At 30.1% G+C, this 144,179-nt stretch overlaps 1 protein-coding gene across 2 annotated transcripts; it reads left to right on the top strand.

Annotated features, from left to right (window-relative positions):
- Nucleotides 1-39,860: 39,860 nt before the first annotated feature.
- Nucleotides 39,861-143,887, top strand: LOC129917850 (uncharacterized). 2 transcript variants are annotated; one of them, XM_055998036.1, is made up of 3 exons: nt 39,862-42,454; nt 143,100-143,260; nt 143,399-143,887. In XM_055998036.1, exons 1-3 carry the CDS (start codon nt 41,434-41,436, stop codon nt 143,456-143,458), a joined length of 1,242 nt encoding a protein of 413 aa, XP_055854011.1. In that variant the 5' UTR covers nt 39,862-41,433; the 3' UTR covers nt 143,459-143,887. The 2 variants fall into 2 exon arrangements, with proteins under 2 accessions (XP_055854012.1, XP_055854011.1); XM_055998037.1 differs by lacking the exons at nt 143,100-143,260; nt 143,399-143,887 and adding an exon at nt 68,933-70,507 and having other exon boundaries at nt 39,861-42,454.
- The last annotated feature ends 292 nt before the right edge of the window (nt 143,888-144,179 follow it).

Here is a 144,179-nt window from a genome sequence, read left to right as displayed (position 1 = left end):
AAAAATGCATAAGGCAATATTTGTAGATAATTTTATGACGAACAGATTTTCTATAGACCCCTATTGACCTCCGAGCAACAGGTCACGAGATATATGCGAAACACTGATTTTCGTGACCTTTTGACCTCTATAACTTCTACCGCGGACGCGATATCAATGTCGATTTTTTACATCTTCATAACAACGCCGTAACGAAGGTCTATACCAAAATCGAGGCCAGTAGGAATTTTTCCGCAGATAAGACCTAAAATTACTGGACTAAAAATTTGCTCTTTAATGTAGAAAATTCTACAAACTGTTTTAAAGAAAGGTTAAAAAATACGCCAATTAAAATTTACTTAAATGTTTCATTCATTACACTGGTTAACAAAATTAAACTTTTTTTTGTTGCCGAAACAAAAATATACTTTTCTGAAGGTTTTCGGTGTGCTGAACTCGAATCTGAAGTCAAAAAAAATTAATCAGCTCCCGTTTTTGAAATATTACCCTTAGAAAAACATTTTGTTTCGGCAACAAAATCCTTGTAAACCAGTGTTATCATTTAAGAAACCAATAATCTTAGCAGTTAAATTTTAGCCAAAAACTAAAAAGGTATTTTTTTTTAACAAGGCAAAATTTGCAAAAAAAAAGTTCCATAAAATGTATGGTATAGGTACATTAGGCTTAGGCGTATTTTTTGACATACATAAAACCTAAACATTTAAATAGAACATAATTGCAAACGTTCTACTCTTGCTTTTTATTGCACTGTAACTTAAGATCTTATGTTATACTAAAATTCTTACTTTACGTATCCTCATATGATTCTCTAAACGGCAGAATTAAATTCACGTCGAAAAAAAAAAATGTTGCAAAAAAATCTATATCGCCAAGCAAAATTCATAAACTACTCTGGTCTATAATCCTTGCAAAGATTTTGTCACCGATCCGAATTTCCTTACTGGGCGATTATGTATGTCTTTTTGATTTAAAACTGTGCTGATGCTGACCTTTTACAAACCAACCACGATAATGCCTTCATACAATATACATATACCACATTCACTGGACCACTAGAATTTTATGAATCACTAACCGTACACACATTGACTGCTCTTTTTCTCCGAATAATCATCATACGATGCTCTCATTCTCTTTATGGTGGTCCCTTTATAGATTGAATGACCAAATTTTCTGATTTCGTCATGATGTTTACACACAAAGGTCTCGTGTATCACACGAACACAAACAAACAAATCCATTCTATAGGTACATTCATGAAGCTCTAGCTGCTGAAGAAGAATTAAATCGATTGCCAGGCTCCACAGTTCCTCCGAGCAAATAGATATAGAGGTGGGCTTTTGGAGTTGAAAAACTAAACCAACCAACAAAAAAAAAAGTAGTAAGTTTTCTCCGTCAATGAAACACGTAGTCGTTTTTGGTTTGGGTGGTATAGAGTAGGAGCTAGAAGAAGCTAGAGGAGAAGCCCACCATCATCACCATCATCAAACCTGAAAATGAGTCATACACCAAAGGAAAAGCAAAGCAAGAGAATTGAAAAATCCTTGACTGATAACATTTCCACACACAAGGAACAGCAGCAGCAACTCTATAGCTCCTCACTTGGAAGATGCTTCTTTTTGGTCAACTTCTTTGCAAAATATTGCTACTGCTGCTGTGTGTGGGTCGTCGGAAAGAAAATACACATAATATTTAGCTTCTTTGGAGAAGTTTTGGCACAAGTTCAGACATTCAGGATATGAAATTTATAGAATCACATTGATTCATTGAGGCAAAGGATATGAGAATGAATGTGGCAGGATTCTATATATTCGAAGATGTGTGGTTGGGAAATGGAAAGAGGGTTTTCAAAATTAAAGCATTTAAACTCCCGCCCTTTTGTCCTTTTATGAAATTACATAGTGGGAGTCATAGATAAAAATCATCATCATCAAAAGAAGACGACATTACTGTTGTTTTGGAATAAATAAAAAAATATTGTGTGGGCGATTTAACATTGATCCAAACATAATGATAAAAAAAAAATAAAACATATAGGACTCCAAAAAAAATGTCATCACCTTTTGGTATGGTATTCATCAACAGCCCAATATTCTGCACTGAAGAAAAGAATCATTTTAAAATCAACGTGAGAACAATGATAGACCGAGTTTTCAATATATCTAATAGCAATAATAAGCTGGATCAGAAATGTTTCCGCTTAAGGCTAGGCGCACACATGCGATTTTGATCGCGCGATTATTCAGTCGCAAATTAGATGACAACAATTTCAATGACTGTAGACACAATTTTATGATCCAATTTTGCAACTGAATAATCGCGCGACTAAAATCGCATGTGTGCGCCTAGCCTAAGACCAAGAATGTTAAATAATAAGTGGAAACGATGAAGAAAGTTATAGATTTATGAAAATAAAATCAAAATATAGTACGTACGGTCAAATTACTTGAAAATTTGGGGAACATTACCTACTATGAAACACTTAAAAAATATTCGGGGGATTAAAAAATGGTAAGTAAACCATTTTTTTACAATAATTTTAGCGTTCAATTCAATTTTCGACCGTTTTTAGCCTTTTATCTACTTCACTAGCTTAGACACTGAAACCAATAAATATTTTCGTGACCTCAGAAATCACTTTAAAACAATTAAAATATATGAATGTAGAATCTACATTGTAGATACGTTTTTAAGAACACTAAAATTTTTTCTTCTGATTCACCTCAGAAGTTTAAGTGTTTAGAAAAAAATCGTATTTTAAAGTATATTTTAAATATTACGAAGTTTGAAATACTAAAAAAATTAGTTCAACATTTATTTAGCTTTAAAAAATCACTATTTTTAAAATTTCAATACATTAGAAAAATAAATATATATGTAGGTATAAATTACACAAAAGATTTTTAATAATAGGTCTGTTTAATAAATCTGATCCGCACAGAAAAGAAAAGAAAAGATCCAAAAAGTACAAGTTTTTGTGTTTCATGAAAAAAAAAAACTCACCCCAGCTTGTTCTACAATCCGTCATTTTATGTTTCATGAAGTTATTCAGCACAGAAAAGTTCAAGTTTTTCTGCTCCTACTTTTGAGGTGGAGCAAGTGAGTGAAAAGTGTCAACTGTTTAGCTGTTGTTTGATTGTGAAAAAAATAAAATAGAATAAGATTTTAAAAAGTGAATTTCTTAAGAGTCTTAGGCCCAATTTATTCACTCTCCATTAAATTTAAAGTCGCCATTAAAAATGGGAAATTTTAAAATTCGTATGCGATTTGACAGATTTTAAATTTTTAATTTTGCCTTTAAATTTAATGGAGAGTGAATAAATTGGGCCTTAGATTAATAGAAAAAAAAAAAAAAAAAATAAGGAGTATTAAAAGTGCTAGTAAATCATTTATTTTAGTAAAAAATGATTTCAAGAAATGATTTTTGAATTTAAAATTTTTCAATTGATATGGACAACTGTCAATCTTGTTAATTACGAAGTTGAACTTTTCTGTTATTTCTTGTTCTGACAGTATTTACAAACTTTTGCTGCTCTGATTTGTTCTGTCCTAGATTTGTTCATTAAACAGACTTAATTCGTTTTGACAAAATGTTTTATTTTGCTTTTGAATCTTGTGACATTATTTTCAATTTGAACATAATTTGAAAGACTATTAATTCCTTCATACAACAACAAGTTTTTAGTTCTATTATTTGAGAAAAATTGTACATTAAAATAATTTATGTATATGGCCGTTTTTGTAAAAATAAACAATTTAAACTCGTTTTGTCGTTTTTGGAGTTTTTGTCTATATGACTTTGAAAGTAAGTCCTCTTTATATGAATACTTTTAAAATTCTAAATACACTCCTGCTCAAATTTAACGCACATCCTATTTATTTTAAAGCAAAGTCCTGCTATTACTTTATGGCACAGTTTCATGGTTATTTTCTCAAATGGGACAATAGTGATCTTAAATTCAAGGTATGGAATAAAATGTTTGTCGGTCCACAGTTAAGTCTGATGCACGATAATGTTTGCTAGAGTAGTTTGAGAATATCTTCAAGATTTTAATATTCCAGCTTCGGAAAACTGGATTTAAATATAATAGAACATGTATAGGAAATATTGAAAAGATGCATTCGCGACCGAAATCCACCTCCAAGCAGTCTTGATTAACTGAAAACTTCAGTGAAAGAAGGTCTGTTTTCAGACCTTGAATTGTTAAATTTGGTTTATTTTTTTTTTTTGGTTGATAATACTGTTACAGTTTAGCATTTTTTTGACTTGCTAAACAATAAGAAAACACAAAAAAATGCACCAAAGAATTTTAAAGCCTTTTAAAATAAGATGCAGGGGTATAACTTCAAAAGAAGTTAATTTTGAGCAGGAGTTTATAAATTGTTCTACAAAATTTAAGAAAAATTCATCAAAAAAAATAGATATTTTTGAAGTGTTTGACGTCTGCAAGCTAAAATTTTTTATTTTTTTTTAGTCATAGTAAAGAAGTCTTTATATTAATTTTGATATTTTACACCTTTCATTCTTAAGTCCGATCTCAGAAGGTTGTGGAGATGTGGCTCATTTGACGCCTGTCCATAAGAAAAAAAGAGTGTGTGTACACATGTACACTCGACTGAAGTTATACTTCTCATTCAGTATACATATATAAATGAATTTCATTTGATATTTTTAATTTCTATTATTAAATTAATTAATCCACACTTCGTTTTTTACATTTTTATCAAGTGAACAATAAATTAATTCTTTCATCCTCCTTGCGTCCATGTAGTTTTCAATTTAATCTGTGAACTTTACTCATGTTGTGCGGTTCAGAACGTACTATATATGGTTAACGAAAGTAAATGATTGCGCATAAAATGTGCGATATGGTAATTTTATGAGAATTGTGTGTGCTTCAGCACTAGTAGTAGCAATATGCAACTTGCAGGGTTGCTACAAAGCTCAAAAGTGAGCTGAGCTCAGCTCGCAGCTCAGCTCAAATTTTGAGCTAGCTCACTTTTGAGATATGTACCATAGCTCAGCTCATTTGAGCTGAGCTGATAGTGAGCTGAGCTGATGGTTGAGCTGAGCTGTTGAGTGAGCTAAGGTAAAGTGAGCTGAGCTGAGCTGTGATGGGTGAGAGGATACATTGATTTTTATTTGGAAAGTATAATGAAATATGAAGATATTTTAAACTTTTATAAACACCATAGCTTAAGATGTTTGGTTCTAGTTATTAATGGAATTATTTTAACACATAGATATTTTTTATAAATAAGACAGATAATTTTTCGTGATCTTTTCTCTTGGTGTTTTTGATAGTAAATATATTTCTATTTTTTTAGTAAAATATTTCTTTTTTTATCATAAAAAAAAAATTCCGGTACAATCCGGTTTTTCGACTTTTTTCAAAATTCCGAGAAAATCGCGTTTAAAAGTTGGGGTAAATTTTTTTTTTCGAAAAATCCCCGAATCTTTGAACGCTCCTGGAAGCTAAACCGCTTGAGAACAATTTTTGGGATAGCCAAATGATAGCTTGTGGCATGGGTCTACGCTTTGCACATTTTCAGATTTTTAAAAAATCGCCTTCCATGTTAACCCGCCACATCATGCCTTTTTTTTCAGAATCGCGCCTATTTTTTTTACTTTTAAGTTCTCCCGGTTTGAGAACGCGTGGACCTACAGGAATGGGAGTTGTACCCAAATGTAGGTTAGAGTCCCCGCTATCTTTTGGCATCAAAAATTTTATTTTCATTTTCTTCAAAATTCCGCGATATAGGCGTTGGAACGCTTTGATCTAGAGACAGGGGAGTGGTGCCATATGAAAGCTTATATTCTCAGCTAGCCGATAGTGGTATAATCCGGTTTTTCGATTTTTTTCAAAATTCCGAGAAAATCGCGTTTGAAAGTTGGGGTAAAATTTTTTTTCGAAAAATCCCCGAATCTTTGAACGCTCCTTGAAGCTAAACCGCTTGAGACCAATTTTTGGGAATGATAGCTTGTGTCATGGGCCTACGCTTTGCACATTGTCAGATTTTTAAAAAATCGCCTTCCATGTTAAACCGCCACATCATGCCTATTTTTTCAGAATCGTGCCTATTTTTTTTTTACTTTTAAGTTCTCCCGGTTTGAGAACGCGTGGACCTACAGGAATGGGAGTTGTACCCAAATGTAGGTTAGAGTCCCCGCTATCTTTTGGCATCAAAAATTTTATTTTCATTTTCTTCAAAATTCCGCGATATAGGCGTTGGAACGCTTTGATCTAGAGACAGGGGAGTGGTGCCATATGAAAGCTTATATTCTCAGCTAGCCGATAGTGGTATAATCCGGTTTTTCGATTTTTTTCAAAATTCCGAGAAAATCGCGTTTGAAAGTTGGGGTAAAATTTTTTTTTCGAAAAATCCCCGAATCTTTGAACGCTCCTGGAAGCTAAACCGCTTGAGAGCAATTTTTGGGAGTGATGCCCAATGATAGCTTGTGTCATGGGCCTACGCTTTGCACATTCTCAGATTTTTAAAAAATCATCTTCCATGTTAAACCGCCACATCATACCTATTTTTTCAGAATCGGGCTTAACTTTTTTTTTACCTTTAAGTTCACCCGGTTTGAGAACGCGTACACCTACAGGGATGGGAGTTGTACCCAAATGTAGGTTAGAGTCCTAGCTACCTTTTGGCATCAAAAAATTTTTTTTCATTTTTCTTCAAAATTCCGAGATATAGGCGTTGGAAGTTGGGGCGCTCACTTTCAGCTCAGCTCAAATGAGCTTAGCTATGGTACCTAGCTCAAATTTGAGCTGAGCTGTGAGCTGAGCTGAAATGAGAGCTTTTTGCAACCCTGGCAACTTGCCACATGGAAATTACCACACGCAACTTGCCACACGCAACTTGCCACATACAACTTGCCACATACAACTTGCCACATGCAACTTGCCACATACGACTTGCCACATGCAACTTGCCACATGAAACATGTAACTTGCAACGTGTTGTGTGTTTTATGTTTGCCGTACTGCGGCGTACTGCGGCGTACTGCATTTTTAAATACTAAAGTACGGCCTACTCTAAAGGTGAAACGACAGCCCTGCTACCCAGGGTGATCGCGTCATAATCCCTTTGACATTCTTGTCAAAAAGTAAATTTTCATACCCACCCTCCCATAAGAAGTATAACTTCAAAAATAAATTAAGTTTTGGTGCAGTTGCAAAATATTATTGAATATAAATAAAAAAAAAATTAAAACTAATTTCTTAAAATGTCAATCTATTTAGATATGCATTTTTACATTTAGATATGAATTTTTACATCTACCAACAAAAATAGATCATAATGTTAAACATAATAACTACGCATCCGTGCTTACTTGTATTGGTTATCAAAAAAACTTCAGTTTTAGTTTGTAAATATAAGAAAATAAGTGAATGCACACTAGATGTATTGTTGTTCAAAACTAAATTCGTAAAAAAATACGTATACGCCATAGTGAACATATATTTTTATTTTTCTCAAAGATATTCAGCACTTTTATCGAAGCTCTGTTTTACAGAAATAACAAGAAAACGACATGCCTTACTAGCTTGAATTGATACTTCAGATCAATTATCCAAATGATCTATTCTAGAGCGAATAGAGTGCTTGTCAAAGTCTCGACTACTATGATAGTTTCTGATTTTCTTTAACCTTATATTTTCAATTATCTAAATTTTATAAGTTAAAGTTAATCTCCGTAGCTACTTTAGTTTTTGAAAACAGACACAATTGCGTTTATTTCTTGGTAATACAATCTAATTCTCGACTTAAAGTGTACATATTTTTACCATTTCCCTGGATCAAATGATTAAGTTTCAGTTTTGTGAACTTACACAGCACAAATTTTTCTCTGAGTGTTTGAAAGAAATCCTTTTACTAAAACGGAGAGTAATGGTTAACATTCAGGACATGGTTCAGTTGTCAGTGAACGAATATAGGTATTAGGTAGTAGTCGAAAGAATATGTATAGATCAGAATATGTATACATCAAAGAATCTGAAGTGAGAAAAAAAAAAAAAAAAAAAAAAGAATATACATACAAAGTGTGTATTAGACACATATATCGGCATCAGAGGGTATACACAAAAAATACATAGGTAGTAGAGATGCCTTTTCATAGAAACCAGAACCAGATTAATTAATTTGTCATTGTCGCCAAAACAGAGAGCAACAGCGACACCAATGAAAAAGGACTTCTACTTGTGGGTCTATTTTTGGATCATGGGAACGCTATAAATGTTTGGATAAAATTAGTCACAGACAATCACAGCACCAACCAGTCATGGTATTTTAATCTGATTTAAGGATAGAAAAGCATCATCACTTGTGGTGATGGGTTGACTTTGGGTTACAGTTTGTGTAGACGAAAATCGATAGGTTTTTCAGATTATACTCGTATATGTTTGTTTGTTTGTGCTTTCAAAGAGTTCAACACAGTAATATTGATGATCGAAACATTTTGAAAAATAAATTGTGAATAGTTTCAGTAAAAAAAAAAAAAATAAAAATATTGATTGTAAAGAAACAGTGATTCAACATTGAATATAGTAAAGGAAATGAAAATTTGAAAGAATTTTATTTAGTACCTACTTTAGATTTAATTTCTTTAAGTGTTAGTGTATATTTAAAAATTAGTATCCTATATAATTTGTTTTTATTTTAAACTAGAAATATAAGATACATACATACATTACATAAAAATTTACATTGCAATCGTGCTTATGCTTAAGATTGCCGAACTGGTATAATTTAACCTTCAAGATTATTACTGTTGCAACTGTTTTTGTATAAAGGGATATCTTTTAACTTTTAACTTTAAACTAAACGTCTATACTTAATTTGTTATATGATGCCACGTAAAAATTACGTATACGCCATAGTGAACATATGCATTTCTTTGTTTAATGTCTAACCAAACCGTTTTTGAAGAGGTTATCAAAGATATTTAAATATTTAAGTTCGTTTATTGATAATTCATCGAATTTGTATACAAGATTCAAGATTTGTATTCATAAAAACTTAATATACCTATAATATAATATAATAAAATTTTTTATTTGTTTAATGCTGGTAGTAAATAACGTTTGAGTCGAATAAATAGCAATATAAACAAGAAAAATTACTTTATACCGGGCAAAATGCTTATATTTATTGAAAAAACTTCCGAAAAAAATTTTGTTTGAAGTCGTACCGATAAATCGAAAAACTAATGATGCCAATCGATTTCTCAGGTCCGAAATAGGGAGGAACAGTCAACAGCGCACTTGTCCCAAAAATTTTTTTGAAAAAACTTGTACAGTTTAATTGTTTATTGAACGTTTAAAAAAAAAGAAGTGAAAAAAGAATAACGAATAAGTTTATAATAATTCGTTTAAGAAAAAAAAGTGCTATTTTGAATCGATTTGATAACAACAGATTCCACAGATTACTTGGGGTGAGCTTGGAATGGCAAAAAAGGTAGAGAATGTCAAAAACTAATATTTGTATATTTTATTTTTATCTTTAATAAAAAGAATTGAATTTCGATTAAATTTTGTTTTTAAGTTTTTAAGCAAGAAAAAAAATATTAAAGTATTTTTTAATGATTTTTTTTCGATTTATACACTTTTCTTTATTTTTAAAAATAATGACAAATTTTCAATCAAAAAACTTAATGAAACACTTTTGACTTTGACAAAAAAAACTTAAAAACTTTCATAATTAAATTTTCAAAAAAAAAAAAAATCCGAAATCCCGAAAATCTAGGATCCCGAAAACCCAGAATCCCGAAAATCCATCCATCAATTATTTTCACTCATTTTCTCTAAGAAAAAAACATTTTTTTCTGAATTTCTTACTTTTTACAATTAGTTAACTTTATTCAAGAAAACAAAACTTTTAAGATCAACCGTCAGTAATATTGTATGTTGTATCTTTACAAAAATTTAAAATAATTGAATTTATAACTATTTCTTTACTAAACATTTCTTTCATTAAGGATACAAAAAATGCCGGTCGTTTTTTTATATTGTGTGGGTTTTATCTTCACTTGAAAAAAAAAAGGATCTTAAAAAACCACCAAGACCCCGCAAAATCAATTTATGACAATAATATTTGAACTCAAGTCGGCATTTATGCCGTCAAGATTTATGAAACCTTTTTCTGCTTATTCCAAATGTCAAAAATAAGAAAAAAAAAGTTATATTCTCGTAGAGACTTACTCCCTCGCACAGATCTTTTGGGTAGCAAAATGAGATGCCTGTAGCATTCTAATGAGCTTATCATCTCATCCAAAAAAGTCCCCTTATTCAATTTGCTCATTGTTTTGTACTTGTTGTTTTGCTTGGAAATACATAGTTCCCACAATCGCATTCCTTTTATACTCGTAATGCTTTTCCATTTGAGCCACAAGCACAAATTGACATAAACCAGCGTCATTTGGGTTCGTGTTTTTGTTTCCTTTCGTGATATTGTTAATTTAATGGAAATTTATTTAAGGCGAATATTATTTTAACCCAAAAAGGAACAAGAAAAAAATCCATTCCAAAAAATACTGTATCCGGCCCACACCATTACACGCACACACGTTACCATACAATCAAATGCCATATAATATGACGGTATCCTAAAGTCTTTGGAGGAAGAGAACCCCGAATGAGAAGGAGAAAGTGGAATCATAGAAACTATGGCGCCTTATATTCAAATTGTCGTCATCGAAAACTACTACAATGACAAAAGTGAAGATATACAATATAGGTATAGGTCCTTTTTTGTAGAGTGCAAACAATTATAAGGAGAAAGGGTGTGTTGCGGACACTTGGTATAATATTCTCATGGCATGCTTTAAATTAAATACAAAATATAAACTGAAACACTCTTGAATGGAAAGTGCACTTGTCATTGGAATTAAGCAGCGCACTACTCACAGACATCCTTTTGCTCGGTTTGAATTGAAGTGTGGACGATTTTGTGAAATTCAAATTGAAAAAGCACAAACTATACACAATTTTCAATTATATATAGAGAGTTTGAGAATAACAAAAATAACATTGACGTAGGATATGCGTCGGATTACACAAAAAAAAAAAACAACAAACAAAAAAAAAAACATAGTAAAGTGACCGCCTTTTTTGTCCTTTTTCTTTGTTTGGCTTAATTTTCATTCATAAAAATTGAATGACATGTGCTTTCCATTTTGAACAGAAAAAAGAAAAGATAATATCAAGGAGGTAGGAGGTAAGTATGCAAATTACGTTACGACAGCGTGTTTTTATAGATACATACACACATACATAGACGTGAAATAAATGCGTTTGAAAAAGCAAAATTTTTTTTAATGATGATGGGTGACATAAGAGCAGTTTTGAATAATTCTTTTTTGATAATACGAAAGTTTCGTATCCTGATGATGAAGTATATTTTTGTTTCTGAAAAAGCACACTAAAACGTATGTGACGTCATGAGAGGTGACGATTTTAAAAATAATTTTAATTATTGTCTTTATATCAAATAACAATTTTGAAATATTTTTGATTTCGGTTTATATTTTTATGATGATGCTTTCAATGTATTTTGTTTTATTTTTCCAAGTAGAGCACAATATTTTAAGTATTTTCTTTGTGTTCAAATATTTGTTTTTTTTTTTTTAATTATCACTCTCTTGTTAAAATAAATAAATAAATATTCCTTGAGAAACAGTTATTTAATCGAAATCGTTAGAGATATAGAGAATATTGTAATATCTCGAAATCTTTGTATGAGCGTGGATATTAGATAACACAAGAAAGCTTGAAAGTATACTTAGAAAGCCATCCATACAATATTTAAAGTAAATCCTGGTTAACCCGCTTAGGCTTATGACGATTGACGTGCAGATATTCAATTAAACGAAAACAACCTTTTTTGAAGTTATGGATCATTTTATGGTTGGGATTTCTTAAACAATTTTTGTTACGAAACCAGTTTGAACAACATCCTTCAAATGTTGACGTTCAGGAATACTTTAACACTCAAAGATTAAAAACTTCCTATCCTAAGCGATTTATTTCTTTTAATTAAGTTATTAGTTTATCAAAAAATTGGTTTCATTTGTTTAAAATCACGAATTGAAGATATTTTTACATTTACTTATAGAAGCAGAAGTTCTAGCCAGAGAAGACCCCAAACTAAATTTTTAAGAGATGAAAAAATTAAGAGGTGCAAATCTCTTAGGTTCTAGCCAAAGTGGGCGTAGTAGGTCGAGGATAAGGTCGACACTATTTTGTGGTTTTGAAAGATTTATTCAAATGTTGACAAGCCGATTTTAAAATATAAATAAAATACCTACAAAAGTGGGTTAGGTACGCTCTGTACGTAATTAAATTGGTCTTTCCTTGTTTTTCCGTACAATTTTAAAGGTGTACGCTTAAGACTTGTAAAACCGATGGTATTTGAAATGGAAAAATCTAACTGTAGCTGACCCTTTTTCACTGTCTTACGTGAGCTCGGATACTAATATCTACTGTTAATTAAAATTTAAAAACAATTCTTAATTGTCTTTAAAAAGTTATTAAAACTTAAAAAAATATCAGCGAGAATTTAAGAGAAAATCGATTTATGTACATTATTGTACCAGGCATCATACAGTATACCTATATCGAACAATTTTGTAGTACTCTCATTAGGGTGGGTCAAAAAAATCGAAATTTTTTTTTTTGATTTGGTACTCCGAAAAATCGATTGCTAGACCCCTCTAGAATATACACACCAAATATGAGCTCTTTATATTAATGGGAAGGTCCTCCGCTTTGCAATTTTCCATTTTTACATCAAGCTTCTACTAAAAAAAAACATTTTTTTTATTAATTGACTTTTTAGCAAATTTCTTTTCAGATTCTTGTAGGAAATTGAACGCTCTACAAAAAAGGCCTTATACACTTTTTTCGTTTATCTAACCGTTGAATAGATATTTGAGGTAAAAAAATCGAGAAAATCTTTAAAAATTCGTTTTTTGGTCTTAATTGTGTAACAAACTGAAAAATTATAATCATCAAACGCGCAAGACATATTCTTGTTGGAAATTGACTGCTCCACAAAAAAGGTCTTATTAACTTTTTTCATTAATCTAACCATTCTAAAGATATAAGAGGTTAAAGTTAAAAAAAAATATAAAAACTTTTTATATTTAAAAAAAAATTCCAATTCACTGAAACTTCATTATTTTCAAATTAGCAAGATATATTCTTGTAGGGGCTTAAACGTTCTACAAAAAATTCCTTGAAATCAAATTGATTGCTTTAACCGTTTAGAAGATATTCGTACCCAAACCAATGCTCACTGATTTCAATTGTTTTCTTATGACCCGTAGGCATTGCGATTTGGATACGAATATCTTTTAAACGGTTAAAGCAATCAATTTGATTTCAAGGAATTTTTTGTAGAACGTTTAAGCCCCTACAAGAATATATCTTGCTAATTTGAAAATAATGAAGTTTCAGTGAATTGGAATTTTTTTTAAAATATAAAAAGTTTTTATATTTTTTTTAACTTTGACCTTTAATATCTTTAGAATGGTTAGATTAATGAAAAAAGTTAATAAGACCTTTTTTGTGGAGCAATTGGACAATTTCCAACAAGAATATGTCTTGCGCGTTTGATGATTATAATTTTTCAGTTTGTTACAAAATTAAGACCAAAAAACGAATTTTTAAAGATTTTCTCGATTTTTTTACCTCAAATATCTATTCAACGGTTAGATAAACGATAAAAGTGTATAAGGCCTTTTTTGTAGAGCGTTCAATTTCCTACAAGAATCTGAAAAGAAATTTGCTAAAAAGTCAATTAATAAAAAAAATATTTTTTTTTAGTAGAAGCTTGATGTAAAAATGGAAAATTGCAAAGCGGAGGACCTTCCCATTAATATAAAGAGCTCATATTTGATGTGTATATTCTAGAGGGGTCTAGCAATCGATTTTTCGGAGTACCAAATCAAAAAAAATAATTTCGATTTTTTTGACCCACCCTAACTCTCATGTTGCATTTACTTTACGTACTGTAATTTTTAATGTGTAAGTAGGACATCATACTCACAGTATCCTGGATTAAACAAGATGTTTTTTTTTTTTACTTTTAGCGGATATTTTCCGTCATTGGGTCGGCAATTGCGACAATTTTCCCATGACATCCAACTGTCAGGATTAACATATTTTGAGGCGTGCTGTCATTGGATTTAATAACAAACTCACTTTTCCGTCACACATCAGCGCCCACACACACACACACACACAGAATTTCCTTCCCATCAACCTTCATTATTTCATGTGATAAATGTCCTTCATAATTTCGGAAACGTAAATTCCGTTTGGGAATTTCAATTAAACTTGCACGCTATGCTGTCAAATGAATGCGCATACTAATTACTTAGATATATTTAATTTTCCTTTAAAAATGAGGACGACACAAAATCAAATTATTGTGTTGTGCGTAGTAAACAAACAAACAAAAAAAAAAAACTTAATTAATTTTTTATTTCTTGAAGAAATGAAAACAACAGCATCGTGAGAGGAAATGGCATCCTTTTAACATGCAAAACACGATTTAGTGGTGCACAGAGACTGCAACCAGAAATGGTGATGAAAATAGAATAAAGGATCAACTAAGCTTGTATTTTATATAAATAGCTTGTTTTATTGTTGGCAAGTGAACAATAATGGATTTAATATGATAAAAATTCCTTAACAACATTTAAGGGGATCTCTTTAAGTCTAAGTATGAGCACACAAGAGCCCTCATAAATTTTGAATTCCTTATAAATTGAGGGGCTTATAAGTTAAATACCTAAACGTCATACCAAACTAAGCTGATTTAATACAAAATAAATCAAACGTTTTGATTAAAATTCATATAAAATTTCGTATAAACGAACAAAAAAAGGGTAGGTAAGAACACAATGTGCGAGCTACACTAAATGTACAAGGAAAAAGAAGTTTTCTTATTCCTTATTCCGGCCCTGGTGTTGTAGTTTATAAATTGATATTTTTTAAGCAAGATTATTTTTTTCAAGAGTTTTAAATTTTATATTATTTAACGTAGAAAACAAGCACAAAACAAGCGGAAAAGCGGAAACCAACATTACGGCGCCAAAAAAAAAAAAAAAATTCGAAAACATGTTGATGATTTTTTCTAATATTGGTCGATGACTATACTAAAATTTGAAGTCGAAGATACTCTTTGAGTTTGTCATGAAAATTAAACATTCCATGGTAAATATAATTAAAATTTTTTTTATTTTTGGTTCTCATACTATACTGCCCATAATCTCGTAAAGGCCCTAACTACAAAATTTTCGATTTTGATTTTGTTTGCATATTTGGAGTAAGGGCATTGTCTCTGATTTATTCTCATTTATTTTTTTAGCCTAGGTCTTCAAATAAGTCAGAAAATTCAAAAAAATGTACTTTAGATTTTTTTCATTTTTTAATGCAAAGTGCGATATTAGATTTAGTGTTTTCCTCTATAACTCAGAAGTAAGAAAAATGTAGTTAGGGCCTTTACGAGATTATGGGCAGTATATATGACATTTGTATGCAGTTCAAAAAATGCATATATTTTTCATGTGATGCAATGGTACCATTTCAAAAGTGTTCTTTCTCGCTAAAAAAAAAACACCCTTTAACATTAAATATTTCAATGCGCATATTTTGTTATTTTAACTTGCTCTATAGGGCAAGTATTGGAAAAAAAAAAATTCGAGGTTTTAATTAAAACTAACATTACGATAATCGAGAAGTCCAAAAAAGTGGGTTTCGTCATGACGTCCGTCGGTCTGTGCGTCCGTGCGTCCATCTGTACAAGTAGCTGCAGCCTAAACGGCTCGGCAGATTTTCCTGAAATTTGGTACAGATAGTTTTTTCGTAATTTCCAAGGTTGTTTTTTTGGTTTTTAATATCTCGCCTAGAACGTATACCTCCCATACAAACTTTTCGAGGTATTGCAATTTTCTCGAAAACGGCTCTAACGATTTTGATTAAATTTGACACAAGTAATGCTGTACGTATATCTAATATAACTGCGTTTTTAGTTTTTCTCAAAAAATACGGATAGTGAAAATATGACAGTTTCTTTTTTTTTTAATCACTAATGTTGGCTCTTCCCGTGTATCGTTAATGAGTTATTACAATTTTCTCGAAAACGGCTCTAACGATTTCGATTAAATTTGGTGTTTACTAAAGTCTTAGTGATTCAAACATAACTGCGTTTTTAGTTTTTCACAAAAATTTCAGGGAATGGAAATATGGCATTTCCGTTTTCTGCCAAATTGATATATTTTTTAGTTAATGTCGTATATTTCATCAAAGACTAAGCCAATTTTATTCAAATTTTGCAGACAGATATTTCTTGTCATTTTGAAGGGTAAAATGTAAAAAAAAAATTAAAAAAGCTTTTGAAAAAAAATTAAAATGCAAGTTTTTTACCTAGGTACTTTATTTTTTTTTTTTTAATTTAACGAAAGTCTTTAATTTCCATTAGTTTTTTTAGATATAGATACTTTGAACTACAAGAGCAAGTACGTGCGGCCCTAGTTGTGCATTTTATTTTCTATGGTATATGAAACGTCCATACAAAATTTTATCAGCCTACGACTTTTTTTCAAAAGTATCCAATAACTTTTTACATGATGGTCAAGACATTTTGTTAATAATTTAATTCGATTGGGCGTTAAAAAATACCTCGAAACCATGTAGGTATCATATTAATAAAAATGTTTTATTACTTATACTATGATATGCAACAAAGCAAGTGCAACACAGAAAAACTTATTTATCTACCCTTCCGGATGGAATACAAGGTGGCTAAATATCTCAAAATAACTCTTACATTGATTACTACCAACGATGTAAATTTCATGCTTTTATCACAAACTGCACGATTTTGTTGATAAGTCGCCCACAATTAACCAGAAAACATAATTGAATTTTCAACTCTTGCAATCAAATATTTCTTACAAAATAGCTGTAAATCTGTGTCACTTCGAAGTGTAGGTACATAAAAACCTTTTCTTTAGTAAATTTTATCTTTAATTTAATAAAAGAGTCAAATCCATCCACAATAATGTCTTGGCTAAATTTGTTAAATCAATATAGACGAAGTCCCTTTGAGAAAACAAAACCCATTCGAAGAATGAGTTAGTAGAACAAATTCAACTTTAATTTGGCCTTCGTCCTTTTTTTTGTCTAAAATATTAATATTTTTTCTCTCAATAATAAGAAAATAAATTCTAAAAAACTTCATGAATCCTGCCATTCATTCTTTTTATATGATTGTTTCAGTCTCATGCTCATACTTCAATTAGTCATCGGAAACAACAATATAACAAAACTTCTAACAAAAGTTTCCACAACAAACTCAGAAGTTACCTTTAAATTTGAATTGTTTGTTAAACCCTCCGTAGCACGCACCACTGATTGCTTTCCTATAAACCAGTTTTATACACCTTCACATGGTTAACAAAATTCACTGACTGCACAATTAGAACTGCTAAAAGTCAGGTAGGTATACGTAGTAGGTACACAAAAAGTTTTCACCAAAGTTATCGATGAACTTTTTCAAGTTCACTTAATTCTTCGAAAACGTTCAGCCTCACATCACATTTCATGATTTCCCAAAATTTAATTTTAAATGGATCATTGAAGAGAAATTAAGACCCCTAATTTGTACAAATGTTGAAGAAACTTCAATCTAGAAATAACTTTATGAAGCCCTCTCAACAAGGCAATAATAAGCCTAATAAGGTCTTACTTAGAAGTTTATCGAGTAAAAGTAGTTCAAATGATTAAGGGATTTTAGTTAGCTGTGTATTTATTACATCTCTGTATGGCTGCAGGTCATTATGTTTACACGTATGAAGTGTAAGTATATTTATTCAATTTACGACTTTACAACGCATGTGACCAATATTTTTAACTAACTCAAGTGTGAACTCAAGTGTTTGTATCCTTTGTCTATCGGCCTCATAATTAAAAAAACAAAAATCTAGGCCAAGAGCACGTGGCTTCCAACTGTTATTATGGACTCAAAGGGGTTCCCCATAGAGAAAGGGAATTCCCAAAGTCATGGATTTTTTTGTTAATGTGTTGCTGAACAGGACAGCTTTAAGGTAATTTAAAATCTTTTTTTTTCTAAAACTTAATTAAAATAAATTTAAAATAGAATAGACATTTTACTTTCTCTTTAACTCAATGTTGTTAGAAATTGATAGGAAGAAATTTTACTTGAGAAAAGGAAAAATTTTCTTGTTTCATACTTTTAAGAACGTCATTTTATAATGTTCACAATGTTCATCAACTTATTTTATTTGAAATGCTGAATAAAAAAACAATTATGTGAAAAGTGAAACCAAAAACCATAACCGTTCTTTAATATGCGAAAGCTTAGAAATATAAGATTTATTCTAAATCAGTTTTTAGTCGAAAAACAATGGCGCACATTTTTCGGAACTGAAGAATAACTACGATTTTTGATTTTTCTTTTTTTGAATCATTTATGAATTAAAATTTGTTGTTGTTGCAGTATTGTTTAAATTAAGATTTTTGTGAATAAAAACTTTTTTTTCAACAATTTGTTTTAAATCACAGAATTAAAATGATACCAAAAGATAGGTTTATAAAGAAAAAATCTTATGATAGTAGGAGACAACATTTAATTGTCCCATAAATTTAACAAAAAAAAAAAATATATTTAAAGAAAACGGCAGCACCTAAAGTGCTAAGATAATGTGTATTATAACATTTTTAAAAAGTTTCTGTTCTATTCTTGTGCAACAGTTTAGAATCAAGTTTGTTTAATAAACTCAGAATTTTGAAGCACAACAAATGTAGAGAAATTAAGCGTTTCTTTTTTTTCTATTTTACATCAGATAGAATTTTTTTCAAATTCACTTTGTATTCATTTTTAGTTGATTTAAAAGAATGGGCTCTTGTTTTATTGTTTTCAAAATACAGGGTGATTCCGGAGCAATGTGCCAAAAAGCTAGAGCGTGTAGGTTGGGTCAAGACAAAAACAAATCGTATGGCAGCCCCCCTCCCATACTATTCAATTCGTTTATCGGGGAGGGGCAGTTTAAAAAAATTGACTTAGCCCCAGTTTGTTCACACTCGATTATCTTTTAATCAAGGATTACTATAAGTTAAAAGATCATCGAGTGTGAACAAACCGGCCCTTGATTTGGAAAAAAAACATTGAAAATCAACGGTTACACCTAAACAAACGTGCTATACCTTTTTTATAAAGCCAAAACCCTAACCTTTTACAAAAATTTCAAACAAAGTCATTTTACGGCACAGTTTTTGAAAAATTTATTTTTAAAATCAAAATTTTGAAAAATAAATTGGAAAAAAAAATTTCATACTAATTTTTTTTTTCAAAATTTTATGCAATTACTAGCTGACCCGGCGGACTTCGCCATTTTTTGTATTTAATTTTAATTTTCAACTCTATCATTTTAAATGAAAAAGGGAATCAAAACTTGAAAAGTTCGTAAAATGAGTTTAAAAATATTCACTTTTAAACTTTTAGCAAAAGTGACCTATGAAAAATATGGCCTATGTTAAAAACGGCCAAAAAACTTGGAACAAAAAAACTTGTTTTTCCCGTTATTCGGTCAAAAATCATTTTAAAATTTAAAAATTTGTAAATGCTTGCGCATGACTAAAGCCTATATTTCCTATAAGCTTGAGATTTTTTGGAGGCTTATAAAAATTACAAAAAAATTAAAAACTACTCAAAAATGTCCCTAAAAATTAGTTGTTTTTCAAAAAATCAAATATCAAAATCCAGGGCCTATGAAAAAAATCCGTATAAGACGCCCAATTTTTTTTCTTAGTATCTTTCCAATCGTGTAACTCAAGTTTCCGTAAAAAATGTTCCGTACCTTAAATAAGCCTTTTGTCGAAAATCTACCACATGTTTTCACTGCACAAAAACCTTCACAACTTAGTTTTGAAATTTTTTAGAATTTTTATATAAAATCTTAAATTTTTGTTTGCCTTAAACCTTCTCCTCTTATGAAAATAAGTCAGCCGGTGTGGCCGGTTAGCGAACGTACACAAAACCAAATTTTAATATATATAATAGATGTACTAATTTGATGAATAACAGAGTTACGCGCGACAGAGTTACGGCCGTCAAAGTTACGCGAAACCAAAGTTACGAAAAACTAGAGTAACGAATTCTAAAGTTATGTTAAGCTATGACATGTGATTTTTGGGTTGGCAACAATTGCGAGGAACGATATGGAATTATGGAAACATAAATAAGAGAATATCGATACGTAGGTGCAATATTAGTTGGACAAATAAGAAGTTAATTTCAATTATGTCCCCCAAACTTACTTATGTTTTTTTTTTCTATTTCAACGTTTTTGCGATCTTCTCACAAAAACAAAACCATATATGTATATCTATACCTATCCAATCAAAATTTTACAAGATTAAATAACACCCATTTTCGCTTTACTCATTTAGTTCTGACCAATGAGAAAAATGTTAATCTCTTGTTTGTATTTCCATAATTCCATATCGTTCCTCGCAATTGTTGCCAACCCAAAAATAACATGTCATAGCTTAACATAACTTTAGAATTCGTAACTCTAGTTTTTCGTAACTTCGGTTTCGCGTAACTTTGACGCTCGTAACTCTGTCGCCCGTAACTCTGGTATTCGTAACTTCGTCGGTTTTACCTTAGAAAGAATAAATGAATTATTTAATTATAATTAAAAATCTTTGAAAGTGTTTTGACAACTTTTCTTAAATGTTAAGTTACCTATATTTTTTTTCTTTACATAATAATTTTTTTGTAACAAATCGAGTCTTTGTTTAGGCTTGACTTCAGTGTCAGTAGTTACAGTTTTTTTGTTTATTTGTTCTTTTTTTTTAATAAAGAAAATAGAGTAAAAAGATGCGTCATCTAATTGCATTATTATCTCTTTTTTTTTCAAAGTAAGTGGAGTGTATCATTCATGTCCTTAATATTTTTTGTTTTTTTTTTTCTATACTTTCCACGATATAAAAATAAAAACATTAAATTTATTAGATCGTCTCGAATTTCTTTTAAGCGAAAATCTATATTTAGCTCGTTCGAACACTATATCGACACTGCACTGAAAAAAAAATTTGATAATAACAGCTATCAAATTAACATTTTTCAGTGACAAAAGTCGTCCAACAATTAAAATATCAATTTTGATATTTTATCATATCATTTTGACATTTTTTAATTTCAGGTGGGACACAGTGAAAATTTCACTTTGACAATTAAAATATCATTTTGACATTTTTTTAAGTTAAAGTGGATAGTGAAAATTTCTCTTTGACAATTAAAATATCAATGTTGACTAGATTTTACGTTTTAGTTTATTATAATGAAACCTATTTCTTTCCTTTTCATTTTTATTATTTTAAGAATTTTCTTTCTTTTTTCAAAACATTACTGAAAGGGAATATTCTTTACAAAATAATGGTGATATTATTTTTTCTATTATAGGTGATATAATTGTTTTGTTATTTTCTCCCAAACTATGTGAAGTAAAATCTTAGTGCCGATCAAATTTTCTCAGTAAATCATACATTTTACTTCGAAAAAACACAAAGCGCCTTTAAATTAGTACACATTAAGAATTTTTTATTTAATATTTTTCAATAATTTGGAATGAGAAATTGATATGAAAAAATGATAATAAAATATCAAAAAAAATTTCCAAAATGTGACATTTAAATATCATCCTGATAATAAAAATGTTGTTTTAAAATTTTAAATATCATAAAACACATTTTATAGAGCATTTTTGGCTGATATTTAAAAAATGTTAATTTGATATTTAAAAAATGTTAAATTGATATTGGTTTTTTTTTTCGGTGTGTCTTTGCACGCTTTTGCGAGTCCTTTTACGGTTTAAGAACATAATCAACCATATATACATATATATATGAAACGAAAGACAGACGAACCAGCAACAAAATTATAATATCCTGCCGTTGTCGAAAGAATAAATCGAATTCTTATTTCAGAGGACTCACAGAACAGATACTTTGAACTTGCAGCGTAGAAAAAAGGACTTTTAACATGTATATAATATGTAAATATGTACAAAGGTATGTACATATGTATAGAATTTGTTTCCAATCTTCTTGTTTTTTTTTTTTTTTATTATTATTCTGTTGGGTATTCACGTGAAGGTTGTGTGTGAATTACTTGTTTTCTGGCTATACACGACAGAAGTTTTTCTATCTATAAGTAGAGTTGCCATTTCCAAACGATATTTGTTATTTTATTCCTTAAGCTTAGTACGCTGATTGGGTTTAATTTTAGCTGAATTTTTGTAAATATATATTTTTTTTTGATTAATTTTTCGTTCGGTTATAGTTATGGACATATAAGAAATGAATAGTTGGAAACAAATGTGTTATTTTCTGGCTGAACCTGTGCACAACTCGGCTGAAATTCTTAATTAAATTTTAGCTCGACTAAAGGAGAATGCCCAAAAAAAAAAAGTGGTTGTCTGTAAAGTCGGTTTACGGACGATGATTTTACGTGATATCGTAATAAGAAAACAGGTTGTGGGCTTTTGTTAGAAAAAATGATCTAAAAATTATTTATTTGTCAACTTTCTTGCAAAAAAAATTATAAAATAATAAATCTTAGGTATAGTAAAGTATTTTGAATCCAATCATAATTTACAAGAAAAAGCTAAAAAAATACTTTTTTTCTCATTATATCAATTTTTTTTATTTGAAAAGCCACAAAAAATTATACTATTATAAAGCTAAATATTTTTTCTAAAGAATAAAACCATTTTTAAATTTTTACAATGCCCAAAAAGTATTAAAATAATTTATTTAAAACAATTATTTCTTATAAAAAAGTGAAAAAATCACTTCCATCACACAAAATCCATTTTTTATACCTTTACCTTTTTTTTTATTATCTTTCGAATGACGTTTTTCAAATTGTCAATAAAAATGTCCCTATCTATAATCACTACTTTGTCAAAGGGTACTTCATGTTTTAGTTTTAAAAAACCATTTATAACTTGGTTTTGAAATTTTTTAGAGTTTTTTCAATACCATTATCAGCCTTTCAATAAATCTACTATCGATTAAAAAAAATTAGAAACTAGCCACATATTTTTTTAACCCTATTTACCCTATTAAATGACTTAATTTTTGAAATTCCTTCATTTGTATACCTTCAATTTTTCGTGGTGGCTGATATGGTTCATTGAATGAGACCTATATGGCTTGAAAGGGCATTAATAGTAAGTAACATATAATACATATAAAAAATTAAATTTCTAAGCATTCCCAGAACTGATGAAGTGTTTTCGAAAATCACGAAACTTTCTCGGAATTGCAAGAAGTTATAGAAATTAAAGCAATTTATATTATGATGTACCTAGGTAGTTTAATTAAGCAAATACAATAAAAAAATTTTATTTATTTGTTTATATTCTTTGTATAAAAATTGAACCTATTTTTTAAGTTTTGGAAAATTAAATTTCCGACTTATTTTATGCATACCTACATGCAGTTTTCTCGTTGTGATGAAAATACAGGAATTGATTTATAAAAACTGATTTGCATGGAATTTAAAATGGCGGACAAAACGGCTGACCTAAGTAAAAAAAAATTATTTTTTGTAGCTCTTTATGAACCCGTTTAATGGTTGAGCATTGAAATGCTCCCTCTAATTTTTGAAATTTCAACTGGGCTGTTTAGATTGAAGGGGTATTTTATAATGGATAAAACGTTTAAGTAACAGGTAATTAAATCAAAATAAATCAATTTAACAGCTAACCTATTGCATAAAAAGCAAAAAAAGCTTGAGCCCTGAACGAACACATTTCCATAGAAGTCCATATCGATATTTATATCAATATCAAACACATACGTTGGCAGCCCTGCAATCTAAGCAACAAAACGTAACTTTAAGATATGATGTAGAGAAGAAGAAAATTGAAGTTTGTCTGGTGCTTTTACTTTTAACACATCTTCTTAACTTTTTTGATGGGAAGTTTGCCCACGCAATGAATTAAATATACATAGGTACATTTATATACATCTATACATACTTTAAAGTCCCTTTCTAAAATGCGTTTGGTTTGGTTGTGATTGTTCATCTTGGTTGGGTTATCTTATACCGAAACACATCGGAAGTTGTCTGTTTTCATTTTTGTTCTAGCGGAAGGGACTAATAAGCCCTTTTTTATGTAAATAAAAAAGTACCTTAAAATTAGCCAAAAGGCAGAATAGACAATGCAAAAGTTCCCCGAACTTATTTGAAAACAACAAAAAAATAAATAAATAAAAATCTTTCGAATACCTGAAGCCACGCGCATCCCACCCTTTTTTTTGTGGATTGTTTTTATTTTGGATTTATAGGTATATGTGATTTGAAGTATTTTTACTATAAACTTGGGTCAGAGTTTGCCCTTTTAAAACACCACCAGAGGGAACGTGGGCTTTTGTCTAGTTCTTATTATAATGTTTTTATTGTGACTGAAGGAATCATCAGCTACGCAATTTGGAAAACCTTTTATGATTTGTGACTTGTTATCGTCATCGTGTGTCGGGTCGGTTCGAGCTCTTTGTCTGTGTCTATAGCATCACTTATTTTCATTGTTGTCTTTGACATCAGAGGACGTGATTGGAATAATAAAAAAGATAACAAGCAAAGAAATAAATATTTATACTCCCACACGTATGTTAAGTTCATGACGTGTTGTTAGTTTTAGTATTATTCGATGATAGTGTGTGATGTGTTGCGGCTCCTTCACCTAAATTTTTTCTCTGACATTCTGTCTTTCCGGCCAATATGACAGTCGGCTTTTTGATTATACCTTGTTTTTTTTTTATCTAGATCTAGGACATCTTTGTTCTATTTCTGGAGCAAGCGCGGAACTTCTTGACTTTTAAGAATCAGTGAGGTGAGAGTGAGATGATTTTTATGCCATCATCGCAGTCGAGTTGATTGGAGAACAATCTTTTTCCTATGGAGTTTGATTCATATATTAGTTTATGCGTATACTTACCAGTGGCGTATCCAGAAAAAAATGTGGTCCCATTTTAACTTCGTTCAGTTCTGGCCAAAGAAACTATTAGAAAAACCATAAAACCCAGTTTTGATCCATGGAAGTTGGTTTTGTTTTTCGATAAAAATGATTATTTTTATTCATCTTTCGACAAAACAATAAAAATAAGTTTTAATAATATTGAATTGAACTAAAATCCTAAAAAAAATGATCCCAACCCTCAACGTCAACCCTTACTCAAACAAACACAAACAACCATTTCAGAATTTGGAGGGGGCTCGATCATTTGAGCGATCATTTGCACGACTGGGCTGCACGAACTTGCTCTTAGAGTTAAAGTTGCTTAAATTTTTAAGACATTTAATATAGAAATTTGGAAAAAAAAAATAAAATGCGTTTAAAAAAAAAATAAAATTAAATTAGAAATTAAATTGCCCTCCAAAACAAGTATGCAGTTTTAATTGTTATATTAACATGCATTTTTAGAAAAAAAAATTTAAAACCGTTTGAGCAGTTTTTTAAAAAACTAATTTTTTATAAATAAAATTGGTATGCCATTTTGTAGAAATAACTAATCAATATCTAAAAACAAAATTTCAAAAAAAATCAATGTCCCATTTTCGAAAATTTGATTTTTCAAAAAAAAAAATTTTCAAAATTTTTTTAAATCTTCACAAAAAGTTTCGTTGAAATCGAATTAGCAGTTTCGGATTTGAAAAAAAAAACGGTTCTATGGCAGGTACCGTTAATAATGATTTTCAAAAAAAAAATTTTTCATTGAAAGATAGACCTTAGCTTAAAACTAACATTCGAATTTTTTAAACAAAATCGTTATAGCCGTTTTTGAGATATTTCAATTTTACTAAAATCGGTTTATGACAAGTACCGTTATTTATGGTCCAAAAAAATTAATTCCAAAAACCCCTCTGGAGAGTCGCCAAATAACGCTACATACCAAGTTTGACATTAATCGGTCCATCCGTTTAGGCTGTAGCTCCTTATACTATACAGACAGACAGACAGACAGACAGACGGACCCACTTTTTTGGCATTGTCTACCATCGTTATGTCATGTAAAAATGTTATCTCAACTTTTTTTTTTTGTACGAATGCATAACTTGATATACAATATACATATAGTACCTATATCGCAAGTAAAAATAAAAATTGGGTCACCACATGTCATACATACGACACTAGACACTAGTCTAGTGACTTACAAGTTACAACTCTCAAACATTATTGAATGCGTGGAATTAATTTGCGAGAATGGAAGAGGCTATGTGAAGTTGGCACCCCCTAAATGCAAATTTTTTTTTTAACCTACCTGGTTCGACTGTCCAAGGTTATCCCAGGATAGCCCAAGATTTTTTTTCGCTAGCCCACCCGTAGTTCTAATATTTTAACGCAATTAGGTATTTTGCACCTCAAAAATCATAAGAAATAATTTTTTTTATCCAGTGTAACCTTATTTACATTTATAATTAAAAAAAATTAAATCCACTGGTGTTTGCATTGCGCGTCAAATGTTATTTATTTGACTTAGAATTTTTACTTGATTGAATGTAGTCCATATAACATTCCTGTTAAGAATTTTAAGTTGATTTGTTTCATTTCACCTTAAAAACCACAACATACAAATATTTTTTCAAGTGTGAAAATAATTGTTTTTATACACTGAGGGAAAAACCTCAATATAAAATGTAATATTTTTGATAAAAATCGTTGTTTTTATATGGTAAACCAAAAAAAACAATGATTTCTACACTTGAAAAAATATTTGTATGTTGTAGTTTTAAAAGTGAAATGAAAAAAATCAACTTAAACCTAGAAAAGCTACATGCTTAGTAAAATCTCTCGAAACATTTTTCAAAAGTGACAATAAATATAAAACGGTGTGAAGTGAATTTTTTTCAGTACACGAATAGAACTTTTTAGACCTTTCTGAACTATCTATGCTAATTCCAACATATTACATAATTTTTTTTCCCTAAGCGTAACTTTAACTTAATTTTAACTCGGAAACAATTAGAATTAAAGTGCAGTAACAATTGCACAATCCAACTTTTTTAAAGTTGCGAATGACCTACATCTGACACCTATTTTAACCTTTGTTCTAAGTTACTCGAGTGTTTCGTATCAAAACTAAACCTCGTGTTATTCGAATTAAATTAAGCTCATCATTATTCTCAGAGTATTTTTTATTACATCAATTCTTCGAAAGAAAATCAACCAATGCCAACATCGAGGAGACGCTTTTGTACTAATTTAGGAATTTGGAACTTATCACATTTTCAAATTATCTCATCTTTTCGTTATATGTTTTTCCATTTTCCATCAGCTTAAACCCCGACAATTCTATATTTTATTAAATTTCCCAGAATTTCCCCCTCATACTCATACTCTTATTCCATCACACATGTTTGCTGTATGCCAAGAGTGTGATAAAAATAGAATATCCCTTTGAATGGAGCCCATCTCTGCGCACGGACCTGGATTAACAGCATTATTATGTTTAAAGTAAAAAGAAATGGTTGACGATTTTTATATAACAAAAAGGTCCTCAGAGCTTCAAGCTTCGGAGTGATGAATATGGTGACATAAATTTGCGTACGAACCAGTGATTTGTGATGATTTACACATCATCGAGTTTGCGTTTCATCTTTAATCTGGATTCCTGTTGCTTAGAATCATATCTTTTACCACCACCGCACCTTTGCTGAGTTAATTGAAATATTTTGGGATCATTTTTTTTTTCCTTTCGCATAGAAAGAAAATCCTTAAACGGGTATTTATAATCATGAGTCTGTCAAAATTATTGTACAAAAAATCTTCGGTTAATCCTCTTAAAACAAAATTGATTCAGTAGCACACAAAAAAAAAAAAAGATTCTTGCTTTGTCAATTAATTTTGTAGGATGGCCTTTGGAACGTTTTGTTCATTGCTTCGATGGAATCTTAATCCTAAACAATTATGTTAATAAGATTAAATTAATTGGCAGTTGAGTGGAGAAGCAACGTCATGAAACCAGATTGAAACTTGGCATACAATCAAAATCCCCAGCACAATGCAGAAGAGAGAGATATAAGGGATTTGTTCCTCGCATCAGGACATTTATTGTTTGAAGAGTAAGGCTTGTCCGAATACATGCACTAATTACTTGATGATTCAATTGGACTTAATGGTTATTCTAGAGGAGCTACTTTCAGTATATCTCTTTTTGAGATCAGCATGTGGATATTCACAATTTATGACCATCAAATAATTCCTTGAGCCTTGGCATTGGCCAGCGGGTCATGGTTGTTGCTTCTGGTATTTGGCAGTAAATGGAAACCTTGTACTTGAAATGAAGTTAATTTATATGAATAATATAGAGTCAAGTGAAAGTGCTTGTATTAAAACAGGGAAGCACAATAAAAATTGCATACAGAAAATAAAAGCTTTATGCAATAAATCAATAAAAGGATTTGTGAAATAGATTCACAGAGCCATAGCATGCGTATTCAGCGCTCCGGGAAACCTTCACCCTTAAATTAAACTGTTTAGTACTGTTAAGGTCATATTTTTGCTTTTTTAAATATGAAATCTTCTTTGCATGTTTGCATTGAATGTCTGTGTAATCTTTTTAAGGTATTAAAGATTTATCACTTAATTATCTCAGAAGTCTATTGCCAATTTAAAAAAAAAATTTATTTGCACTCTAATAAAATTTATTCTCGTTCTAAAAATTTATAAAACTATTTCTAAAATAACAAACAAGCCTAAACAACACGGAAAGTTTAAAAAAAGCTGATTGGATTCTTGGGTAGTATTGAATAAACGAAAATATTTCCTTTCCATGCATAACTGACCCCGAAAAAAAATAGTATTAATCTTTGAACCTTTGAAACCTAGTCACTTAAGGTCATCAAAGAATAAAGAACTAGTTATACTAGTACTAGTACTATTTCGCATCACTTAAGGACAGTTTTGATATTGACTCTTTTTGAGAAGTATACATATAATAGGAACTTAAATATATCCACAGTCACCACATAGACACATAGACGAAAACCAAGTGTTCCTGTTTCTGAGGGAATTTCAAGTCGAAAAACTTATGTGATAATTTTCTCGTTTTTGTTACTTAAAATAAAAAAAAAATCACTTTTATCACTAATAATATAATTTTTAAATAAATATCGAAAAACGCTAAGAGCTAATCATTCCAAAAGCTTGAGCTGCAGCTCGAGATAGACTGAAAAATTGAGACCCATCTTTTTTGCGTTCTCTATCATCGAAGTATCTCGAGCTCGATTTTCTATTACGAATCCTAAAGTTGCCATTGTGAAAATGTCAGCAAAATGTTTCGCTAAATTATTTTTTAACTGTACATTATTTTTTTTTTTTTACAATTTTTGGTGTAACTGCTCAGAGGGTTGATTCCCTTTCTGTGATATTTTGAAAAAAAAGATGTTGTCTGTAAAGCCGGTTTACGGACGATGATTTTACGTGATAACGTCATCAGAAAACAGGTTGTGTGGTTTTGTTTAAAATGAGTCAATTGAAGAGTTTACTTTTTTCAAACAATCATAATTTACAAGAAAAAGCTAAACAAAATTACTTTTTTATTTTCTCATTATATTATTTTTTTTTTATTTTAAAAGCTTACAAAAAAAAAAATTATGCAATTTAAAAGCCAAGTATTTCTTCTTTTATTTTTAAATTTTTATAATGCGCAAAGATTATAAAAATAATTTATTGAAAACAATCATTTTCATCAAAAAAAGCAAAGAAAACATGAATTTTTATCTTCTCACGTCATTAATTCCATTTTTTTCCCCAACAACCTATAAAAAATTGTATACCATCTGAAATCTTATTGTCTTAGCTCAAAATATATATATACATATATCGATCAGGTCTATGGGACATCTACAAAAAGAGCTAGATTTTTTTTGAATTCGATCAAATTTCATTTAAAAAAAGCAAAAACATTTATTTTTATGTTCTCAGGCTATGGAATCAATTTTTTTGTTTGACAACCTAAAAAAATATATATACCATGTGAAAGCTTATTATTTCACCTTTCATATGACTTATCAATCTCATTTCAAAAATGCCTACAAGAGAAGTTAGAATTTTTTAAAGTCAACCATGTCGAATCTCCAGACTGAGATAACGGTACTTCCCACACTTTAAATTATAATTCAATTTTTTAAATTTAGAAACCTTTTAAAGTTCCTATTTGGTATTTGTTTTAGTCAAAAAATTCGACAAGGTCAATATTCTTTTTAAAATATTCTGTTTTCAAAATGATGTTCTTCAAAACCATGCTTGTCATATTTTTCTTTTCACATTCAAAATTTAAAACTATGATGATTGGGTACACGGAGAAAAAAAGGGCACCTTAATATAATATTATGGGCACATTAAATTTCACCACCTTAAAATAAGGTGATATCATATAATTTCATCTTCATATTATTTTAATGTGAATTTTCATCTTAAAAAAAAATCGACCAAAAATAAAAAATTTAAAATTATAGTCCCACTTTAGCTAAAGTTGCAGTTTATCATGCTTATTTCCAACTGTGAGATAGCACGATGGTAAGGCACTTGCCTAGTGACCCAACAGTTGTAGGTTCGATCCCCAGTGGCTGCTAGTTCTCTTTTTTTATTTGCGTATTTAAAAAATTAATGTGATTTGTCACCTTAATTTAATGACCCTGAAAGTAGCAGACAACAGACAAAAAAAATCTTTGGCAGCGGATATCTAAGAAATAAGAATAAAAAATGGATTTCTGTAAATGGCGATTTGTTGTAATTTGGATTTTGAATATGTGCCATTTTTTATTTTTTTTATTTCGGTAATGTGTAAAATTTTACAGTAAAAATAAAACTTTGGCAAGCTCTACTGGGCTAACGAATGGACATTATTTAATGAAATTGAAACAGTATACTTACTTCTCAAAACTCTAAATGTGCTATTTTTTAGTTTTTTGATTTTTTGCTTAGATCATTTGGCAGCTCATAACTTCCTCAAAAATGACTATTTTTGAGTAAATAAAAAATATACATAAAGTATTTTGAATAATCTACATGTGCTATTTTTTAGATTTTCAAATTTTGAATTTTTTAATTTTAAATTAAAAAAAAAACTTAATTTTAAAAATATTATTAAAAAAAAAAAAAACAAAAGTATACTAATCCAGTCAAATAAGAGTTTAACCTCGGAATGAATGCTAATAGAAATTTTTTTTGTTCAATACCTTCGGTTTGGCATTCTATAACATACCTCAAAAGTCTAGAATAATCTCATGTCCGCAAGTCACGATTTTGAAGGTCGAAGCGCGAATCGAGATTTTCAAAATTAGCAATAATAGACAATGGTAATGAGATTTTTCTAGACTTTAGAGGTATGTTATAGAATGCCAAACCGAAGGTATTGAACAAAAAAATTTCTATTAGCATTCATTCCGAGGTTAAACTCTTATTTGACTGGATTAATATATTTTTGTTTTTTTTTTTAATAATATTTTTAAAATTAAGTTTTTTTTAAATTTAAAATTAAAAAATTAAAAATTTGAAAATCTAAAAAATAGCACATGTAGGTGTTGAAAAAACAAATACATGCAAATTTTTTTCAAACATTTTTAAGTAATATTGGCTTTTATATCCGCGGCCAAACTTTTAAAAATTAGTTTTTTTAAAAATTTAAAATTAAATAAAAATACATTAAATTAAAAAACAAATACATGCAAGCTTTTTTAAAACATTTTTAAGTAATATTGGCTTTTATATCCGCGGCCAAACTTTTAAAAATTAGTTTTTTTAAAAATTTAAAATTAGAAAATTCAAAATTTGAAAATCTAAAAAATATCACATGTATGTTTTGAAAAAACAAATACATGCATATTTTTTTTTGTTTTTTAAGATTAATATTGGCTTTGATATCCGCGGCCAAACTTTTAAAAATTATTTTTTTTGAAATTTAAAATCACCCATTACAAAATTTGAAAATCTAAAAAATAGCACATGTAGATTATTCAAAATACTTTATGTATATTTTTTATTTACTCAAAAATAGTCATTTTTGAGGAAGTTATGAGCTGCCAAATGATCTAAGCAAAAAATCAAAAAACTAAAAAATAGCACATTTAGAGTTTTGAGAAGTAAGTATACTGTTTCAATTTCATTAAATAATGTCCATTCGTTAGCCCAGGAGAGCTTGCCAAAGTTTTATTTTTACTGTAAAATTTTACACATTACCGAAATAAAAAAAATAAAAAATGGCACATATTCAAAATCCAAATTACAACAAATCGCCATTTACAGAAATCCATTTTTTATTCTTATTTCTTAGATATCCGCTGCCAAAGATTTTTTTTGTCTGTTGTCTACTACTTTCAGGTTCATTTAATTTAAGGTGGATGTCATCTTAGCAAAAAACCATGCAGAAATCCGCTTAATTTAAGGTGGGTTCCGCTTAATTTTATGTGTTCTGTTTTCTCCGTGTAAAATTTGTATTTTTTCTGTCAGCAAGAAATTTTTTTGTGAAAAATTTCCTTAAAGATCAGGGGCGTACACTCCCTTGGGGCAAGCGGGGCGACGCCCCGGGGCCCCTGACCGACCTCAGGGCCCCCACTGAAGACAATGCAGAGAAGGAAACTGTTAGGATAAATTGAGTTACGAAGTAAATTAAAATGTATTTGAACCACTTCGGATACAAGGGAGACAAATTATATCATTCAGTGTAATGTATAATGCATTGGCAGCCACACAATATATATTGAATTGATAAAAAGGTTACCCCAGGGGCTCCAAAAGGAAATAAACTGCTTTTTTAAAAGAAAAATTATAATTTTATCTTAGGGCCCCAAAAAATATTACTTGAAAAATCTATGCAACCACAAATAATACATTATTGGCCCCAAAAAAGCAAAAAACAACTTCAAGACAGGGCCCTGCAGGGACCCCAAATGCCTTTACTTCAGTACTTAAACAAAAATTTAGTTAAAAAAAAATTGTTTTTTTTTGCCCCAACATAATTACATCAGGGCACAAACTAAAAACATTACGTTATTGGTGGCATTCTGAATATTACATCAGAACAGAGGCTTCAATACCTATTAATTCTTGGCTCCAAAAAAATTATATTATATTTTAGGGGCCTCTAAGCACTTAATTTTGATAATTTTGAGGCCCCAAAAATTATTTTTCAGGGGCCCCAAAAGAAATAAACTATGTTTGATGATGGAAAATCAAATGTGTACACATTACTTCAGAACAGAGGCCCCAAGAACTATCAATTCTAAGCTTCAAAAATTTTTATTTTAGGGGCCGCTAAATATTTAATTTTGGGGGCCCTAAAATGAATTTTTCAGGGGCCCAACAATAAAAAAAAATTATGTTTGATGATGGAAAATCAAATATGTACAAGTACATGTACATATTACTTTAGAACAGAGGCCCCAAGAACTATCAATTCTAAGCTAAAAAAAAAATTATTTTAGGGGTCTCTAAATATTTAATTTTAGACAAAGTGCATTACGAACATATTAAAAAATTAAAATACCCCTAAAAATAAATAAGCTATACAAAAAAAATGTATGGCGTATACGTACTTTTTTTGTATCTAAAGGGCCCCCAAATATCAAAGGGGCCCCAAAATTTAGTCTTGCCCCGGGGCCCCAACGACTCAACGTACGCCACTGTTAAAGATCTAGAGTGACCCAGAAAAGTAATTCATGTGTTTCTTGCTTATTTATTCAGCTTTTAGGTGCCGGTTCTTTTGTTCAGATTGATTGTTTATTACTCAAAATAAAGCCCAAATACTAAGTTTGCTTGGAAAAACAACGACGAAAAACTTTGAAAAATCATATCTCGAAAACCTATCCATAAACATTTTCTTAGATTAGATTTTCGAGTTTTCTGGGATCAAATCTATACGAAAAGTATAACGGCACTTGGTGTCCAATTTATTTATATTTTTTATTAAACTAGTGTAATGGGTTAATGAACAATAAAATACAGCTGAATTGTAAATCAGCCAAATCACATTGATTTATTTTTGAATCATCTCAACTGCTACGTCTTCATTTTATCAGTTGATGATAGATATCATCATTCATCCTATAATCATTTTCCCAAAAACTCTTCGATTTGAATTACTGAAAAACTTTAAGAACTACGTATGTACCAACTAAAATAAAAAAAAAACGCGAAGCCGAAATTTTCTAACGGAGTTCATAAATGCATTTTATAATAAGCAAAAATAAAAAACAATAGAATACAAAATATTCCCACGGTGCCCAACACCACATTAAAAAAAGTGTTTTGTTGTTATATCCTGTAAAATTGTATTTTTTTTTAATTGCTGCATAGATATAGAAAGGATCAGATTCTATTCTATTTACGTCATAACCCTAGAATTTCCGTGTTACACTGTGGTGGAACTTACCTTGAAGTAGAAGCACACGGATATCCTTTATGAAACTAAGCTATACAACATATCCTATCTCCTTTTTCATTGTTGTGCTAAAATCTTCGTGTGTGTGTCAGTGACGAGTTAAGTATTTGATGGGCCCTGAGGCAAACATTTTTCTAGGGAACCCTTAGGCATCTTTATTATATTGTGTGGAAGCTTATCTGGGTCTAAAGTTTATATGACTTAGCGATTTGTTCCATTCCTAAATTTTATTTTCTCACACGAACAGATTTGGTCGAGAACCAAAAATCGAGTTTGCGCCTTGCGAAATTCACCTTTTCGATGAGGTCTTGGATTTAAGTTCTTGATAAATATCTTGATTTTTAATAACGAAGAAAAATATAACAAAAATAATAAAAAATTATTAAAATTATTTTTATTTTAAGTGGAGCGATTGAATATAATTCAATTTATAAGTTCAAGTGAATTATTATTATTATTATTATTGAATTATCTCGATTTTTATTTGTCGTTGAAATAATTTCCTATACTCCTCTGCTGTGATAAATGTTTGATAAATATTATCGATATTAAGAAATTAAGAAGTCAACAAAGTCAACAAAGTCAAAAAAAAAAAAAAAACTGAGGGAAAAGACAATATCAAATCAATGAAAACCACGTTGATTCAACTATTTCAGAATGATTTTGCTGAAGATGAAAATGTTTAAATCAAAATAGAACATCGTTAGTTTAAAGTGGTTTACCGTTTCAACTTAAAAAAAGGATTGATTTATCAAAAAAAAAAAAAGAAAAAAATTGGCAGCCACTTGGGATTGAACCTACAACTCTTGGGTCACTAGGCGAATGCTTTACCAACGTGCTATCTCACGGTTCGAAATAAGGGTGATAAAATGCAACAAAAGCTGAAGTTCGACAAAAAAAATTTCTTACGTTGTTTTAATTTTAATTTAAAGATGTTTCATGTTAGTTTTTTCAACATTAAATTAACGTTGAACATACTACATTTTACGTTGCGTTTTTTCCGTCAGTCAAGGTAATTATTATTGAAAATTTAGCACATTTTTTTTATCAATATATCCAAAAATGTGTAAAAGGTATTGTCCACATTTTTTTTTCATATCTCAATAAAGAAAAAAGTTATTAATATTTGGTTATATTTTTTTTTGTTTTTGGTAAAACTCTTTCTTAACTCTTAACTTTTAAAAAAATAGTCAAATAAACTTTTTACGTCTCGAACTATGAATTATGATAACTCTGAATTGACTAAATTCTATATTAGGGCAGTTTTATGGGCAGACCGAGAGGGTGGCGGCCTCTTAACATAAAAATAAATCATACTTTTGGTCTATATACAACATACAACACATATTTCCTTTAAATATGCACAATTAGACGTTCAACATGCGTATCCTATTCTTGTTTGCCCATGTTTTATTCCTCCCGATTTTTGTTGTATTCCAGTAAAATTTATTACCATCTTAGAATTTATCGGCAGTTAAAATTGATACGTACATGACAATGTAAGTCCTTATGTTGGGTCTGGTTCAACCTTATTGGTAAATAAAGTTTTTTTTTTTCAAATAAACCAAACAAAATATAGAGATACAAACAAAGTAAAAGTTAAGTCAAAAGGTTGAATTAGAGTTTCCGGGCATATTTCATAAATAAAAATATATTATATTCTGTAAAGGAAGGTGGTTTAAATGAAATTTTGTTTTTGTTAACTTAGCCAAAATGCATTAAGTTGGCTTGTGAGAGAATAATGTATCAAGGTTTCAGGTAGTTGTAAAAAATGTTGTTCTTCCCGAGTAAAAATAGCAATTGAATTTTTGAAAAAAAAAAAAAAAAAAACAAATCTTGACCGCCACACCACAGCCGCACCACCGCCGCGCCGTTTGGTGGAAAGTTTCGCGGCACCACATCCGCAACATTTCATTTTGTATTAAAAAATTCGCTGCACGACCGCCGCACCACCGCCGCACCCATTCACTTTATATGAAAAATTTTGCTGCATCATGATAAATAATTTTGAAATGAAAAATAAAAAAAAACTACCGACGAGAAGTATATTCGAACCCGAGTGTGTAGATAACTTTAAATTAGCAACCCAACGCCTTAACCACTCGACTACCGAGTCATGTTTGTACGAACTGGCAGTTTGTTGTTTAAGTCAAAACAATTTCGAAGACGACCTAATCATTTTTGTAAAAGTACGAAAATAGAATTTTTGATCATGGTGCAGACGTGGTGTGGCGGTGGTGCGGCGCAGCGGTTGAGTAATTTCGAAATTTTTAAAATGGTGCAGACGTGGTGCTGCAGCGTGGTGGTGCGGTGGTTTAGAAATTTTTCATCATGGTGCGGACGTGATGCGGCGGTGGTGCGGCGTTTTGGAAATTTTTAAAATGGTGCGGTGGTGGTGCAGCATTTTATAAATTTTTGATCATGGTGCAGACATGGTGCGGCGGTGGTGGTACGGCGCAATAGAAATTTCTGTTCACGGACGTGCTGCGGCATGCCGCCTTACCACTGCCGCGGCAGTGGTAAAGCGGTCAAAAAGGCGTGCGGCTGTGGTGCAGCAGTGCTGCGGAGGAATTCCATTTTCACTCGGGTTATAGTCTCATAGAATTCAGTTCAGTAAAGTTCAATCGAGTTAAAGTTTTAAAATAAGAAAATATGTTATAGAATGCCAAAACGAAGGTATTGAGCAAAACAAATTTTTTTTCCATTTATTCCGAGGTAAAATCCTTATTTGACTGGGTTATTAAGGATTTAAGCTCAACATAAATCCTTATGGAAAAAGTATAGAATAAGAGTTTATGTTCAACATAAATTATTTAAGTTTCGTTTCAGCAAATAGCCCTAAGAACCCCAGTCTCTACAGACTTTCTTCGGTTGATAGTTTAATCTGTTTGACTTATATTAGTCGGCCGATTAATAATCCGACTAAATTGTCCGCCTTAGAAGGATTTTAATTTGTGTAGCACATACAATTTATTTTATTTCAAAAAATCACTCACAAAGTAGGACACTAGTCTTGTAAAGTTTTGCAATAGGTACCTTTATATTAATTTAGAGTTTTTTAAAAATTTAAATTAACTAACAAGAAATATTTGAAATTCAGCAATTTTATTGAGATTAAGACAGAAAGTAAAAAGGAGACTAGAGAAAAATAAAATGTAAAATTAAAAATGAAAAGTGATGACATGATTAATCAATCATTTGTCAAATAATTGAAAACTATTGTTTCAAACCTTTTAACGCTTCTCATACTTCTCATCGCGATGGGTAGGGAGTTCCAAAGGCGTTTAACGTGGACAAAAACTTGACTTGATGAGCTAGGGAAGTTCAGCCTGGATTGTTGGTTGTTGAGTTTGAATGACTTCATAAAGATAGCGAACGAAAGTTAATTAAAATATTGAGACTAATAAAATAATTAATCGACCCATAAAAAAACAAATTTTCAAATAAAATGTATGCAATAATAGTGAGTAAAATAAGTTGAAAAAAAAATATTTTTTAAAGTAAATAAAAATTAAATTATTCAATTATTCCTTAAAATAAAAATTGTTAGAGATGTATTTTTAAGGAAAAATCATTTTTTTAAAAAGAGAGGTCGTGAGACCTCATTTAAGCCTTCTCTATAAAAAAAAATTATATTTTTAGTTACAAACAATTTGGTTAAATTTAATTTCATTTATTACATTCTTTAACTTGCTTTATTTATTTATCGAATTGAAACCAAGTGTCACACACCTGTAAACCTATGAATTAGATTAAAGCCTTCATTTACAAGAGAAATGCCGTGCGACTGAATTATGCATTTTATTTATTAACTTATTAACCATAACCATAAATGTCTCTTAACATCTCAAAACAATAACTTTAAATACTTATTATAAAAACCATTAATTTATCTCCATTAAAGTTTTCCAACCAAAAACTAAAACTAAACCTTGAATTATCGTCCTTCACAAGACCAAGCAAAAATTAGAAAAAATGAAATAAACGTAACTCAAACGATGTTGCTGATGATAACGAGGTTGCATATCCCCAGTAGTTGCTGAAATTTACTCATTTGAAATTCAAAAGACTTCACTAAATGCACATTAAACTCATCAAAAAAACATCAACATCTTCTTCACGGCAGGCAACAAACATTATTTTCTCAGGGAAAAAAAAATCTTATACCTCCAAGGCTATAAATTTCTAACTAAACTATAAGCATTCATTCATACATATACAACAAACCCTCAATGCATAGAAGAATGAAAATATCCTTCAAGAAAATTTTTGGCAAGCATATTACCCTTTTACAAAATTAACAAAAGCTGCAAACACACAAAACAAAAAAAAAATCGACTGACTTCTAAACATGCAAAACTAGTGAGCAAAGCAAACGAACAGCTAACAGCATCCTTTCTATCCTTTCTCCACTAAAGCGTAGTGAGGTAGTTCAGTGATGAGCTTCCATGAATGCTGCTTCAACAACTGATGTTGCTACTACCTACTATACAATATTCTCCATGGTGGGGAAATGTACAATATATTTTGTGACTGACATTCGCCCTCCACACTTGCCCCCGTTGGAGTTTCCATCAATTCTTTTCCATATTTCGTAACAGTTCGGTTGTCGTAGTTGGACTTGGAGAATCCCTTTTGAATGAGGGCCAGGCCGAGCACTTTAGCAGCACAAGCAGCACCAGCAGCAGCAATAAAAGTACCAGAAATCCAGCCGTCGTCGTCTCCGACGTTGTCGCCGTTCGATAAAGTGCCTGGTTTACGTCACAATTTTAGCGTGGGCGGCTGCTGAAGGCGCACCCACAGTTATCGGCTCGGCCGATGCGAACCGTAAAAGCTCCGTTGAAAAGAAAATACAAAAAAAAAACCCATCGGCTGAACGGGGGAATCGTCGAAACTCTCAGACGATTGAAGTCAATTGTCAAAGGACATGCGCAAAAAAACTTCGGATGATGTAGAATGGGAAGAGGTGTCGAGTCGAGGCTTGAGGGTTCCAGCTTTTCCCGTTTGTTTTTTGTACTTACTGGGAGAGCGGGAGAGGGTGTGGAGAGTAACAAGAAGACTCTCCGAAGAATGTTGTCATCGATGCAAACCATTCACAAATACCTATGCACGCTTTGTCGTCACTGAGCCGTTGGGATGAATCCCGATGAACTTTTCCGTTAGTTAACTATGAGCAACACCCACACAATATCCTCCAACACACCGTTATAAATTAGACCGAAAAATAGATAACAGAGAGTACAATCCAAGCGGGAGAGCGAGTGAGAGAGAGAGAGTAAGTAAAAGATTTAAGAGCAGAGAGCGAAAATACCTCAAAACCACCGGCAGAAGCAAGGATATGAGAATATCCTTTTGCCTGCCATTGGCGACATTGTGTTGTGCAGTCGTCGTTGCGGGTACACACATCAGCAGCACCAAGCCACACAAAATTTTTTCTATATAGAAAGAGCAGAGAAAGATTAGAACGATTTGTTGAAAAAATACAAAAATATTTGTTAAAAAAAGACACAAAAAAAAAAACGAACTAGCGAGCTAGTGTAGATCCAGAAAAGGGATATCCTTGCCGAAAGTGCCCAACGTTAAATCATTCGCGATTCATCCCTTAACGAACGAACAATCTTTGCTTGACCAACACACGGTTTGGTTTTCCACACGGTAGTTGTTGTTGTAAAAGTGTCTCTATATTCAATACTAGAGTGTGACAAGAAGTTAGTGTATAGTATCGGACGAACAATAACAAAATACCCTATTAAAACGGAACGACAACGACGACGACCGTTGCAGAGTCGCGTCATGGCCAGGCTGGCCCCCCAACAGGGTGGTTGTAGTGCAACTAACCCCTCCGACTTGCGTTAAGTATTTTTTTCCTTTCATTTTTGTTGTTGTTGGATTCTTTTATGCTTCACAATTCCGTTATTTTGTTGTTGTGTGTGGAGTATTATAGTGTGGAGCAGCACAACTTTGAACGAACATTCGATACCATTCAGTGTTAAGATTTTCGCGAACAAAAAAGGATTTCTCACGACCGAACGAACGATATAACGGATAAAAGAAATAATCCCAAGGATTATAATAATAAAATAAAATTACTAATAAATAAAAAGGATTTCTACAATGATTCTGAAAAGTGAAGAAAGATAATTTATTTTTTTGTTCTTGAGAAAAAGTATTTTTAACGGAAAATATTGCAAAAAAGTCCTTCCAGGGACATATATATAAAACGTTCAGTGAAATATACTAAGTTTCGAAGAAACAAGTGGTTGATGAGAAATTGATAAAATAAGAGTGTTTTTTTTTTTTAATAAGAAGAAGAAAAAAGAAATTATTATAAAACGAATGTGATATCGTGAAAACCTTTCTGAAAATATTCTTCCTGTAAAAATCCTTTTTTCTGTGAGTAAACTGAAAAACATAGGTACCTACCAGGTACATAATATTTCCGGTAATCGAAATCAATATACAAAAACAGGTGGATTTGTATCGTGTATCGTGAGTGTTTGTCCTTTGATCCTTTTCCTTGTTAAATCCTTTATTTTTCTTACTTTTTGGATCTGATGCCATTAAGTTAATAAAATTTTGATTTTATTTTTTTGTGTTAAATAAAAAAATTCACATTTCGATTTCCCGTTGTTTTATAGTCGTCCTTAAAAGTCCTTCAAAAAAATAAAAAAAAGTATTGAAAACAAAAAAATTTGGCAAGCATATGTAAGACGTGTTAAAATCACAGAGTAGATATATCTCAACATGTTAAGTTCCTTCGCCATTCGCATTGAAAAACACTTTAGGAGTTATTGATTTGACAAAAAAAGACTTTATCAAGAATAAAGGACACTCCATTCGCATTTGCACAGATCTCATCGTTCCGTTCTACCGAGTTAACACAACTTTAACCAAAAACTCCTACCAATCAACTCCTATAGAAACAAGTGATTAAATGAAGATGATAATCAAGATCTTTATATGCCTGAGTGTCTTGATTGGCAGTGCACTATCCCTCCATCTCAGCAATGATCGAACTGGCGAAAGCAGTAGTGGCGGAAGTGTTTTAGTTCCACCCGTCATGTCTAGCTCCAGTGGTACGCTGCAGCATCATGTCAGCAATCCCTATCGAAGAATGGCGGCCGCAGCCGAATCCGAACGAGAGCGAATGCTCTTTATGGGTGGAGGACGAAGGGGGCGCCCTATAGTTACAGGTCGTTTGCATATGACGACCGATGACACCGATGCAGAGGTTCCCAATTATCCAGCTTCGTCGTTGACGATGTTGCAGGACAATGAATTCCCTATACGTCGTGAACCGTTTTTCTTTGTTGGAGACGATGATGACGGTCGCGACGGAGGTGATGGTGGTGGTGGTGGTGGAGGATATCAGGACTTTCAGAAACCGCAGTCAGACCATTATCATCGCTATGATGACGGCAGTTATGAGATCATGGAGGATATATTCAATCGCGGAGAAGGCATTTACCGGAAGTACCCACCAATCCATCATCAGCCATCATCTGTACCGCACTTCCAAGCTCAATCTCCTAGAGGACTCCAGGAACTGTTCGATCATCAAGAAGTCGCTGATGAGCTCGATGTTCCACATCATCGGTCTGGTAACCTAGATGTAAGGATACAACAGAAAATGCAGCGCAAAAGGACTCAACACAAGCAAAACCTGGAAAACCAACCATTATCATCAGGGTCAAAAACCGCTGACTCTTCCTCGCCATCTAACTCAGCCACAGTCAATAGCGGCGGCGCCCCATCATCATTGGTCAATTCAGAGGAACAAAAGCATCAAAAAACAAACCAACAGCAGCAACAGTTATCACATCGCACCACCAACAGTAAGCGTTCAGGGATAAATAGCGGTATCGGAGTTCCACCACCCGTTACCCATAGCATAGCCAGCCAGTTGATGTTACGTACGGCGAGAGGACAACGACAGTACGATGTGCCGCAAATTGGTATGTTATCCTTTTGTTTCCTTTTTTTAACATTTCCCAATTTTTTTTTTTGTTCATCGTCGGTCTTTACCGTCCCTTTTTTATCCTGGTAAACATTTTTTTGTCTTCTTTATTATTCCTGTCCACTTGTGTTCTCACAGTCAAGTGGTTTCCTGATACATATGCGTTATTAATTGAATGTGAAAAATGTGGACAAGATTTGTTCAGCTACTTCCACTTTGCTAGGAACATATTCGTTTATTCATTTGCCAATAAATGTCCTTATTGTAGATTTTTTTTTGGTTGCTCCTTTAAACATCCTGTGGGAAATATAAATCAAACAGAATTTTATGATTCCTCTCGAAACGAACAGAATAACAGTTCTTGGTACTGTAAATGTGGTAAAAAATGTCGGTACATATTTCATATTGTGTATTTAATTCATTAGAAATTTTTTAAATTTATTTTATGAATTCATTTTACAGTTAGAGTAATTTCAGCTATGAAAATAACAATTTGGAATTCATAGTAACTGTTTTAAATGGATTTTTTCCACTTGCAGCACTAAGCAATTTTCATAATTTTTGGTTTTTTTAGTGTTTCATTTTTTTTTTTATTTTTGGTATTGGTTGCTGTAGGCAAATTGATGTGATTATAATCAAAAAAAGAAAAAAAAAAAAAACATTACGATGATGGAAAATACTAATCTGTAAAAATTCCCAATTTTTCTTAAAATTTGGTACCAATTTTTTTTTTTTTTTGGAATTGAAGGTATCAGAAGCGTATTTTAAAGGAATTTCATTCACACTTATGGTTATGCTTTTATGATAATTCTAATTAGTATTTGGCTCCTCAATTGCAACTGTTTCCCATAATGGTTCATCTTCTATTTACAGTTGTAGAAATGTTGCATACATCTCGAAAAACACCCTTTGAATTTTTTGGTTCTTGGTTATCATATCAAATGCAACATTTTCATCAAAATTTGAAGATATTGCTTCTATTTCTTTTGAAAAATGTTATCTCGCTCAAAAATTAAAAATGGATATTATTTATTCTTATTTCTATCCTTAATATAAATCCACTGTGTCAAATTTTAACACGTAACATTATTTTGATGAGATTTCGCTTTTTTTACTGCATTGTGCTGAAAAAATCATCTTTTCATATCAATAGTTAAAACTTCTTTTTTTAAGGATTTTGGACCTGTTTTAAAGGAAAAAATTCTTACCTTCTCAGTATTACAGTTCCTATCATTCATAGTCTATTTTCAAAAAAAATATATTGAAGTCAAAATTGGAATGCTCAGCTTTATATTGGATTTAGACTTCAAGTCGAAGTCGATCAGCGGTATTTTTTCTGTAACAGAAAAGTGAATATCACTGTAATCAACGAAAAAGAAAATGTATGACACACCAGAGCTATAAAAATTGAATTTTTCATTGATGATATTCGCAAGCATATCACGGACTTTTTTGATACTTGTCATATTCATATTCCAATTTTTAAAAAAAGAAGGATTTCACTTAAAATTTTGTAGTCTTTTGTCTTAAAAATAAGAAATTTGTATCCAATATAATTTTATACATAATATGTAGCAGCTATTCCAAGCTTGTCTTTAAGTATGGTAACTATACATATTGTTTTTAATTAGAATGACTCTGAATATAAAATTTTATGGGTATATAAATATTGCACTTCATTTTTTTTTTAATACAAACCTTACATAACATATCTGTCAAACCTCAAAATATATGCATATAACACACAAATACAAAAAAAAATGGCATTGCCACACCTTTCTAAACCTATCGCCAACAACTGTTTAAAATTGACCCTTTCTGCATAGTAACATAGGGGGCAAACACCGAAATGTGGCCTTATATCACTTGGCCTTATATCACACGGTATGACAGTTGTTGAATATTGTTTTGGTTATAAGCGGGCGTGTCATTTATTGTTTTGCAATATTATCCTTTTAGTATTTATTTTTTTTTTCATCAGACCCCCTAAGGATGGCATTTCCTGATGATATAATTCTATGATTACATAAAGGTTCAAGATTCCTAGATATAATTGAAAATGTTGCAAAAAGTTTATATGAATACCTATAATAACATACATGTAACGTTTTGGCAAAGGCCAAAGTCTGGATTAAGTTTATATTTCCCAGAATGAACACATAAATTATTTCCTCATTGGAAATGGGGACAAACAGTAAAATATAAAAAAATATACACAAATTTGCTACACAAATAATAGGATTATACATCTTTATTTCGGCCAGGGAAAAACATAACCTCTTTGAAGTATAGATACGATGTACATTGTACATAATTGTATTTTATTTGCAATTTAATAAATAAATACCCACACCTTTTTCCCACATGTCTTTATTTATTTGGTTTCTGTTTTATCTTCTAAATATATGTAAATGAAAACAACTTTAACAAGAATTTCATTATACCTGAAAATTTATAAATTTTATCAAAATTAACATATTCAATTTACTATAATGATCAATTTATTACAACTAATTGACTTTCGTGTAAATAAATTATTTTGGTTTGAATGAACAAAAATATTCCGTAAATTAAATTTAAAATTATAACTAAAAAAACTGTATTTTACATTACAGTAAAATTGAGTATTTTTTTATTTTGTTTACTGGTGTGTTAAGTCTTATTAATTTTTCTTTATTTTCACATTTTTTTTTTAGTAAATTTTAATTTTAATTAGTAATTTTAGCTTTTAAAATAATTTTTTGTAATACTTTATTTATTAATTGCATGTAAAATGTGAAAATATTTTATATTGATTTTTAAAGCAATTTTAAGTTTAAAAAAAAAAACATTTTTTTTTTTTCATTTTAACTCATATTTTTAATTAATTTAATATTGTATATTAAAATAAAAATATTGTTTAATAATAAAAAAATATTTTTGATTACATCACTTATTCTGAGTTTGAAGTTTAAAAATTCATCAACAATTATAACAGTTTTACGGAATTTTTAAGTAAAAGTCTATAAATTTTATGTATTTTCCATGTTAAACCGTTAACTATTTCATTAAAATTTTACATTTATTTTTTCTAACATTACGAAAATAAGTACCACTCTTGTAGGTATTAAATTTTCTTTTCAAATTACATACAAATATTTTAAAAAGTTTTAGGTTTGCAAAAGAAGTACATTTGTCGGTTCAATTTCTTGTATGGTTTTGTTTTTAATATTTTTTGTATAATTCGTTCTGACAAAAAGGCAATCAAAACATATTAACACAAATTGAACATAATTCATAAATTTTTCAAAAAAAAAAAAAATTCATAATGAATTTTTAGAAAAGCTTCTGTACAAACAGTTTTATTGAAATTAGATAACTTGCTTACGAGTTAGGTATATGAAAATAGTTAATGAGGGTTTATGACAGGTACCGTAGGGAAATACGGGTTTTGAAAATAAGAATCTTATCTATGACATCATTGTAATAATTATCTTTTATGATTTTTCTGACAATTTCTGCATTCAATGTTTTGAATAAAACAAAAATGTTTGCAAAATAAAAAAAAAAATGCACGACTAATTCGTTCAAACTGCTTATTTCAAACTAAACTAAAATATTAACAATTTTCTGAATCAAAATCGAGAATAATTGGATAAAAATTAAATTAAATTTGGTTATAGTTCGTTTTTTGTCCAAATAATTGGCATTATAATACAGTTTTAAGTGCAAAACGAAACAAAAAAAAATTCCATAAAAGGTAGGTACCTACGTTTGATAAAGATAGTTGCTTTTTAATAGAATTGAATTTGTTATCCAAATACAAAATAGACGAAGCTATTTTTGATAAAAACGAATTTTTCAAAAATAGAAAATGGCATGTAGGTGTAGGTACCAACCAACATTGTATTGTTTCAAAAAGTTTTTTGTTTTTTTTTTATTTTTATTTTAATAGGGTTGCCATACTTATAGATAAACAATCTCAAATTTTGTGAAAAATTTTATTTCATCAATTTGTGTCCATTGGGGTATTTCAAACAGGGAAAAAGCTACAGTGGTATAGTTTCCAGTGCAGAAAAATAGGTGACTTAGTTCCAATTTTTACATTTGTGCATTAAGTGACAGCCATATTTACCTCATGTCGATCCGCTTCTTTTATTCTAAGTGAATGGGTAGTGCTTGCCGGATCGAATTTTTTTTTGCGATATTGTTTAAGGGTATTTCCAGTGCTTTTGATTTTATTTTGAAATTTTTTTTGCCTTATTTATAATAGAGGTATTAACTTTATTTGAAGCACATTTTTTTCAATTAAGCAAGTTTCTTTTTTTAATTTTTATCATTTAAAGTGAGAGTTTAAAGTGTTTTTCCACAAAAGCTGAAAAAGAAAAATTAATAAAAATGTAATACATATAGTAGCCCTTGGTACCTACCTTAAAGCTAAGTTGTATATAATTTTCGCATTATTCTAATAGGTAATAAAATAAAAAGTTCCGTTGTTTATTGCATAGGTTACTGGGTAAAAAGTACTTTTCCCATTTTCGCTTGCGATATTTAATGGCGAAATCGAAATCTTCGCATCGCATATGCAAAATTCTGACATTTATTTAAAGGTTAATTTGTTTTAACTATTTTTTTTTGCCTCTTAACTGCGGGTCACTGTGGCGTATGTGTAACTTTTTTATATTGAAATATGTTATTGGTTATTAAATATTAAAAAAACTGTAAAATATGGAAAATCATTTTTGTATTTAATAATAACCCTTCTTCAGAACCTTTTTCGTGTGAAAAAAATTAGCAGCAGCAGGATAAATTAACGCAGTTTTGACACGAGCTTAGGATCTCCTTGCATTTTTTTCATTTTAGTATAAATTCTTTAAATTCAGTTTCCAGTTTCACGTAAACCATCATTATGTATGTATTCTCCATTTCAATATTCAATACGAAATAATTTGGAAATGTTATCATGTTATTATATAAAATATGTTGTTATTTTTTCTGAATTATTTACTTTTTCTTATATATATAAATCTCAGATCCATCTGTTATTTTGAATAAATACAAAAAATAAGAATTTCTGAAACTCCCTTACCTATCTTGAGTATCCATTTCAATTTACTTACCTACATACCTGAAAAATAAATATACAAATACTTATCTACTTTCAAGTACATCAATACGAACGAGGATGAGTGTATTAAGTATATAAAATATATGTATACATAAAAACGACGAGCCCACTGACAAACAGTATAAATATAATTCACCTTTTCAACATCCCGGATGCCGGATGTAATGCCTAAAAATTCTAAGGATATAATCAAAGGCAATTCTTAGTATGACTCTCAGTTTGGTTCGATTCAATTCGAAATGTACACAGCATGATATTTATTGATTTTCTGAATAAATTTCTTTCCCATAAATTTGAGAAGCCACTTTTGACTCAAGTGCTCTTGCCTCTTGCCATCGCTGTAGTAGATATTAACCTGCGTCAAAATTATTAAACCAATTTGACCCACTAAAACACCTGACGAACTTTTGAAGTGGATAGCTTTTGTGTCAAAGAAAGGACAAATTCAATTGCCACCAATTTCGAAATTATTTACTTGTTAAAGAAAATAACAAGTTGAGAAAGGAGGCGTAGGATAAAGATAGACACTTTACCTGACTTGACAATGTTATTCTAAAAAAAAAGGTAGCACGTCAACGTATGAACAGAACACACACACATTCACCACCCACACAGTGAAAATTGAATAAAATAACAATAAATTATTATTATTTAAATAATACACAAAAGCGTATTGTTGTGAGAGGAATTATGAATAGAAAACAAAATGGCCGATATACAAACATAAACAATAAAATCGTCGAAATTCAAGGATAAAACAGATCGAAAGAAACGACAAACGACAAATGATGACGACGAGGACGACATAGAACAACATAGATGGCAAGTTGTCCCAGTTTTATTTTCATTTAATTTTCGTTGTCTATTTTGGCCCAACAACATTGGCGTCACTCTGACTTCTCCACATGCCGCCGCCAACATCGCATCGCACCATCACGAAACGAAACCGAGAGGAATAAAAATTATTATTAAAAAAAGAAGAAAAGTGCCCGTCATTGTTCTCTTAATTTGATATTCACCCGAAAAAATACAAATGCAAACAAAACATTCAACAAATTGCTCCTGCTCGAGTGAAGGATAAAAGTGAGCGGGAAGTAAGTCACTCACTCCTTATAACAACAAACAAAAATATAAAAAAAACTACAAAAAAAAAATATAAGGTGAAGTGACGACGACGAAAAACTGAGCAGGATTTTTTGTGTCGTTTTCTTCTCTATCCTTTGTTAGAGGCCTTTACAAAAAAAGGAAAAAATTATATTTAGGTAACTCTGCACGACGAAAATAACGATGTGACGTAAATTGTCTGTTGAATTTATTTTGCTGCGCATTCGAAAATAATTAATTAGTCAATTACCATATTGATTTTGAATTGCCTCTCAGACGATTTTGTGACGAAGGGACGAGATATAGGTATAGAAGTTGTCGTGGTTGCAGGAGGAGGAATTATTATCAATGGGACTAGTTTCATTTTTATTGTATTTCAAAATTTCAATGATTTTTTTGTTCATTCAAAACACACACTTTTTCTCTTTAAAATGGCAAAGAAACCTACCAGATAACAATTTTGTTTCGAGATTTTCAAAAACGACTAACAAAATCTAATTTTTGTTTTATTGTTCTCTATGGAAGAAAAAAGAAACCATTTATCGTTTGGAGATAAACTTTATTTTTCGCGATCCACATTTTTCGAAAAAAAAAAAAACATTTTGGAAAATTGGATGCCATAAGAACACAGCTCCATTAATACCCCATATACCCCCCTTTAAATTTTTCTGAAAACGCGTATTTTTTTCAATTTTTGAAAAGGAAACCCCAAATATCTCTCAAACATAAAAAAATATATTTTTTGATAAGTTAGAAAAGTTTTAAAGAGTGGTTATTCCCGATAATTATAATAAACATAGAAACATTCAAAGATTGTTATAGGTACTTAACTGTTTTCTTAAAATGGTCATCTTTGAAAATGGAAAAAATTAATTGCACGACTGGGGTCGCACGTACTTGCTCTTAGAGTTAAAGTTGCTTAAATTTTTAAGACTTTTTATATGTATAGAAATTTGGAAAAAAAAAATTCGTTTTTTAAAAAAAATAAAATGAAATTAACTTGCCCTCAAAAACAAGTATGCAGTTTTGATTGATATATTAACATGCATTTTTAGACAAAAAATTTTCAAAATCGTTAGAGCCGTTTTTTAAAAAACTAATTTTTTATAAATAATTTTTTGGAAAAAAAGAAAATTTGATTTTTCAATAAAAAATTTTCAAATTTTTTTTAAAAATCCAAAAAATATTTTTTTCAAAATTTTATTTTTGGCTTATATTTAAATTATAAAAATGCTTCTTCAAAAAAAGTTTCGTTGAAATCGAACAAGAAGTTTCCGAAATAATCGGATTTGAAAAAAACGGTTCTATGGCAGGTACCGTTAATAATGATTTTCAAAAAAAATTTTTTTCATTGAAAGATAGACCTTAGCTTAAAACTAACATTTGAATTTTTTAAACAAAATCGTTGGAGCCGTTTTCGAGATATTTCAGTTTTACTAAAATCGGTATATGACAAGTAGGGGAGAGTGGGGCACATTTGAACACTTTTTGCTCTCGAAGCTGCTTGAACGAAATATGTTCGATTTCTTGATCTGTAAAGTTTACTAACATTGAACAGTAACATTGAACTTCGATTTCAAAGAACATTTGGTTAGTTAAACAAATTATTTATATTGAATTTTGATGTTTTAAAAATATAGGCTCTTATGTTCAAAAGTGCCCCATGTATGGGGCAGTTTTGAACATGGAAGGGGCACTTTTGAACAGCAGTATTAGTTTCGTTGTAATGAATAAAAATAATACTTAACTTTTTATTAGTTTGTTAATAAGAACATACAAAAACTCCAAATTGATTATTATATCATTTCCAATTAACCAACAAATAATAAAAACTGAGAAAAAATAACATTAAAATGTATACTATAGTTATCAGTTTATCACATTTATAAGTTCAAAAGAAAAACAAAAACCAAGAAAAATTCATTTAAAATATATCTTAGAAAAATGGTATTCATAACATTGATGCTTCTCAGAGTAAAATAGATTTATTTTGCGATCTAAATCGCATTTAGATTTAAATATTAAATCTAAATGTTAACAAAGCGAATGTTCTTCATGTACCAGGAGCATTAATTGGTGTAGGTAGCTTGACTTTAATTTCTATAACGCTTAAGCGGTATATAATCGAGTTCTCATCGAGAAAAGTCTAGCAGAACTTGAAGAATTCAGGCATTTTTTTAAATCTTCAATTATGTTGTACATATTCCCATTTTTTCTTTAATTTTGCCCACAAATGCTAGTTTCATTATTTTTTTTTATAAGAACATTACGATTTATTAAATAAAACACATTCAAGTGTCCTTAAAATGTCTGATACAAACTGCTCGGGGCGGTTTTGAACATGTTCAAAAGTGCCCCACCGTACTTGTTCAAAACTGCCCCAACTGTGTCAACGACATAAAATGTTGAATAAATATTTAAAAATAATATAATCATTCAAAAATTCACCATCAATTAGTTTAAAATTCATTAACCATTAACAAAAATTGTATTGCGTTTTGAAATCACGTACCAACTTTTTTTTAAACTCTTACAACTAAAAAACTGAAATAATGCAAAACCACTATAAAAATCACCTTCCACCTATAAATCTGAAAGTCAGCCGAGATAACGATGGAAAGTCATTGACATTTATGGATATCGTGTTGACGGGTTCAAATATGGAAATACTTCTAAAAAAGATTGATATGCTAAAATTTTGTATGCAGTGTTCAAATGTGCCCCGTGTTCAAAACTGCCCCACTCTCCCCTACCGTTATTTTTTGTCAAAAAAAAATAATTCCAAAAACCCCTCTGGAGAATCGCCAAATAACACTACATACCAAGTTTGACATTAATCGGTCCATCCGTTTAGGCTGTAGCTCCTTATACAGACAGACAGACAGACTGACAGACTGACAGACTGACAGACTGACAGACTGACAGACTGACAGACTGACAGACTGACAGACTGACAGACTGACAGACTGACAGACTGACAGACTGACAGACTGACAGACTGACAGACTGACAGACTGACAGACTGACAGACTGACAGACTGACAGACTGACAGACTGACAGACTGACAGACTGACAGACTGACAGACTGACAGACTGACAGACTGACAGACTGACAGACTGACAGACTGACAGACTGACAGACTGACAGACTGACAGACTGACAGACTGACAGACTGACAGACTGACAGACTGACAGACTGACAGACTGACAGACTGACAGACTGACAGACTGACAGACTGACAGACTGACAGACTGACAGACTGACAGACTGACAGACTGACAGACTGACAGACTGACAGACTGACAGACTGACAGACTGACAGACTGACAGACTGACAGACTGACAGACTGACAGACTGACAGACTGACAGACTGACAGACTGACAGACTGACAGACTGACAGACTGACAGACTGACAGACTGACAGACTGACAGACTGACAGACTGACAGACTGACAGACTGACAGACTGACAGACTGACAGACTGACAGACTGACAGACTGACAGACTGACAGACTGACAGACTGATAGACTGACAGACTGACAGACAGACAGACGGACTTCCGGGACCCACTTTTTTGGCATTGTCTACCATCGTAATGTCATGGAAAAATGTTATCTCAACTTTTTTTTTTTTTACGAATGCATAACTTGATATATAGTACCTATATCGCAAGTAAAAATATTTTTGGGTAGAAAAAAATATTTTGTTTTGGGTCGCACGTAGTTGCTCTTATGGTCGCTTAGAATGTTATAAGCTTTTTATAAACTTCATAAAAGAATCATTTTAATAATTATGTATGTTATGTCATATGTATTTTTGATTCACGAATTTATTATTATTCTTTTTAGAGCCCCAGCACACTACAAACATTCTTTGGGCTCCTAGTGTGCGCACAGGCAGCCGACTAAACAGTCGGGTCGCTAGGAAATATTTTAGTTTGAAGGCAATTGTGTAGCAAAACAAACTTTTTTTTCGATCAAAAAAACTTTTTGATCGGCCGATACTTCATCGTTGTAGTGTGCGCACTCTCATACATTTTCATTCTGATTAAGAGACCGACTAAACTGTCGGCCGATAGAAAGTCTGTAGTGTGCGGGGGCTCTTAAAATAATTAAAAGTTGATTTAAAATTAGAAGAACATCTTCTTGAATAGTTTTTATCTCCAAATGATTTATTGATTTCTTTAACATAATCAAAAAATTGTTGGAATCTTTTTTCTTTTTATTCATGGAGCCGTTTAAAAAAAATAATAATTTTTTTTGTATACAAATTTAAAAAAAAAAAAAATTACTAGGCCATTTTGAAGAATTTTTTTTCCACATATTCAAACAAAATTTCAAAACCAACATAGAAAAAAAATGATTTTTCAAAAAATAAAATATGAAATATTTTAAAAAATCCAAAATTCACTTTTTGAATTATTTTATTTTTTGAATTAGTTTTACTTAACGCGTTTGCACGATTTTGTTAAAATCGGTTAAGCTGTTGACGGGAAAGTCAGAAATCAACAAAACGGTTCCATGACAAGTACCGTTAATAAGTTCAAAAAAAATTTTAATTTACATTTGTATTTTTTTTTTTTATGAAAATCGTTATTATTTGTTGAATTTGACAAATTTTTTTGTGTACCGTTAGTTTTAGTCGCAAAAATGTTATTTCAATTTTGGCTCTATTGAATTTTATGTAACTCACAAGTCACAACTACTAAGTTTGAAGAAAATTAACGATACAGTTGTGTATAGGCTTTACGGAAAAGTAGATACAGACCGACTGACCAGACATACAGATTGAAAGAATTTCGGGACACACTTTTTTCGCATTCTCGCTTTTTTCCCCGTTTTTTTTTTTACGAATCCTAAACTTGATCTCCTATAATAGTACCTATATAGCAAGTAAAAATAAGAAAAGGGGAGGAAAATAAACCATCATTTGTAAATATACATTTTACATTTATTTGTTCACCAGTTAATGTAATATATGATTTTGATTGAATCCTTTGAATTGGACAAATAAGTCTATAATTCGTTTTTCACTGCAGGCAGTTTTATAACGTATGTAAGTACAATTTTGTAAGCCTTAATAATACACTGAAAAATAATTTAAAAATATCATAGACACATAATTGGAATGAAACGCATTTATTTAATTAATTTATTTTATTTTTTTCTGTATAGAGTATCTCAGTTCTTTTTCGACATAATTTAACTTACGAAACGTGCCAACGAAAATAAAATTTCTTTTATTTATTTTATCATTTAATTCAAAAATAATAATTGACATTTACTTTACAGAGAAAAATAAAGTACCTATATGTAAATAAAAACAGTAATATTAATATCTTTCCAATATGTAATACAATTTTTGCCGGAAGAACTTCTACACTTCACGATGTACTCTATATATTATATTTTCCACGTATGTAAATTATACTTTTCAGGGTATAAAAAAATGTTATTTTTTTATCCATTAAAATTAGTCTGTGTGATCCAGGTTGGGCTTGCCCATTTTGGCATCCAATACAATTATCACACATGTTGATGTTGTGTCGTGTGTACGTTCGTATACATATCATGTTGTCGACCATCATGCGTAATACAAAATATATAGTGATAGCTATCACTGTGATTTGATTTTTACTGAAAAAAAAATTCAATATATTCATATAAACCATACGGGGCTAGACTTAATGCAATTAATGTCGTAATTTATTCAATTTCATCACTTGACGATATCACACTCCTTTTGCACGTCACAAGTACACGAGTACAAACCTACTGTAGGTACTTTTGTGTTCGAAAATAAGATACATACCTACATACATTTATTTTATTTTTGCTAAAGGGTGTGATAAACAAAGGGATATCATTTAAGTGTATAGTAAGTATATTAATTTTGTAGTCCTGGCGCAATAAATATCGATATCACAAGAGTGTGCATTTCCACAAATTGGTTGAGTACCGTATGGTATAATTTTTTTTTATGTGCAAATTCAATTTTTTTAAAGCGGATTTTTAATCTTAAAAGTGTGCTTTTCTGAATTTATCTTCATTATACCTTCATTAAATGTTAGCGCAAAACCAAATTTTAGAGGCCAAAATTTGAACAATATTATTAGAGAAAATGAGAGATGAAAAAATTTAGGATTAATGGTTGATAGCAGGGAGAAAATCCACTGAATTGGGATGACCATGAATAAGGTTGGAAATAGGGTTTGAGGTAAAAAAGGATATATTACCATTTCTGGTAAAATAAAAACAAACCTGTAGTCTTCAACTATTTCGATAATTATTTTATATCCTCTTAAATTTTGATTTAAATTCCAAAAAAGAATTTCATATTTTTAATTATTTTGTAGGCATGTAGATTTTTGACGAAAATAGTTTCGATTTTGATAAAATTTTGAGAACACAAACAATTTAGTTTGATACAAAATAATCAGACATGCTTTAAATGAAAACTAAAGGAGAAATGTGTTCGGGTAAAGGGCTCACATCAAAAAGTTTAAGGAAATTTTGCTCCTTTTACGTTTTTTTTTTTTTCAACACAATTAAGCCTAGTATATACTTGGTGAAGCAAGTCGTGAAGTGGATCCATACATTTTTTTTGCTATGAGTTTTGCTTCACGACGTGAAGTAGTTCACGTGCAAAATGTATGAGAATCTCTTTCACCCGAGAATTTACTCTCCTTATATATTTTTCGAAAAAAATTAATTTGAAAATTGAAAACAAACAAAAATTGTATGAATTCACTTCACGACTTGCTTCACAATTATGTACTAGATCAAAATTAAAACGGAAAAGGAATCATATTTTATGAATTTTTCCTCGGGAGCTTGCATTCAGAAGGACTGAACAATTTAATAATTTTCTTACGCTTTTTTTTATTGGTCTGAAACTAAAATAGAGGTGGAATCAAACCATACATATGTATGTATTTATTTGAAGAATTTTTTTTTGCTAATTCGAAATCCGAAGTCAAAATTTCAATGACACTTCACGTTTTTAAATGCTTGAATATGAACTTGTCAAAAACGTGGTTTTGGTGCTTTTGATTTATAAAAGATTTTCAAAACCCCACACTGAAAATAATAAATTTCGTAAAATTACGAAAATCGTTTCATACACTACATTTTCGTTGGCCCAACGAAACTTTCGTTGGCTCAACGAAAATATGTAATTTTTCGTAATATGAAAACCTTCATCAATTAATGAAAACGTTTCATACACTTTTTCTCCCTTTTTAGTGCCAAAAAATCCAATTCAATGAAAAGATTCATCAATTAACGAAAAATTTCATACTCATTTTAAAGAATAAAAATAAGAATTTTTTCCTTACTTTATCAAAGTTTTAATTAAGTAACGAAAAAATTCATTAAATTATGAAATTCAACATTAACTTACGAAAATCTTCATAAGCTTATGAAAATTCTTCATATACTAATGAAATATTACATTGGCTTATGAAAAAATACATCAGTTAACGAAAAAAATCGTGGACTTACAAAAAAAAAAAACGTAGACTTGGGTGCATTTCTGTTTTAATGATTAAAAATTTAATCTTGCTTTATATAGTTCACATTAGGTGTTTGTTTAAAAATCTATGTAAGTTGAGCTGAATATAAAAAATATTTGCGTATTGACAAGGTGTCTCACGATAAGTCGGACTCATCAGTTGACTTAAGTGAGCTCAACCTTGTCGAAACGCCAATTTTTGGTTTGGACTGTAAATTAATAATTTAACAAGTCCAATAAATAAATACTTTAATCTACTAAAAAAAAAAAAAATAAATTAACGAAAAGTTTCGTTAGCTAACGAATATTTTTTCGTAATTTAATTAAAATATTCATAAAATTTACGAAAAAATTCGTTAGAACTTTCGTTATTTCATAAATTAATCAAAAAATACATTGACTAACGAAAAATATCACCGTGGTTAATTAAATTTTACGTTAATCGATGAAAAATTTCGTAAAGTGATGTAAAAATTCATTAACTCTCGATCAAAAATTTTTATGAAAAATTTAATTAAAATACTACAGTTTTCGTTGATTGATGAAGTTCTTCATTAACGTATGAAAGCCATTTCGTTGAGCCAATTAAATTTTTCATCGGCTGAAAATTAATTAAATTTTCGTTGGCTCAACGAATTTTTTCGTTGTATTTACGTAAGGATTTGGTTCAGTGCAAATTTTATCGTCTCATAAATATTGATTTCTTTTCCAAATTAATTTTTATGTCAAAGATATTGGAAATAGATATTTATGATATTTTAATTGAATTTTTTTTTCAAGTAATTGGGCACGTTCAGGAAATATTAGGGACAAGATATTTAGGCAACGTCATTTTCTGAACGGAAATTTGAGGAAATTTCCTAAATTAGTTTGGATATGATGTTACTGTCAAATTTCAAAATTTACTTGAGTATTTTACCGATCGCATGGGGAAGACACCAAATTTCACTTTACTTTAATGAATAAATAATATTAATTATAACCGATAATTCACTTTTAACTCGTTTTTCACACAAACGAATTTAATTTTGCTAAATTAATTCCTTAATTCAAAACAATCAGCTGTCATGTTGACAAAAAAAACTTTCCTAACTTTCCAGTTAGCTTTCCAATAAAATTACCTAAATTGGAAAGATTTTTTTTGACAGCTGACCAATCAGAGAACGAGAAATTACCTAAATATTTAGTGCCTAACGTTTCTGAACCTGCCCATTTTCAATCTACATATGACTTAGGTTTACAAAAAAAGCAACAAAATCTATTTATTTCAAATTAAATATAAAAAAGAATGGGCACGTTCAGGAAATATTAGGGACTAGATATTTAGGCAACGTCATTGTCTGAACGCAAATTTGAGGAAATTGACTAAATTAGTTTGGATATGATGCTATTCTCAAATTTCAAAATTTACTTGAGAATTTTAGAGATCGCGTGGGGCAGACACCAAATTTCACTTAACTTTAATGAATAAATAATATTAATTATAACCGATAATGCACTTTTTACTCGTTTTTCACAAAAATAAATTTAATTTTGCGAAATTAATTCTTTAATTCAAAACAATCTGCTGTCATGTTGACAAAAAAAACTTTCCTAAATTTTTAGGGAAAATTTTCTTGCCTAACTTTCCAGTTAGCTTTCCAATAAAATTACCTAAATTGGAAAGATTTTTTTTGACAGCTGACCAATCAGAGACCGAGAAATTACCTAAATATTTAGTGCCTAACGTTTCTGAACCTGCCCAATGTCATTGAAAACTTGTTTTAGAATCTCAAAAACTAGACGTGATAGAACAAATCAGTAAACCGTTTTTAATTCAGAACACTAAATGCAATTAAAATCACATACCAAAGTTCTTGCTCTCGTCCTTTTTTTTCTGCCGACCAGTGTTTTGAATAAAAAAAGTTTTTGAACATTTTTTTGATACAATTTCGGTAGGTACAACAAAATAGAATAGACAAGAAAAAAACTTTTTTTCAAAGTCGATTTTCAGTAAATAAGGTTTTTTCTTATTTGCTGTTATCTTAATATTTATAATAATTGATATATGAAATATTTTTATTTATATTATTTATTTAATCATCAAATTCAAAAATAAAAAGAATTAAAAAAATATAGGTACAAATTACAAAAAAAAAATAAAAAAAAATGTTTGCATTTAGAACAAAATGGGTCCTTATGAGAGCCATAATTAGTATTCAAAAAAACTTTTCAATTACCTATGTGATAAAAACAGGCAGATAAAAATAATTCCGTACCATTAATAATAATTGCAGTTCTTTGCCAGTAATGCTAAGATTAGAAAAAATACGGCACAGTATTAGATACTTTTTGATTCATATGGAGTTACGAACATGCAATCCAATCTAGAAAATGATGAATGATGACACTCTAATTTTTAATAGCCTGACATGATTGATTATGATTGTTCAACCAATTACTAAAAGTATCCTTGGAAAGCTTTATTTTATGCTTTTTCAATTGATATCGATTACCGTGACCAGGCTTGACACAAAAAAACAGAGACATCTTTTACGATGAAGGAGGCGATATGGTGTATCAATACTATAGGCATAATACGAGTATGGTCCCTTGTGAACCAATCCAGTGCATCAGTAGCTACATAGCTACACATAGTAGATGCTACCTATGAATAAATTTGAATGGATTTTTCTTGTAAGATGCCAGCTTGATGCTATGCATTATAACCCAAGGATACTACTAAAAGGAATAGAAGATATTCCAATCCAAATACACATATAATTTATATGAGGGTTTGATATACATATATGCTAATTTATTTCGGTGAACCTACTCATAAATTGCCATAAGGCAATTAGAATATTTATGGAAATAATTTACTTTTTTTTTTTCATTTTTACGGTATTTTAATTTCATGGAATTATAATGTATTTTCATGATGAAAATATTTTTGTTCCAAATTTGGAATCTGATACAGTATGCATACGTACATATATTGTTATTTATAGACGAAAGAATATTTGAATTTCCAAAAGAAAGTTCGAAATTAATTCATATTTTCGTATCTTAATTAATTTAATAAAACTCCAGATGTTTTTTCTAATAACTTTTATATCTAAGTTATTTTATATGCTGATTTTTCATGTGTTAAAATGAATAAGTTAGAACAAACACATATCCTGTAAACATTTACTAGCCAGCAAAGTAGCTAACATTTTTTCTGAAAGTTTTGTACTTCAAGGAGAAAAAATAACGGAAGGGTTAACCTAACTTCTGCTATATTTAATAATAATATAGTTAAATATACCAGAAGTAATGTAAAATATACCAAAAATATAGTTATCCCTGCGTTATTTTTTCTCTTTGTATGTTGATTATTACAGGATCAAATAATGTATTAATATAAGACTTAGGGGAGAGTGGGGCCAAATGTAACACTTTTTTCTAAAACCGATGGTTCTCCTACAAATTTGAAAATGGGTCAACCAGACCTTTTTTAAATTAAAGACCCATGTTTTATCTGCAAGATCCATCACAAAAATTCAGCAAAACATAACGGTAATGTTGAAAAATAAAGCTTCCAAAAAAAAAATCGTGTTGTTTCAACTTACCCCACATACGGGGCAAAGTGTAACACATACCGGGGGAGATTGTACCAAGAACTAAAAATTAGAGCAAAATACCTTTATTTGTTTATATTCATTTATTTTTAATTAATAACAATAAAAACAAACCTCAGTCATGAAATTTTGGTGCAAATTTGTAAAAAGTGGAGCAAATCCAAGATTTCCAGAGAAAATTTGACAGTAGTCTTAAATAAAAGTTATTCGAATTCATAAATTGTCTTAAAAGCTTTATGAATTCAAGTGGTGGTTCAAAAATGTGTTTCCAATTTCAAAATAAATACAAATTCAATTACAAGCATTCATATTCAGGGTTGTTAATTATATTAGGTAAACAATTTTTCAGTATAGGTAGGTTTTTACATGGTACAACTTGCCCCGGAAAAATGTTACAACTAGCCCCAGCATGAAATTTGGCACATAAAATCCATTTAAAAAAAAAGCGAAACTGATATAGACATAACATATACACGCAATTTGAGCCAAAACACAGTTGCATATAACAAAAAAACACTTAGCACTCTATCTTTTTCGGGTAAAGAGGTAGACCAAAAATAAAATTAAAAAAAAAAAGTTACAAACATGCATTTTTTGGGCACCACTAGTGTAACTTCTCACCCTGTCGTCTAATCTTCATCTGAAGAAAATGTGCCGGTAGATATGGAAAAATTGAGCATTTTTCTCCTTTACGCGTTTCTTAATATTGAAAGGAACATCGCTTTTTTTAGCTGTTAATTCTTACCCCTGTTACATTTAGCCCCACTCTCCCCTACATACTTATGTCAGTCTTTTATATCGTTTCAATAAATTCAAGAAATAATTTAATGAGAGATCGTGGAAAAAGTGATTGAGCGGCACGAATGGCAAAAACGTAGCGTTGGCTTTTGACACATTCATCTCTTTCACTCCATCGCCGAAGAGAGATAGTTTCATCAGTAAAAAAAAAATTGTATCTTCCGTAAACCGACATCACAAACAACCAATTTTTCTTGAACCAAACTTGTTGATAAAAAGTTTTGAAAAATTAAGTAACTAGAACTAGAGCATGTTCATATTGTTCATGCCACGAATTAAAAAAAAAAAAAATGTATTTGTTTATTTTCGGTACAATTCAAAAATAACAGAAACATTTTAATAATGAGTAACATTCATCCTGCATCTTCTACATAAATGTAAATAAATATTTGGATTATATTCTTAAAACAAAAAGCAACTTCAAGCGTTTCATTTCATTCAAAATGTTTGTTTGTTTCAACTTACAATAGCTATTAAAATAATAAACACTTTAAAATACAGAACTAAACTATTATATCTGAAATGAATATAATACACAAAAGAACATCAAGTAGTATAGAAAGTTATGTACTTTACGCGAAGACTTCAAGTGTGAATAACGAAACCATTAATTAAATCAACTTTGTATTTTCCAAGTAAATATTATGTTCCTCATTTTCCGTTCTGCCTTTTCCTGTCAGCCCTCTCTCTATCTGCACTCGCTGCTCCATTCATACATACATACCCTTAATAACGAACAACGAATGGGGGTTATTTGTTATTTGTATGTGGCACGTTAAAGCCAAGTCATTTTACCCTCCATTAAGCCATCATTTGCATGAAAATAAAATGCTACCATTTATTTTAAAATTAAATTTGTTCTTTACAATAATAATTGTTAAGCGAATATAAACGAGCTCAGTGTGTTAAAATGGACAGCAGGAAAAAAAGCAAAAAGTAAACAATGCGAATGATTGAAAATAAAAAAAACAGTTATATTTTCTAGTTAAACAAAAATAAGATCGTTAGAAAAAAAAGAGGCAACTCTTCTACTTGGCAGAATCAGTACCCCAATTCTAACATTTGCATCGATTTAAGTTGGGATTAGGCAAGAAGAAAATTATAGAAGAAGAAGAATAAGTACTTAATAAAGTAATAGCAATAAGTATGATGATGATGCTAAAAACTTTAGACGATCAGCAGAAGCCCCACTACCCGTTGACTTAACTACACTACTGGAAATAATTAAGGGATCAAAAAAAAATTCCAAATTTTTGGGCAAATTTCAACAGGCCGTAACTTCGAAAGAAATGGTCGTACAAGAAATCGAAAAAGAAGGAAATTGTAGCTCCAAGTGTCTAGTTTTTTGATTAGAACTTTAAAAATTTTTAACCTCTGCGGTTTTTGAGTGATCGTAGAAAAACCAGCAACAAAAAAATTGTCAAAATTTTTTTAGTTTTTTTTTGGTCTACGGGCTTAACCACTATAATGATCGGATACTTTGTTCATTTAGCTTTAATTTGGTATTTTGAACATCTCGATACGTCCACTTCTCGCCGAGATATCGGTCTTCAAATGGAAAAGGATCCTTTTGTCTTTGATTATCGATATCTCAGCAACCAATGATCGCACAGAAAGTTAAAGGTGGGTTTCAAGAACTTCAATGAATTTTCCTTAACCACTAGCCATTGCTTTTCCGAAAAAAAATTTTTTCTTATTGTCACATGAATTTGAAAATGCAACAAAAAAAGGGCTTTTGGTGGTTTTTTGGAAAATCGAGCGCTAGATCGAAAATATTTACGAAACCACTAATGTGTGCCTTTTACAGTTCAATATGGCCACAAAAACCCTACAAAAAATCAGCCAGCTGTTTTTTTGTTTCACTCGATCGAATTTTTGAAAAAATTAAAGGATCACGTTTTTTGCTCTGAAAATCTCATAATTTTAAAAAATGAGAAAAAAAATTGTTTTCCTAGCTTTTTCCACATTTTTGCTCCAGAAAAAGCTTAAATTTAAAACAAAACAAAAATTTAAAAAAAAAATAAAATGTAAGGAACAGTCTTAAGAGAATGTTGTTGACTCACCCTGAACTACTATATTGCACGTTTTTAGATGTGAAACGGGGTACGCTTCATAGAACTCATACTTTAGAATAGCACTTGAAGGCCTTACAAACTCTTAACGAAGGCAGATCTATTCAAGTTGTTAATTTGGCAACCCTTTTTCTGATAAAATTTTAATAAAAATTTGAATTTCTGCCAATACTTCAGCCAAACCTTAATTTGATCTTACGCGCAGAGACACTGTCAAGTTTTACTCATGGTTATAGGGGCTTATTTGAAAAGTTTAAATGCATGTTGGCACCAAGTTTGGGGCAAATATGCAATAAGATTTTATTCTACAAAATTTGCGATATATGTAAATGTTTTGTTCTAATAATAAAAGTTTTTCTAAATTCAATAAAAAGTAAAAATTTTGGCTGGTTTTTATATAAAAATTTCTTCAAGGAATTATCGAAAATTACTTCAAATAAAAAGTAGGACAAAAAAAAATTGATTTTTCAGACCACTGTTACCACAACTATAAAATTAATTCTTTAGTTCAAAACAATCAGCTGTCATGTTGACAAAAAAAACTTTCCTAAATTTTTAGGGAAAATTTTCTTGCCTAATTTTCCAGTTAGCTTTCCAATAAAATTACCTAAATTGGAAAGATTTTTTTTGACAGCTGACCAATCAGCGACCGAGAAATTACCTAAATATTTAGTGCCTAACGTTTCTGAACCTGCCCATTACCTTATTTTGTATACTTTGATTTGTGAAAAAAAAAATTGTATAAGTTAATAGCAAAAAATTACCCTCTAATATTCTTCATTTTTGTACGATTGTTTTTATAATTTAAAAAGTATTACCTTATTCAACGAAACTCATCATCTAAGTGTGTGGTTTAAAAATAAACTTAAATCATATTTAATGTTAAAGCTTACTCGTGAAATAATCTATTATATATATTAAAGTTTGGTTTTGTGTACGTTCGCTAACCGGCCACACCCACTGACTTATTTTCTTAATTTTTTTTTTTAATTAAAGAGGCATAAGAGGAGAAGGTTTAAGGCAAACAAAATTTTAAGATTAGGGGTAACAAGACATTGAAAAATGAGGCTATTTTCTAAACGGTAAGTCGTAAGGAGTTGACTTTTTTTTAAATGATAGACAAATTTATTCAATAGTTAAAAAAGGTATTGAAAAAATTCAAAAAAATTTCAAAACCAAGTTGTGAAGGTTTTTGTGCAGTCATAGACCTTCGACAAAAGACTAATTACAGGTACGCAAAATTTTGCACAGAAATTTGAGTTACACCATGAGAAAGATATTTAAAAAAAAACTTAGGGGTCTAAAACGGATTTTTTTCATAGGCCCTGTATTTTGAAATAAAAATTTTTGAAAAACAACCTAATTTTTAGATACATTTTTGAGTAGTCTTTTATTTTTTTGGAATTTTTAAAAGTCTGCAAAAAATTTATAGGAAATATAGGTTTTAATCATGCGCATGCATGTACAAACTTTTGAATTTTTAAAATGATTTTTGACCGAATAACGGGAAAAACAATTTTTTTTTGTCCCAAGTTTTTTGGCCGTTTTTAACATAGGACATATTTTACATAGGCCACTTTTGCTAAAAGTTTTTTTTTAAACTCTTTTGACGAACTTTTCAAGTTTTGATTCCCTTTTTCATTTAAAATGTTAACTAATTGTAGAGTCGAAAATTAAAAATAAATACAAAAAATGGCGGAACGAAGTCCGCCGGGTCAGCTAGTAATTATATAATACATAGATATTTACAATAGTTCTCGGGTAACTCGCCATTACATTCATACATTATTGCGAATTCCTATTAATAATTTTGTATTCGGGCAGATTAAAATACACAATTCCCATAAATTAAAAACTAAGTAAGTATTTAAATTTTTAATGTCTAGACATAATCTTCACTGCCTGAATTTTAATTGCCAATTTAACATCTGATACCTATATATTTTGTTTAGATCTGAATAAATAAAATTCGTTGAAATTAAATCTTAATTTTGATAGACATTTACCCAGAACAGACAATTGCCATCATTATGGCTTAAATCATTCAGGCCAAATTACTTTGTTACCTCCATATTGAATGTATTTGTTATATAATTTATAATGGATTGTGTATTTGAAAAGAAAAAACACTCACCGTCATTATTATCGTCAAAATGCTAAACTCAAATAACCTTTTTATCTTGAATTCGGGTATAATTTTAACTAACCACCGATAAATGAAAACGAATATCCTGTCTGAATATCCGGCATGTGCAATGCATCGTTCCCTCTTGTCTATTCAACTAAATTGCCTTAAAGCATCGATTTTGAGAGTCAGTATGCGCCGATCTATGCCTACCAAAGCATTGTCCATTAATATTCATCCATGCGATGAATCAAATGCACTTTTCCGTTCATATGTATACTGCCTTTCCCCCACCTCCAAACGCTGGTCGGCTCCCCTGGCCATCGAACGGGCAATCATTATTCCGCGGGCATCCTTTTGCGAAATTGAAACACCAGTTACCGATGCTGATTGCAAATGTATAGAATGTAGATCTATGACTAGGTAGGTAGGTATACTTACTCTTTGAGAATATATTTTGTGTGCTGGTTCTTTTTATCTTGCTCTTTAGTTCCATTAAATGTCAATTCAGGACGAATTATCCACGCGATTTTCAGGAATTGCTCTGATTTGCCTAGAAGTGGACACGTTTTTATTTTTTTTTTTGTTTTTTCATTCAATCCATGGGAATTTCTTCTTTGGCAGAGAATAATTCACACAGACAAAGTGTCGACATTGTGCAGGTTTATATTATGTTGCCGCTGTGTCGTCCTTAGTGTCCTTTCTTTCCAGAGAAGCTTCCTTTTTTTTTTTTTTTTGGATTGCACACGCAACATGTGTGTGGTTGGTCTTTTTTATACGGTCTGTTGAGCGGTGGTATATTATAACATGTGTTTTCTTGTATATCCTTGGGAAGAGGGAAGATATACTACACTTCAAAGGATGCGAAGCATAAAATTTATCTATGAGCACACGGACCTATATACAAGTATGTGAAGACACAAATGAATGAGATGTCATTTGTTTCAGTGTTTTTTTTTTTTTGTTTTATTTTTGTTATTTTTGTACGAAAGGATGCAAAGAGAAAGGACACTCTTGACCTAATTAGAATGAAAGTGTGGAATATTTTTGCTGTCCTGTCTTGTTTCTATTCCGTGAAGAAATCTTACTGTCACTTTACGCAACACATAAGATTGAAAGTGTTTTTCTGTGGAATTCTATTAGATTGTATCTAAAAAGACAAAAGGTTCTTATAAAATAGTGGGAATGGAAAAGAAATTCTATTTTCATAGCTCTCGGGTGGTTCCTTGATGATTAGTTGTTGGTGATGATTAATTAAGGTTATGGTGGCGAGAGAATTTATATCTATAGATACATATATTTTTTTTTAGATATGTATGTGTGTGTAGGAATGTACCTTTTATTTATAGGTTTGTTGTTTTTTTGTAAACAAAAAAAAAATGAAATGTTTTGTCGTCACGCAGTCTAGAAAGATGAGTTGAAGATAGTTGTAGGGGATGTTATTATTTTGAAGGAAATTTAGAGATTTTCTTGGAAACAGTTTCCTTTTGAATAAAATTCAATTTAAATACTCAGGGCTGAGACTCTTGAGGGTGTTTTTTTTTTTAGTTCCATTTGTGGTAGGTACCTATTTTGGTTAGCGGAATTAACTTCTACGATTTTCAAAGAAAAATGTCGGCATTACAAAGAAATTCAAGAGCAGATTTAAAAAAAAATTCATACAATTCAATAAATTTATGTGAAATATTTAAGGTAACTTAAGGTTGAAAACTTTTCCAAATCAACAAATAAAGGGCTCTTAATGATGAGCCTTTAAAAAATATTCCAAACATTAAAGTTTAGATAACAATTTAAATAAGAGGTCATTCATAAAATATCTATTCTACTGTAAGGGAGGGATGGATTTAATCAATGTGATGAAGTGCGTTGTAATGGAGGATGGAAAGTCTGAAGCAACCTGATGTTTGCAGCAGGGACTGTTTTAAGACTAAAATCATAATCAAAAGTACATAATATTTATTCATTTTCTTATTAAACAGAAGGCATAATGAGTCATTATATTTGAAACTGGAATAGGTGAGTCAAAAAAATATCAACAATCTTGCGATAAAATGGAAGAATTAACACATCTTTTGGCTTCAATATTTTGCTCGTCAAAGACATATAAAGATACATATATAGTAGGTACAATTTAGCTGCAGCTGTTAATTCGAATGTTTACTTAATGGTCTTACATGGACTTACATATACCACTTTCTAGCATAACGACTTATTTCATTCAATAATTTTATTTACAACAGGAACATTGAAGTATCTATTGTTCAAATACTGCCATACTGATCCGAAATTATGAAACGTTATTAAAATAACGTTATACAGTCTTTCGTGTACAAAATTTTATTAAAACAGTGCTGGTTGCTTGGGGCACATTTAAATTCAAAAATAAAACTGCTCAATAGGAGATACCATTTATATTAACCCTCTGTCGGCACACCGGTGCGAATTCGGCAGGACAAAAATTAAAAAAAAAAATACGATTTTTAAAAAAAAAGTTGTCACAAAAAAGTCTCTTTATAAGGGTAAAAATATATTTTTAAAGAATTGTGAAAACAATATTCGAATTCCTCGAAAAATTCTACATTAATTTCATAAAATAAAAAATAAAATATTGAGACCGAAAAAAGTTCTAGCGACATGAAAAAGTATAAACCAAACTCGCACCCTTGTGCCTATCACGTCACCGACAAAAAGAGGTATGCCTACAAAGGGTTAATTAAAAAAAAGTAATTTGACTTTTCTTATCAAAATATTTGGAATCGTGTGATAATTAAAATTCTCTTAAGCTTCCAGGTAGTTTTTTGTATTTGTCCTTAGAAAATAGTTTTAAAAAATCCTCTGGCAAGTTATTCTGGTTCTGTGATAAATTCTATGAACTTTTTCAAAATTTAAAATTAATGACGATAATGATAAGTATATCAATATCATAATTATCGCTATAAAAGAACTGAGAGAAAAATTGCAAGGTAAAATTAAAACTTAAATGAAATATTATTAAATTAAAGCTGAAACAATAAAATGTTTGTCTGACTACATCTGTAGTTACCTACAGTTTATCACACTTATTTGCAGCATTGAGATGGCCTGATGGTAAGACACTCTCGTAATGACCAAAGGGTTGTAGGATCGATTCCTGGGGCTGCCAATTTTTTCTATAAATTGGTGTTTTTTTTTCAAGTTGAAACAACTATTATTTATTCAAGGACTTTTTACTATTAAAAACCACTTTAAACTATGGTTGTTCTACTTTGATTTTAAAATTATCGTCTTCAACGCAAAACAATTTCAAAAAATAGTAAAATCGTAGAATGCAGGTATACATACAAAGTTTTAAGTGAAGTAATCTATAGTTCAGACTTACAGATAAATAGATTGAAATACAACTAGGCAGACAAACAGCTAATTTTGCTATATCATACTGAGCACAGCAGCCGATAGCCTAATATAAAAAGAATAAGTCTTTATAATTTCTTTTGCCTAAGGGATTTAAATAGATAATAATGCTCTTTTTCATAAAACTATAGTAAAAACTACATAAAACACTCACTATCCCTGTTCTGCTTCAGTTCTATTTCTATCAAATCAGAAAACTATTTCAAATGTCCAAAATGTCACTCTGTACAAGTAAAGTTTTCTAAAAATAAAGGGTATCAAACTATAGACAGCTCAAAAAGTTTTCACGTCACTATACGTTCTGTCAAAAAGATTATAAATAATCCCTTAACTTTGTAAAAATATCCATACAAAAACAAAATTAAACCTTATTCAACTAAATATTTAAACAACAAAAACACAAACAGTCAACTTGAACACAATACTTGATTTATTTCAGGTCAAACACTCGTCGCATAAAAAAAATCTTTCTTCAACAACAGCTTATTTAACAGCAAAAAAATAATAATAATGAAAACTTTTTCTACCATAGAGAATAATAAATTCCTTTTTATTACCAGTTTTACATCAATCTATTTCAAAAATCTTGACCCATTTCGGTGAAAAATCCAACTCCCACTTTCTTCAACTCCCTCAGTAAATTTCTTTCCAAAATCCAATTCCTCTTTTTTCTTATACTTTCCAAAAGTGACCCTCATCTGCTGGCATTCACACAATCAACAACTAACAAATTGTTTTTCTTCTTTTTTTTTTGTTGCAGGTAAGTGGATAAATTTTTATATTAAGCCCATCCTTATCCATACATCAACAAAAAAAGTAAGTAATTTACCCTAGTGGCATACTTTAAGGTAGGTATATATAAACGAAGGAACAACAACAAAAAAAACTGCTGCTTCGGAATTTATTCAGGTTCACACACAATTTCCTTTGCTTTCGATGTCGAAAGTAAGCCCATAAATCATTTGGCTATAAATATTCCATCGAGAATGGTTTTATTCTTGGCTTTGGTTATTATAGCTCAAAAAGGGGGGTGATGATGTATAAAAAAAAAAGGATATCGTTAAAAACCCACTTTTTAATTCCCCTTTCCTTGGTTGCACAAAAAAGCAACAACAAAAAACAATACATTTTTCGTCAAGAAAAACAAAAATAAAATAAACCAAAAAAAAAATCTTTGCTCGTTTTATAATAAAAATAAAATTACCTTCTTCAAAGTCGTCCTTATATAGGTTTTGGCCAATGGCTATTATGGTGGTGGACGCGTTGTTTTAAGTTGTAACCAAAAATAGCAACACAAAGATCCTTATCATTAGAAATCGAAACAAGAAAGTCTAGGAAATTCGCACGGAAGCTCGAAATAAACATTAGAAGCGTTGAGGAGACAGAGTGAATGGGGGTTGAAACTCCAATCACCCCGATAAATCGTGCAACAAATACCTAGACGGCAGGGTTGGTAGTTAATTTCTACTAAATTTACACCCCACAACCCACCGCATCGAGCCTATCGACTCATTCACACCCACTTTACTCATTCCACAAATTTCTATCAAAACAGCTATAGCTAGGCTTAGGATAGGTAAATCCGGTCGCATAACACTCATTTAAATGGCAGGCTACTCAGAGCTTTCTATAGCAATAGTAGGCACACTATTTCCTTGTTGCTGTTAAATGGTCTCCCTTTACCTACCGCACAATCACAACCTTAGATCTTAATTGAGTATTGCAAAGCTTAGACTGGGTTGGCCTGAAGTCGATTCGAGTGGAGTGGAGTTGAGTTGGTCCGGTACCGGTTCGGTTCGGGGTTTTATAATAGTGTGGGAGAGTATGATGAGAAGGCTTCATTTTGGTGGTTGAAAGACTGTTGCTGGTTTAGAATTTCTCGTCCTCGTGTCGCTCTGTAGAGGCATCTAAAATCGATTGCGAATCCGAACAATAGGCTGTGCCTGTGCCTGTGCTGTGACAGTGATAAGGAGGGCAGAAAATTATGTTGCGGGCCCCTTTTCGATTGTGTTCGAACACAACCATTTATAGAACGGTAATGTCACCAAGAGTGATTATGTGCTTCTCTGGTTGTGAGAATTGATGGAATTAGTGGTGTTTAATGGTGTTTTGTTTTTATTTTTTTTTTTTTGCTTTTTACAGCATTTATGGGAGTTGGAGTGGAACATGCTTTATCTATTCATGCGAGAACCTTGGGGCTTCTGTTAAAAACTTATCTCTGATGAAGCATAGAATTAGGGTTAAAAAGAAACAAACTGATTTTTTTGTTTTCAATTGACTTGTGTTTTGTTTGTATTGGTTTTTTTTTTCTGATATTAAAAGAGGTGATTGGTTGCATGACGCCAAGATGGCTGTTAAAATTAGTTACAAATAAAGGCAGCAATCATTCATTTCAAACCTTTAATAATATTAACTTATTTAAAATTAAGTATTACCTAATTAAATCAAATGCATGACTTAGTTGCACGCACTTGTTGCTAAAGTTGGCTAATGTTAAAGTTGGATAAATTGTTTATGTTTCTTATGTAAAAAATTTATATTATTAAAGAACATTTAAAAAAGGTTTAATTAAAGGATTCTGAACTTTTCAGATTTTTTCTGAAAATTTTTCTTTGAAAACATTTGAAATTTTTCAATAAAAAAGTTTGGTAAAATCGAATTAAAGAAAAAAAATTATTTATGTGTTTTATACAAAAAAGTAATTTTTTAAAAGGCTTCATTGTTTAAACTTAGTCTATCTTTTAGAGACAAGTAAAGCAAGTAGGATTTTTTTTATAAAAATAATTTTGTTGTTACTTCTCTTATTTTGTTTCTTTTTATTCCTAACCCAATTTTCGTTTTATCTAAAAAAATCGAGGATATTTTTATTTCTTGTCCTAGAAAAATATAATTTTTACATCGTTTGTTTTTGAAAATTTAAATAATAGTTTAATAGATAAATAATCGACAAAAGATAATAAAAATTCATAAAATAATAATTTAAAATTGATAAGATACAAACAAAAATTAAAAAAAGAAATATTAAAATATCTTTTATAAATACTAAAACATAATTTTAAAATATTTTAAACTCCAAAAAAGTATGTTTAATGGTTTCTTGTACAACAATGACTTTTTAGAACTTTTTTTCTGAATTTATTCTTACTAAAATTATAATTAGAGGACTTTTTTTTATTTTTTAAAAGTTTTTTAAGTAGCAATTTTCAAAAAAAAAAAATACACATAATTTAAAAAAATCATGAAAAATTCGAATAAAAAAAAAAACAAACAAGCAAAAAATGAATATTTCAAAATTATTATTCTTGTTTTTTTCAAAGAATATTACTGTTTCTAAAATGCTTCTGCGTAAAATTTTAATTATTTCATTCAAACGAAAGTTAGAAATAAAGAAAACGTTTCTATGACAGGCACAAAAAATATTTTTTTTTACTTTAAGACTGTTTGAAGAAATAATTGATCAAACTGAAAACATAATTTAAAAAAAATCATGAAAAAATCGAATTAAAAAAAATCAAAAAATTAATATTTCAAAATTATTCTTGTTTTTTAAAAGAATAATACTGTTTCTAAGATGCTTCTATGTAAAATTTTAATTAAATTGGTCATTCAAAGTTAGCAAATAAGAAAACGTTTCTATGCATGCATAACATAACAACTCTTTAAGAAACTAGGGAGTAAGAATTGGAAAAAAAAAAAAAAATTTTTTTCTATTAAAAAAAAGCTTCCAAAAATTATTTGTTTCTTTTTTTGGAACGAATATCGAAAACAATCTTTATGTATTAAAATTCCTCTAAGATACCAAATTTTATGAGGACGAATTAAAAAAAAAAAAACAATTTTGACGTCATTTATCGGGATATAAATTCGTGTTATTCTAAGTTCACATCATTAAATTTCTTGGAAAGATCTTAATACCTCCCACGTGTGTGTTTGAGCACAGAAAATTTTTCCACCAAACCACCATATTTTGCAGAACACACACAAACAAAAAAATCAATTTCAAACGGAACTTAATCACCTTCAACATATTTGTTATCCAATTAGCCTTTCAGGCATTTTTAATGATTTCGTATAATAATACCTACCTGATAAAAATCAGTCTGTGTTTTATAAATATGTACATCAACTTGGAACATCTAATTTGTCCCAAATATACCTTTTACCCAGCGTAACGTAATTTGTTTCTGTGTAAGGATCAAACGAAAAATACCGCCGTATACGTTCCACAAAAAAAAATTCCCAAATTACATGCTTAACTTTGCCCTTAAAAAAATAAAAATGAAAAAAAAAAAAAAATGGGACAACAATTTTCAATAAAAACCTAATTGAATCTACCGCCACTTGCTTCTTCAAACTACCGAAGAAGTCTTAAAGTTCCATGCTCTGCTTTCGACGAGTTCTTTGCACGCTAAGTCCTTAAGCCTTCCTTAATGATGTTCATTAATCTAATCAGAGCATTTTATTTCTCATTACATATGAAAGATTGCAGAATCCTTTTTTTTGTTCCATCTCTAAGAGCATAGAAGAAGAAATGCGAGGAACAAGGTGTTGAGTACAAGACAAAATATACACATTAATGTGTAATTTTGGAAGGGAAAGACCCCAAAATGCTTTCGGTTTATGTGTAACGCCGTTTTCAACTTTGTTTATGTATATTAATTTTAACTTTTCTTCATCCAGTCCCAGGTACCTTGAGTTCTGTAAAAAGGTTTATGTAAAAAAAGAAGAAAATAAAAACCAGCATACAAGGATGTTTTATTGTTGAAAATGGCTTCTTGTGATATTCTTACTCAAAATGTAGCCATAAATTCAATCAGTTTTTCCTGCTTCCTTTAAGAATATAAAAAGTTCTAATATCATGTTAACATCCTGTGAAAGTGGAAAGAGTTTCATCTTACAAAATACGGCTCCTAGTATCTGCTTTGCACACATGAAAGCAAAACAACGTTAGAGAACAACCTGATGTCAGCATCACCACCCGTAACCCCCCCTGCCTGACCCAGCAACAGTCATTGTGATGTGTGTTTCCACTACCCCGGCCATACGTCGCCTCACCGCTTACTCCTTGACTATTAAAGTCGAAAAAATAACGCTCGTCATTACATACATATGTATATTTGTAAGGATGTGCGGTGTATGCATGCCCTTATAAGTGCTACCTTTGTACAGCATCGTCGTTGTCGACGAGCAAGGACTATGTGACGACATTATGACCGACGTCGCGACAACGAGGACGACGACGACGGGACACGGGAGCAAGTATAGCCAGCATATTGTTGCATGTGTGCAAGTTTGTTCTGATGATGTATGGTGCTTGTGTCGCTATTGTTGTTGCACTCTGAAGGATATTTCAAGTCTGCTGTAGAATTTATGAGTTTGTTTGTTGACTCTGAATTCCTACGTTGAACATTTTTCAATTCACCAAACTAAAAATAAATTTTATGTTGTATGACACAAAAAAGTATTTTGATATATAAATAAAAATTTAAGTGGGGCTTAAGAAGTTGGATACTTACATACTAACTGAGAATTCTGACAAAATTAACACAATCAAACAAATTGAATATAATAATTATTTATTCTTTTAGGGAAAAGTGTAACGTTATTGGCTTGATATGAAAGATAGAAACTGGTGCAATCTTCTAGGAGAGTATATTCTTGGGGATACAACCTTATTAGCAGCATTAAACTCAATATTGTAACGAAGTCGTTTTTGAAAAACAAATTTAATTTTGGTTTTATAGCAGTACAGGTAATTTTTGTGTTGAAATTTGAAAAAACAATTTCAATTTTACTACGATTTTAACAACGTTTTGTTAATCTTAGTGTTGAAATTCAGACAACAAAATTTTTTAATCACTTTTATAATTTTTCAAAAATGCTAAAACATTTGTTTTTGAAAAGTTAACTTTGTGAAACGAACGATTATGTTCTTGGAAACATTTTGTCGATCGATATTTTATTTTTAAATGCATACATACTTAATTTTGAAAAATTTTAACAAATGGATTTTTTAAAACTTTGTTTGAATTTTTATTTCTTATGGCGTACACAAACACACACACACACACACACACACACACACACACACACACACACACACACTAAAAAAACAATTTGTATACTCTTTTTCAGAAAACAATTGCGCTAGCCAGAAAAAAAATATTTTCACTTTTGTACTTTTTCAAAAAGTGGTGTATGTAGTTAAGCCTTAACTATAGATTGAGAAACAGTAAAGTAAACTTTTAAACTGCATTACTTTACTTTGTATTAACTTGAAAAATCCTTATATTGCTATCTACTTTTTACTGAAACCCTGAAAGGCGAAAACAAGAACCAATTATTCCTAAAGTCGGCAAAATGAAAATATATATAAAATAGATTTTCAGAAAATTAAAAACGGATTTTTCAACATTGTTTCTCGGCTAATGAAATGGTCAGCAAGAGTGATTTTGCATCAACGGTACAATAAGGAATGCGCTGGGACACCATATTTTCTTTTCTTTGAAGAAGTAGGTTCTGTTTGGGTGTGTTAAATTGCAAAACAAGAGTGGTTATGAGAACATAAAACTGTATACTAAGATAAGATATTCATTTAACTGTTAAGTTTGAAGAGTAAGATGTCTATGCAATAGCAGAATTCAATAATTAGTTATATGAGTCTAAAAAACAAAAAAACCAATTCGTTATGAATTTCTAAGACAACGTAACGTTAGGTAATAATTATATTTATTTTCTGTTTGTTAATTAAAGAGTCATTTCTCAAAATTATTTACATTTGGCCACAAGTTGTGCTCATGTCAAATAACAGGTCATGTGAACTAACAAGAAAAGTTTAAAAATTCAACTTTCATTCCCTTACTGTACGAATTGTTTGTTAATCCTTAATTTAACACCTTATTTCCATTTAAAAACACATTCTAACACATTAATATAATAATACACACACAATCTTGTTTAACCAAATTCAATTTCATGCTATGGTTTTTAAGTTTGTCCAATTATACTCGTACTCCATATAGTAGAATATTAAGAAATTCGCATTGCAATAAGCAAATAGAGGGGACTTTTCCTAGCCTTTTAAACATATATATGCTCTGGCTCTCAAAACATCACCTTTCCAACACGCACCCTCTTTCGTATCATCACGTTAGGGTGTCCAATTTCACTTAATCTCGCCGGAAAGACCCTTCAAAAATAAAACAAAAAAATAAAAAAAATCATCTTTTCCCCCATCGCTAACTAAGTTGCATAAACTTGGTGCAATAACTTCCACTCAATAGAAAATGCTAGTACCTACTACGCCAAGCTGCCGCCAAGCGCCGGCCGCGGCCGTCCTACTACCCCTTCATCAGTTTCAATCTCTGAACTAACTTCTCTATACACAGGTTTTATTTTCCCCCAAAAAATAGAAACTTTTCTTAACTTACAATTTACGTCTGTAACTGATACTCTCTGAACTGGCAAGCCACTTAAAGTAGTCATTGCACAGCAGACGGTGACGTGCCTGAAGAAAAGACTAAAACTTAAAAAAAAAAAAAAAAAAAAAACAGAAAAACTCTTTCCCCTTGTTTCCATTCATAATTTAAAGGAATTCACCTGCAAATTTCCAGAAAAAAAGAAGAATGCAAAAAAAAAACGGGACAGTAGCAATTCACCCTTGCACCATCCACTTATTGCGATGATGTTCTCAAGTGGCCATTCAAGCGCCCTGCTGATGACTACCTTCCTACCTTCCAACCTCGACGATGACGATGACGGCAACAACGACTACGACCGACGGAAGTGCACCACGCTACCCTACTGTATGCTATATGGTTTGGTTGATAACAAAATGAAAGGGTTGCTGCATATTCACACAAGAATACCGGCAAACACATAAATCGAGTGTCATTCACAAGATGTCGCTCTAACGTGTGTAATTCTTGAGCTTGAGCTTGAATATGTGTTCCAGCTATCATAACTTTTGAACTCCTTCATCAGTCTGGCTTTTGTGTCGCGTCGCGGTGACCCTCTTCACAATATGATGTGCGCCCATGAAGTGATGAACCATCAACCCTACAGCTACCCATCTTCCCCACAACCACTCTTCTTCACCATCACAGCAGCAGAACAAGAAACAAAATGCGGTTTCCTCTATTGAAGTGCCAAGAAGTCATCGTGACGGATGCACATCATCTTTTCAGTCAACATTCACAAAACCCATCAAAACCCTTTCTTCCGTGGCCGTTTGTTCATTTGGCAGGATAAGCAGAAGAACCAAGTACTCGTACCATCAAGGTGGGGCGGTCGGTTCGGTCGCCTTGTGTCGGTCCGTCATTCATATCATCGTTGGTTCTAGCAGTCATTTTGGTGAAAATTGAAATTAGAGAGCAAAAGCATCAGTACCTTCCCAGCAATGTATAGTGTATGCAATTTACAACAAACAGAAATGGTTTTGTGGAAATTAATGAAGAAGGAGGAGCACACAGGATCCAGCAGCAGCATTATGAATGAATGAATAAATGAATGAATGGATACGGTTACGGTTACGGACACGGAAAGAATATGCGCCTTGGTAGCAAAAATTCAATTGACGATGATCAAGTGTGGCAGAAGGTAGATAAACGTGAGATGTACAAACCTTAATAGGTGGTGTAATGATTTAAGTGGCACAATTGCTATGGTAAATTAGTTTCTTTGTAAATTTATAAAAAAAAAAAGTTATTTAAATGCTGATGGTGGAGCAAAAAAAAGAAAAAAACAGCAGTCTGTAGTGTTTCTAAAGGGTGGAACGTGATTTTTTATAGAAATTAATTTGATATATGTATAAAAGGTCTAAGTCCCTTCATAAAAAAAGCATTTTCAAAAATTATGAATGAAAAGCTTACTTCGTTTTAGTGACAGACCCTGCAAATTTTAAACTCAGCAATTTTACATTATTATCAATGAAATGAGAGACGAGTATAACATGGAGAAAATTATCAATGAAACAGGCATTTGGGTTCATACAAAGATACCTGCTTTATTCAAATGTTCCATATAAACTTATTACCACTATAAAAGTTCGCTAGATGCATTATGTAGCTTTTAAATTTATCACTTTTATTTTTTTATGTTTGTGATTTTTTCATTTTCATTAGCCAAAATAATTACCTCATATATCTTAAATTAATCTTAAATTAATTTTATCTGATATCTTAAATTAATTTTAATTTTGTTAAGAGGGCAGCACGTTTTAAGTTTAAATATTTTTGTTATTTCTAAAAGATACTTAAACGAAATATCTAAGAAAATGAAAGGCTTTCATTCTGAAAAAATCATCGCTTAGGGTTTACTTGGGCAATGGTTGTGATTGTACATTAGCGTCAAAAGATTTTCAAACTATAAGAGAGTTATTTAATTGGCCTAAGGATTAAGACAAAATACTAAAATGTAGAAAAGAAATGAAATTTGTAATCATAGAAATAAAATAACCCAAAAAATAATGAGCGCTGAAAAAATATGTATGTACCTTAGGGTGGGTCAAAAAAATCGAAATTTTTTTTTTTGATTTGGTACTCCGAAAAATCGATTGCTAGACCCCTCTAGAATATACACACCAAATATGAGCTCTTTATATTAATGGGAAGGTCCTCCGCTTTGCAATTTTCCATTTTTACATCAAGCTTCTACTAAAAAAAAATAATTTTTTTATTAATTGACTTTTTAACAAATTTCTTTTCATATTCTTGTAGGAAATTGAACGCTCTACAAAAAAGGCCTTATAAACTTTTTTCGTTTATCTAACCGTTGAATAGATATTTGAGGTCCAAAAATCGAGAAAATACTTTAGAAATTCGTTTTTTGTTCTTAATTTTGTAACAAATTGAAAAATTATAATGATCAAACGCGCAAGACATATTCTTGTTGGAAATTGATTGCTCCACAAAAAAGGTCTTAATAACTTTTTTCATTTATCTAACCATTCTAAAGATATTCGAGGTCAAAGTTAAAAAAAAATATAAAAACATTTTATATTTTTAAAAAATTTCTAATTCACTGAAACTTCATTATTTTCAAATTAGGTACATTATTTTCAAGGTACATTGTACCTACTAAATAAGGAAATCATTTTTTTTTTTTTTTGATCAATAATAATTGTTTTAGAGATTTATGTAGTTCAATTCAATGGTACATTTCGCGTTCTGATAACCAGAATTAAAAGTGTCTAGAACCTCTTAAGCTAGAACTACATAGAAGCAAAAGTACAATATAACAATACAAAAAATATTGATCTTACATTTAAAAATATAAATTACAATGGTCGGAAAAAGTATTTTGACAAAATGAACATTTTTCTAACTGATGAGAATAATCTGTAACGGTTAAACATAAAATAAGGAAGTTGACGGTTATTTATTAAGTATATTATGGTGAATCTCACGATGGTCAATGTCAGTCATATAGTTGGTATTATGCTTCGAGGCTGCTTTTTTTGTATAAAAAGTATTAATTTTTGAGGGAAAAAAGTATTTTGACAAACGTTTTTTTCAACGTTGGTAAGGTAAGGTAATGCATTTTACGTGTTTCAAGCACGTATACAACTGACAGACTTGTTAAGGCCCCTATTTGTAAAAAATTGGGCAAAACGGCGGAACCTAACATTGAAATTAGTGCATCTTCTGTTGCAAGTCATAACTTCTGTGTGTCTGTTAAAAAATCTGTGGAGAACTGAATTTATCGCGGGAAACTAAAAATTATCAAATATACAAACACAAAAATATAATTATTAGGGTGGGTCAAAAAAATCGAAATTTTTTTTTTTGATTTGGTACTCCGAAAAATCGATTGCTAGACCCCTCTAGAATATACACACCAAATATGAGCTCTTTATATTAATGGGAAGGTCCTCCGCTTTGCAATTTTCCATTTTTACATCAAGCTTCTACTAAAAAAAAATAATTTTTTTATTAATTGACTTTTTAGCAAATTTCTTTTCATATTCTTGTAGGAAATTGAACGCTCTACAAAAAAGGCCTTATAAACTTTTTTCGTTTATCTAACCGTTGAATAGATATTTGAGGTCCAAAAATCGAGAAAATCTTAAGAAATTCGTTTTTTGTTCTTAATTTTGTAACAAATTGAAAAATTATAATGATCAAACGCGCAAGACATATTCTTGTTGGAAATTGATTGTTGCACAAAAAAGGTCTTAATAACTTTTTTCATTAATCTAACCATTCTAAAGATATTCGAGGTCAAAGTTAAAAAAAATATAAAAACATTTTATATTTTTAAAAAATTTCTAATTCACTAAAACTTCATTATTTTCAAATTAGCAAGATATATTCTTGTAGGGGCTTAAACGTTCTACAAAAAATTCCTTGGAATGAAATTGATTGCTTTAACCGTTTAGAAGATATTCGTATCCAAACCAATGCTCACTGATTTCAATAGTTTTCTTATGACCCGTATGCATTGCGATTTGGATACGAATATCTTCTAAACGGTTAAAGCAATCAATTTCATTCCAAGGAATTTTTTGTAGAACGTTTAAGCCCCTACAAGAATATATCTTGCTAATTTGAAAATAATGAAGTTTCAGTGAATTAGAAATTTTTTAAAAATATAAAATGTTTTTATATTTTTTTTTAACTTTGACCTCGAATATCTTTAGAATGGTTAGATTAATGAAAAAAGTTAATAAGACCTTTTTTGTGGAACAATCAATTTTTAACAAGAATATGTCTTGCGCGTTTGATCATTATAATTTTTCAATTTGTTACAAAATTAAGAACAAAAAACGAATTTCTAAAGATTTTCTCGATTTTTGGACCTCAAATATCTATTCAACGGTTAGATAAACGAAAAAAGTTTATAAGGCCTTTTTTGTAGAGCGTTCAATTTCCTACAAGAATATGAAAAGAAATTTGCTAAAAAGTCAATTAATAAAAAAATTATTTTTTTTTAGTAGAAGCTTGATGTAAAAATGGAAAATTGCAAAGCGGAGGACCTTCCCATTAATATAAAGAGCTCATATTTGGTGTGTATATTCTAGAGGGGTCTAGCAATCGATTTTTCGGAGTACCAAATCAAAAAAAAAAAATTTCGATTTTTTTGACCCACCCTAATAATTATACTATTCAAAATTTACCACAAATGGACAAAAAATGAAAAAAATGCAAAAAAAAATTGAAGCATTTTGAAGAATTCACTTAATCGCGGATTGACTCCAAAAAGTCTGAATTTGGAAATGCCAATCTTTCATCAAAAACTTTGTTAGCAAAAGTACCCTTTGCATTGAGCTCAAAGAAGACAATTTTACCATGTTTATGGAAAGATAATACAGTATTTATCTCATAAAACAAAAATTGAAAAAAACTGAATTCTCAAAGGGACATGTTGTTGTGCTTTTCGCTGCTGGAATAAACTTGACCAAATTTTTACGGAGCTTCAACAGTTCCTTTTCGTTTCCCGGATCATTGAGATAGAAATTTGTGAGATTGTGGTCTTTAAAACTTTGTTTTTGGATGAAAGAAGCATACCAATATGTTCCTTTGAGAATTCAGTTTTTTTCAATTTTTGTTTTATGAGATAAATACTGTATTATCTTCCCATAAACATGGTAAAATTGTCTTCTTTGAGCTCAATGCAAAGGGTACTTTTGCTAACAAAGTTTTTGATGAAAGAATGGCATTTCCAAATTCAGACTTTTTGGAGTCAATCCGCGATTAAGTGAATTCTTCAAAATGCTTCAATTTTTTTTAGTGCATTTTTTTCATTTTTTGTCCATTTGTGGTAAATTTTGAATAGTATAATTATATTTTTGTGTTTGTATATTTGATAATTTTTAGTTTCCCGCGATAAATTCAGTTCTCCACAGATTTTTTAACAGACACACAGAAGTTATGACTTGCAACAGAAGATGCACTAATTTCAATGTTAGGTTCCGCCGTTTTGCCCAATTTTTTACAAATAGGGGCCTTAACAAGTCTGTCAGTTGTATACGTGCTTGAAACACGTAAAATGCATTACCTTACCTTACCAACGTTGAAAAAGAACGTTTGTCAAAATACTTTTTTCCCTCAAAAATTAATACTTTTTATACAAAAAAAGCAGCCTCGAAGCATAATACCAACTATATGACTGACATTGACCATCGTGAGATTCATCATAATATACTTAATAAATAACCGTCAACTTCCTTATTTTATGTTTAACCGTTACAGATTATTCTCATCAGTTAGAAAAATGTTCATTTTGTCAAAATACTTTTTCCGACTGTTGTATTTTAAAAATTAGAAACATTTTTGTACTTTTTTCACTTTTTGTTTTTATGTAGTTCAGGCTTTAATAGCTTTTTTGTAATTCGATCCGCTTTTCTAAACTAACTATTTATACTATTAATTTGGGACAAATTGTGACAGTCAATAAATTTAAATTTAATTTTGTTTTTAGTAAAGAGAAGTTGTGAAGGAATATTTAAAAATAAATATGGGTAAAGGGGTGTTTCTTGTACTGAATTGAATCTATTTGTACACTACATAAACTATTTATTAGTCTAAGTTATATCTGAAGAAACTAATCAAGGTACGTCGTAAAGCGATAAATCGATTCGCGGGTCACTCTGGCGTATACGTACTATTTTTTCGATAGAAAAACTTAAATAGTTTATATTAAATTTCTATCGCTTGTTAAATAATCAAAACAATTTATGTTTTATTATAATGTTAAAGCCTTATAAATGATTCTCAATACAAGTCGTTTAAAGTTGAGTGTACGATAAGACAGTCGGTGAAAAATAGTGGTTCTTGTAGAGCAGTCAAATACAAGCATTTTTTTAGTCGAAAAGGAAGGGGATTTATCTAAAGAACAATGACAAAAACAAAAAAAAATATTTAAAAACAACGTCAACAAAGAAAATTATGAATTATATAGTCAGAATCATAGTTTATATTAGTTTATTTCAAAATCAAATGTCAAAAAACTGAATATTGATTGTCATCAATTCTTTTACTAATAATATTATACTATAGGTTGTTCTTATTGTAGTTTTATATTTGCCAATGGTAACTTAAAAAAAGTATGAAATTTTTTAAAAAAATTCACTAGGAAATGGAACTTGGTTGGAAGTTTCCAAATCTTCAGCATTTATTTCTAAAGACATAAAAAATACCATTATTTGTTGAAAAAATCAAAGCTGCCTTTGGAAATAAGATTATACATCTGAATTCTGAAGAAAAATACCAGTTATTTGAAAACTACTTAAAAACCTAACATATCCTCAAAATTGAGACTGATGTGAAATATTGCTATCCATTTGTAGAACTCTACGGTACACCTAATCTTCTTCTTCTTCTCCATTATCGACGATAGTCATGATCTCGGATGGGGTCACAACTCTCCCACTCTACTGCTTCACACTACGGCTCCGCATGTGGGGTTCGCCGTACACCTAATACATTTTTTTTTTAACCGAAAAATTAACAACTGAAATCCATTTAAATGATCGTAAAATTTATCAGCAATTTAATTTATCTATTATAGTCTGCAGTAAATTTTTGAAAATTTTGTTTTATTGGAAAAAACCCATTTAGAAGCACGTACCTACCTACACTTTATACTCGACATGAAGTGCTATTGCTTTCTCAACAATAAATATGTATGTTTACTTTGATTAAATGTTTTTTTTTACCTCTTAAGTTCCTTTGTTAAAGAAATCAAATATTTCTTTTAATATTGATAAAGTCCTGAAACAGCTGTTTCTTTTCTCAATAAACGATAAGCTGTTGACTTTATTTTAAGAGAGTGAGACCAATTTAAAAAAAAAATGACCTTTACCAACAGTTTATATTAATCCTCTGTTTTTGTTCAATTTTCCTTAACTGGCTTTTTTGTTTTGGTAACCCCCAAGCAAATAAAAAAATAAAGAAAGCAATATGTTGGTATGTACTACATACATACATCACACAAAAGAAGGAAGAAAGAAGGCAAATAATTTTATCCTCTTTCGCTATCAATCTCGCACGTCCTTAAAACAAATACAAATGTTCGTTGTTTATATTTTACCTGTATCGATTCGATCCGTTCCGCCCATTTAATCCGGTTAGCCTTAAGCATACAAAATATTTTTATTTTTTTCTGTTCTAAGCGGGATGGGCGTTTAAAAAAAAGAATCTATCTACCCACGAATAAACAAAAATTAATGCACGACTAGGTCGCACGAGTTTGCTTTTGTAAAAAGTTGCTTATTTTTTTAAAACTTTAATCCCCAAAACTTTACCGTGAAACAAATTAAACTAAAAAATTCTTGAGAATTTCAAGATATTAAATTTGGTTATTAAAAAATGCCCGTATATTTCAGAAATATAAAATAATCAAAAGCATAATGCACTTGTAATGGAAGCATTAACATTAAAACCTATTTATTTTCAATACAATACTTGCCCCTAAAATCCAGGAAAAAAATTAAAGGATAACCCCATCACCAATATTGCGTAGCATCATTTGCTGTAAGGTACTTTGTACATACTTTCTTTTTTTTTGTACGACGACAACATGACATAGTACCTGAACCTTTGAACTTTTCGTTTGTGGAATAAAAAGGGAAACCTATTCTAAGTTCCCATTCACGGGAACATGATTTCTCATTACTCAAGGAGCCTTCCATACGTTCTGACTGTAGCCCCACAAGCCACAATATCAAGACTCGCATATACTATACAAACATCCGTTTGTGAGGATAAATTAGTAATATGGCATCGAGTAATAAATCAGAAATTGCATATTTGCTGAAAAGCTTAAAGGTCGTATAGTGTTTGCGTGTACGAGATGATGCACACTAATTGGAAAAGGTCTAAAGGTAAATTGCAAACTCTCTCCTCCTCGCTGCATATCACAGTAAAAATTGTGTCCTAAACACTATTATAAGAGTTCAGGTGTAAAACCATGGTATTTATCTATTTTGCAACGTAAAGGACACTTTAAACGCACACACAAACAAACACAATAACGATTCTATACTGCTTGTGTCCTGAATCCTGACATCTACTAGAAAACTTAACGAGTTTATATCCTAGTTTTGCCTCAACAACTTGAATTGAGTGGTTTTAAAACTCTTGTGAACAATGTTTGCATTGTTTTTACTTGTTTTTACACTTCGACGGGCACATTGATGAAATTTTGCTAGAAACTAGACAGATTGATGAATTACCTACGTTGATGAGGAAAAACAGCTGGATTGGGGAGAGAGTTTCCAAGGTAAACCACCATCTTTTAATCAACCTAAAGTCTTTCAATAATGAAAGTGTTTTGATCATGATTGTTGGTCACTTGACTTTTGATGATTTTGACGATAATGCATTTTAAGTATTTATGATGGCAAAATCCAATTTCAAAACTAAACGGATAGCATAAATTCATTTCATGTGTCTGTTTTGCACAAGGACAGGAAAGACAAATTTCAAAATATCATCACTTACAAACTATGGACATATCGAATCTAGGTTTGGTATTTCACATAATGAAATTTCTATTGGGTTCACCTTCAGAAGTTTTAATTGAAGAAACTTTAAATGAGGTAATCTTACCCGAGGAAATCTTAAGAGTCCAAAAAGCTACTTTATGAGATTCATCAAAATTGTTGATTCAATAATTCATATTGTCAGAATTAAAATAATTCTCTTATGTATATGCCCTTTCATAAAGATAAAAATAAAATTTTTTTAATCTCTACGAGGTCATATTATCCTTTCGGTTAGGAACTAATCGAACAAAAACTTAACAAAAAATTCTCTTAAAATGATTATGTTATTGCAGGAATTTGTTAAAGAATTTATTTCATTTATTTAAAAAAAAAAATGATTTTATATTTCAAATTGAATCGTACTCATTTTTATCTCATGATTCTTTTATACCAATGAAATTGAAACCCACGTTGTATGGGATAAATGATATTAAAACCTTTGTGCCTTTGTGCTAAAAGCTGCAAAAGAAACTCAAAAGCTCAATTTAATAAAGATAAATCTATACTTATATATACATTATACTAGTATACATATTTGAATGTATAAAAAAATGATGTGTATCTTCAATGAGGAAGTTAATTTTTTCATTTTTTTTTTTTGTATCAAATGTCAAAGAAAAATCTTTAAAATATGAGTTACTTCACAAAAATTCTGTAAGAAAAAGGGAAGAATATTGGATGACAATGTGATACTAAGTAAATATTATAAAAATAATTCTACATAAATTCTTTTTACAATACCTCCTACCTTAAAATTCAAATTCTAAATTCCCAAAATTCTGCTTTCGAAATATTTTCAAAATCGTTAGAACCGTTTTTTTTTTTTAACTAATTTTTTATAAATAATAATTTTTTCGAAAAAGAAAAAAAAATATAATAAAATAAATATATAAAACAAATAATAATAAAATAAAAAATACCTAACTTTTTTCAAAATTTCATTGTAGATTTATATCAAATTGATATAAATGCTTTTATATAAAAAAATACTTTAGTATTTTAGGAGAAAATCAGATAGTAAAAAAAATGTTTTCTGTCAGGTATACCGTTAAAAATTATTAAAAAAAAGCGTGTGTGTACTATGTTTACGCGATTGAGGTTATACTTCTGACTCACATGCTTCATGCATTTGCCACATGAAACTTGCCACATGCAACTTGCCACATAGAACTTGCCTCATGCAACTTGCCACATGGAACCTGCCACATTTAACTTGCCACATGCAACTTTCCACAAACAACATGCCACATGCATACTTGCCACATGCAACTTGCCACATGCAATTCCACATGTTGCATACTGAATGCCACACGCTTTATTTAATTTTCATTTAACAACTTTTTTGAAAATTGTAATTTTATATTTAATACCTACTTCATATTTTTAGGTAAAACCTTTAAAATAGGAACAAGAGAAAGTATTTTCTTTTTAATTCTGTCCAGGCTCACTTGTAGTAGGTAGGTACCAGCATACATTTAAACCAGTAAAATATCTATGTAAACTTTGAAATTAGTTTTCAATTTTCATATAAACTGGCCACGTGACGTGAAAACCATTGTAGTTTTTTCCAAAGGTCAACATTTAACAGTTATTGTTTCTCGAAAAAAAAAGAAACGAAATCACCTTTGATACCTGACCTAACAAAATATGACCTATACTTCTAAAATTGAATACCCGATGCTAACAAAACATTGCAGATGGCTCATGGGCGATTTTGATAGCTTTTCCTCTGTTTGGTATTTGCAAACCGTGCTGTGCGGACTCAAAATCGAAGCGAACTAACCAACAAACACTCGGACAAAAGAAAACCAATTGAAACCAATAGATTCTTTTGTATTTCAAAAAACGCGCCCAACCAATAAATTCAAAAAACAAAAAAAAAACATGAATTCATCTTGTGATGAAACACTAGTCGTTCGTGTATATGTAGAATATACAAATACATATCTAGATGATTGGAAAAAACATTTAAAACAAATAAGTATTTGTAAATTGATATGCATATCCGGAGGTTAGTAGAGTACAGTTGACTGAATATTATTTGAGAGTTTTTGTAGATCATCTTCTTTTTTTTTTTTTGTTCATTTCTCCAGGATGATTTTTTTGAAATAGAAAAATCAAATGACCATCATAGCACCTTTGTATACCTACATATTTTGTTTTTTTTTTTTTTTTTTTTTTTTTTTAAGGACCTTTATGACACGATATTCTTGTCTGAATTCTTAAATTGTTATTTTTATCTTATACTTTTTCAATATAAATCAACATTCAAATCAAAAAGGACTATACAAACCCATTTGTTCATGTTAAGTTATTCGAGTTTTTACCCAAATGTTTTTTTTTTTTGTATTTATTTCGTTTTAATATTAAGGTGCTATAAAAAACTGTCAACCCACCTCTAGGCTGACCTTTTGAAATGACACCATTATGTCAATTTTCTCACCGTAATTGAGCTATCAAAAGTCGTGAGAGAAGAAAGTTATTCTAGAAGTTGATACGATGTGAATATAATTTGCTTTTTGCATTTGATGACGATAAAGCTATCTGTGTGACAGATTTGATTTTTACGAGTTTTGTTCGAAAGTTTTAAGGTGTTTTAAACACGTGGATAAACAAATTTGCATATTATATGTGTATCTGCGCTATAGGTACTTTAAGACAAGTTTAGAATTCGTGAAAAAAATTCGAAAATAACAATCAGACATGACATAGCGATGATAGAGATGCGAAAAAAGTTGGTCTCGCAAATTCGGTCTCTATGTCTCTATATCGAGTTGCAGTTAAAACCACTGAAACTATTCGTTTTAAACTTGGAAGTTAAGAGTTCAACCTGGTTTCCTAGAGGGAAGTTTGTAATTTGTTTAGGAATAAAATTAACGGTAATTGTCATATAACCAAAATAGAAAAAATTGGTTTTCTATAAATTGGCTCTAACGATTTTGATTTCTTAACAAAAAGTGATAGAAACAAAATTAATATTGCAATTCGATAGATATTTTAAATATCTAAAAGGCATACATATAAAAAAAGAGTAAAAACCGTCAAATCCTATGTTTTAGAAATAATTTGCCAAAAATCAGCATGAAAGGTATTTGAAAATATTTGTATGTTAGAGAGAAAAAATAAATTCACTCTACACGTATCTGCGAAATTTTCAATTTAACTTAGTTTTTTTGCTCCTTTTTTTAAAGAACAAAATTTCGAAGTTCTTTTCTCGGAACATAGTTCACTTTGTAGGGTGGTTTATTAATCATAGTAAAACAACATACTTACTTTGTTATTTCAACCCAAAATCCGAATTTAGGAAAAACAAAACCCTACTACTTCATCCATTGCAAAATTCAAGCTTCTTTAATTTCTGAAAAAAAGATTAAACTAATATATTAATGGCCATTTTTTTCACTCGGAGATGAACATAACTTGAGAATTTTTATATTAAAAATCAACTCCGAGTGAAAAAAATGGCCCTAAATTTTCAAATTTAATATTTTCTAGTTCAAAAGTTCTAGTTAAATTGGAGGATGGAAAAATACACTACATATTTTAAAATTGTTGAGTTTATGAAGTTTAGGTTTTCAAGTTAAATCATATCTTATTTATCGTTAACCAAGTTTGGATTTCTTCTTTCCAAAAATTTAAAAATATCTGAAATTGATGAAAATTTGACGAAGCTAAAAATGAAGGTCCAAAAAACCGTTTTTGGCCCTAAGTCCAGTATTTGGAATATTACCGAATTTGTAGGTATGTACTTTTTGTAATTAGTGGAAAAAACTCTACAAAACGTAATAGGTTTCCACCCGCATATTTTTGGAGTGTGACACAGTGTAATATTCCCGGTTAAAAATCGGCTAGAAAATTTATTTTTTTCTATTTCTGCTATAATACCCAGTGAATTTTTTTTATTAAAATAGGAGCATAACTATATGATGTTTTTTTTTTTTGTTAAAATCACGTGAAAATGTAACGAAGCAACAGAATCGAAGAAATAACTAATAACCATTTTTCCACCTAATCAAGTAAACCTTTTTACTTTAATTGCAGCACAAAAATTGACAACAAAAGTACTACAAAGGATTGTCTTTTATAAATTTTTTATCGACTTGCTGCGTATGATAATTTTTCAAAATAAAGCAAGTGATTACTTTGAGATTATTATTGGTCAACATCAATTTATCATAAGTTCGGTATATACCATTGACAGATTAAATATCTCTATCTATCAATGGAGATACATAGCTCGATGAAAAATCGAACATACAAATTCGTTTTTTTCGTGAGTTCTTCGTTTATTGAAGTATTATTACCCATCAGAAGCCTTTGAAATATTTTGTTATACTAAAACTGAATTGATGTTTTTTCCTCACAAATTTTAATTTTTTTTGCAAATTGGTAATTATATTGGGTTTTTGGGATGGTGTTGGGTTTCAAATTTACTACCGCTTTTGAGTAAACACAAAATAAGGACGATATAAATAAATCTTTTTGGTAAAAATAACGATGAAATATTATATTTTTTTTTTAAATTTGGGTTCATTCTAAAAAAGAAACGGGTCAGTTTGAAAGTTCTTTTGAATTATGAATGGCCTTGGAGAAAAAATTAATCATTTATCTTAAAATAGATTTGTTTTATTTGAGCTGGTGCAGTTTTTTTTTTTTTATTTTAGTACCTCCTATTTATTAAAAAGTGGGTGTATCATTTATTTGAATTAAAAAAAAGGGTTATAAAACAATATGCATATATATCAATACATAGAAATTTCATTCACAATTCCTTTAAACATTTTTTTGAAACTTCAAATTTGTTTTTTACGCTTCCTATTTAATAATTTTTATCAAGGATGCGAATATTTCAAGAATTAGAAAACATTTGGATATTCTTCTTCAAATTTTGTAAATAGTATAAATAGTAAAATATTTTTTGACAGAATTGAAGGATATAATATTCTTAAAATTAGTTTAAAAAATAATTTTAAAGATAAAGCTAAAGCTGGGTATAATCTTTTTTTTTTTCATGGACCAAAAAACCTGAACTTTTCGCATAATATCTGTTCTTTGCTAGGGACACAATGCTTCCCTTATAAATAATACAATATAAATTAATACATAAACATAAAAAAATTAGAGAACTGCTTTAATTTATTATTTTATCAGCATAAACAATTTTATATATAAAAGAAAAAAAAAATTCTTCATAAAAAAACCTCCTTTTGTTCAAAAAGCCAGATTCCTTATTAGTAAAAATATTATTCTATAATAATGAAGATGATTGAGAGTAAAATTCTACGATTGCCACATACCTACCAATTTGCGTTAGCAATAAAGAGGCTAAATAAAAACGTCTCTTTGATTCAGAATCACCACTTTATGAATGACTTTCGGGTACATTATGAACCCTTTTTTCCTCGACATAAAACTGTATGGGGCCTATGAAATATCCACACAGTTTTTATATTATAAGAGAGGTGTGTCAGTGTTTTTGTTTTGCCAATGTGTTAGTTCTTCGATTGTATATACAAGTATATTAATTATTTTTTGTTTTTAATATTCTTTTAATAATATTAAAGGATAACAAAATAAACCCAGGGTACAAACTTTCTAAAAAGTTAAATGTACTCCTACTTTATATCATGACCCTAAGATATATGATTTTCCTACTTTTTTGTTCTTTTTTTTTTCTTTTTTTGTTATAAATTTTCTAGCATGCCGTCATTTAACATTGTGCGTAAAGTGCGTTTGCGTGTTCAACACGAAAAATCAACCTACACAAAAGTGTATGTATTTGTAGCCGCAAAGGCCCAAAAAGAGGAGCAACATTATTTCCAATGAACAAACAGAGCACGTATCTAGAAAAATACGACTACACATTGTGAAAACGTGCAAAGTATGTTATTAGGAGAAAGCAAAAGGAATGAATGAGAAAACAGCAAAAGGAAAAAAATATATATGTATATAACAAAATAAACGAAGTCAGAGAATAAAAAGCAACCGACATGTCCTTGAAAGCACACAACCATCACCACCACACCTTAACTCAGGATTTCTTGACGGTTTCTATTTTTAGAAATATCCCTCTCCCTGGGATGACCCCCGACAATTCGGTCCATTTTCTTGTCCCTTGCTTCTTGCTCCATTATCCTTCATTTTTCTGTTTTCTCATTTTGTTGTTCGTTTATTTTTTGTTTTTCTTTTTTTTTAATGTTAATACAATTGTGTCGTCTTCCATTTTCGTGTTGGGTCTTTTTTATTTATATTTTTATATTTCATCAGGGAGTTGGTGGCAGTTGTTTTTAGTTAAGTTAAAACAAACAAAAAAGGTTGAGAGGCTCTATAATGAAGGCGTTTCTAAGAAGCATTAAATAAGGTTGAAATGTGAAATCAAAGAAAAATATTAAAAATGAATACATAACGGTTATGAGTTACATTGGTAATGAAAAAGCGATTTACATGCAAATTTAAAAAAAAAATTATTCAGGTATGTAGGCATTTTGAATTTTAAGCAAATGAATTGGCGTTTTTATGTGAATAATTTGCAACATGCTTTTATCAATTCCATGGTTTCTTAATCATTTTTTTACTTGATTACCTGTTTCTTTATGAATTTAAAATTATCGTCCGTAAATCAAATGTCAATTCTCATACAAATTTCTATTTAAAATTGCGACTTTGAATATAATATAATATGTAGTCTAAATAAATTGGAACTTAAGTTTTAAAACAATTTTCAATTTAATAAAATTGATTTATTTCTAACTTGCAATCGTCTATTGTATATTAATAATAAAGAGACTAGACTGCTTGGTAGCTGACTTTTAGCTGGCATACCTCATAAAGTTTAATTTCAAACAGTTTAAAAATATTTAATAAAATTACTAATTAATAATTTACTAATATTAATAAAATAAAATGGAATCCTTATTTTCTTCCTGGCATCCTCTTCACATTTGGTTGATTTTGTTTCAATCTACGGTTTTTTTTTTTCAAAGTTCAAAGTTGTCATCGTATTTCAAAATGAAACTAGATTTACTTTCGCCTATCAGATAAAATAGTTATATATACGACAGCAGTGGTGTATTGAGGAGGGGGGGCTCAGGGGGCTCAAGCCCCCCCCCCCCAAGCCTCCCAGATCATGTTATTATTTAGCTGATTTCATCATAATGTACATAATGTACTGAAATTTGTTCGTAAATCTTAGAGATTTAGAAGCAGCTAAGATGCCCGAGCCCCTCCAAATACTGAAATGGCTGTTTGCGTTTATTTAAGTAAGTGCCTTAGCTGACGCTGAGGGTTGTGAGACAAATTTTTCGTACATTTACCCTATCAAAAATTGTTTTAAAATTTTCCAGCCCTCTCGGAATTTTTTTCTGGATACGCCACTGTACGACAGCTTTTTTCTTAAAGTCTTTTTTTTTCGCAAATTTAACATACATATGTTGCGGGCCAGTCAAATTGGTTATTAAAACTACAGAAGATAACCGAATACTTAATTTTAATTTAATTAAATTAAAATATTTGTTTTTACCCCTCTGAACATATCACTAAAAAATTAAAATTTTTAATTTTCACACAACACACGCTGAAATTATTGATGCTTTGTGTTTTGTGGGAAAACTTATTTGTTTTTTTTTGTACTACAAAAATTAAAAATTTATAATTCATCTAAATTCCCATGAGATTTGGGTGATTGATGAACTTTAATGCTTTTTGACCCGTCCATAATAAGAATTAAAAATACCATTATATTGATATTTTTCCATAATCTTGGTGTTGGAAAATTCTGGATATAATTTAGACAAGGATATATTTACTGTAAGAAAAAACATTCATAATCAAGAGCATAATAATAAAAAAATAATTACTAATACTTTCAAGTGATTAATGTCATTCGATTGAGCGCATTTAAAGACCACATTCGCATTAAAAAATTTGAATATCCATTCATAACATAATTACAAATTCTTAGTCATGACATATATTATGCAATTATTATTTAATATCAGCATACTGATACGGCCTTATTTCTTCTGAATTCAGTTACCAATACAAAATTTAATGCATTTTTGAAAGTTAAATTAATATTTTTTTACGAAAATTTTTGAAAAAGAGGCAGGTAACATTTTTTTGGGGACGAGTTTTTACAAAATACTTCAATCAATTTATTTAATTTTAATTTTACAAATAGGAAAATAATCTGGCTTTTTAAAAATTAAAATGTCAATATTCTAGGTATTGCCGTTCTGTTTTTTTTTATGATTGAAGGAAAATTGTAAGAAAATTGGTTCTACAGTTCAAAAGATTTAAAATTGTTCATATAATATTTTCCCTACATAATCTAGACAATCTATTGACATCATTTAAATTATAAAGTTATTATTATAATATTTTCTTTGTGTTTTCCATAAACTCAGGTCTAAAAAAATAATTTTTAGTCTTCACTAATGTTACAAAATTTTACAATTAAACTCAACACAAACTTTGTTTATCATTGAACAAAATGTTTGCAAAACATAAAAACTACGCAGAGTCATAAAAATAACATAAAATCAGAATATTTCTTAAATTTTCATAACTCAATTCATAACACTGCAACTTATTCATTTTCCACTTTTGCCTCCTCCTTCACACTGAGTACAAAATTGTATCGTTAACTGCTCTGGTGCAATTATTTCTATTATTATCATCAGAAGTTGTTACACTTTTTTCTACTTTATACACACACACCCTCAATTAACCCCTAAGAGCACACTTAAACGTCAATTACCTCTTAAATAACTCAACTCAGCTCAACTAAAAAAAAAAAAAAAAAAAAACAACAACACTAAATTCCGACGTAGGTAAAAACTCAATCTCTAAAAATTTCATTCCAAAACCAGAAAAAGTAAAAAAAAAAAAACTATTAATAGAGTTCAACCGGCAACCGAAAACCCCAAACCAATCTCAAACCAACCCCAATAATGATAACCCAAACCAGAAGCCTAATAGCGAGCAGAGTAAAACTAGAAAAATAAATTTATAAAAAAAAAAAAAAAAAAAAACAAAAATAGTTATGTATACGCCCCAGTGAATGATGGAATTATTATAGAGTTCATTCAATATGGAGACTATATAAAAATGTTCGAGCTAAAACTGTTTTGTTGTCTGCTGCATACACGTTTTTGAATATGTATAGGTACTCTTTTTTTTTGTGTTTAGGTATACATCTATAAGATAAAATATCGATTGGATTTTGTGCGAATAAACACACAAAACCGGGAAACCGATATATAAAAATCGACCAGCAGACCAAAAAGGATAAAGCAAGGATTAAAATGAGAAAAATACACAACACAACTGTGAAGCGAAAATAGAAGGAAGAATCGAAACTTTAAATAAATCGAAATAAATTCTCATTTTCCCTGTCACTAGCTACCCTTTTACCATGTACAGTACATTGTATACATGTAGAACTAACCTGTTGTTGTTTTGTAAGGATTATTGTTGTGTGTGTTCTGGTTTCATTCTTAAAAAGGACATATTGCTTGTGTATATTGTGTTATTGTGTGAGTGTTTTTGGGGCTTGTATTCAAACTGAAAAATCTACCGAAAATATTTTCGAAAGTAATTTCAATGAGGACTTGGAGGCAAAAGGACGAAAAAGAATATAACAACCACACACAACAGCCCAAGGTGATGTTTGTCTTATTGGGTAATCCTGATGATGGTTGTATATGGAAAGAGAAAAATGGTGGTGATATGGTAGAGGTAGTGTCATAATAATTTCCAAGTGGAATTCCAGAATTTCACGGAAGTGCTTACAAGTGAAGAGCTAGAGACATATCTATGTCAAGCATTGCTCCTTGTCGGTTTGGCGACGTCCGTGTCGGTTGTTGTTGGCGGCGACAACAACGAAGACGATGAAGGCGACAACGAGTTATATGCTATGCACTCTTCGATGAGATTTAGGTTGATGGGCTTTGCAATGTGTTGTTAGCCGGAAATATTCGTTGTCTGAGCTTTTCACAAGAGGAAAGCCAGAGCATGGAAGAGCTGAATGGCAAGAAGAAACACAAAAAAAAAGCTACAGAAAAAGAGATTTATAGCCACGATGTTCTAATTTAAGGATATCCAATGGAGAAAAAAAAGCACAAGAGGAGGATTCCTTCCTCGTTGTCTATAGACAGGACATATGATAGTATGTTGTTTAGTAGATGTATTCTCTTCTCTGTTATAAGGAAATTTAGTTTGCCTTGAGTATGGATATGGCTGACTGGCTGGCTGGCTAGCTTCAGCTTACTACTGCAGTCTAAGTGGGTCGTTTGATGATGATTACGACGACAATACTGCTTATAATAATGATGATGATGATTTAGATTATGATGATTAGTTTTGCCAATCTCAAGTGTAGATATATAGAACATTTTTAAGCGTGGGTTGTGGTTTTTTAAATGGTTTCGTAATAACTCAATTTTAATGGGATATATTTTAGTTTGTTTTTTGTTGTAAGGTCTTCAATATCTCTATTGTTACTTATATAGATAATTCATGACATCAATTCAACTGATTTTTTTTTCAAATTTATCCCAAACTCTAGAAGAAAAAACAACACCACTTTCATTAAAAATCGAAGAAAAAAGTCGATAGTATTTCCAATACAATACAAAAAAGTAGGTACCTACATTTCTTACGTTGTGGAGAGAATACCGACACCTCGCATTATTAATTTATTAATAAATTAAGTTAAGTGGTTTGACATTTTATTATTCAAGAAGGGATTTTATTACACTGTATACCAAAGTGTGTATAAAACGAATCATCAATAAGTTTTTTATTTCGGTTATTATTGTTGACAGATAGATCAATAGATCCATTCAATACATTTATTAAAAAAATGTTTTTATTCCAAGATTCTAGATACCATTCAATCATGAAATCAATGTATACAACAACAATTTTTTAATAAAGACTGTTAAAATTTAATTTAAATATTAGCAAGCTTCTTTGAGCAAACAAACACACATCAAAATAAAAAATAGTAATGCCAAGTCAATTCAACTGAAAATAAAATATTGGGTGGTGTATGCATTAAAATGAGTTAATTTTATTAAACTAGAAAATTATAAGTATGAACTATTTCTATCAAAAAACAAACAAAAATTACATAAGTATATGGAAAAAAATGTCAAATCAAATAAGTTTTCTACCTTTTTTGAGAACGTCATCAAATGGATTCTATATGCAAGTAAAAAGTTTATTTAAGTGTAAAATTTAGCGGAAACTCTAACATTCGCTTCGTTTCGCAGGGTGAAAAAACAACTTTGTATCATAATTGTTTTTGTTTTCTTGTGTTCCGCTGTATTGTTTATCAATATTTTCTTCAAAACAGCTTTCACAATTGACACAATATTTTTGTTATTCCTTAGAATAATTTTTATTCGTCAGATAGTTTTATTCCTCTATTAAATGTTTAATTCTAGGAATAAGCTATATCTTACTGTTGAAAAATTGATTTTTTCTCTATATTGGGAATAAGTACTTACTGACTGTTTAACTGACTATTGAAATATTGAAATTTGTCTGTCGGTTAAACTTAAATTTAAATTTGTATGAACAAATTTTTTTTGTTTAAACATTTTATTAAAACTTTATAACAACAATGTTTCTTTTATCAATACAAGACTCAAAATAAGGCTTTGATGTTTTTTTAAGTACAACTACAACACTTATTAATACAAAAATTAATAAATTTTTTAGTTTGAGCCAAATATTAATTTATAGTTATATATTTTTTTTTTAATTTTAGCTGCCTTTCAAGGAATAGTTTTTATAACTATAATTGTTTTTAACTTCAAATTAACAAAAAAAAAAAGCCTTGACAATTCCTCACAAGAGGTGTGGTGGATCAGAAAATTAAACCCATATCCCTAGCACATTCGACCACGCGGTGCTGCGCTACTTTTATTTTGCCCATGCAGGTCATTCGAATGAAATATCGAACGATTTACGATTGGGTCTCTATGGTGTATGCGCAACATTTTTTTGTATAGGAAAACTGAAATAAGTACCTATTGCAAATTTTCTATTGCGATTACTAAATAACTTAACAAATGTTTAAAATGTTTCGTGATTTTTTCACATCCGTTAAAATAATGTTCAACACTCGTCAAAAAAATCTTGCTGGAAAATGGGAAAAAAAAACAAATCCACTTTTAAAACTTAACTTTTCAACTTATACTATGCACATTTCACATGTGTATTTTTTTTTTTTTTTCAAAACAGTATTTTTCCCAAAGTAAAAATTTTAAAAATACATGTGCTCAAATTAAACAGCAGAAATATTCCACCTCCTCAATTCATTTTGGATTCCTTTAAAAATAAATATGAATCCAATAATAATAATAATAAAAATCAAACTCCAATGCGACCGGAATGTTCATATACGAATATTATACATATAAAAATAAAAAAACAAGTACCCTCCTTCTTGTCTGATGCTCGTGTTTATCTCGTCAAAACTTCCACTTCAAACAAGCACAATAAATCAAATTTTAATTCTGGAAATGAAAAAAAAAGAAACCCTGTGCTATGCATTCTGCACATATTCACGTACTCGATGCATTTTCATATTTTCAGATTTCGTTCGCTTGAAATGAAAAATGGAAAAGTTATTGAGCACACACGACACATTCCCATCAAAACAAGTGCATCCATCAAAACTCGTGGGGATTTCCTGTTTCTACTTTAATTTTTCTGCGCTTCGTAGCTTAACGTAAACAATTTTTTTTCTACATACGTAGGTGCGAGTACCTACATGAGAAACGCAACAGAAATTGTAAGGAAGGAAATAAATTGGAGTTAAAGCTTTCAGCGTAAACTTCTGCAAAACTTCATAGTTTTTCGTTGTTGTTGTTAAGTTAAGGAGAACCTTCAAGTTGGATATTTAGGGATACTTTTACAAAAGATTTAAAAACAACAACAACAAGGACACGGTAGAAATCATAAATAATAGATAACTTCAAGCCGTTGACATGTGCCAGTGTTGTTGCGAAACGCCGAGATTATTTTTACTGCAACAAATTGTTGTTTGTCCTCTTACGACTGTGTGGACTAAAGTTGAGCTAACACTCCACCCATTAGTCTCGTCCTGCCTTACAGGTAGAGATTAAGATAATCTTTGAAAAAAAAAAATATGAAAATTAAGACATTTTTCGTGTGAGTGCACCGAGGACAGTTTTTTTTTTCCTCTTCTTTAAGAGTGATTTTTTTCTTGTTCTCCTTTTTCATTCTTTATTTGTTTTTTTTTTTCAACATAAACCCAACAACACAATATCTTTGAAAGGTAGTTAAAAACGAAATATTTTCTTAAGCAGGATACCCCACTGAATATTTTTTTGCCAAGACCAAACCAAAATACGACCCCCTCAGGAATGATTAATCCTTAATGGTTGAAAACACATGAACAATATTTTTTTTTCTACGAATTATCAAATTTCTCCCAAGTGACAAGAATTTCTTGGAAGACCACCGCCAGGTATACATGATAAACAACCGAAATAAAAATAATTAAATTCATGCCAAACCCTTGTTTTGAAGAAATATATATTTTGTCGACGCACCTATATGATGCTGAAAGCAAACAGTTTTAGCTTTTAAAAAAGTAATATTAAAATTATGAACAATAATTCAGAGAATCTCTTAGATGGACAACAATAAAGCTTTTTCAGGTTTATGAATTGCTTGCAGCAGTTTTGTTTGACTTTCAAAGAGATTTTTTTTGTGATTGTTTTTGAGACGAAAAGGCAATAAGTCAATAGTAGATTGTTTGAAAATGCTTTGTTTCTGTTTAAATGACATTTGTAATAAATACAACGAACAGTACAAAAGGAGTAATGGAGTAAAAAAAATGAAAATACGACAGCATCTAACTGATTGAATTGAAGGTCATTTGAAATTTTAAAATTTAAGTTTATTTGCACTCCAATATCAGAGAATATTTACTACATATTATTACACACTATCATTTCACCAACAGTCGACCGGAATTTCAAAAGGTATCGTGAATTTCACACGAAGGGAATTTACATTTTCCGCTAAACTAGTTTCTTGTTCGGCACCAAAATTTAAGCGAAAGAAGAGCCGTCGCGTCGGCAACCTCACATATTACATGGGCAAAAGTTGAAAAAACCAATAGATGTCCGAACGTGAACAAATTTTCGCCCGCAACTCACAATAGGGGAATAGTAAAATTAAATTTGTCCGGGTGGAATCTTGTTCACGTAAAACTCACGATAGGGCTGAATAAGGGCATTGCCATATTTTTTAGGTTAGTATCGTGTATTTGGTCAAAGTCTTAACCAGTTTTGTTTTTTTTTTAAGTGTATGTACTGACAGATATTACATTTCATTTCATTCTTATGAATAAAACGTATATATATGAAATAAACGTGAATATATGTTTATTGATCAAGTTTTAATATATTCCAATAAAACTTAACAAATTAATTAATTTACTATACAAGTTTTTAAATAAATGAGTTTATAAAATCTCGGAATAATCTTAAATATACCTACATACATACATAATGTAGTATGCACCTGCAACTCCTGTTAATTGGGAAAAAGTTCATATTTATTGTATCTAATTTATATGTACTAACCTTTGGCTTTTAGTTAAAACACCCAAGTAAAAGTTTTTTCATTGACCTTTATGAAATCAGTTTATTTTATTCGCAGTTATTTTGTCTTTGTAAATGTAAATATATTTTAGTATGTAATCTCATTTAACATTCTTGTACCTATAATAAACTACGTTATTTTCTAGCTTTAGGATAGAAGTTGTTTGTTCTTATTGTCCTCGATCCCTATGCGTTGAGATAATGTAATGATTGTGATGTTTCCAGAGTTGTCTACATTAACTTGTTAGTTTTTTTTTTTTTTCTTGTTGCGAAGAGACGAAGTTGGCTAATGGAAATACATTAAAATAGAAGCTGTTAGCTGGAACTCATAATCGTTAAAGGAAACAAGTAAAACTTTCAGCTTTAGGTAATGTGTGGTGTTTTCAATAGTTGTTGGAGTAAATAAGAAAGCAAAGAAAAAAAGATATTTTTTTTTTGTGATTCATGATGTTTAACTTGCTGATGAGCAAAATATTTCATTGTGTTTTTTTTTTGTTTTCTTTGGTCTAATTAGTTCCTGAGGGGTGAGTTCTTGGAGCACTACTTTTATATTGTTCATGATAAATGAGTTTTTTTGTGTTGTCTTGAAAAAAAAAAAAAAAATTATTTGAAGATGAAATGACAGATAGTATTTGATTGAAGGAAAAGTTAAGTTTTGTTGTAATTCATGACGTTTATTATCTGCTTTGAAAAACAATGTTGGGTAAGACAGGATTCTAAAAATAGCAAAGTTATTTTATCATTTAGTATAGTTTGGTGGTGTATGGTGCGTCAATTAATAAATGTCATTTCTTTTTTTTTTTGTGACAGATTTGATAGATTCCGAAATGGGATAAAAGATTCTACCAACTTCAACACGTGATATCTTTTACAAGTGAGAGTTTTTTTTTTATTGAGTTATTCGAGTTAAGATATTTAACATTTTTGTTTTCCACTCATGACATATTTGTAGAAAATTAATATATTTTGGCTTTTTTCGAACTTAACAAAATATAATTTTTCTGTTTTTATTTATTATTTTTCTTTATTTCGAGTTACAACCATCGTATATACATATGTACATTTGTACATGTATGTTGTACATATTATTAATAAATCACTAAATCAGAAATATATTGTACGTGATTGAAAGTTATTCTACCTGAAAACAAAACACAATTTAGCCAAAATTATAAAATAAAAACTTAAGCATAAAATTGCTATTTGTGTCAGGTAATTGTCAAGTTATGTGGAGCTAAAAAGTTCATTCTACATTTAATAACACGAAAACAATTTCAAAGTATGCAAAAGTCGAATAGAAAATATCTAAGACAATACCATTACACCTCAAAAACTAAAATATTGTTTAAAAAACACAATTATAAAGTTTCACATTTCAAGTATAAACGCAACTCTTCAGCTGGGTTTAATTTGCTGGCCATCACGTGTTTTCCATAAAGCAGTTTATAATCAGTGTTGCTATTTTAATCGATATTTTATATATATTTCTATAATAATCGTTGCCATTTTCCTATAATAGTCTTTTGCATCATCATATTCTATGTATAGCTAACGACAAACCCACATACTTTAATAGTTCATAACCTTTTACAACTTCTCTCTGTATCACCTAGTTCGTTCACCTTTGAACCTGTTGCATATTATTATCTATTTTAAACTCAAGTATTAAATTTAAAACTCAGCTACGATTACTTCTATCTATTTTAAGTATTTAAAAATAAAACTGAGGGCACATATTTCTTTTCTTTACGGAAAATATTTTGTATAATATAACTATGAGACAACTCATCATGGAAAGCCAATCATGCGAAAGGTCATCACAATCATCACAATCTAATTTTTAATTCAATTTCTTCTTTTAGGAGAACGGTTTTTGTTTGAATTTTTCTATATGAAATGTTTTCTGTTGATGAAATGTTCCTTGTGATGATCTGTCTTTTTATGTGCTGTTCATATAATTACTTTTCGTATGATTAGCTGTGCACTGTACAGTAATAAGTTGTATTCAAAACAAACCACAGACAAAATCACTTCCTTGTTCTTCTAGAAGACAAAAAAAATCCTGCAACTCGATACACAAACACATCTAATTTCTGAAATTGATACAAAGTGATTAATCCTAATAGTTTGTCTGAAAATAATTTAGGTAAGCATGTATTTCTTTTCCCCTTTTTTACTTTTCCATCATATTATCTACTTCTACAGCTCTGAATAAAACCATCAAACATTTTTACCGACAGAAAACCAATACTTTCAAATATAATTCTGATGCAATTTTTTATTATTTTGAAAATTTGACGTCAGCATTTTTCAACAGATATAAATTCAATTTTAATTACAACTACAAACTACCCACTCTAATCAGAAAAGTGTTATTGAATACAAAAGGAGAATAGCATCCATCATAGCGCAGACAGCATTCACGTTCAAAGTATAACATGTGTTTGTGTATATTGTATAGTTTTTATGCTATATTTATGTTCAATGATAACCAATAGTTCGACACATGATGCGGAAAGTACACACCACCTAACAGTGTAGTATTTGAAGCATTTTTACAGTATAAAAATTCTCTAACATGATTCAATTAATAATAATGCAGGTTATGGAACTCACTGTAAAATTGCATGCCAATGAAGCTTGAATATTTTGTGTAACGTATTCAAAATTTATGGTTGTTGTTGAAAAACAAAAAAAAAAAAAAAAACAAAATAATAACATGACACTGTATGTAGTATATTATCTACATAAATATGTTTCGCCTATTGCCTTGTTATGAAAAGTACTTCTTAAAAAAAAATTAATATATACTTCTTCATAAAACGAGGATAAAGTTTGAAATTGTTTGATGATTTCGTATTGAATTAGTTACATCTTTCAAACAAAATTTTATGTAAACTACTAAACCTAGATTACAAATTAAGCCATTTTTTTTTAATTTTTATTCACACCGATAAGAAAATTACATATAAACAAATTTTCACAGTTAAAGACAAAATTATCGACTTTCTATCACATTTCAAGGACTACAAAGAACTTGCATTTCCTGCCTGTCAAGAACACTTCAAAAAAATAAGTACCCAAAGTAAATAACTATCAATATGCGATATATTTTTCTTCCTATTTATTTGAACCTTCGTCAACTTCAAAGTTAATTTGGTGTCTTTTCAAACTCGACGAGTAATTTGTTTAAAAAAAAGAAGGAAAAATAAATTATTTTTATTCATTTTTGTTCTCAATTGCTTAATCAATTTAATTATATTTTTAAGTTAGATAAATACAATGATTTAGCTAAAAAAAAAATTAAACTCCAAAAATGATTTAAACTCCATCTACTTCAAACTTGGTATGTAGCAGTTTTGTGCGGTACCTCCCAAAGAACCGTTTTTTAAATTATCTTCCAAACTACTAGTTCAATTTTAACGATTTTTTTATGAAAAAACATTTATATTGCCTTAATATAAACAGAACTTAAAAACAAAATTTTGAAAAAATAATTTTTGGATTTTTTAAAAAATTAAATTTTTTTTTTGAAAAATCAAATTTTCGAAAACGTGATATTGATTTTTTTGAAATTTTGGTTTTACGTTTTGATTAAACGTTTCTACAAAATGGCATAGCAAATTTATTTTTAAATTTTTTTTTCAAAAAAATATTTATAAAAAATTACTTTGAAAAAAAAACAGCTCCAATGATTTTGGAAATTTTCTGTCTTAAAACACATATTTATAAGAGATATTAAACGGCATTCTTTTTAACCGACTTCCAAAAAGGAGGAGGTATTCAATTTGTCTGTTTTTTTTTTTTTTTTTTTGTTTTTGTGTTTGTTACCTTATAACTTTGGACTAATTGAACCAATTTTGGTAATACTTTTTGTATTGGAAAGCTGGTGGCTGCAATTTCCTTCAGTTTTAAACATGGGAAGTATTAGAAAAACCATAAATTCCTGTTTTGATCCATGGAAGTCGGTTTTGTTTTTTGTTAAAAAAGATCATTTGCAGATCAATTTCAATTTTACGAATTAAATTTGTATATAAAAAGTTTTGAGTTCTAAGAGCAAGTTCATGCTTACCAGTCGTGCATTTAATTTTTATTCTAAAAAGAAAAAGAAGCAAAAACTGCAGCAGGTATTATATTTTTGTTTTTAATTTTCGCACTATTTTTAAATTATAAAAAATAACACGTATACGTCACAGTGACCATTGATAATTTTATTTAAATAAAATTGTTGCTCTTTATTGAAACGAATGTTAAAATATCCCGTATTTATCGTGAATTTTTAGATAGTTAAAAAAATTAATACAAGAAGATCTGGTAGATTTATGGTAAAGATTTAAGGGAACAAGATTTGATAATCTTATGTACCAAAGAGATATTGCTACCAAAATCAAGCTCGCTTCGTAAAAAATAGCCGTTTTCAGTGCAGATAGATTTTAATCGAAAATTCCTACAAACAAACGGAAGTAAAAATTCGTTCCCTAGTCTTGTTCTTTTTTTTTGCAAAACCAATACCTTTAGGTCAAGAAAAAGGCAGGTCATCATCCTTGAACCCTATGTGCTGTGTATCACGCACTAAAATAGAAGAAAATGAACGTGTTGTTATATTCTTAGAAAATCACTTACAGAAAGTCGGCCCTTTGCTCGGGGTAAAAAAAAGTCTATAGGAGGTGAATTCAATCAAAAAATAGGTTTCGTGCTGGCAAATCATTGACTATGTATAAATATGTTGTATGTATATCTAAGTGTGTGTGTATTGAAATTTAAATCAACTCCTTTTGAAAGGAAACAATAACGGTTATAAAGGAGGAGCTGAGTTCATGTTTTATTGTTATATGTGGTTATTTTTTAACTTCTTTGTTTTTTTTTTTTTTGTTTATTTTTTTTGTTTAGTTGAATGGTGCGGTCTCGTGGTCAGTAGGTTAATTGGCAGTATACCTACGTAGTTATGAACAATTGAAAGGTGCGGTTTGAGAATGAAAAATTTGTTTTTAAAGAGCTGCAATTAGCGTCATGGTTATTTATGATTTCTAGTATGCTTCAATGTAATCGAAATAAATTGAATTTATTGATTATTTTGTTCTTTCTTTACACTGTTTGCTTTATTAATTAATTTGGTTTTAATGTTTTTTTTTTTTTTTCAAAGAACTGAAAATCACACCTAATTTTGTTGTGTTTTATAAAAAAAAAATTATAGAAATTGTGTCGTTTTGCTTTTTTTCAATACATTGGGTAATTCAAAGTGTTTGTCAGTGATTTCTGACCTTTATGTTTTTGTCTAAAGAAAGAACTTGTGGTTTTGGTTTTTATCAAGTGAAAAGTTCATGAAAATTTTAATTCACGTTGATGTTTAAAAATCTCAATTAAATTAATTAAATACAAGCATAAAATCTACCAAAAATATTTATTTGTTTCTTTTCTCAAGGCATAAAATACAATTACAATTTATATATATGTATATTTTTTGTCTTACTCAATAGAATTTATATTCCGATTGGTCAGTTTTTCAATTGAAAAAGAAAAAACAACATAGATCCAGTAAAATAATTTAATTCCAAAGCATTGAAATAATTTTATCTTTGGGATTAACTTAATGAAGTGAAATAAAAAAAAAAATACTTTAAAATAACAAAGACAGAATGTACAAGTCAAAAACAGTAACTGGGATAATGTCATCCCTAATTGACCTTGTGAGGAAAACAAAATTACTGTGCGTTGAATTTTCCTGAAATTCCTGTCACGTTTCAACTTTCTTTCTTTTTTTCTTTCTTTCTTTCTTTAACAATCACAATAACACACATTAGGATTTGGCCTTTATACTTCAATAACTTTCTTCATAATGAGACATAATTTCTTGATTTATGTTCCCTTTGTCACTTACATACAAAATACATCAAAGATATAAATAAACATCTGTATAGAATGAACAAATTCCCAACTTTCTAAATACACATTAAATTCTTAAACGGGGACAATCACAAAAATTTATTTTAACCCTGATCTTTATTAAGACTGCCTTACTTACTTACACATTTTTCGTGTTAGTTATTTCAATCTTCTATGTGCCACTTCTTCTATTTTATTTAACCATTTTTTGCTTTGCAAACCAAACTTTAGTTTTTTTTTATTATCCTCTTACTTTTAATGAACTTTTTTTTTTAACTTTTAATTAATTTCTTTTAATTTGCATATAACTTTACATATTAATGAAGGAATAGGAAAAGTGTAATTTTGGCATATGGTTTCTCCATCGAAGAAAAATGGTACTATTTATAAATGATGTCATAAAAAATCATTTTCATTCCTATTTCTGACCAAATATTATTTGAAATCGACATACTGAAGGATTTTAATAAACCGGAATAAAAAGTCTGCAAACTATTTTATAGTTTCAAAAGGTGACCAAACAACCGAATAATTGCACTGATCAGCAACAGCAAAAAAATAAAATGCACGAGCTTTCTATAAAATTCGTAAAAGAAATAATTTTAATTTAATTTTATCATTAGATAATCTTATAAAAAATGTAAAAAAAACTGATTTTAAATTTACTTTTGAAGTGGTTTCAATCTCAAAATAATGTATGTCATTGAATTTCTTATATACCTAACAAAAAGTGTTTGGAATATTTTTTTTGGAAATTGCATAAAAATTTTCAAAAATTTTTCAAGAAAACATTTGGTACGCCAATTTAGAATAAATAATTTCAAGTAAATTCAGGGCTCCGTTTTGAAAAAAATTATTTTTCAAAAAAAAAATTTAAAACCCTCTTCCACCCAAAATATCATTATGGACTCATTTGATTCTTTATTCCTATTGCTTTTTCACCAGTGCCTTAAATCAACGGATTTTCTTGTGCAGTGACAATTAAAGCATAAGTTTCTTTTTAGTTAAAATAATAAAAAAAAATCAAAGAAATTTGCTTAGATAAAAGATTTACTTGGCATCTTAATTAAACTTTTTTGTTTCAGAAAAAAAAGAAGAAAAATAAAGTGGGCAATTTTTTGCTGCACTAAAACACTGTGAAGAAGTTATACAAGAACGCAACGTTATTTTATAGTCTCAACAAATAAGTGCAATGTAATAAAATGAAACAAGAAAAAGTTCTAGGAAAAACTAATTTGTGAATAGACCGTACCGCATCCGTAAGACCATCACCATATACTTTATATTATTTTACCTAGAGCTGAATTTATGCATAAAGTTTTCTTCTTTTCATTGCAAACAACAAACTGTCCTTCTGGTTGTTATGTATATAGTTGGTGAAGTAGCTTTGTGTATTAGCACATTTGTAGCCTGATGCTGGTTGGATGCAGCTTTTGTGGTTATTGCATTAATATTGTTTGTCAAGAAAATTTCAGAGAAAAAATTCATTATGTTTCCGCACTAAAGTAACTTGCTTTATAAATTAAAATGAAAAATAAACAGAAGTGTTGTTACACTATTTTTATTAAAAAAAAAAAAAACAGACATCTTGAAAACCAAACAAATAAATTAAAATAATTCTATAAATTATTTATTTATTAATGTGGCCTTTTTATTTAAATAATTATTTTTTTTTTGTAGGATTTTAGTCAAAAAATCTAATAGTTTCATAATATAATTATTTTTGGGGATAATTGAGGTTTAACTTATAAAATTCGGCCGGGTCAGCTAGTAACTATTAGTAACTTTTTATCAACCTAAATATACATTTAAATGAATAATGTAAATTTCCGACAAATTTAATTCGTCGTATTTTTATAGATAGGTACATATGCATCTAATCTTCTCATTTGGTACAATAAAGCTACATTTCGCAACACTAAAATGTCATTATAACTAATCGTAATCAACATAAAACCACTTTACTGATATTCTGATAGATTAAAATTGAATGTCTAAGTACCAGGAGTAGAGAGAGTATGGGTGTGGATATAATAAGGATATGCAATGTGTGAAATAATTTTCGAGTACTGTCCAAGCATAGGTGTTTCATTATAAAGGAACCAACTAAAAATAATCGAACGTAAATTATAATTAATTGAAATGACCCAGGAGAACGAAATATAATTTCAAATTCCAATTGCACTTCCAAAAAAAGCTTACAACCATTCCCACTCTCACTCTGACTAACATGTAACATCAGAATGAGAAAATTACCTCTCTCTCTTTCTCTATTTTTCTCTTTTGGTTCATAAATAATAAAGGTGTGTGGATTGCTAGTATGCCATAGTCGTAGCAATAGAAATCCTTAATTAGTTCGCGTGTGCATGGAAAATATTCCAAAACCGTCATCGGAACGGAAAAAATAAAACAAGGGTTGAAAAAAAAATCTAGAAATAGTTACGCAGCAATGTCGGCTACGAAAAGGATATTTATAGTGCTATGGTTCTTCGTGTTTGAAGTATGTTCTTTGTCGGCACCTGTTGCCTTTGCGATAGTTTATATATGAAAATTTCCTCTCTCTTTTTATCGTGCCTTGGCTTTTAAAACCTTTGAATAATTACAACCAAAAAAATTAAGCTTATTTTTAAGGCTCAATGCTGTGTAAAAGTATTTTTGGATTTTCGTCTGTTTTTAAGTACCTTTTCGACGTCGTTGTCCTTGCGATAAAGAGGTTGGTGATTTGGTTAAACACGAATGTCAGGAAATCAAAAAGGAGACGGCTTGAGTGTTCTTTTGATGAAACCACATTTTTGTTGGTATAGACATAAATACAAATCTAGGCATTGACACACACACATAATTAAACATAAATCATCATATATGGGGACTATTTGGTGATACTTTAAGTTGATAAATCATGTGTGCACAGTATTGGTATCAGAATGTTTGTTAGTGGTTAGTTGAAGAAGTGTGTGAATTCCGTTGTGAGTAACAAAAACTGTCATGACATGATGCTTCACGACGACGACAAGTGACAGAATAAAACACTTTTATTTATGACGGACGTGGAACTGAAAACGAAAGCTATTATCTGTTGTGATGTCCTTGTGTACTGGTGGAGTCTATAACGCCTCTACTGCAATGCCTGTCAATCAGAGAGGATAACTTAAACTGAATTTTATATGAAATATGAGTCCATTTTTGATTTTATGTGCAAATTTTGTTTTCATTTTTGCTCGTAATACAGGCTGTTTATAAATGGGTCTTTTTTACTTGTGTATACTTCGGGTATTCTATTCTAATATACCTAAACATTTGTTGGTTGAACTGATTTTCTTAAAGTTTTGTTAAAAATCAAAAAAGAAAATACGGTATAGATTTTTGTATCAACCGCGTTTTGTTTTTCAATTAAACAAAACGTTGCGCATACGCCACAGTGAATCATTCACATAATAGTAGAATATAGGTATTTATTTTATTTTGAACTAAAACATCGTGTATTTAATAACACCTTAAAAACATTGGCCCTTTGTAATAGATCAGAATTTAGCAAAACTTGATTTAAAAAAAAAATTAATGGCAATAAAGCATACATCTAACTTCTAAACTAAGAACTGACTTAGAGGCAGTTCATCTATAACTAAGTCAATTTTAAAATCATGACAATTTTTTTATTTGGAAGTGAGATGTATTTTTTTATTTCTTGTTATATATAGAACTAAATTATAGATACCTATATAATATATTCTACTTTAGTGTTACGAAAACATATAAAACTAAAAAAAAGTACGTATACGCCTTGGTGACCAATTTAGTAGTATTTTTTAAATCTAAACATTTTCTAAATCCAAATATCCTTAGAAGGACTACTAAAAGCCAAAGCAATAACTTATTTACTTTATAAATGAGTGCTTGATAGTTATTATAGGGATGACAAACTATGTAACATAATTATGTGCTTAAATTATACAATTCTTTTTTCGAAAAAAAAGAGTCTCAAATGAAATTGAGAGACAAACAAAGAATGACGCTTGTATTCGTCTATTAAATTAATTTAAAAAAAAATTATTGATAAATCATTGTGGCCAATAAAGAAATCACAATTTAGGTACCCTTAAATGGTAAAACAATTTTTGAATGAAACATTTATTACCAAAGTACATACATCTTTTATCTTTTATATTTTGTTTTCATTTGTGTCCTTTTGCTATTTGGTTGCATTACTTTTGCCCTGCCACAGATTCAAATAAAAAATAAATCACTATCCCTGGCGGCGGCCGCGGCGTCGTCAATAAACGGTGAGAATTCTTCTACCTTAATCCAACGAATTCTATCTAATATCGATTGATTTTCGCTACCGTCACTAGAGTTATAAGTAGTTGTGGGATTCGACCCTATATGTACGTAGGTGGTGAATGTGTGTGTGTTATCCTCCCATATCCGTCCCATTCCGGACGACGATAAGCAAGGACGACAAATACTAAATTGTGTCTATTTCATGCCTCGTTCTTTTCGATGGTGAATACTGATATGAAAAATATAATTTTTCACGTGCTTTTTTATTTCAATATATATGTATGTATATTGCAAGTCGATTAATTAGTTTTTACACAACTTAATTTTTAAGTCCTGTTATCGTCAATTAGTCTGACAAATTATTTTTTGTAACTTTAACCTGTTTGAGGGAAATTAAGGTGTAGTACAAAATTGGTCAATCCAAACAAAAGATACAAATAAAAAACAGTGACGTCATGAAATAGACGCATTGATTCTATACTAGTATTCTGATGAGAGCATCTTACTCGTTTGAGAATGTATGTAATTAGTCAAGTCCAAAACAAAAATTCTGGATTTAACTTAATTCATTATCTTAAGTGCTATTTTGCATGTTCACAGGATATTTGGAGAGATTGAAGCCATTTTCCATTTTATTGTCTTATTGTGTACAGTTTTATTGAAATGGTGTTAAATTGTTTTTTTTCTTGTTGTGTTTTGTCTCGTTTTCTGTCAAGAAAGTGATTTTGTAATATAAACCAAATGCAGAGGGAGTGGGTAATTAAAGATTAATTGTGATTACTGGAAGACAAAAAAAAAATAAATTGATTTTACCAGCCACTTACTTTTTAATTGATTTTAAAAGTTTTTTTTTTTTATTTTCGCTTGAAGCATAATTTAATTATTCGTAGAATTTATATCTGAGACTATAAGGCTGCCTGCTGATTGACATTAACAAGGGTTTGTGAGTTTTATTATAGCAGCGAATTTTGGTCTTATAATGGTTAATGGTTTTTTTTTCTATGAATTTTGGAAAAATTCAAAAGTTTTCAATGTGTATCATTTATTTATCTATTTCAATATTTGTATTGCTGTTAGGTACCTAATTATCAAAATTTATATAATTGATTGTGCCAATGAAAACACTTTTTAAATGGTATAGAATGAAACTATATTGTGAAAAGAAGGACAAATTAATCAATCATTTGAAAATATCAATTTCAGGAAAATACTGAGAAAATGGGCTTAAAATTGAATACATTCTTGGAGATAATGATTGGACTTGATTGCGATAAATATATTATTAAAATTTAAAACAAACCTACAGCAAAAAATGTATTTTAAAAAGTTTTGTGATTTCTTTTAATCACGCAAATAATAATAAAACCGAAAACATAATTTTAATCTTAACACACATATTTTAATCTTAACTTATTCTCCATCCCAATTTGAAAATAAAAATTTTGAAATGCTTGTAATTGCAATCTTTAAATGTATTCTTTTGTTATTTTTCTTAACTGATTTTGTGCAGCCTTAAGCCACTAAAAATCTTTAACTTTTACATCAATTACTTTTATATCAGCCATGCACTTTATTAATGTGCCCCCTTTTCAAGTTCACTCTAGGACAAAACCGAAAAATCTATTTGCAAAACTACCTACTCAACCAAAAAGGCAGCAAAGTGGGAAGATAGATATTTACTGAATACTGGTTGATGGTTGAATGTCAATATTGTTCAAAAGTTTGAATATAAAGAGGATGAAGGATACACTTCCTATTGAAGAGCACACGAAAGTGGGCAATTGTCGACTGTTGCAATAAAGTTTCGATGGACCATTTTCGTTCGAGTCTTTTCAATTTTCATTTAAGTATATCCATTGAGTGGAGGATTGAGGGCTTTTAAAGTAATATATTCAATTTATATAGTAGAACGGTATACTCTCGAGGCGTCTCATTAAAAAATTAAATATAACTTGGAAGAGACTTTTCAGTATGCAACTAGTTAAATTTTTAAATGTATTTTTAACTTAAAAGCAACTCACTGTTAGGTGTAATGTAAGTGTCAATTATTTTTGATAAACTTCAAAAAGTTAAAAGACAATTAAGTTAAGTAGAAAAGTGTTTAAGAATTTTCTTAAAATGAAGTGTATGAAGAATATGTTTAAGTGATTTTCGATTGATGTTTTATCAAGGATATCAGACAATCTGTAAGAACATACTATAACTACCTCAAAATAATTCCAACCGTGTTTGAAGAAGACACCCAGTTGTATCTAAAAATTTCTTATCGCAGTTTATGTGCTTAACAAATTCTGCTCTTAGTGTTATGAGAGTTTATATGTTAAACTTGTATAATTATGGGAAAATATCGGTCAATATCAACAATCACAAGAGCATAACTTACACCAAGTACAAACGAAATCGTTTGAGATTTTTTCAAGAAAACTGCAATAACTTGAAAAAGTGAAGTGGAAGATGCCCGTTAACACTTTTTTAACTTCTTCATCATTAAAACTTGCCCTGAAGACAAAATAAAACATCTTTTAAAGTTCTTCTTATTCCATTTTTGAATGAATTCAATATTAAACAGTTTTTTTTTCAATTTTAATAAGTTATAGTTTGTATATCTACTGAAAAAAAATTTAACGTGAACAAAATTATTATTTTTTACTGTATTATATGTTCAAATTAAAGATTTTACTGACAGAATTTAATTTGTGCTAAATGCAATGGAATGTAGAGCTGAAATTCCCCCGAAAGAGAATTGAATAGGAAGGAAAATTGAACAGGAAAGGTTTCAAAATAAAAAAAAAACTGGGTGTTTGCGATTTTTAAACTTTACAGCTTTAATGAGAATTCCTGATACCACCTCACCTCGATTCATCGATATTATTTTATTCAACATGTTAAATTTTTGGAAATACACAAGTTTTCAGTATGCTGTTAATTAATTTGTTTGATGCACCTATACGGCTGTTCATCTATTTTAAATTATAGTAATTGAGTAATAGTTATTTCTTAGTTATAATTTTTTTATAAAGGTCTCAAATACACTGCAAAATCTCTTAATTCAAAATTTGTGGCATTTTTAACGTTGCGAGATCTCTTTCGATAATACTTATCAAAACGTCTCAGATATTAAATAATACCTTCATTTTAACTAATTTGGAAAACGAAGTTAATTTTAATTTACGCTCATATTATCTTCTACTTCATGGCAACTAAGGTTGAACAGTATTTTTTTATTTTTTTTTTATTATATATGTAAAAGAAAACAAGTAAAAAAAAAAAAAAAAAACAAACCAAAAAACCTTTTTGATAAGTTAGAGACTTTTGTAATTCATTGAGAGAGAAGAATTTAATCATTTTTGCCAAAGCCAAATAAAAAAAGGACTCCATCAACAAAACAAAGAAAAACAACTCATGTGGAAAGGCAGAAGGAAAAACTTTTCTCCGCCTGACCGTTCGACTGTATAAAGTTTAATTCAATATTTTTTTTTTTTTGTAACTTTGTTTTCTTTAAAATTACTTCCTTCCCGCCCACTCACGCGTGTCACTACGATTAAGATAAACTGCAAATTAAAAATCAAAATCAATTACCACCTAACTCCCCACCAAAAGAGGAAAGCAAGACCGTGAGTGCAGTTATCTTTGCGCGATTCCAAAGACGGAAGTTTACTTGGGGAAAATAGATAAATTACTTTCAGCAATAAATTTTGAGCACAAGAGACATTTGAGATGGGTGGAAAATACGCACAATAACTGTAGTATGTGTTTGTGCATTCATGTGGTGGCTATTGGTTAAAGTTAAGCAAAACTCTGAAGAAACGATCCAAGGATGTGCATTTTAAGGCTGGAGTATAGATGCATGACTACTCTTTTCGTCGTATGTTTGGAAAGGGATATGAGTTGATGGTGCATTTGTGTGGGTGGTAGAAAAACCAAATAAAAGATACCAGTGCCAAATGGCATTTGAGGGTAGCTGAACTACATTTATCTATGGAGCTGGGCTCTCTGAAGTGTCGTAGAAACTTTTGGTGGTGATTTTAGGTCGAGACGCCATGACTCCCACAACAAAAAGTCAACTGCGATGTAATTCTTATGGATGTTTTGGTGGCTCCAAGCTATGAAAGAGAGATAAGGACGTTTTCTTTGGCTTCCTTACTTCTATCTCTAGTTTTTGTTTTTTTTTTTGTGATTTGCTTGTGTTCTATTTTTCTTCGATACATGTATGAATGTATTTTTCACATATCGCACCCACTTAAGGACAGTGAACTTAAGTTTTTTTTTAACTTCCTCCATTTTGCTGCGTTAGTGATTTTTTCAATTTTTGTTTTGTTTTCTATTTCAGGATGCGTTTTTTTTTTCTTCAAAGCTTAGATACATATGTATATGTAGAAGAACATATTGAAAAGCATTTATAATAATAGTGTAGTTTATAATTTTACTTTCACAGAGTTAATAGTGTTTTTTTTTCTAATAAAACACAAAAGATGAAAGATGTCACATTGTTTTTTAAATTTAATTTCTGTTAATCATGAACAAGTGAAATCCAAAAATCTGTTTGTACAATATTAGGTCTGCCTAGTGAATCTGATCCGCACAAAAAACAACAGAAAAGATCCGAAAAGTACAAGTTTTTGTGTATCATGGAAAAAAAACTCGCCCAACTTGTTCCAAAATCTGCCATTTTATATTTCATGAATTATTTCAGCACAGAAAAGTTCAAGATTTTCTGCTCCTACTTTTGGAATAGAGCAAGTGAGGGAAAAGTGTCAATTGTCAGCTGGGGGTCAATTCCCGATCATTGAAACTGTGAAGTGATAAAAAATTCATCATTTCAGTTTTCATTTATGTAAAGTTTTTGAAGTTTATTTTATTTTTTTATTTTTTTTTATTTAATTTTTGAAGTTTGTTTTAATTTTTTTATAAATCCAGATTCGAATTTATTATGAAAACGTGATGAAACTTATCACTTCACAGTTTCACAAATCGGGAATTGACCCCCTGTTTGTTTGATTGTGAAAAAAAAGAGAAAATAATGTCGTTTTCGATTGGTTTCACTCGAGGATTCACTCGTTCTGAAATCCAATAAAACGGTTTGAAACGCTTCCACTCAATTCTGTTATTTTGCGTTTGTGTAAAATTTTAAATGTCAAAATTTTTTTTATGGCAAACTAGTGACATGGTATTAAAGTTGTAAAACTATAATTATGAGGACGACGACGAAGGAGATGATGGTAATAAATTATTCCATCGCTTTAATGGATTCATTTCTATTTTTTAATGAATTTCAATTTCAGAAAACAATTAATTCTTGAATTTAAAAAAAAAACACACTGATTGAGTTTTTTTTTTGGCACTTGAATATTTATGTATTAGTACTTTTTGAGTGGATTCTGATTTGAAATCGAGAAGAGAATTTCTCTTCACAGAATCGTTCTAGCTGTCATTTGTATGCCAATAAAATGGTTTCAGAAGCCTTTTGAATGCTTCCGGACGCTTCTGGAGGTCCAATCGAAAACGACATAAGATTTTAAAAGCGATTTTCTTAAGAGGTTTTGATTAAAAACAAAAAGTAATTATAGGAATATTAAAAGTGCTAGTAAATGATTTATTTATATTAAAAAATTATTTCAATAAATGATTTTGAATTAAAAATTTTGCAACTGATATAGACAACTGTCAATCTTGTTATTACGAAGTTGAACTTTTCTGTTCTTTCTTGTTCTGACAGTATTTAACTTTTGCTGCTCTGATCTGTTCTGTCCTTGATTTTTTCAGTAAACAGACCTATTATAAACAATTTAAAAATAAATAGTTTAGTGACTCAGAAACATACAAAATACCATACAAACTGTTTTACAATTATCAGCACTAGATGGTGCTACTTGCTAATCCCTTTGACATTTCTTTTCAAAAAGTAAATTTTCATATTTTATCGTAAAACTTCATAAAAACACTTTCCGCCTTTATAGCTCAGTAAGAATAGACAAAAAATTGTCAAAGAAAGGAAAGAATTTGCAGGCTGATTTGGTATACAGCTTGGAGTTAGGTTAGTTTACAATCTGTGAAAAGTATTGAGGTTTCCTCTGTCCGCTAGTCCCATTATAAGGGGTCAATATTTACAACATTTCTTATTTTAAAAACGGTAGGTTTTAGACAAAAATTATGTTCTACAAAATTGTAGCTGAGGTTATTTTACAAAAAAAGAAGATGAAGCGTCACTGTGCAAAAACTTTTTTCTTAGAATATATATATAAGAATCACTCCTTAAGTTTTCCTTATCTTATTCCGGGGCACCCTGTATATCATATTAATCCATAAAACCCTTAACAACAGTAAAATAACCTTAATCTCTTAATTCTACTCGAAAATTGATTTAAAAAGCTTCTAGTCTTTGATGATTTATGTGTAGGGTAGAAGGGGGAGCATTTGCCAATGGGGTACCTTTGCCAGTCCAGGTTTTTTTCCTAACCAACAGAATATTAAATACCGAAAAATCATTTTCTGTTGCACGTTTATGATTGAAAACTTTCCACAAAGTTTGACAGCTTTTGGCTGGACACGAAATAAATTAGACGCTTGTGTTAGTTTTTTAATGTTTAGAACCAAAATAATGAAGGTACATAACCGTCATAAATTTTAGGTATTTGTCTTGTCATATAACTTTTTCATACTAATATATTTTGAAAATTATGTGTGCTATGCTGTGTAGAAGTGCTTTTTTTAATGTTTAACTTATAAAAAAATGTATAAGTAAAATTTTGAAAGATTAGCTTGTGGGGTGCATTTGCCATTTGTTTTTGGGTAGGTTTTGCTCTGGCAAATGCACCCCATGGGGTACATTTCGAGCTTCCTTAAAAGAGGATGACAGAATCCTTAAAAATCAATCCCTTCATTGTATTTTCAGCTAAAAAGAAGTTTTGTTTATGATTATTGGTTTTATTTGTATTAACTTTGATATTTAGGTAACTGGCAATCCCTCCCCACCCCCGTGGCCACATCACTTTTCGTTTTTTTAAATAAATTATTTAAAATAGAAATAATTAATATATCAAGACGAAAAAAATATTTAAGTGAAGATAATAAAGTCAATAATAATATCAGATATAAAAAAAAATAAAAGAAACGTAAAAACTTTGCGTTAAGTCAATTTTCCTAAATCCTGGCAAATCCTCCCCCTTCTATCCTACCTTAACTATCCTCAAAGGCTATTATGTCTATCACTATCCTTATATGCTTCTTATAGACAAAATATTTTCTATTTTGAAAACAGTATACGCTTTTTTCTGTTCATATGCTGTTTACGAGTGTGTTTTAATATTTTCTATGATGATGGATCAATATTTCTCTAGCCTCACAAAGTTTTTAAGTTTTTTTTTTATGAAAACAAGGACATTGAAAAAATTCATTTCTATTTTGAAATATTTCCTAAAGATATTTTCGCACTCTTGCGATTAATTGGTATGTAACTGTATATGGTATATTAATATCCTTATTTTCAGCTTATCTCTCAAGTGAAACAAATCAGCTAAAATAATTCGGTTGATTGTGATTTTACACTTTTAATGTTAAATCATATTCTCTAAAGATTTCATGGAAAAATCAGAAAAAAATACTCAAACCAATATGCTATTGGTTTAAGTATTTTTTTCTGAATAGCATCTGGAAGAGCTACCAAAAAATAAAACGTTAGTCTTAAAAAAACACACTTGTCTTCCTGATATTCTGTTAAGAGGATAATAAAGTTGTTGAAAGGACATAATGATGATAATAATAATCGTTGAGAGATTTTACGTCAACCAAAAATATTCCCGTTCGCAAAGAAGTTGCTTATATATTTTTGTTAAAACCCCCAACAGAATAATAAACCACAATATTGCTTGGATTTGGAAGGCGGCCGAAAAATTTTTATTTTGGTATCCTAGAGAGAGAAAGGAAAGAATTTGTCTGTCCTTTCCTAGCAATCCAGAGAAAAAATAAATTTGTCTTCATTTCTTTTTATTTGTTTGGTTTTTTTCTTCTTTCCAGTTATTTTATAGGATACATACTGTAGAACAGAAAATAAAGAATATATACAGATGTGAGTTATGTATATCTAACGAATTGCATGTGTGGAAAAGTCAGGAAAAAGACATACGTTCAAGAAACCAATAGAATGGAAAGGGCACAAGTATTGACAGGATATGGACAGATGGAAAAGTTTTGTTTCGTATTTTTTTTTTTTTTTTTGTTTATAAATATAAAGTTGACGCAAAAGGAAAAAGAAGAAGACAAATGATATATTTATTTAATAAGACGTCACCAAAATTTTCTACTTATTTTTAATAAAGATGTTTAATTTATAAATATGATTCTTTTTATATTTTTATTCCCTGTTATTATTTCTTTAAAATATTTTGAAAATATTTTTGTTGCTTTCTGGAATTGAAAAAAAAAATGAATAAATTATTTAATATTTAGGCAGCTAGGTCAAATTAAAGATCTTTTTATTCGCTTCGCCAAGTTTTGAGGATGAATATGCTCAACATCAGGCAGAAAAGTAAGAGAACCATGACAAACTAATAAGCTTTTTTGAAGCTGACAAAGTTGATTGTATTCAGACAAAAGTTTTAAGATTATGGCGAGGTAAGGCTTAACAGGATGCCGAATGGTAATGCGACAGCGTTTCGTACTCATGTTTTCTTCTTCTTTTTCTTTTCGGTTCTCCTTTTATTTTTTATGTCACATTGTTATCGAATATAAAGAATAAAATTCTGTCATTTTTCAACCTATGTAATAAATCTTATTTGTAGAAAACTTTTTTGGGATATTTATTCGCCTTTATAATTACATTTTTTTTTTTTAATTTTTGAAAAGTCACCTCAGTTTTTTAAAATGTAATTTCAAAAGAAAATTTTTTCTTAAAATAAAAGTGTAAACTAATTTAAACTATGATTTTTTACAACAAATTTTATGAAAAATACCCATTTATAGTTTATAATCAAAAACAACAGTTTGTTTTGTTAATCGAATATATATTTTAACAAAATAAAAAAAAAACACAAAACAAAAAATTCTTAAAGCTACCAAATTTGCAATAACATTTATTGATATTTAACTATCAAAACTTCATATAACTTTTAAATTGCATCATAATTATAAAATTTAAAAAAAATACTTAAATCCTGGGACGGTTTTATCTATCTAAAAATAAACAACAATGCAATTAAAAATGAACTATAATAAAACCAAGCCAGTTAAACAAAAGAATTTCACTTTTATTAACACAATCGCAATTAATATCACCAAATGATTATTGCATTCGCACAACCGTATACCAAGCATCATCCATAAGGATCAAATAAATGAATCGTGTTGCAATTGCTCCAAAGGATAAAAAGAAAATGTCAAAATCAAAACACATTCCACATAAACTTGTTGTCTGTGAAACTTTAAGTAATAATAAAAAATAAAGTTTATCCTTGCTCATGATGTGATACATCCAGAACACAATCATACAAAGCCGTTATCCTGACAGAAATTTTGATACAAAAAGGATGATATATGCATACAGTTGCTGTGAACAATTTTCTTATGATTTTCCAATACTCTTGCTGTACTACTGTTGGGTTCCACAATAATTTTTTGATTGCAACATGATTTGTGCCATATGCTTTGGTCCTCCATACTCTCCTTCTTCGTGGAGAAAGATAGACAGCCAAGGAGAAAGATATAGAAGATTTTTGTGGTCAAAACGTTTTTTTTTTTAGGAGGAGGTGGGTGAGGGTAAGGAAAAAGCAAACAACTGTTAAAGTAAAAAAAAAAACACTATATCTTCCTCTTTTGAACTCGCTCGCGCTTTATGCACTGTGATGTGAATTTTGGGCGCCATTTAGTCCAGACACTCGGGGGTGGGCTTGCAACGAAAAAATGCCAGAAACTGTCTCGCAAAAAAAGAGGATGAGAGCGCGGGTGCAATCGTCATCACAGCAGCAGCAGCAGTAGCAGCATCAGCAGCCACAGAAAAGCAATTTGAATGGGAGAGTGTATGTGTGTGTCTAACACCATTGCACGACACTGCCAAACAAACAATTTTTATTCATAACCACCAAAACACAGAGTAAAAAGAATCTTCCTCCACCTCACCTCGCCCCCCCCCCCCCTTACTAATGCATTCATTCAGATCAGGGATAGACCTGGAAAGAGGTATAGCTCCTCCGGGTTGCATAATATTCACTTGCTCACACTATTCGCTTTTGATAAAATGTTATGCCATTACAACACGACTTCTCGAATGAACGTTATAGAATGAATGTCCTTTTTCTGTGTGCAATAGCACCTTTGCATGTCGTGGTAGTCTAGATTCAGTGACAATTTTTTTTAAGTTTTTTTTTCAGTTTTTTTTTGAGAATCGAGGTTGAATGATTTTTATTTCCTCTAAATATAGAGAGAAGTCGACTCCTACGCTACCTATTTACGGAATGGAAAATCTGGCAAAGATTTTATAGTTGGAGCCAAAATCAACTTTATAAGGTGGGGTGGTTATAGTGCTACAGTATAGTAGTTGTTGTAGTTGCAATGCAAGAAATGCATGAACTTTTATCTGGGATCGGAAGTTTGAGTCACTCACTACTATTCGACGGGAGGAGGGGAGTTGAAAGGATGTATTTTTATTACATTTCACCAACACCTCCATCACCACCCACTAGTTGAAGGGTTGAATGAATAACGCACAACTTTCGCCCACTTTGTTTCATATAGACACACTAACAAACATGAAATAATACATACCTATATTTATCGTTTCTTAAGATGGAAGGTGTGAGGAGTTGTTTACTCCAGATAAATCAATTTATAGCCAAGCATACATAGTTTTATTGTTTGGGTTCGAAAACTGAGTAAAATGATTGCAACAAACGGGATGTTAAAGAGGAAGTTTGGATATTAGATGTTCTAAATAAAAGTAATTAGATAACAATAAAACGTATAATTGGTGCGATTAATAGAATTATTGTTATCTATACTCATTTATTGAAACGTTTTTGTTTCTGAAAATTAACTTTTAACCCTATTTTACTTATGAAACCTGTAACAGTTCTAATGGAAATATGCCTTGATCTTATTCAATGAAGTCGAATTAGGCAAAAGTCATTAAAAGCAGAAACACAATCACGCTTTGCCAAACGCGTCATCGCGTTACGTTGAGAAATCCTCAAAGCGCGCTTCTGTCACTTTGACTTCGTACAGCTATCGAAACATAAAATCTGCTGTCAAATAAAAAAAAACACAGTCACTCACAAAATTATTGGGCCAAGTCTTTATCTTGATTTAATTGTGGAAAAATGAAAGACCATATTAATGTGTTAAAAAAATGCATAGAAATTTGTTTATTTTTTAATCCTATAGTTATAAAAACAAAAGCAATCAAAATAAATTGTTTTTTACCAGTAAAACTTAGTCTACAACATCATTAAATTATTTTTGTTTTTAATAAGTAAATTGTTTTGATTTAAAATATCTCGATGTCGTTTTTATGTGCAACATCTATAAAGAGAAATTAAAAAACACACCTAGTTTTGCAATAATGTATTTTTTTTATTCACATTTGGCGCAATAATTATGTGGGTAACTGTAACTATGTCTGATAAATGTCAGAAAGCGAGCAAAAATTCAGTCTGGTTGAACTTTTGCTCGCTTTCTTACGTTTCCTTACGTTTTTCAAAAAAAAGCGTACGTAAGAAAAGCGTCATTGTGGGAGGTTACACAGATTTCGTATGGTTGATTGTGTTTCTGCTTTAAACGTTTAAAAAAAAGTTATAAATTTTAGAGTTACAGTGGGTTATCAAATTTTTAAGACTACTTGAAAAATCCAGTTTTTCGAAATCACACTTTTTTCACGAAACACGAAATTTTTTATCCTGGCACTGATAAATTTTAATTTAGCAGATATTTATTAAGATAATCGTTTTGTAGTTTTAATTGAAATCCAACTCGAAACAAGCGTTCCCAGAATAACTGTCAATTGATGTACGCTTCTTATAAATTAAACTGATGCTGGTATACTTAATTATATAATCAGTTTAATTTATTTATCCATAAAAATAAGTATAGTATTAGGAAATGAAATATTTGAATTTATACGTTTTGATATATGGAAGTGTTACGGTAACGCTTTTTTGAAGACAGTATCTAATACAAATAGCGATAAAAAAACGGTAAAAAAAATATCTTTAAAAAAGAGCCTGGAACTTAAATTTTCCACCTCCGTAGTTCTCAGTTTAATTAATTTATGGAACTAAAAAAAGATCTCAGAATTTTTTTAGTTTTTAACTCCAAGATCCCTCAATTTCTTTGAGAAAAAACTCCAAATTTGATCTTGTTTAGAAATTGCACCTCGCATTAAAAAAAAATGTCATATTTAATAGCGAAAAATATCAAAATCAGTTTTCTTGAGTATCTCACGAAGAGGTGTTTGCTATCTCCTTAAGTATTTCATACAAAAAATATCGTTGGTATGATAAGTGTCCTTGATTGATGTCCTTTCATGTTAAGTGTTTATTTATTATTATTTAATATTACAGTTTTATTTTTGTGAATTATTTAAAATTTGGATCCTTTTCCTCATTACAATGAAGGCCCGAAAGATTCATTCACAAAAAAAGGAATAACTGATCTAAGGTTATCATATCCTTAAAATATTTATTTACATTTTAAATTTTCTTTTCAAAATATTTGAATATAGCAAAGTGATGTCTTCTACTAGGTAGGTACCCCTTCCCAATTTTGAGGACAAAATTCTTTTTGCAAACTGATTCTTTTTGCAAACTGCCATCCTATATTGCCTTTTCTTGAAAGAAACTTTTTTAACAGAATTTCATTTTGCCCACGTTAAGGCACTTAAATAACAAAACAACAAATCAAAAACCACACAACAAGGACGTTTATGTTTGTGTATGTATACATGTATATTTATATATATGTATGTATACAAATGAATATATTTTGTTATTTTCAAAGTCTCCAGTAGATCGCAACAAAAAAAAACGATAAGTTATTCAAAAGAACGCGCCCTTGAGGCCACACTCACAATCGACATGTAACAAACGTTCGTTTGTACCGCAATTGATTTGCAATCACGGTCGAGACTGTTACTTAAAATAACCAAGAATGTATCCACAAAATGGAGGTCCATCGAACGAACGCACGTTTGAAGAATTCAAATCTCAAGAGCTTTTCATATCGAGGACGTAATTGAACCTCAATTGTGCGAAGTCGGCTAAAGGAGTCGAGAATTCTGTTTTTTTTTTTTTTGCGTATGTGTGTGTTTTTCTTCATGCTTTTTACTTGAAATTCCGAGGACGGAACAGACCCCATTGTGTTATTTATTAATGTATTATTCGAGAGAGAGACAGAGAAAAAAAAGGAGACGAAGTGGGGCCATGAGTCCCATCTCCTATAGAAACCATTCAGTTTTCTCCAGTTGCTCTGTATAATTCTAACCCCATATGCTTATTTTTGCGGTCCGGGTCTTCTCTCAAACCCGGAGGGTGATTTTATGCTACTGCTGTTTTTTGCTATTTTTTTGTGAAACTACCTTCTCGATGAAGAATAAGGGTGTCATGTTTATTGTGAGTGAGTGAACGTTGAACGTCTGTGTCAGGCATTCGTTTCACTAGACAATGAATGGAGCAACCAGGTGGTGGTTGGAGGTCAGGACACAACTCAGGTAATAGATTATGGTACCCAAAGAGATGGTTAACAGAAAAAAGCATATACAAAAAATAAATATAAAAAAAAGCCCCCGTTAGCGAAAAAGAAGCTGACAACTGGAGGAAAACTCACGGTATATACGCAATGAATAACACAAGTATGTTTCGTTCCACTTGAAGGATATGTCATTTGGCATTTGGCACTGTAAGCATTTAACATTAAATTGCTTGGAGAGTTGTATAAGTGGAATGGAACTTGAGAAAAGTGTTTTTCGTGCAATTAAGATTGAAAGAAAGGGTAGTAAGGTACATACCGATTTTTTTTCTGTTCATGTCATTTTGTCTGGTCTAAAACGAAAGCAGTTTATTCAAGTAGCAGATAGGTAGGTGGGTATGTCGTATGCACAAAAGAAATAGCTCTGAGACTTTTCAATTAACTACCAATTACTGTGGGGAATTCTTTGGGTTACGAGACATTGTTCAAGATTAATTTGTTTTCGCCGAATATCGTGTTTTTTTTTTAGAAATAAAGAAGGGTAGGTGGTTTGGTTCTAGTTAGTCATGGTTCATATATTTTTGTATGAAGGAAGAATTCTGAAATAAGTTTTCTATAAATAAATATAAATAATAAATATAAATATTAAAGAACTAAGTAGGCACCCAATACGAATATGTACTTGTTTGGTATTATTTAATGTTAATTAAGAGGTTTGTGCACGTAAGAGATTATTATTTTAAGGGAAATGGACTCAATCCCGAAATTCTGAGCCCAGAACACACAGAAACTCCAAAAATCTAGAGCACCGAATATCCAGAACGAATTGGCTTTAATATTCCGAGTTACACAAATTTTTCTATCATTTTATAAAAAAAAAAAAACTGTAAAAAATATATAAATCAAAATCGTTGCAGTCTTTAAAAAATTGTATAAATATTATTTTTGAAGAATTAAGTTGGTAAGCCATTTTGTATTGTGTTTATGAACACCTTAAATGAAAATAAAAAAAATCAAGCTCAAGTTTTCGAAAAATTGATATATTTTTCGTTGAAGGTTTTTCTTAAATAAAAAATTTTAAGTTGACCCTATCTCCCACTAATAAAACAGTCATAAAACTAAAAACTTTTATACTTATTATAGGTACTTATGTGTCTTTTTTTATGTTATTTTATTTTTTTTTTACATACTTACGCTTAAGGACTCTTTGAAGTAAAACTCTCTGGCTAGATTTTGAAAAGATGATGTTCATGTTACTTAAACTATTTATTACAGAACTGTCGTTAATTTGAATTTAAATAAAAATTATTATTATAACAATATGTGAATATTAAATGTTTATATTTTATTTATCTATTACTCTAAGAAATCTTAATCAAATATTTTAATAAAACCAAGTTTTCAGCCGATCATTTTGATATTGATAAATAAATTAATTTATTTCTATTACATTTCTTCCATCAATCCATTCACATGGAACTTCTTTGAAATTTTGTTTCTTACATATTATTCTAAGGTTAATTCCTAACTGTTCAAAAAAAATTATTTTCCATTTCAACTCAACGAAAATTCTTTAAAGCAACTCGTTTAGATTAAAACACAAAAAAAAAAAACATCAAATCACACTAAGGGCCAATTTTTCAATAGTCAGTTAAACAGTCAGTTAGTACTTATTCCTAAGGATAGAGAAAAAATTAATTTTTCAACAGGCAGATATAGCTTATTCCTAAGAATAAATCTATCTGCTTCTTTCAGAGACGAATAAAATTATTCGAAGGAATAATCTCAATAAAAATATTGTGTCAGTTGTCAAAGCTGTTTTGAAAGAATTTTGAAAAAAATACAGTGGAAAACAAGAAAACAAAAACAATCATGAATAAAAATGACGTTTAATTTTAAATATTTTTGAATTTGACAATTTTTTTTTGTTATTCTGTAGAATAAATTATTCTTGATTGAAAAATTCAATGTTTTTATCTGATTGTTTATGAGCCTAATAATTTTACTCGTCGAACAGTTAACTGACTGTTTATTAGAAGATTGAAAAATTGGCTCTAAATCTGTTTTCTTTTCAAATAAAAACTGTCACAAATTCACTCTGAAAATTAAAACAAAACAAAAAAAAATAACCGCCTCGTTTCCTTTCTTATTTACAATCACAGTTTCAGCTTTTAAAGTCTCCCATAAACTGTACATGCATATTATACACGTCCGGATACAAAATTACCCTCCACCTAGAAGCTCGTTTAATTCTGCAGCACGGTTCACACAAACACTCAACATTTTGGGACACGACTATAAAGTGGCGCATCTAGATGCGCCTTGCATAGTTAAACCTTTTTTTCCCAACAAAGTAACAGCTTAACAAAAAAAAAAAGACATAATAAAAAAATGTATGTGAAAACATCCTTAAGGATAGCCAAGCGAAAAAAAACTAAGGTATTTTATTTGACAAATTCTCGGTTGTTATTTTTTTGCCTTCTATTTTTCTCTGTTGTTTTTATATCCAAAGGACATAAAGTTCCACACAAACTTGCACACGCTTAGTATCATAGTCAGGTTCAATATACCTTCGAAGGTGCTAGAAGAATCCTCTTCTCTCTGGCTCTTCCTCTATTTATGTATAACCTTTTTCTCTGTGGTGCTTGTCTATCTATTATATATTTTTTTTTATATTTTATTTTTTCTTAGCACGCCGTAGAAGAAACTTGAGACGGACGTAAAGTTAAAGTCCTTTTTACCTGAGTATAATGCACACATAAACCGTTATACATAACTATTCTCACGAGAAAAATAAAAATAAAAATGTGTGTATGTTTATGTGCCAGACAATATGGTGGATAATGCGCGCCAGCTAGGTCCGCCATTCATTTTTGGCCATTAACAGCGAAACTCTGCTTTTTCGTTTTACTATACATATATGCATTGCATCCTGCTAAACAGGATCTCATTTATATTTTCTGCTGTTGTTGATGCCAAAACAGAAAGTCCACACAAGGATCTTTTTTTTCTCTCTCACTTCTAATTCGACAACAGCGAGGCTTTATTTTTCAGTTTATTTTATTGTTGTTTTTGTTTTTCTTAGTTGTTTATGCGTTTATGTCTAAAAAAAAACAGGATTATTTGTTTATTTATTCATCAAAGAATAGGTACACTAATTATTATAATACATAAAAAAATATTTTCAAAGGTCGCCAACAGAAATAAAATCTCCTTAACGCACGGTAGTTATTTTTTTTTTCAGGTATCCCTTGTGTTTGGGAATGTTATTGTGTTGGCACCTTTCAACGGTGTTTACCCTCAAGTGGGAATGTTTGTTTTTTTTTTTTTTTTAGTTGACTTCAAAGTATAATGAGTAGACCTTTGTTAAGGTATTATCCTGTGTGAGGTTAAATGTTATCGTGTTAGGTAAATCGATTGTGTTATGGGCGTCAGCTTCTGTGTAACTATACCTACACGTTAAGTTGACAAGACAATTTTGCTAACAAATCAATGACGTAGGATATGTACGATATTTTACGTATTAAAAGTTATTTTTAATTAGATTTTAATTGCATTGATTCAACAATATACATTAATTTCTGTAAGCAATGTTAATTATGTGCTTTAGTTTTATTTATTTAAATCAGCTCAGATGAATTTTAGACCCAAAAATATTAAACTAAAATAAATCGTGTGAAACTATACATTTATAGTTTTTGCAAATAGACCCAAAATAAACAATGTTCTATGATCAAGATATCAAAAGAAAAGATTCCCATTACTTGCTTTTAATTTGTTGCAAATGTTAAGGGTTTTTATCTACAAATACACTAGAATTTGGTTTACATCCCTTAATGTAGAAACAAATGTACAAACAAAAAAAAGAAATAAATTCAAATAATGCCTAGATTTTCATTTTTTCCATATCATAATATTTTTTATTTCACTTTATCAAATTCTTTTATATACCGAGATTCTACTTATTATATCTTCTCTTATTTACTTAAGACCGAGAGATAATTGTGAAGTATTGATATATAATGTTTAAAAATATTAATCGGAGTGGGTCACTGTGGCGTATGCGCACTATTTTTTTTTTTTTTTCTATTGAAAAATTCTATTACTGGCAAATTAATCAAATGTATTATTTGCATAGCTAAGCTAAGAGAATGTATGAAAAGGCCATTTGCTGATAGTTTTAGTTGAACATAAACTCTTATTCTCTACTCTTATCTCTATATACGCTGTTACATTACATTTTATGTAGAACTTAAAATTCTTAAGTTTTGTTGTGTATTATGGTTAAATTTAATAAACATTATAATCGCAAAAGTATAAATTGCAAATAAAAAAAAAAGTATAGATAAGGACCAAGTTTTTTACTTCACGCAAAAGGATTTAAATGAACTTACTCTTCTTTCAATATGTCAAAAGACCTTACAGGAAAATTGAAACATGTAGGTGGGAAAAACTATCATATTTTTTAATACAAAATTTTGTAGGAGTATAAAAATTATGAAGTTTTATTAATTTTTAAAATAAAATAAAAATACATGTATTTTTTTTTTTTTTTCTTTATACATTTGTAAATAAATTTGGACACTATGAGTTTATGTTTTAATTGAAAGTATCTTTTTCTTTTAATATTATCTAACTTACTGCAAAATTTGGTTTCATGCTAAAAATGTTATCTTTTTCATTATTAATATTAATATATGTATAAAAGTGAAAATTAAAAAAAAAATATAAATGAAAAAAGCTGTTAATGCCCCAAAGCTTTCGCATTTAATTGAAAAATTTATAACCCTAAGGTAAATACCTCGGTACTGACACTAACTATATAAAAAATTATATTTTTGTTGTTTTCATCTTCTTTCGCAGAGAAGCAGAAGAGAAACAGAAAGTGTACACACCAAAACAAAACACAACCAAAAAAAAAAAATTAACGTTGGCCAGCTTATGGAGATTCATAAATATACATACATTGCCAAGGGATGTCTTTTGGTTGTTTTGGTTTTAGCAAAATATTCCCTTGAGGGTGATGATTTCAAATTAAAGACAATTTTCTTTAAGGCTTCCGAATATTAAAAGACCTCTGCGTCTTTATTATCAACACGTTAATGTCAAAGGTATACGAGCTTTTGTGTGGATTTTTATTTTTATGTTTACAAATAATAGGAGAGGGTTTTTGGACCGAAATTATGTAATATAGAAGACTTAGGAGTTGAACATACATATATTTGTTATAGAAGCCAACAAAATAGGACCGTGGGAATAATTTTTTATTTTATATTTTTTTCTATTTTACGTTGAATGTCTCAGTTGAGTATTTAATTCTAAATTATTAATATTTATAATATCAGGTGGATAAAATACTTAGGTTTTGCACGTTATGGGGTATTTTGATCTTTTTCAAACCAAACTTTTTTCAGGGGTACAGTCTCTTTCGGGGAATTGAATGAGCCTTCTAGAGTATTATTGTCACGAAATAGTCAATTTCTTCTTAGTCATACGGAGTCTGCGGTAATATGTAAATTAACTAAACACAAATAATATTGGTTGAGAGTTGTTAGTCACTAGGCCTTTCTTCTTTATGGGATATTTATCGAAAATTTAGAGGAGTTTTTGTTCCAAAACTAAGTTCATATGTATTTAAAATAGTTTAAACCTTTGTTCCTAAATTGCTTTGTGCTTTCACTTCATTTTAACCAAATTTCAAACTTTATCCATTAATCACGTCGCGTCCGTGTAGGCAAATTAAAAATAGATGTATTGTGTACACAAAGTATCCTTCCTGTTAAGCTAATTTATTTAGACATTTTGATAAATTTAGTTTGAAATTTCTCTCTATTTAAATTTGATGAAAGATAGAACTTCCATTCAATTCAATCAATTTGAACAAAACCTTTATCAAATTGCATGTGTTTGTGTAGATACGCAACAAAAATGTAAAACAAAATATTATAAATAAGCAAACCGCAACCAGCCGCCATTCATCTGTCGGCAAAAAAACCAATCAATAATTTAATTTTAAACATAATTAGATAAGTATAATAAAACAAAATAATACGAAATACATATTATTCGCTTTGGGTTTTACAAAGCAGGGTATCAGCTTGCAAACACACTGCGGACATGTGGGACCAACTAAAGTTTAAACTCGTGAATTATAATTATATTTTAATTTATTATTAAAATGTAAATTTGTAACTGTTGCTACTAAATTAAATTAATATATCGAAGCAAATAAACTCACTAAATGTGTATATGCATTTATTTTTATTTTTTTTAATTGATAGTGTCCCTTTGAGTGAATATCTATTTGTTATGATGATAAATACACATACATTACATACATATTTATTTATCTTATTGGAAAAGTTTATGTGTGGTGTAAATTTTTAGAATGTGTTGAAATTTTTTTTTCAATTTTTTTATATGAATTCACCGTAATTTGCAAGTATAAACATAAAACACAAGAGTAGAGTTTTTGTTTATTTACTTTAGCTGACATTTAAGCAATCCAGCTAAATAAAAATCATCATTTTGGTTATTAGTTATGCTAATATACTAATTGAATAAATTATTCACTGTTGGCTGAAGGTTGGATTATAATTAATGCGACAGTTATGTGAATTTTGTAGATATTGGTGGTTTTACACTTTGGCATTTTGGATGACGTTTAAATTGGCAATCTAAATCCAATCAACAAAAGTTGAACAAATTTTACTGACACTCGGGGGATGAATTATTTTGATTGTCAACACAATCATCGAATTTTAGTATGAATTATACAATGTATAATATACATCCACAATTGCTCTGGGGAAAACGAAATGAAATAATCGTGTTTAGTACTGCAACGATTTAACTATGTAGCAGCTACCTGCTAAAAAAAAATTTAAATCTCTCAAACCCTGAAGGTTTATTTTTTGAATCAATCAAAACAAAAATTGATGTTTTTTCAAATTTTTTTAATTAAAAACAAAAGAAATTTTTTTTATAAATATTGCAAACTTAACTTGAACGCTTTTGTAAGTCGTTAGTAATAAAAATAAAAAAAGCGGTTCTATGACAAAAAAAAAAGAGTGTGTGTACACATGTACACGCGACTGAAGTTATACTTCTCATTCAGTATATGTAAATGAATTTCATTTGATATTTTTAATTTCTATTATGAAGTAATTAATCCACACTTAGTTTTTTTACATTTTTATCAAGTGAACAATAAATTAATTCTTTCATCCTCCTTGAGTCCATGTAGTTTTCAATTTATTCTGTGAAATTTACTCATGTTGTGCGGTTCAGAACGTACGGTATACAGTACCTTGCCATATTATTAGGCCCAAGCGAAAAAACACAATTTTTTGGTTCATGTTATTGGATTTTTAAAGTTTTTGTCGCAATATCTCAAAATTTGTTTTGCCTCATTTACTTCCACTTATCATGTAGTTACGGATTGACTAAAAAAAAGTTAAGGAATTGATACTTTTTCATAAAAAATAACATACAAATGGGGAAAAGCTCCAAAAGACGTTTTCTATGGAATTCATTTGTAGAAAATTACCAGACCGGTCTAATACTAAAATTTTTGTACCGAGGAATAACGTGACATTTTTTACTTTATGGCAAGGACCCCAACTTGCATAAATATAGAAGATCTGATTGTCTCGACAGTACGTAATATTCTAAGATTTGTGGTAGTTTTTTCTTTCTTATAAGATCAGACGACAGTTCGTTATTCCAATAACAAAACATTCTCTGATCATTATTGGCTGTTCTGCTATCTCAGGAAAAGGATAAGGTTCCTTTTATATTCTAACTCCAGACCAATACATAAAGGTGCTTGGGATCGTTTTGATTCTACGATTTCGAAATAGGCTCGAGGCTCGGAGCTGCTATATTTATGCAAGTTGGGGTCCTTGCCATAAAGTAAAGAATGTCACGTTATTCCTCGGTACAAAAATTTTAGTATTAGACCGGTCTGGTAATTTTCTACAAATGAGCTTTTCCCCATTTGTATGTTATTTTTTATGAAAAAGTATCAATTCCTCAACTTTTTTTAGTCAATCCGTATCTACATGATAAGTGGAAGTAAATGAGGCAAAAAAAATTGAGATATTGCGACAAAAACTTTAAAAATCCAATAACATGAACCAAAAAATTGTATTTTTTTCGCTTGGGCCTAATAATATGGCAAGGTACTGTATGCTTAACGAAAGTAAATGAATTGCGCATAAAATGTGCACTAGTAGTAGCAATATGGAACTTGCAGGGTTGCTACAAAGCTCAAAAGTGAGCTGAGCTCAGCTCACAGCTCAGCTCAAACTCATTTGAGCTGAGCTGAAAGTGAGCTGAGCTGATGGTTGAGCTGAGCTGTTGGGTGAGCTGAGCTATCGGTGAGCTGAGCTGAGCTGTTGGGTGAGCTAAGGTAAAGTGAGCTGAGCTCTGATGGGTGAGAGGATACATTGATTTTTATTTGGAAAGTATAATGAAATTTGAAGATATTTTAAACTTTTATAAAACACCATAGCTTAAGATGGTTGGTTCTAGTTATTAATGGAATTATTTTAACACATGGATATTTTTATAAATAAAACAGATAATTTTTCGTGATCTTTTCTCTTGGTTTTTTCAATAGTAAATATATTTCTATTTTTTTAGTAAAATATTTCTTTTTTTATCATAAAAAAAAATTCCGGTACAATCCGGTTTTTCGACTTTTTTCAAAATTCCGAGGAAATCGCGTTTGAAAGTTGGGGTAAATTTTTAATTTCGAAAAATCCCCGAATCTTTGAACGCTCCTGGTAGCTAAACCGCTTGAGAGCAATTTTTGGGAGTGATGCCAAATGATAGCTTGTGTCATGGGCCTACGCTTTGCACATTATCAGATTTAAAAAAAATCGCCTTAAATGTTAAACCGCCACATCATGCCTTTTTTTTCAGAATCGTGCCTATTTTTTTTTACTTTTAAGTTCTCCCGGTTTGAGAACGCGTGGACCTACAGGAATGGGAGTTGTACCCAAATGTAGGTTAGAGTCCCCGCTACCTTTTGGCATCAAAAATTGTATTTTCATTTTCTTCAAAATTCCGCGATATAGGCGTTGGAACGCTTTGATCTAGAGACAGGGGAGTGGTGCCATATGAAAGCTTATATTCTCAGCTACCCGATAGTGGTATAATCCGGTTTTTCGATTTTTTTCAAAATTCCGAGAAAATCGCGTTTGAAAGTTGGGGTAAAATTTTTTTTCGAAAAATCCCCGAATCTTTGAACGCTCTTGGAAGCTAAACCGCTTGAGAGCAATTTTCGGGAGTGATGCCAAATGGTAGCTTGTGTCATGGGCCTACGCTTTGCACATTGTCAAATTTTTAAAAAATCGCCTTCCATGTTAAACCGCCACATCATGCCTATTTTTTCAGAATCGTGCCTATTTTTTTTTTACTTTTAAGTTCTCCCGGTTTGAGAACGCGTGGACCTACAGGGATGAGAGTTGTACCCAAATGTAGGTTAGAGTCCCCGCTACCTTTTGGCATCAAAAAAATTTTTTTCATTTTCCTCAAAATTTCGAGATATAGGCGTTGGAAGTTGGGGCGCTCACTTTCAGCTCAGCTCACTTCCAGCTCAGCTCAAATGAGCTCAAATTTGAGCTGAGCTGTGAGCTGAGCTGAAATGTGAGCTTTTTGCAACTCTGGCAACTTGCCACATGGAAATTTTCACATGCAACTTGCCACATGCAACTTGCCACATGCAACTTGCCACATGCAACTTGCCACACGCAACTTGCCACATACAACTTGCCAATTACAACTTGCCACATACAACTTGCCACATACAACTTGCCACATACAACTTGCCACATGAAACATGTAACTTGCAACGTGTTGTGTGTTTTATGTTTGCCGTACTGCGGCGTACTGCATTTTTAAATACTAAAGTACTGCCTACTCTAAAGGTGAAACGACAACCCTGCTACCCAGGGTGATCGCGTCATAATCCCTTTGACATTCTTGTCAAAAAGTAAATTTTCATACCCACCCTCCCATAAGAAGTATAACTTCAAAAACTTTAATAAAAGCTCAAACTAATTTTTTCTGCAGGATCTTATGTAAAGCGGTCCGTACAAAAGTATTAATCAATATTGATTTCGATAGGTCCGCTTTCGTGAATGTTTTTCTTTCTTATTTGAATAAAAAAATTAATTTATAAAAAACACAGTTTATCTAAAAAGACGATACAAGTTACCAACATTTCGCTCATTAAACACTTTTGGGCTTCAATTGATTATAAAGGGGAAATTCTTACATAAAATCAGAAAGGAGAATGGGCAAATTTGTATGGAATGTGGACGTTCCGCAGCCAGGAATGAACTTGTTATTTTTTGATGCAATTCAGTCTCACATACATTGTGCAGAAATCCTGTTCTTCTGAAGTACTTCACAAACGGATGAAATACATTTTTGCATTAAACACTTTATGTAGATTGTCTCAATGTTATAACTTGAACGTGTATTTCAAGTACAAAATATGATACTCTGTCATTTTCCATGAGTATGAAGATCTTTATCTGGGATGTCAAACCAATAGAACCTAAAATATAGGCTTTTTCAAACAACAATTTCGAGGATGTTTTGATAGTTTTTTCTTCAATTTTTTGTAAGTTCGAATATTTGAATCACTCTCAAACAAAATCTCGAATCTGTTGGCTTTAAAAGCTAATATTTTAAGTTATATTGGTCACATTTACAAGATTGAGGTTTTCAGACTTAGAAAAAATGACATAGCATCATATTTCATACTTAAAATATAAATATAATTCAATTCATCCTTCGCAAATTGCACGATGCATTAACAACACTAATATTGCAATATCTTCCATTCTAAATGCAATACAACAAAACGGCCATACCAAAAGTTTTTCCTACGTTACCTATAGTTCTTTCATTTGATACCAATTTCATTAATGGCCGCCTAACAAAATACTTTTTTAATTATTTTTTATGGATTTTTTTACGGTTTCTTGAGGGAAAGCCATCACATTTATTACAAATAAAAGGGTTAGAGAAAAAATTTTTGTAGTTCTTTGTCTCTTTTAATTTTACGAGAATTGTTTTTGTAAAATAAAATCACTTTTATAGTTATACTAGACGAAAAAAAAAATCGCACAGAAGAGGTCTATTTTTTCTCGTTTAAACAAAAGTGGCGTTTTTCTAAAAAAAAATACTTGACTTAGAATAGAAAAAAATATTCAAAACCAAAGATTACTCAGTCAATCCATATGTCTTATGAAACCCAGAAGTCCAATTTTTAAATTTCTTTGTGATTGAAGTTAAGTAAAAGTTTTTGAAAAGTAATTTTTTAAACTCAAACTTTGAAAAAGAAAAATTAAAAAAAAAACTTTCTACTGATTTTTTTTTTATTCAAAATTATATGTTTCTAAAGTATAAGTTTTATTTTTCACGTTGAAAAAGTTAAAAAAAAAAACTTGTGTAAATGACAAAAATTTTTTTTTTGTTTAAGAAGTGAATTTTCTGTAAAAACAATATTAAACAATTTAAAGAATCGATTCATGGTTTTTAAGGACTGTCTATCACTATCTTAATGTCACTCTCCTCTAAAAATCCTTTCCAACTTTTTTATTCTAGAACAACTATTCCTATGTTTCTTGACTTTTCTTGAATTATAAGTTTTTAATTTGTTCTTGTTTCAACCCAAACCACACACAAATAACAATTTTTTATAAGTTTGTAATAAGCGAAGAATCTATTCCAAATTATATTGAGTAGGTACTATCAACTTTTTTATCAATTTTTAAGACCAACTTTTTTCAAAAAATTCTTAAAAAATAAACACAATAAAATTGAAACAACGAAATTAATCTGCAACAAAATAAAATCCAAATAATCACTTCCCATTTCTCATATAAGAGTAAAATTACCGTAGCCTCGAGGAATAGATATAAATACAACAAAATGACTGATCCATGATTAATGACTGATTTGGCTTTGCTTAGGGACATGCATTAGATATAATTAATCTGAAGTACCACCAGACCAGTCAACAACACAGAAACACAACATAATCACTAAGTAGCTCGTCTAATTAATCTTCCTACGGCTGCAAGACAGGCACTTTAAAGTTCAGTTTCAGTTCACTTCGAACTGTATACTCGCGTAGATATCTACGAGCTTGTCTATTCCTATCAAACTGACATGCGGGTGTATACCAAATGGTCCAACTAGACCCGCCCTCCTGCCATTCTTCTGCCCTTGAATATAGCAACTAAAACTAAGTTGAGTTAAAGTTTATTAGATCTGTAAAAAAAGTGCTTGTTATGTAGCCAAATACATGAGATATTAATGGAAATATTAACGAGTTACTTTTAGACACCAAGAAAACACTCAACTGGCAACCAATTACTCGCTGTATACCTGGAAAAAGTTTTTGCTCCGCATGACAACAAAACTATAGTGCCACTCTAAAAAAAAAACTTAGGTATAACGGGTCACTTGGAACAAAGAGGTTTTGTTCTTCGACTTTGACTTTTGTGTGAGTTAGGAGTGAGAATGGGAAGTTTTTTGAAAATTTATCTCCAAGGAGATGCCAATGTTTTTCGGAATGAAAAAGATGGATAGTCCATACGAGCTATCCACACGGATTTGTGTGTTGTTTGCTTCATGAAAGGAGGGCAACAATGACCTGAATTACACTGCTGGAGTACAAAGATACTAAGCTTTGAACAGGGCGACTAATGAGAACCAGAAATCTTCTAGAATTTCTGCAGTTTTCACTTCGATTAAAGTTAAAATAATATGTTAAATATTATTTTTATTTGCCTTCAAAAGAATAATTATAAGGTTAATGAGCCTTCACTTTTATTTATGATTTTGGTTAAAAACTTACAGAAAATCCTAATGAAGATAAAAATGATGTTATGTAATACCAAAAACAAGTACCTACTTATTTATTACGGTTTTGTTGAGATGCACTTGTTCATGACTGTGAAATTCTTGGAGACTCTGTCAATTCCCCTAAAACCTCTAGCCTTATATTTCATTTTCTAAGAATAAATTAACTTGTTTAATTTTATAGACAAAAAGTTTATTTCATAACTGAATAAAGCACCTAATTTCATGGCAGAAATGTCTTAATCCGGTCCTGTTTTTTCATCTTCGTGCTCAACTTATTATAGAAAGTCTCATTCTTTCAATTCGGACTTGGAATAGTTTATGTGTTTTGGTTTTCACATGTGTGCTTGTAAATTTCAACAACTTTCCGTGTAGATATCTACCTACGTTTCAGAAAATGGATTTGATTTTTTTTAAGGAAAATATGTGATTTTTCCATGCTAGTGTCTGAAAAAAACATTTTCTTATTTTTGTTGTTTTTTTTTTATGCTTCTAAATCTTTTTCTGGTTTAGTTGAAAGTTTTTTTTATTCGTAGTCATGTCAGGATATCTTGTGAGAACCATTCGTTTAAGGTGTATCTTTAGCTCTTTTTTTTGCAATCCATAGCATGCGGGTTCTTTCCTTATAATATCTAAGTGTGTATAGTGGTACTGGATAAGTTGGTATATGTCTTATTTTCGTGTTGAATGTGTTCACATCCTTAACTTTTGTTTTTCTCTGCCATTTCTGTCGGTGTTGTTTGTTTTTTTTTTTTCTTTCATTTTATTTTTCATTTTATTTTGTTCCAAAAGTTCATGTTTTCTTTTTTTTTAATACAATATAGCTTTCAAATGTAAGATATAAATAGTTCTAACTGTTTGAAATGGAAACCTACCTACAGTCTGTACCAAGAATATACAACTTTCTGGTAGAGTGTTCAATACTAAGGCTTTGTTGGAAGAAGTGGAAATGTAGTTTAAAAAAAAAAGAACTATAAAAATCGGGTACCGTCACGCCCTTAACGCATCACATTATTAAACATGTTGTTTAATAAAAAAAAACACATGCATTTATCTCAATATTCAAACATAATTTTGTTGGCATTGAATAATTTATAAAATAATGAGTTAAAATTGTCACACCCGAAACGATGAAAAGCTCATCCGTTTGACTTAAAAAAAAAATCTTCTTACTACACAAGATAATTATTAGAAAATTGAGTAAGTGTGCTTCATTTTATAAAATTGTTTAAAACATACAAAAAAATTGTAGTGGTTCAAGACATATTTCATCCACTGTTCCACTATATTGTCTTTTTGACTATTTCTTAAATTTGTCCTGCCATCTTAGGTTTATGTTTAATGCTGTTTCTCATGTTAAAAGTTGAAATGCACACATACACACACAATCCACCTTCGTACATATAAATAAACTTTCAACAAAAATAAAATGGAAAAGCTGTTAAGAACTATTTCTAAAACAAAACAAAAACAAAAAAAACATCTAACAGGGTAAACGAAAATAGAATAAGAGACGCGGAAAACAAAACTTTTCCGTTTTCCATTTTCTTAAGTTTTTTTTCTATTATTTTTATACTGTGCTAACCATGAGTTCCTTTAGTGTGTCCGGACATTTGATCATTAAGAAGAGGAAAAAATAGAAATGCAAAAATTAAAAAAAAAATTAAAAAAAAAATACAAAGCAAAACAAAAAAATGAAGTGCGTGTTCTAAGCCTCAACTGTGCTAACTCAACCTCATTTCTGTATTTTATGTTTTCAAGTTCTCAACTCTGTCCTCATGTTTTTTGTATCATATTCACGTAGGCATACGAATGACAGGTTAATGACAGGTAATAATACAAAGTTTTTCTTTTTAAGGGTGGTGGTGGTATTAGTGGTGGTAGGTTAGGTATCCTCACACAGCTTTTTACCCAGGAGTAAAATCAACACAACATACATATATGAACATTATATTCTCTAAGTTTTGATAGATATAAGCTCTGGTATGATGTAAAAAGAAATTTGATATAAAAGTATTTTTTTTATAGGTATGTATATAGGATTTTCGTTTTCTTCTTCTAAAAGATGGTTAGTAGTTTCGTTGACAATTTTGAAAGATTTGTTTTTGTAGCAATCAGTAAAATAAGAATACCGAAAAAATTGTGTTTCCTACCGTTCTAGCTGTGTATTATCAAATTAATGTTTCTTTAATGGTATATGCAGCAGCGATTTCGAGGATAAAGCCCTCTTCTTACTCCGATTAATCGGCCTATTAGAGACAAATTTATTTGACGAACCTCGAGGATAAATATCTAAAAATTCTGACATGATTAAATTTTTAAATATTTTCCCGTAATCAGCTAGCACCCCAAAATCTATGGAAAACAATCATCATAACCGGAAGGGGAAATCCATTGCATCGGTGATTCATTTCATAGTGTTAACGTAATGGTGGTTTTCATGGATAGGTTATTTTCGATAAGACACCTTTTTAAAATACAATTATTAAAAATCGTTTTACCAAATTTTGACAAAAAAATAATTATTATTTATAAAATCGCCCCACAGAGGAAATGTTTTCAGTTTGTGTGATTTTTCTTTCTAGTTGAAGAGAGGGTGTTTTCACCCCATACTTTTATTCTATTACAGTCGAACCCGCTTAAGTGAAACGGCAAAATGTCACAATTTCTCTTTCTTTTAAACGGGGTTTTCTCTTAAACGAACCTCCTTTTCGGGATGACAAAAGTGTTTCAGATAAGCGGGGTTTTCTCTTGAGTGGGTGTCTCTTAAGCGGGTTTTACTGTAACACTTAAATTTACAAATGAAACTGTATTATACTGTAAAATTTAGCATTGATGAAAAATTGGATTAAATTAACATTGATTTGAATTGAATTGATATTTTTATCTGCAAGTTCAAAGATACACACAGAAAGTTATTCCGCTTTTTAATAAAATTTTCAACTTAGCAAATTTTCAACGCTGGTTTTTCTTAAATTCTTAAAATTTTTCCACTATTTATTTGCTTGAAATAGACAAGTAAAAAACTCCGTTCATTTCAAAAGAGAAAAAATAGATACCAAAATGATCCAACTTAAGTCTTGCCCGGAGACCCCTGCAGCCTAACGTACGCCTTCTAACTGAGCTATAAGTTTAAATTAAAAATGGAGTGGTCACGAAATTTCAGCAGATCATTATTTTTCTCGACTTTGGTCAAAAAAGTTTGACGGTCTAAATTTAAATACTTGGATATTTTATTTATCAGTTATTGATGAGGGTTTGCCCTCTGAAAAATCAGTACCATATTAAACAGGCAATTGAAGCGCCAAGAAAATGAAAGGGCTTATAGACATTTTCAAAAATTTATTTACATACACTCCTCGCCACTTGAATAGGACACCCTTTTTGTTTTTAATAAAGTGGATATAACTCCAGTCTCTTAATAGTTAGCTGTTCAATATTTTACTATTTTGTGTGTCCCCTTATGCACTCTCTCTGTGAGCAAGATCATTCATTTTCAATGCCCCGTTAGTTAAATTTTGCAATTTTTTGCGGAACAACTGTGAAAAAATTGCCCCTATTTTTGTTCACTTGAATAGGACACCCCCTTTTTAATTGGTTTTCGGGTGCAAATCAAAGAAGGTGGAAATGCAAAAATGTTTTCCAATGTCTTTTAGTATTTTTTAGCTAATTTCAATTTAAATGGGTCGCGCGAAATTATTGGCAGAGGAAGAAATAGTGAAAATCTAGAGTGTCATCCGATTTTTCACCAAAAAGGTAAAAAAACGCATCAAAGCCGAAAAATTTTTTCATTTTTTTTTACGAAACGAGTCCAACTGTCGAAAAAATATGAAAGGCTTAACAATGAGTGCCGTTACTGCAGCTGACAGAAGAGCGATTCAACGACTCGCATAAAATTTACATGACTTTGCCGCCGAAAAGAACGAAAAAGTGGTTAAAAAGCAAGTGCATCCGTAGTGAAGCGAGTGATTTCGAAGGCCAAAGACTTGAGGCGATTGCAGCTTAAGAAAAAAAACCTGCAGTAAAGAACAACGCCTTAGTTTCGGTCTGTTTTATGACATGAAGTAAAGCATGTTTTCTCCACTGCGAAAAAAAAATTAATTTAGAGGGCCCCGTTGGCCTCAAGTATTATTTTTATGAAATAATGGATAGCCCTTCCTTCGCAAAATATGAAAGAAAAAATTTAAAGCCAACGGGACCCCCAAATTAATTTTTTTTCTCATTGGAGAAAACATGCTTTACTTCATGTCATAAAACAGACCGAAACTAAGGCGTTGTTCTTTACTGCAGGTGTTAACCCATGGTTTTTTCTTAAGCTGCAATCGCCTCAAGTCTTTGGCCTTCGAAATCACTCGCTTCACTACGGATGCACTTGCTTTTTAACCACTTTTTCGTTCTTTTCGGCGGCAAAGTCATGTAAATTTTATGCGAGTCGTTGAATCGCTCTTCTGTCAGCTGCAGTAACGGCACTCATTGTTAAGCCTTTCATATTTTTTCGACAGTTGGACTCGTTTCGTAAAAAAAAATGAAAAAATTTTTCGGCTTTGATGCGTTTTTTTACCTTTTTGGTGAAAAATCGGATGACACTCTAGATTTTCACTATTTCTTCCTCTGCCAATAATTTCGCGCGACCCATTTAAATTGAAATTAGCTAAAAAATACTAAAAGACATTGGAAAACATTTTTGCATTTCCACCTTCTTTGATTTGCACCCGAAAACCAATTAAAAAGGGGGTGTCCTATTCAAGTGAACAAAAATAGGGGCAATTTTTTCACAGTTGTTCCGCAAAAAATTGCAAAATTTAACTAACGGGGCATTGAAAATGAATGATCTTGCTCACAGAGAGAGTGCATAAGGGGACACACAAAATAGTAAAATATTGAACAGCTAACTATTAAGAGACTGGAGTTATATCCACTTTATTAAAAACAAAAAGGGTGTCCTATTCAAGTGGCGAGGAGTGTATGTAATTACTTATTGAGGACAGAAATTTATTTATGATGACTGGCTATTTATTCTGTAAAAAAAAGTTTCGTTTCGCTTACTTAAAAAAAAAAATAATAATGTGAATTGTGATGAGGTTGACATTTTTAACAGATATCACTTGGATTTCACAATTTCGATAGCAAAACCTGAAATATAACCTGGTCTGACATCACTATTTCATATCCTCTGCATGTTTTTTTTTTTTTTATTTCTATTTTGTTCGTTTCTTTTTTATGTAAGTACGTACCTATATCCCTATTTCAAAAGGGACCTCTTATTGAGTTTATTTTTAGACTGTGTTAATGATTATTTTCAACCAAAAAGAAAAACGAACTGGGATTACCAACAACTGTGAGACTTTAATACGTGAGATTAATAGTTTTGTGATAAACTGAGTATATTCGCAATTCTGTGTGTGTTCCTTTTTGCCCAAATCAAATTGGGACTTTGGGAGTGCGAAGGGGCTAGGGAGGAACACGAATAATGACATCAAATGATAGCACTGGGAGCAATTTTTTATAGCTCCTTATGGACTTGTGTATAACCATTCCATATCTTTTTGAAAAGCTTTTGGCCAGATCATTAAAGATTTATCTGGCACTAAACAATTGGGAATGCTTTTTTTTTTTTTTTGTGAAATCTCACTTGTGTGTAAGTTGTATTTGTAATGAACTCTAGAAATGTATAACATAGAATCTTAAAAAAAAGCATTAGAATGAAGTGTTTCTTTGAAAGAATTTCAATTCCTTAAACAAACTAGGGTCTAATATACCTCCAGTAGTTAGATTTTTGACACAATACACAGGTCATTTAACTTTAAGAAAACCTTGAACTTTATTTTCCATTTTTGGGAGAAAAACAATTGACTTCTATTATGCTAATGCTGGGTATTACTTTTAAAATGAGTTTTAATCGCAAATAGGTACTAAAAGATACAAAATTTTATTGAAGTAACGTACCTATGAAACAGGATTCAAACATCTTAATATTCAATTTAATTGGAAGTAAATAATGTTTTGCTTATCAGATACTCTTCGATGGAAAAGATTATGCGATTTTCTGTTCAAAATACATAGGTAATTTATTTTCCGTAAAATCGAGAAAATTACACAAGCTTAAAGAACAAATTGTTTTTGACGACATCAATTCTGTAGCGTTTGACAGCCAATACATTGCCCTACATTTTTCACATTATGTCCTTACTGATTACACTCATCATCTGTTGCAAGTGCCCTTGTTGCACTTCATTACATCCATTTCATCAAAGCAGCAGCGTATCAATCTTCCTGTGCCTTTGATATTTATGCACCTGAGGAGAGAGGTACATGCCACAAGTATGTCACTGATGAAACTATATTATGCAGTTGCTTTTGCTGTAGGTACCTACCATGATGTCCTAATCCATATACGAGTAGGTATGACCAGAAAACTAAACTCATACTTACACAAAAAACAGAGCACTTTGCTTCACTTTATTCGTCTTACATGGTACCTATACCTACCTACATTATGTATATGTACATATACACCTTCGAGTGGTATTATACAACACACAACAAAAAATAACTTGAAGCTCAGGTAATTTAAACCCAACGCAATATTTGCTCATGTTCCATGAAACTTGACAAAGCGCAAAAAAAAAAGTACATGTTTTATATGTCGTTCCATATCCTCCCACCTTTCATCCTTAAAGCGTCTATACAATTTAATATGTGTAATGGCAAACGGCTGGCTCTTACCAAGTCGCATATACACGAGTATAACTTTAAAAGGCAAACATGGACAAAAGAGCCAGGACATAAACAGAACATGTTACCTTTTATCTTCATGTGTAATATATATTTAAGTATCTATGTTGGTATGTATGTATGTATTGTATATGCATAACATAGGTATAGAACCTACCTATATACATTTTTTTGTGTACCTTACTCCGAGTTGGTTTGTGTCTGTTGCAAACAACAAAAAAAAAATAATTAGGCTTATTATTATTTACTGCATTAGAACATTATCCTTATTAAATGTCCTTAATGTTGTATTCCGTTTTATTAATTTTATTAATTTGATTTGTATATTTTGCTCTTTGCAGAATGCCCATCAGCGATTGATGGCATGGAACGATTTGCATGTCCAACACCGGACTTGCAAGGACGATATCGCTGCATAGACGATCATGTGCTATGTGACGGCTTTATTGATTGCCCGGAAGGCGAGGATGAGGACAGAAGGTCGTGCATGTTCTACAAAACGGTGAGTTAAAATTTAGTATTAAACAAAATTCAATTTACAATATTTATCCTTTATCTGTCTTATTTTATATTTTTATTTTTTTATATTATATAGCAACTACATAAAATACAAATTATATTTTTTTTTACTTCATTGCAGACGAAAGCCCACTTAGATGTGTTAGCAGATGCCCTTTTAAGATGGGCGCGAGGTCGTTAAGCAGTATGAGTGTTAAGGAATTAAGGATAGTGTAAAAAAAAGCCAGCAAATCCAGATTAAGAAAACTGCAAGTATATATACACCTAATTATTATTAATGTAAAAATGCAAAATGAAATGAACATAATAAAAAAAAAAACAAAACATCAAAACACATTAAAAGACTAAACTTAAAACAAAAACTCATTTAAATAGACATCAAAAATGTAAAACTAATAAAAAATAAAACAAACTATGACTGGTCAAGATAGCTAAACCTCAAAACATCTACGCGCCCCATAAAATCAACAATCCCAACAATAACAACAACAACATCAACATACATTATGTAAGTCACTTTTCCATCACAGAACTAAAAATATAAAAAAAAAATTAATATCAATGTGAAAACTATGTAAATTGAAACAAAAAAAAAAAACAATCTTTAAAAGTTACATCCAGTAGTTGATTTCCTCCAACAACAAAGAAATTCCAAATTCAAATTCCATGAATGAAGCCAAAAACAAAAAAAAAAAAGAACACAAAAAAATATAAATCTAAATTTATTAATTTCCGTATATAAAAGCAAATCATTCGAATTAAAACAACCCTCAAAATTCCACAAAAAAATCAGTTCTCTCAGTTCAAATAATGTTTTGTTTTGTTGAAAAAAAAAGGAAATAATTATATAAAAAGACAAACTATTCTCATGGATAAGGCAGCTATTGTAGATAAGTAAATTA

This window comes from Episyrphus balteatus, chromosome 4 (genome assembly GCF_945859705.1).
Source record: "Episyrphus balteatus chromosome 4, idEpiBalt1.1, whole genome shotgun sequence".
Lineage (NCBI taxonomy): Eukaryota > Metazoa > Arthropoda > Insecta > Diptera > Syrphidae > Episyrphus > Episyrphus balteatus.
The sequence above is the reverse complement of the archived record's forward strand: the minus strand, read 5'-3'. Positions and strand labels throughout refer to the sequence as shown.

What these genes read in the sequence shown, in the direction of transcription:
- LOC129917850 (XM_055998036.1), top strand. Translation starts at nt 41,434, where the DNA reads ATGAAGATGATAATCAAGATCTTTATATGCCTGAGTGTCTTGATTGGC. An exon ending in GTACGATGTGCCGCAAATTG is followed by an intron (nt 42,455 to 143,099) that starts GTATGTTATCCT and finishes TGCTCTTTGCAG; the next exon opens with AATGCCCATCAGCGATTGAT. An exon ending in CGTGCATGTTCTACAAAACG is followed by an intron (nt 143,261 to 143,398) that starts GTGAGTTAAAAT and finishes ACTTCATTGCAG; the next exon opens with ACGAAAGCCCACTTAGATGT.